The sequence below is a fragment of the Olea europaea genome, chromosome 4 (genome assembly GCF_002742605.1).
Source record: "Olea europaea var. sylvestris chromosome 4, O_europaea_v1, whole genome shotgun sequence".
Taxonomy (NCBI): Eukaryota; Viridiplantae; Streptophyta; class Magnoliopsida; order Lamiales; family Oleaceae; genus Olea; species Olea europaea.
The window spans coordinates 13,904,187-14,048,365 of NC_036240.1; the positions used below are offsets into that span (position 1 = coordinate 13,904,187).

General features: G+C 34.5%; 2 protein-coding genes across 2 annotated transcripts; both read left to right on the forward strand.

The window, feature by feature from the left end:
• The first annotated feature begins 5,488 nt into the window (after positions 1-5,488).
• Positions 5,489-66,756, forward strand: LOC111393067 (pyruvate kinase isozyme A, chloroplastic). Its single transcript, XM_023018468.1, is given in 13 exon segments — positions 5,489-5,503; positions 5,655-5,936; positions 11,046-11,058; positions 11,061-11,135; positions 11,266-11,288; positions 11,290-11,357; positions 11,418-11,520; positions 27,057-27,178; positions 38,863-39,062; positions 39,065-39,242; positions 39,244-39,301; positions 39,568-39,834; positions 66,721-66,756. Coding segments are annotated over 13 exon segments (1,440 nt in total).
• Positions 66,757-73,699: 6,943 nt separating this feature from the next.
• On the forward strand, positions 73,700-74,623 carry LOC111393068. The gene has a single exon (XM_023018469.1). It carries the CDS (start codon positions 73,700-73,702, stop codon positions 74,621-74,623), a length of 924 nt encoding a protein of 307 aa, XP_022874237.1.
• The last annotated feature ends 69,556 nt before the right edge of the window (positions 74,624-144,179 follow it).

Here is a 144,179-nt window from a genome sequence, read left to right on the forward strand (position 1 = left end):
TCTGAATTGTACCTGAAAAAGTCCCTTCTAAGTTGTATTTACGCATTCTTTAATGTTCTGGACGCTATATATATATATATATATATATATATATATATACATACATATATATATATATATTCAAACAAAGCAAGTTCATATGTGGAATGCATTTCCTTCATACAAAATAGTTATATATATCTAATTATTATTTCTTTTCAGTTTAGTTTAAAAGGTAAAAGAATTTAAGTATTGTTCATTATTAAATTATAGGATGTAGAATGCCTCATATATGGATCAAAGAATATTTATTAAGAAAAATTACTTTTCTCAAACTGTAATTTGATTTTTGATGTTTTAAATTTTTTCCTCTTTGTGTGATTTTTAGTTTCCACTATTTTGAGTTATATAGCTAGAATTCTTTGCTTCTTGAAAAAAATTTTAGCTAGATTTTCTCTCTTGCAAAATATTGTCGAGTAGCAGCATGTTTGGTATACATATCGAAAGGTTCAATAGGGAAATATTTATTAAATGTATATAAAAAATTGTTATGGGTAGAATCGAACCTGATTTGGAATTGACAGTTTGGATTTGAGTTTGGTTCAAATAATGATAAGTACCCGAATAGTTCTATTTATGAAATACCTGAAGTATGATGGATGGTTCCATTTATTAAAAAACTCATACTGATCTATCCGATGTCCAAGCCTACATTTTTCAGTAAAAATGAAGAGTGTTAAGGTATGTTTGGGAGAGATTTTTTAAAAATTATATTTTGTTGGAAATATTGAATAGGAGAAGAAGGAGATGGAAACTTGAAGAAGATAAAATGAACAATGAGGTTCGAACACGTATATGATACATTGTCCTAAAAATGATATTTGTCTTATCTAGTATGCTTTTAGGGGACAAATACTTTAGAGGATTTACAAGCCTTCAAGGAAGTAGCATAAAAAGCATAATTGACTCTTCCTAGTTGAACTTGTTGAAAAACTTTAAGAAGTTGGAATTTTTGATGAATGAACTGGAATATCTCAAGTAATGATTTACTTGTCGTTTCTTATGTTTTGGAATTTAAAATCTATCACCTATTTATAAGTTTCTAATATTATACCATGAAAAGGCTCCACACTTGTGAAAAGTTGGGAACTTTCCACCAAAAGACACAAGAAATTCAAATAAAAAATTAGTGAAACGACGAAGTTTTTGAACCATGCGTACGCATGATTATATTCATGCATACACATGGTAGAAGCAAAAATGCTTCAATTTTCTACTATGAGTGCCATGTGTACATGGAAATTTAACCCATGAGTACGCATGTTAGAAATTTTCAATGGCCAGTTTTTCATTTGTTGCCTTCGTTTTTCATCCTTGCATTTGGCCCATTAAAGACCCGAGTCCAGAACCAATATACAAACATTATACATTTTTGAACAAATTTAAAACAATCCTCCACTTATTTAAAAGAAAATGTCATTCACAATTCAAATTTAGCAAAATTTGTGCGTAAGAATTATATATCTTTCTATTTGAATTTAACTACAGTGAAAATCTCACAAAGTATTATCGAAATTTTAGATAGCATGATAGTTTTGAACCAATTATTCCTTATGACAATATTAGTGAAATCGCACATACGAGTGTTATAATTTCACGAGTTCTTCAAACTCGTTTAATACTTTTATGGCCTTATACTTATCCTATTCGTTCAACTTTTAGGGAGAAATTCTAACACTCTATTGAAATGACACCACCTTGAAGTTCACATAGATAAAATTCTTCTAGTATCATTGTTACTTTAAAGATATTTGTACCTCATGGTGAACTTCATTAATAGTTTTATAAACTCATTCATCCAATCACAACAATTAGCACTAGTTATCAAGGATATGTTTTTATATTATGTTAATAGTGCTGAAACTTATTATTTATTGAATGATTTGTTATTACCTTTTGAACCTAGATATACTTGTTTAGTGTTCGTGCGAAATCCACAAGTATACGGATCATTCACAGATAATAGATTTAGTGAGTTAAGAATATCAACCCATAGGGAATAAATTCAATTCAAGTTTACTTGTCTCGTATGGAATTTGAATTATGTAAACCAAAACGGAGATTTTAAATTTATTTTTGCTAAATTATTCTAAGAAAGCAATAAAAGTTTGGTTTTTAGCAAAATTATAGATGACTGTATTGAATTTCGAATTCGCCTATTGGTATCCATTTCAATTCTTGATTTATAATCTAGTTCCATTCATGAGTTCTTGACAATTGATAAAGTTATGATATATAATTTTATTTTTCAAGACAAATTAAATCTATCCTAACTACGACCCGAATATATTTCTAGCCTGAATTCGATGGTTGAAATGCATTAAATTTTAGATTATTTATATGATTGCATAAGTTATAAATATTATTCTTAATATATATTGCATATGTTTATTTTGTCTCTTTCTAAATTTATTGTAAGTCTCCCAACACTACAACAAGTAACTAAAATAGTGCAACATGTATACAAATTTAATCAAGAAACACAAGAATTACTAAACTACGAGTCTTAAATTAGAAATAAATAACAAATAGGGTTCATGATGAGAACATCCACCTATATTTTATTTTATTTTATTTGGATTCTTATTTATTTTGTTTGTTTTAGTTGGACTACTATTTAGTGGGCTTGGCCATTTTTCTTTAAGGTTTTGCTTTATTATTTATACCTTGTTTGCCATGTAATTGAAATAATTGATGAATATGATGAATTGAAATTGGGTGTGGCATCTCCTTCCTTCCTTCTCCTTTTCTCCTGAATTTCTGCTTCTTCTCTGGTTTTTCCCCACATTCTCTTCAATTTCTTCCCATTTCTTGCTGCCTTTTATTGTATCTTGCATCAAATTTGGTATCAGAGCCAAAACTTGGATAAGCTTAATCTACAATCCAAAATTTCTTCTTGCCTTCTGCACAAAATTTGTTGGAACAGCATAAGTAAAAAGCATTTAGCGTAAGAGCAGTAGTTTTCATTCTTTGTGAAAAAAAATCTACTGTTCACGGGTGCTATTCACCTCCGAAAATTTCAGTTTAGTCTTTCATCAGTTTCTAGAAAAAAAACTCGTTTCTTGTTGCCACTGCTAATAATTGTAGTGTTATTCCACAATATCCAACCCTAACACTCAAATCTACTTATAATCAGCCCACATATAATGCTAGCGCAAATCTCCCTAACCCATACCCTATAACAACCCATATATACCCACAAATACTCTTTATTTCCTAATCCCTAACCCCTTTGGCCATTCTACTAACTCCCACGGCCCAATTCCTCCAGCCTAATAACTTAAACTCTAACTATCACAAAAGAGAACCCAACTACCCAGCCCACCACCCAAACCTAAGCCTATTTTCACTACAATTCATCATCTCATCTTCAACCTTATGACTCGTCTTCAACCTCTATAGTTGGGGACACCTCCACTAAAATCAGCAAACCGCAATCACACCCTAATACCACCTTCATAGCCACGGTCACCACCGCCACTGCTCAATCCAGCCAAGCACATCATCCAACACGTGGTGCTGTTTATTCTTACAACGACGTCACCCATAAGCACCAATTCACACCTGCTTTGTTACCGTCATTATCATTCTCAGTCACAGTCGCCAGTCATCACCTTGTATTTGCTGTAAGTCGCCTGCCATTCCATAAAAATGGAATTCTCAATGTGTTCCAAGACTTCTAACAGCCACCAACGTACAAAATAACCCTCTACATCCAACTATCTGCTATCCAATATACCACCATCTTCTTCTTTGGTAACTAACGACCGACAACAAGAATCAATTATACTTGCCTGTCAGTTATAACTCGTGCCGATAAGAACATAACCCAAAGCAGCCGTCTACGACCGCCACTCTCACCGGTGATCATTAGTGGCTATTGTTCAATTGACTGTCAGATAATATTCCACCATATCTCTAACTCGTAATAGAGCCAAAGCAATAACCATATAAATCACAATAAACATGGAGTGACTTCTGGAGTGGAAGACATCTGCAAAGAAGGATAGGACACTAGCATAACTGGGCCCCCATAGCATAAGTTCGTGCAACTAAATAACAGGGAGTTTGCGAGCTCTATTTATTATTAGTTTATACTACTGCTTTATTTTTAAAATTGTATCAATTAAAATCTTGTATTGCTGATACTTTGATAATATTAGCCTTAACTCCACTTGATCAGAATCATTGAATGACTTGACCCCCATTGGTTCCCCACTCACCTTATGTGAGATTTTGATTCATCATTTGTACACTTGCTTTTAACCCCCCAACTTTTTTCAAGTAATTAGGTTTTTTGCTAGTATTTAGCCCTTGCTTTGCTATTTTACATGAATCAACAGTACTAGTTTGAAATATTTGGATTTGCTTAATCCCAAAATTTAAAATTTAAAAAAAAGGGCTCAAGTTGTTATTCTCAACAGTACTTATTGTTCATTGATCTCTATATTGTACATCATTTAGCTGGCAATATAGTGCATGTAGTTGCATAGTGATCATCTTATCACTTCTAATTTCAGTACCTTCTCCATGGAACCTTTACTATTTGATGCACTCACCCGATAAATAGCGGCTATCCAAACCCAAATAACTGCTACTCCTGAAGAGAGTGAGGCTCTTTATGCTAATTTGAACAATTTTAAGCTAATTCGATTAACGTGGATAATTCTGAAGTATCCCATAATAGACATTATCGTCATTGACAAGGAGATTGAAAATATTTTCGATACGATTGTAGTGATAGGGATCAAGTTCGTAGGTGAAAACGGGCCTATAACCGTCACGGTATTAATTATCTTCCTTATCATAAGGAGAGTTTCTTTAGAGACATTAAATTAGACACTCCTACTTTTGATAGTTGCTTAGATTTTGAATGGATTACTGAATGGATTACCCTTAAATAAGGGAATTAGTTAGTGACTGAGTATACTGCTCAATTTGAGGAATTTCAAATGAAATGTCATGTCATTAAGGATGATACCTTAACTTTGAGTAGGTTTATACAAGGTCTAAAAGATTAACTTAGGCATGAGCTTTTCTTTCTAGGTATCATTATTCTTAATCACGCTTACTCTTTACCTTGGGACTACAAGTTACTTATTAGTGCTCTATATGAAAAGCATAGTACCATCGTTCACCCATCTCATTAGCGCCACATCGTCATAAGTCTATTATAGAGCCTTCTTTGTCTAATGTTCCTCCTATATCGACGCCACATTCTCCTGATAAGTCCTTTCTAGGACCTCCCCTATCTAATAATTTTCCTTTGTTGGAAAATAAGGGTCAGCATTTTGAAACTCCAATGACCCATTCTCACTTGCAATGCTACAACTGTAAGGACTTTGTTCACAGTTCTCATCCTAGTCAAATGTTAGTCATTAAAGAATGAAAAAATATAATAGATGAGCGATTAAAAAATCAAATATATGAACTTAGTTTAATGACTAAGATGACTTGGACGATAGTAAGAGTACCTCCTTAGATAACATTCGAACTTTTCCTATGAATCTAGTTATTGAACCCTTTGTTCCCGATACCTCTCAGTTTAATGTGTGTACCATACTCTTATCCAACCTAAATGTATTGATGATTTGTGTAATCATGCCATTTTTAAGGAAAATCTTGGAAATTGGAATGTGATACTCCCAACATATAACAATTTTGTGAATTGTTCTATAAATACAAGTCCCTTTGAAGTTATTCATGGTTATGAATCTAGGGAAATTTTAGACCTTATTCCCATGTCCCCACATGCTACTGTATCTATGTCAGTTGAGGTAGTTGTATCACATCTTTATAACTTGCATATTGAGATCAATAAACAACTTAAACAACTTCAAGCTAATTTGAATAAGCTAAATTTTGAATTTAATATTGGGGATTATGTTATGTTGCAAGTTTGTAGTGCTGGTCCTTATGAAATTTTAAAACATGTTGGTTCAAATACATGTGTCACTAATCTTTTATCACATTTTGACCACCACACTATTTTGATTGTTGAGGACTTAGTTAGTACAAATGCCGTTTTAATTGTGTTGATCATCCTTTTCAACTTTCATATGTGGACCCTTAACCTACATATACTACCATTTCTAATCTAATAACACTCATCGCGCTCACAAAGATAAAATTAATGCTATTTTAGATGAATATGTTGTGTTAACAATTGATGGAAAGAGTCGGTACTCCATTGTTTTTTGGGTAGATCGACGTGCTTCTTCTGCTCCTCATTATGTATAATCATGTGAAAATTTTGGAGATGAGGTGCATGAGTATTGGTTATTTGGAGTCCAATATTCGTACTTGGTTAGAAAGAAAGACCATCTCCCTTGATCAGATCATATTCTTGGGAATAAGCTAAAGTTTTCATTACTATCAATCATGGAATTTCGATACTTGGTTCATCAGAAAGATCGTCCCTCATGACATGACTTGAAGTATTTTGGGTTTCGGATTGACTGTAGCCTCTTGTGATCTATCCACTCGACAGAGTCGAGTTTTCTCCCACCCAGAGAGAGTTGATGAGGACATCCACATATATTTATTTTTATTTTATTTAGACTCTTATTTATTTTGTTTATTTTAGTTGGACTATTATTTAGTGGGCGTAGCGTTTTCTCTTGAGGATTTTGCTTTGTTATTTAAATCTTGTTTGCCATGTAATTGAGATAGTTGATGAATATGATGAATTGAAATTGATTGTAGAATCTCCTTCCTCCTCCTTCCCTTTTCCCTTGAATTTCTGTTTCTTCTCCGATTTCTCCCCTCATTATCTTCGATTTCTTCCCATTTCTTGCCGCCTTTTTCTTTATCATGTATCAATTCATCTTCAATCAATATAAAAGCGAATCTGGCCTATCATATTAATATATAAATTACAAGAAGAAAAATGAAAAAATATCACTCGGATCATGAAAGAATACAAAAGATGTTGATTTTCAAGTCCAAAGTTGAATTCATCAATTTCTTAATTGGCCTTCAATTCTTGTTAGGACTTGATCGTCTCTATCAAAAGTGATAAATTGACATCTTATTCTTGATGATTTTGATGAAACTATTGTGTATGAAGAGGCAAGATACATTTTTTTTTTTATCTATAACCCTTATTTTCTATTTATAACAGTCAGAAAATAGGTCAAAATCGAGTCAAATTTGAGTCCTAAATTTGCTTGAATCACGAAAGGAAACTGCTGATTCGTGTGCTCGCTATTGTCTCTGAACAGCTTTCAATATTTTGTTCATAACTCTCTCTTCTAATGTCCGATTGAGAGAACGTCAAAAGCTAATTAAAGAGCTACAATTTGTACAATGTATCCAATTCGAATGTTTGCTATTTGAAAAATGGGTCTTAAGTTGACTTAAAATCTAGAAGATATTTTATTTGATTGGAAGTTGATTTATGGTAATAATCATAGCCCATTCATTTTTTACTTCTATTTGCATCCAATTGACTCCTATTAATCTTCAAGGTATTTCTTGTGATCCAAATCAACCATTGGATATTTACCCTTTGGTCTCCAAATTTTGAATTTCTTTCATTTTTACCCCTTTTCATTCCTTATTCCAATTCCACTTTCAATCATCCAGTTTTACCTAATAAACAAAATATACGATAAATTAAGTTATATTTTTAGGTCCAAATAAGTGTATAAAATACACTTATCATTTAGTATAGTTAGGTATGGTTGTCATCATTTGTAGACTTTTAATCAGGGAGTTTCAACTACATCCTTCTCGATGTTGATCTTACTAACTCTCTTATAAGAGGTTTAGTTAACAAATCAGCTATGTTCTCATTAGACTTAACACATGTGAGAGAAATTACTTATGCTTAATTAATTTTCTCTCATAATCATGTTTTAGACTCATATGTTTAGACTTTTCATTATATACTTCACTATATTCATGCATGCTAAGTTGGCTTGACTATCACATAAGATAGGTAACGAAGAAGTACGCTTTGCACCCAAAGGAAATTCATAAAGAAAATCCCTTAGCTACTCAACCTCTTCTTCTATTTTGGCTAATGTTACAAACTCAGACTCCATTGTTGAGTGTGCAATACATGTTTTTTTTAGACCTCCAAGAACTGTACCTCTTCCAAGAGTAAACATCCAATCGAAAGTAAACTTGTTTTCTCCTATACTCGATATCCAACAAGCATTGGTATGTCCTTTAAGAATAGTTGAGAAGTTTGTATATTATAGTTCAATTTTTGGTTTTCCTTAAGTAAACAAGAACCCTTCCCATGGCCTTCCAATGTTTCGAACTTGGATTATTGGTAAACCTAGTTAGTTTGCTCATAGCAAATGCAACATCCAATCTTGTTCATTGTACTGCATACGTAAGACTTCCAATTGTATTTGCATGCTCAATTTGAGCTACTGCTGTTCCATTATTCATCACTAACTTGTAATTGGATCCAACAGGGTATTTGCCCCTTTAATATTCAAATGTTTGTACGTAGTAGTCACATTCCTATAGAATGTAATTGGCGTAATAAATAACATCCTACTATCCTTCTTAACTTTATACAAATAATAGTGCCCACTTATTCAAGATCTTTTATTTTTGATGAGGAGGTCTATATGGAACAAATAGAAGAATTTGTTCTATCGGAAAATGAACATAAGATATGCAAATGAGTTAAGTCTTTATATGAATTAAAACAAACACCTATAAAATGGCGTGAGAAATTCGACACTACTATTATGTCATAATGTTTTACTCATAATTCGGTTCATAAATATTTGTATATCAAGTATGTGATAACATTATTACATTTATGTATCTTTATATGGATGATATGTTAATTATTGAGTGTACCATCAGAATTATATTTCCTTCCAAACACCCATTTGCAACCAATAGGCTCTTATTCTTTTGATAAATCAACAATTTCTCAAGTATTGTTAGATATAATAGAATCTATTTCACCATTTATAACATCTTTCCAAAATATGCAAAGAAAGAGAGTCTTATATATGACCTTTAGGAGTCAACCAAAAGCTTTAGAGAGTTAAGATTAGTGAAGCTGAACATAGAGGCTAAGATTAAAATGTTGACAAGCGACCTTGAGAAATCCAATACTCAACTCCATTCTTTCTTGAATGGATTTTAAAAACTGGACAGGCTTTTAGGGTTGAATAAGCCTATTGGGAACAAAGGAGATCTAGGATATAAACGGACTGATCATAATAGAGCTAGTACTTTCAAAACCATTTTTGTCATTGCCATTAGTCAGCCTAAGAATGTTCCTAACCTTGAACTAAAAAATAAGGGTATCATAGGACAAAGGCCTACTAGACAGTGTAAGACCTACCAAGTTAAGCCCCTATTTGTTTCTCATTCTTTTCCTATTAAAATGCAAAATATGACCGTTATCCATCACATCAAACCACCAAATTTGAATTTCTATTTCTTGTGTGGGGTCCGCAACAGCTATATTCATTCTCATTTTTACAAAAATAAAAAATAAGAAACAAACGCCCCCTTAGAATAGATATTAACAACCACATAATTTTGGGCCTATGTTTATCCTACTTGTTTCAATTGTTGTGATTCAGGACACATAAAGCCTAGGTTTCTTAAATTTCTGAGTAGAAATAGAAATTAGAATTTTACTAGAGATAGAAATCAGGATTTTGATAGCCGAATTGACTTCTTCACCAATCAAGTAAGTCAATTGATCAAGTTAATGACTCAGTTGACTCGTAATAAGTCTTCCACCAGATGGATTTGAGTTAAGAAGAGTGATCTCTATAATCAAATAGATGTTTTAACTAATGATGCTAGTTGTGTTGCTCTTCAAGGCTAAAGCAGGTTTATCACTCAGTGGGTCGGTATTTTTTATGCATGCTTGTGCTTATTCATGATAGTATGCATTTCGTTTTGTTTGCATTGGCACATGCACTTTTTTTTGTATGCTGCATACTTTTTTTTGTTTTTACTTTGTATATTTGGTGCACTCATGTTTTACCAATTGAAATTTTTTTTTTATTGGACGTTTTATTTTGCTATCATGTACTACTAAAGTTCATGAGTGATAAATTGAATTTCCATTAATTTTTTTAGAACTTGTTTGGAGTACTTGGTATAGATTATTACATGTATATTATACAATGCACACATTAGACACTTGCAAGTAGGTTTTGACTACATGCTTGAGATTTGGAATGGCAGTCATTTGTATGGTGAATTGACTTTGAATATGACCTTTAACTAGATTGATCTAAAGCTCTATTATATTTTCTTTAATAGGAATAGATGACTGAGATTCAAAAATTTGAAATATATGAAAAAGAAATATTCATCTTATACTCTTCTTTGGAACCTATTTAACTGAGCAATTAAGCATGATAGGTTTCTCATAACTTGATGCCCTATGATTAACAAGGTTCCATTTGAAGAACGAGGTTTGTTTTTGGAGATCCACAGAAGATAAATGATACCAAAGTTTACAGAAAGAAGGTCGGAGGGGACAAAGAGTTAGCCGGGTCTGGACCATACTGTAAGTCTCATCATTTATAATGGATTGTTGACTAACAAAGTGCCCCGAGTTTTTATCTAGTTGGGATTTCTTCTTGATCATCTTTGGTGTTCTTTACTGCTTTAATTATTGATTGTGGCATTCAAGCCATAGGGTAATTGAACTTGATTGATTAATCACCTAGAAATAGTTAAAAAGTAACTTGTTACTTTTTAATTGATTATTTCCGCATGGTGGGCCTAAATAAATAAATCGATTGATAATTAGAACTTTCAATCTCTAAGCTAAACTTTCCTTCAAACGGTTGGTGTTCCAAATTGTTTCTTTAGTATTGCTACAATTATTGAAATATTTTCGTGAGACTTATCAGAAAATTGTCTTCTTGGGAATACACAACGTGTTCTTTTCCTATTAGAATAGCTACAATGAACATCTTTTGTATTGAAATGCATAAGTTAGTGTATGCAACATCTGCTGGATCTAATGTTCAATTTAATCAATTAGTGTCCTTATGTAGGATGGGGATGTATGGACTTTAGTGTTCAAGCGTTTGATTTCCTTCTCCCAGAACACACTATTAATGTGAAGTATGAGGGATTTGCTGAAGGTTTGAAGCACATATTTTAAATTCACGCATATTGTACATTACTATACGTAGGACACCATTTTTTCATGTGTTTTATCATGCATATTACATATGATTTTAACTAAGTTTTGGCCAAGTTCTTGTACGACAGATGTGGAAGTGGGTGTTGAACTTTTTAGTATATGGTGAAATGGTGAGATTTCAAGCGATTAAAAAAATTGGTCCAGATGTCAAGTACTGTTGAATAAAATTTTTATGGAATACAATTCAAAAATCATTTTGTTTTGATCATTTCTTCGATTATACAGATCCCGAACTTCTGTTACCTCGAGCTAACCTTACCTTTTGGCATGATTCGAGCTTAGTTCAGGAGTGTAGTGCGATGCTTCCAACAATATCTTTGAAGGTTCTTACCTCTTTTACATCAGTGCATTCTTACAAAAATAATGTCCCTTAGCTCAAATTGTTTGCTTATGAAGACCCGTTTTCTAGAAATTTGATATGTCACACCATTTGCTGTTAAAATGTATCATTTTGAAGCAACAGGAAGAAACAAGTGTTAGAGAGACCCGAGTGGCTGATGTTGGGAATCTACTTAACATGGCAACGAAAAATTAAAATAATTTTTGATTCCCACCATGGATTTCTTTGTGTTTAGATATAAATTGTGATAAAAGTGATATCTTTTCTAGACCTGTAAACCCTTTTACTTTTTCTTTGTTCCACCAACCTTGATCTGTTTTCCACAAATATCCAATTGTCCAGCTTCCAACGGTGATCCACATAAAGAAAAAGTTTGTAGGATTATGGTTTTCTTCTTGTGCTAGCAAGAATAACTCAATTTGGAAAAATCTAATCATATTTATATAAGCCTGAATGGGCTTGTCTGACCCGGTCTAATATTTAATTAACCCATTTAATTAAATTCGGGTTCAGACCTATAAATAAGCAACCTAATTAATTAATTTATCCAACGCTTGTTAAATTAATTAATTAACAAATCACAATATTCCAATTCTTCCTTTGTATGCGACCCATCAGATTCCCGATCATGATGCCTAACGAAGTGAAATATTATTTTAATCTAATCAAAATTGATAAATTAAAACACCCTTTTAATTTATCACAAATTTACACTCGCCGTTCCAGATTGACATCTAACAATGTGTTAGGACAATACATGTGATGAAAAATGTCACATGGTATGACTAAACCAAACTCCTTCGTTTACCGTGAAACTATAATCCCTTCATCGATATGATCTGATCAGTTACGAGTATGAAAGTGTGTCATTCTCGATTATCGATCATATCTTTCACTCCACTGTAAAGCCAATATTAGTCGAAAACTCTTTTTTGACTTTTGAGTACACCTTGGCCAAGAATTTCGTTATCGACTTAATTGAATGAAATGCAGATCATAATCTCTTACTATCTAAGAGCGACAAATCCTCTATTGGTCATTCACAACCTTCATACGATTCGTGACATACCCGAACGATGTCACATTAGCGGCCCTTGGCAAAGCAACATCCAATACCATCAAAACATGACTGTCCTTATATAAGATACTATGACGACCTTAAGTCAAAGGACCAATCCCACTACCAAACGTTAGAGATTAACCACTGACACTCAGATAGTTATCCATGTGAAATCTTTAGACAGGTCTCCAATGTTTTGTTCTATAACAAAACATCTGCATGTTCATTCAAGTGTCACCACACTTTAGCTTGTGAGATCAGCTACTTATTTCACAAGTAAGAAATGTCACACGTGATGGTCTATCCATAATAATGATATCCGTATCTCATTATTACTTATGACCATGGAGGATTTAAGATTTAATCATATGTAATTTGTATCTCACAATCACAACTCCTTGTGATTAACAAATTACAAAGATTTGAATCTACGAACTCTATTATTTAATTTAATTATTTATTAATTAAATAATAGATCTTCCATTAAATCGCATTAATTATATATTAAAAGTATTTATATCCAAGGTTATTGGACCTAGGGTATAACACTTACAAACTCCTACTTGCACTAGATCCAATCACTTATGTATTCAATATCATAAGAATCTACATGACAATCATGTTTATGCTACGCCTCTTTGTCTGTGGATCTACAATATTGTTAAATGTGGGAATTCATTATTCTCTTTACATCATTTCTTTGTATTATCTCTCTGATGAGATTATACCGCCTTAATACATGTTTGGATCATTGATAAGATCTTAGTTCCTTCACTTTCGCGATGGCTCTATTGTTATCACAATACAATAGCATGTGATCAACAATATTAGGAACTATCCGAAGTTCATTAATGAACATCTTAATCCATATTGTAACTTCTTGCTACTTCTGAAACAATCACGTATTAGGTTTCTGCCAATGAGCCAACGGTTGTTTCACATTTGAAACCTTTCCAACATACAGTTTAAGAATAAACTAGTTTCTCCATAGAATCTTCTCAAGATTTTATTTATGTAGATTAGGACAAGTTAAGCAATCTTCTAGATCTATCTTTGTAGATCAAGTTGGTTCTCCCATACATGAATAAATCATTTAACAACTATTATTTCAATGATTGAAGCATAGGGATGTCGTTTTCTACAATATTAGGAATGCGACAATGCTCCTACCATCTTCTTGTAAACATACAATTTGCCTTCATATTTGATAAGATCAAACATTTTGATTTCTTTATCAAATCGAAGATTTCAGCTCCAAGAGGCTTGCTTTAACCCATAGGTTCGGTATGCAACTATTGCAACCAAAATCCGAAAGAACCTCAGCATGGCTACAGGCGAAAGGTTTAATCAAGGTCAACACATTGTCTTTGTTTGTTACCTTTTGCTATTAGTCTTGCTTTGTATGTATGGATATTTTCATCCATGTCAACCTTTTATTGTAAACCATTTATAACCTATGGATTTTATCCCATTAGGAGGGTCGACCAAGGTTCAAATCTTGTTCACATACGTCGAGTTCATCTCGAATTTCATGGCCTCTTGCTATCTCTTTTAAGTCAACATTTGACTTTATTTTTGTGCAATCAGTAGGTTCGTCATCCTGGATCAGCAATGCCTAATTAATAATCATGGATTTCCATCTTCTTGAATGTCGAATGATCCTACTAGATTCATATAGAGCTGACATGTCCTCAGGAATTTCTACTCCTTGATCAAGAGTATGTCCCATATCAGATATGGGATCAAACTCGAATTCATCTACTTGGTTAACTATATCTGTGAACTCTTGAACTCTTTCAAGTTCTATTTTACTCCCACCGTCCTCTCCTAGAGTAAACATTTTTTCTAAGAGTGCGATATGTCGTGAGACGAAGACTTTCTTCTCAATGGGTTAATAGAATTTATCGAATTTAGTCTCAAACTTATCCGATTCAATGTGTTTCAAATAAGCATCACAGTCCTAAACTTTCATATGAGATAAATTAGGACTATTGTCTTTTTATAACTCGTATGGAATTCTGTTAACCAACTTAGATGGGACATGATTTAGTGTGTAACACACTGCAATCAGTGCATGACCCCACAAACAATCTCGGGATATTTGCATGCTTGTTATTATCGCATTATATCTAATAGTTAATGATTCATCTTTTAAAATACACTACTGCTACAGTGTATATGGAGAAGTCCACTGCAAGAGAATCTCATTCTCTTTCAAATAATCTAGAATTTCATTCTTTAAGGTATTCCCTTCTCGATCAAATCTTGATGTGAGGATATCTTTACCTATTTATTTCTCTTCTTCTAGTTTAAATCTCTTGAGCTTTTCAAGAGTTTCATAAAGTATACATGATCAGTGATGAAATAAGAGAAAATTTATCTAGCATTAATTGACATGGGTCTACATACATCACTTACGTATTAGCCCAGTAATCATGCAGATATTTTTCTCTTTCAAGTAAAAGGAGATTTGGCCATTGTGCCTGATGGGCATGATTTGTACTTGTCAAATGATTTAAAATCAATTGATTCCACGTATACATTTGTATGTCATTTTGGAATTGCATTTCATCTACATGACCACGTCTGCAATACCAGATTTGGGTATTAATCAAATTATCACTTTTATGCCTCTTAACTTCTATACTCATTATAGAATACTTAGTGTTTAGAATATAAATGTTATTTTTGTAACTTATCATAATCATTAAGATCTTAATCAAGATAAGCAGGAACAACAATTGTCCTTAACATTAAAATAGTTCATGTATGAACATGAAATTCAGTTTAATGTTCCAGCTATGGTGGGTATAAAACAATATTTCTCTAATTCTAATACTAAGCCAAAAGGTAACGACAAAAAGTATGCTCCTATAGGCAATGCAACAACTTTTGCTCATCTTCAACGTGTAAGTCAACTTCTCACTTTTGTAGTAGTCTACTTCTATTTAGATTCTCCATATTTGTATAAATATGAGATCCACATTTCGTATCAAATACCTGAGAACCTCATGAAGTAGATGTAAGCTTTGTCATTTGCTTTGACTGTCTCAGTCATATTTGACGTTTTTCCAAAGCCCCTTTAGACTTCTTCTTAATGTCTTTAAAGGAATCAATGTCTTGCCCACTACTAACTTTGATATTGAGCATAACGGTCTTAAGCATGTTAAGCAACTCAATGGATGTGCATTCAAGCTTATTCATATTATAATACATAATTAGTTGCAAATAGCTCTTTCTGACAAAGATTGCAAAACAAAGTCAATACTTAGTTCATGGTTCATGGTGGAACTCAATTGAGACACTTCTCAATGTCAATCATCTTCAGTACCTAACTATTGAGTGAAGATTCCTCTGTTATTTTGCACTGGTATAGTTTCTTGGAAGTCTTATAACTCTCCACACATGATTATTATCATACAAGTCTTTGAAATGAAAAATCATGCGTTAGCATTTATACTCTCAAGTTGCTTTGGTAACTCAGGTGACGTAATGCAAACATCACACATGTTGCAGTACTATTGTCATCATCATGTTATTATAGCAGCCACCTCTTCCTTAATTTAGTTACCACCAAATGTCTCTGGAAAGGGCTACTCAAGGACACAAACAATTTTTCATGCCTAAGAACAATTCTCAAATTGTAGTACCAATCAAGAAAATTTTTGGTTTGATTGTTGGCATCCAGTATGCCTTTCAAAACATATGGTTACTCAAGATTCAATATAAATGTAAATGACGAAAAGAAAAAGAATAATTTATAAAATACATTATTTAATTTAACATGGACTTTTATTAAATTAATTATTCTCCCACTGTTTAACTCAAATTTATGACAGTTTCACATAAATTTATGGAATCAATACTTGACTCCCAGTAGGTTGGGATTCCATTTGTTATATTAAGACCTTAAGTGTATTCAACAAGCCTTAATAAAACATTTGGATAGATACAATTATCGATTGTATCCCTATACAACTCCCAAATTATTAAGCTGATAACTTTTTGCCTCCACACATTTTATGTATTAGATTAATATGCCTCTAAAATTTATCTCCTTAAATGTACTCAATAAAAGATAAATTTTAGTTAAGTCAAACCCGTTTTTCAGAAATATCAAATATTTCATAGTGTCAAACATATCCCTAATAAACTAGCTTTGAGTGTACTCAACAAACTAGACGATTTGGGACTCTGATTTTTTACTATAATGATGAAAGGCGATTATAAATGTGATTTAGTATTATATTGAGGGATTTTACATTCAAAAGTCTCATCAAAACAATCATATATATATTTTATTACACATCTACTATACAAATAAACATATATATAATATAATGTAATGGTATGAACGATAATGAATTTTACTATCTAGTCTTCCCGAACCATAAGGAAGACTAGTTGGTAAATTCATAGGGGGTATCCACTACAAGAAATATACTTTCCCTACAAAAATTTTGCAAACAAATTAAAATTTGTGGGTGGAGTTCACTTTTCCCTACAAAAAGACATTTCTTAAGGCTATGATTTGATTCAAAATTTTTAATAGTGGAAGGACTTGTACCCACAAAAAATTATATTTTTTTAAAATAATAAATTTTGAAGGGCAAGATATATCTTTAGCCTACAAAAAATTTGATCTGTTTGTAGGCTAATAATATCTTTGCCTTCTACTGCCAAAACCCTCGAGTTTAAAACCGTTCTTCATTAATCCTTTTTTTTTTTTTTTTCATTTGTCAAGGGGAAATTTAAAAATGACTATTGATTCTCGTGAAATCTTCAATTTTGCATTTATGGGAAACTTCAAAGAAAACTTAATCTATTTAGAAATTAGGCGTGGCTGGTTTCATGAATCAAGTAGATGATGATTAAAATTTTACATTAATTTAGAAGTTAAAAAATTATTGGAAAGCTGTTAGGTCTTCATTTTACATAAAAAAAAAAAAAAGAAAAAAAAAAAGAAAAAGGAATCCCATGTTATTTTCGTGAATTAATAGTGAATCCATTTAAATCTGGACAGAATGATGAATGGAAGATTACAAAAATTTCTCTACATTCTTGTTTGTATGCCGATTGTGATAAGAACATAAGGATTTTTGGTTGATATTACTTATGTTCAAAGTGCTGTGGCAAAAGGAGCAGGTAAAACATTAAGGGTCAACATTTAGAGCAAAATTCTATTTTTTTTTCCCTTTTACGTGCATATGTATATTTTTAAAAAAGATTCAATATCTATTTTTCTGCTTTGTGCTCGCAGTTTGTTTAGACGGTAGTCCACCGACATATCATTTTGATAGGGGATCTGGTGCAGGAATTAACAATTGGTTGGTTCATACCCATTTTTTTTTTTTTAATGGCAGAAGAATGGATCATTGAAAGATTGTACTTTAGATCATCCTAGGAAATAAGAGTAGTTGCCTGATTTTTTTTAGGAGAATATAATTCATACAATAGGAAAAGATATAGTGACTGTGTTTGAAACATAGTAAAAATGATGATGTTGAGATCAACAAACATCACAATGGAATTGATTAAATTATATAGAATAAAACTTATCTTCTTCTTGTTGCATTTTTGGCAATCAAACAGAGTATTTCTCTTTTGATTTTGCCATCCATGTACCAGAGATATATTTGGCCAAATACTTGAAGAAGGAATGAAGAATGTTGAAAATGTATGATTTTCTCTTATGTTTTTTCCTCCAACTTAAACTGCAATCTTACTTGCTATTGTTAACTTGAGTGTTCTTATGTAGGCCATTCTGTCTGGATGTTCAGCAGGTGGGTTAGCATCGATTTTGCATTGTGATAACTTCAAAGCTCTTGTTCCCATGGTTGCTAAAGCAAAGTGTTTTGCCGATGCATGGTATTTATTAACGCATAAGATTTTTTATAAGGGGCATGGTACCCAGATGAAATAATTTGATATGTACAAGAATCATGTTCTTCTGTTTCGTGTGGATCCAACATCTTTCTTTTTATCCTCTATAATAGGAAGGATATATCTGGAGCACCGTATATAGGGCATTTCTATGATGATGTGGTCAAGACACACAGTGAACCAACCAGACAGTGAACCAATCACAGAGCCAGTGGGTGCAGGCATTCCTGCAAACCCCCCATTTACGATATTAATGTACCAGACTAGATCAAATTGGCATTTATAAAGGTACATGGTTGATTATGGTGAAGTTCTATTCTTGGTAAACTATTATTCCAGCAATGTATGTCTATTTTAAGTTGTCGAAAAAAATCTTATGCACAATAAAGAAAGATAAAGTTGGATTGAAGTAATTTCATCTTTGTTTCTTAAGTTCCCAAGAGCAACCTTTGAATTGATAACTATGACTATAATATCTTATAACGACATGACATTTTCATTCTACATTTTAAACGTACTTTTTTGATCCCCTAACAACTCTAAGAGTGATTAAAATAGTGTGAAAATGCTGAGTCTTCTCTCTTATTACCTATATTCTATTATAGAATGTTAAGAAAACTTCCTTCTTATATAGGTTTATTGAAAAATTGCAGCAAAACATTCCTGATGAACTGGTCAATAAACAGTTAGAGGGGCTATGTGTTGTCTATTACTTAATCCACCTTCACAAGCATCAGGGTGATTTCATTGCTACAAGCTGCATAACTCAAAAGCAGGCTTGCAAATGATCAGTTCAGAGCCTTGTATTCTTTTACTATATTTTCTTTGAATCACTAGTCAATTCTTTTTTTACTCTTTTATTGGATACCTGTAAATTGAAAATTATCTAATTTGGATTTGAATGAACTATAAATTTTGTTTTATTTGTGTTTTGGTAAAGTATTTTGGATTCAATATTATATTGATTGACACATGTTGAATTAATTTATATGTGTGTGTGTGTGTGCATGTATATATATGAAATAATTTAAATTTTTCCTACAAATTCTTTCAAAATAACATACAAATATGTTTTCCCCACAAAATTATTTGTAAATAGGGTTTAACCAACAAAATAATATGTACCATGTTGTCATAAATATTCTTTTCCCACAAAATTTATTTGTAGAAAAAAACACAATTTAGCCTACAATATAATTTTTAGGGAAAAGCGTAATTGTTTTGTGGATAAAATTAACTTTAGCAGACGAATGATTTTGTTGGGAAAAAACTTACACGACGAATTGTGTTTGTCTCCAAAGGGTTTGTAGGGAAAAACCTTAGCCCACAAATTTAAAAAATTTGTCGTGTTATACCTTTCCCCTCGACGTTTGCCCCACAAATATGCCTACAAAAATTTTTCGTCTGCAAAGATTCTTTCCTACAAGTACGAACCTTTCCCTACAAGGAAAATTTGTAGGGAAAGCATCAATTTCTTGTAGTGATCGCATTGATCAATATTAATGCATCGTCTTCATGGTTTTCTCCTTTTCTTTTGTCTTCAATTAATCTAGCTGCAATTTGTATTCTATACTAATTGGCACGTAGACCTAGATATAATTGGACTCGCAAGCCCAAAATAACAATAACAATAACAATAATGACTCGTGGTCCAAAATGAATAAGAGCTTATAGACCCATAATAATAACAATAATAATGGATCCGCAAGCTCAAAACAATTAAGAGCTCGTAGGCTCATAAAACGACTAGAATAAAACTAATCATTCAACACATCCATATAGCCGCGTCCATAATCGTCCACTAATAATACATTCATTACTTAAATGTATGTCTATATAATATCTAATATTATATGCAAATCTGTTTCAAGTTTCTAGTAATTAAGGTCATTTAAACTTTTCAGACAAATGGATCGGAATAATTAAATAATCAATTAATCATATTAATTAATTATTTAATCAACGGACATATTTAATTAAAATTAAATTTTAATTATATACCAAATTAGAGTCAAACTCTAATTCCCTAATTATAGGGCGGGACTATTTATTTAAAATCACGTTTCAATTAAATATCAAATTAGAGTCCAACTCTAATTTCAAAATTTAAAGCGTTTAAATTTAATTAAAATCAAATTTTAATTAAATAACAAAATTAGAGTCCAACTCTAATTCCAAGATTTTGGGCGATTTTGTTTAATTAAAATCAAATTTTAATTAAACAACATATAAGAGTCCCAACTCTAATTTCAAGAAAAATCTCTGGGCAAAATAATTTAATTAAAATCAAATTTTAATTAAATGTCAAATTAGAATCCAATTCTAATTCCTAGAATACATTCGGGCGAATAATCAATTAAAATCAAAATTTAATTAAGTATTAAATTAGAGTCCAACTCTAATTTAAATTGAATTAATATTTTTTTATCTAGGATAACATTCCTAAATAAAATAAAATTCAATTTAGGGGTCAAAGTTTAATATTTAATTTAAAATCATATTTTAAATAAAATATTGAAATCGTCGATTTTAAATAAAATTTTACTTTGGGTCAAAATTAAAATTATAGGTCAAACCCATTTAAAATATAATTTTAAAACCATTTTAAAATTCAAATTCAAAATAATTTTGAAATTGCATCATGACCAAAATTTAAATTATAATAAGGACCTCCCCAATTTCGAAAATTGCAAGCAGGCCCTTCATTAAAATATTTGCAATCTGACCCTTCTTTCAAAATTACAACCAATAGCTTCCAATTTCTTGAATTGTGGAATAAGTCCTAATTTGAAAATTACAACTTGACCCTTGAAAATAAATTGCAAACAGGGGCCTGAAAATTATCAATTTACGTTAGAGGCCCTCACTTCCAATCAAACTCCCGATTGCTGTAAACCCTAGAATTCACCCTAGATTTGCAGCATCGACGTCTCATTGGAAGGTTGCGTCGCCCAGCAACCGACTGGGAGACGGCTGCTGTCGGGTCGACAGCAGCTACTGCCTTACTTAGCAATATAGCAACATCGAACGCTGCTATAGTAGCAGTGTACAACACTGCTGCAATCAGAGGCCAACGCTGCTGCAACCATAGCAACAGGGCCTGGCCAATGTCGCTACGTCTCCACTTGCTATTGGCTGCGGCAAATTTTAGCTCCACTTATTATTATTATTATTATTATTATTATTATTATTATTATTATTATTATTATTATTTATTTATTTATTTATTTATTTTCTAATCCAAAATATTTTCTATTCGAAATCTGATTTTGAATATGAAAAATTATGTTCCAATTGCTAAAACAAGAAAAATAATTAACTTTTAATTGTTCTAACATGGAAAGCAATTTCTAACAAATGCAAAGTAGGCTCCGATACTACTATTAGGAATCTATTTAACATGCGCAGTGAAAAATTAAAATAATTTTCGATTCCCACCACGGATCTCTTTGTGTTTAGATAGAAGTTGTAATAAAAGTGATACCTTTTCTAGATCTGAAAACCCCCTTTGCTTTTTCTTTGGTCTAACAACCTTGATCTACCTCTCATAACTGTCCAATTGTCCAACCTCCAACAGTGATCCACACAGACAACAAGATTATAGGATTTGAGTTTTCTTCTTGTGCTAGCAAGAATAATGAATTTTCTCTAGATTTTGAAAACCCTTTTTATATTTGTATAAGCTCGAACGGGCTTGGTTTGACCCGGTCCAATATTTAATTACATCCGGTCCGTGAATTAATTAATTTAGGCCTATAAATAATCAACCCAATTAATTAATTTATCTAATGCTTGTTAAATTAATTAATTGACAAATCACAATCTTCCAGTTCTCTTTTTGTGTGCAACACATCAAATTCTTGATCACGATACCTAACGATGTGAAATATTATTTTAATATATACAAAATTGATAGACTAAAATACCATTTTAATTTATCATCAATTCACGCTCACCGTCTTAGATTGACATCTAACAATGTATTAGGGCAATACATGTGACGAAAAATGTCACGTGGTATGACAAAATCAAACTCGTTCATTTACCGTGAAACTATAATCCCTTTGTCAATATGATCCGATCAATTATGAGATATGAAAGTGTGTCAATCTAGATTATCGATCATATCTTTCACTTTACTATTAAGTCAAAATAAGTCGAAAACTCCTTTTCAACTTTTGAGTACACCTTGGCCAAGGATTTCGCTATCGACTTAATTGAATGAAAAGAAGATCATTGTCTCTTACTATCTAAGAGCGACGAATCATTTATTGGTCATTCACAACCTTCATACGATTCTTGACATACCCGAACGATGTCGTATTAGCGGCCCTTAGCAAAGCAACATCCAATACTGTCAAAGCATGACTGTCCTCATATGAGATACTATGACAACCTTAAGTCAAATGACCAATCACACTACAGAATGTTAGAGATTAACCACTGACACTCAGATAGTTGTGCATGTGGAATGTCTAGGTGGGTCTCCAATGTTTTGTTCTATAACAAACCATCCACGTGTTCATTCAAGTGTTACCACACTTTAACTTGTGAGATCAGCTACTTACTTCACAAGTAAGAAATGTCACACGTGATGATTTATTTGTATAACGATATCCGTATCTCGTTATTACTTATGACCACAGACGATTTAAAATTCAATCATATGTAATTTATATCTCACAATCACAACTCCTTGTGATTAACAAATTACGAAGATTTGAATCTACGGATTCTATCATTCAATTTAATTGTCTATTAATTAAATAATAGATCTGCCATTAAATCGCATTAATCACATTCGTTTGTTTACTCAACTGAAATGCTCTGTATTGGATAGCTTTGACGAGAGAATTCATATAGAAAACTTATGCCATTTCTTTTCATGCTTAGTCTTGCAATCTCTCTCTTTTTTCACATTACCTCTTTGTATTACCAACAAAGGACAAGTGTCATGTTGTTCAACATGTTATACATCTCTTGAAATTTTCTCTTACTGGGGAATATAACATCTCGTTTTTTTTTTGTTAAAGGAGGGCGGTACTTCTGAGATTTTATTAATTTTTCCTCACTTGTGACGGAAGAATACCGTAGTTACATGTGGAAAAATGAAAGCAATAAATGAGAAAGACTGCTTCTCTTACAATAATTGAAAATGCTAAAGAAAATGTGTTAAGCAGTAAAAGAGGAAGTACTACTTCCCTTACAATAAGATTTGATGCAATTAAAGACAAAAAGCAAAAACAACTAAAACCAAAAATTAAAATAGAATTACAATTCATAATTAGAAGTTGAGCAGTCCATGTCTATCAATTTGTGTGAGTGCTCTAATATGACGTGGTAGGGCAGCTGATCCATACGTTTGATATCGCCGGTGATCCCAACCTGCTGCGGTAAGAGCATTTGCAACATGGTTTCCCTCTCTGTAGATATGGGTAACTCTATCTCTATCTAAGGAGATGATGTCTGCAATCTTTCTGAGTATACCTTGTATAGCCCTTGGTCCTCCACCGTTGGTATTGCAATGAATAGATGCACTGGAATCTGCCTCAACCCAAATGTCTAAAAATCTAAGATCTCTAGCCAGTAGTATCCCATCAAGAATTGCCCTAAGCTCTGTTTCTAGTATCTTACATTGTCCATATGATGTTGAGAATGCTCTTATGCATTTTTCTGTGTTATCCCTGTTGATGCCTCCCCCGCTTACAAAGTCATCATTGACACATCTATCAATATTGATCTTTACAGTTCTGACTAATGGAGTGTGCCACCAAACTACAATGGGGGGAGGAGATGAAGGGAAGGTCATAGTAATCCCACAGAGTGAAGCAAGCTACATGTCATTACGCCAGTGTAGTGGTCGAAATAATCCTCCATTGTGAAGGAATGACACCATACGATATATCTTTCAAATGATTCGTCTTGATCTCATGTGGATATCCTTATGCTTTGCGTCATTTCTCTCGGTTCATAGAAACCAAAAAATTAGTAGAGGGATAATGATGCGAATGTGTCCACTCCAAGTAAGCTATCCAGAGTAACGCTATTGCAGAAATCTTTGTCTGACACTCTCGCCTGCAATCATAGTAATCTGAAATAAGTGCCCAAAGTGCTACCAGACCTAATCTGATATATTGCTACCGGTAAAAATATGGGTAATTGTCTCAATCCCAGAAAAACACTGACACCGAAAAGCCAGCTGACTGCCATTCCTCCTCTAATTAATAGTATCCATTGGAATCAAATCCTGCCATATTTTCCAATAGAAGCATGAGATTTTGGTAGGTACGATAGGGTTCCAAAGGAGACGAAATGAATCTTGTGATGGTTTGCTAGAACGGATCAACTGCCATTCTGACTTAGTGGTAAATCTACCATTTGATGTAGTCCTCCAGAAAATACGATCTGGGATGTCGACACATAGTGGCATGTCTGCAATCTGTTCTCCTATAATTGGTGGAAGAGCATGTACTAATCATCTAAAGTTCCATCGAGTCTCTTCGAAAAAATCCTGCACCCTCTCATATGTGTGTTGCATGTGTGGGAGGATAGACGTAAAGAACTATCTCTATCCAACAATCATGCAAAAAGAAAATCTAACCTACCCCAAGTTGCCACGCAATGTGTGGTTCGGTACGTTGCCTTAAGACTTTATAAAAATTGTACACCATGCCCTTCAATTATGGAGCCAAGTTGGGATAGCCAATGTTGATGAGGCTGACGGGACTATTCATGTGGCTTCATATATAATTGAATGTGATGTCCTAAAGTGAGTTACCTAGGTGCAACGCTAATGGAGAATTTTTAAGGTTATGAACTGAACTGAATCGTTATATTGATAAATTTCTAGCATATTAATCAAAAAATGATGTGTGTCATATCACATGTTTAAATGACCATGTAGAAGTCTTTGATGTAATGTAGGCCTTAGTAAGTTCATGTGACTTTTGACAATTTTGTAAGCATTTTGTCTGAAACGAAGTCACCAGGACAGAAGGAACTTATGTCGATTAAACATTATAGATGTGTCATCAGCATTCGATTTGTTCACCTTAGAAGTCAGGACGTTACCATTAAGACTAAAGAAATTATGCAAATAAATGATTCTAAGTATGGTCTGATGGATAAATCATAATCTGTGACAAAAATGAATCCAGGACACTAGCATGAGAACCATAAGGTTTTAGGTTTGGATCATTATTAACTGGATCTAAATCTACTGGTGAGAAAAAAGTTGAGGCCCTCAACCTTTTTCATCTTCCAATTCCCCTTTAAAGGTCATTTAGTTTTGTATTATGAACAGTACACTAGAAGGGGGATAACTCATGTAAAATTCAACTATTTTGCAAGTTCTCTTAAAATTCTGGTGTAGATTCAGTAAATTAATTAGCGAATTTTTATGAGATCTCTCGTAATATTTTGTTGATATTACCTCTTGATATCTCCATGCTTAAGTTAATACCAGTACAGGGGCGGATCCAGCACTTGGCGAGCCGGCGCGGCCACCCGTGCTGGATCGGTCGAGGAGAAAGTTTAATGAAAAATGTTTGTTGAATATATATGTATATATTGTATTGGATTATATTATTAAATATATATGACTTTTATATTTTGGTGTATTTATATATTGATAGAAATTTTTTAATATTATTTAATTAAATATTAATAAACAGTTTTACTATTGCAGCCATTAAAAGGTCAGCGACCGCCCTAGCTGACTCAATATCCTAGATACGCCACTGAATACCACCTGCACTCAAATTTCTGGAGTGAGTAATATGGTTCAGGTAGTTTAACAAATTATCACCAGAAAAATATGTACTACGATTTAAACTGTAAAACTTATAGATGGATCATTTATTCATCAGAGAAGTAGCTATTTAGTCATTGGAGAGCATCCCTTGGGGAACATGTTTAGGAGCAATTTAAGGGTTGTCCACTTGAAGCTACTTATCCTTGCATATCTGCATAATTCTACAAGTTGGACTTCCGAAGAGAGAACTGAGGAGGAAGCTGTTTTTGTTATTTTATTGCACTTAGCCTAGCATCCAGCATCTACTCATTCGAATGTGGCAAAGGTGCTTTAGAAATGTTTTCATAGGATGTCTTGCGATTTACTACTTGCCTTCTGACATGGTATTACAATGTATTGGTGCTGTAGTAGTTTCCCAGCTGAAAGCACATGGGTACCTGCATGCACCCCAGTTTTTCTAATTCTGCCTGCATAATCCCCTCAACTGAATTCTCAGGATTTTATTATGGTTTCTACAATTTGGACAATAACTCTCTGCGTTGATTTGTGTTATTTGTCTAGAAAAAACTCACATGCAGCTTAATTTTTGTCGCAATTCAAGAAAAGACCTAATAGCCTTACCTTGAAAACTCTGTACTTTGCTAGTGAATATCTTGAATGTCTTTTTTCTAATCCATGTTCAGTTTTGTTCTTGTGCATGTTGTTTCATTATTCAGATCACTCGATGCACGTGTTCGTGTGTTTGTGCTGTCCTGTCTCAACCAGAAATCACGTACATATGAAATTTTATAATTAGTCTCATCTTGAGCGTCTTATTCTTCAGGATTGGCTGGACATTGATTTTTGGATTGCAGAAGGTGTTGATTTTATTGCTATATCATTTGTCAAGTCAGCTGAAGTTATAAATCACCCTAAGATCTATATTAAGGCACGAGCTCGTGATGGGTGAGTTACATGGAGTTTTTTACAATAGTTTGTTTATTGCGAAGGTGAAGTCAAGTCCCTTGGCCCTTTTAATGCTTTATATTATATTTCATGACAGTTTCTGGATAGTGTTTTGTGTTGTTTCTGGAGTTTAAAGTTACTCCTTCGAAAATAATCCGACAGAATCACCTGAATATAAGAATTGATTAACATGATCTAAACAGTAATTCGAGCCCACAGATTTCACGATGTTTCCTTAAAATGAATTTGCTGCCTTCAATGGTGCTAAAGGCGTCTAGCAATCGTTTCTCAGGATAGAACGAATTTTCGTTTCCTTTGGAAGCAGCACTGCAATCTGCAGGAGTTCCAACGAACTCAACGAAGTGTGTTTTACTTCGAAACAATATCAGAACGAGAGAGAGAGAAATGAGATTCAAAGCACAGAATGTTTGCAATGAAAATGGTGTAAATTTTCTGGTAGAGAGGCTGGCTATTTATAGACTTGTTTGTGGCCATTCGAACAGTCATCACCTTTCAGACAAGCCTCAAAATTCCGAACAGACATGCTGTTCTTAAAAGTCGTGTCTGTTAAGTCGGTTAACAGTCGGCTAACAGTCGACTGTTTGGTCGGTAAACAGTTGACTGTTAAAAGAAAATAAAACACCCGGAATAAGCCAAAATTTAAATTTCATATTGTACCCAATAATTTGATTATTTACAATTTGGCCCAAAATTTTAAATAAATTTTGTCCAAAAAGTTAATATAGTGTAGGTTTATGACCGAACCCAATAGAATATAGTCTTCCCCCTTCCAAAGACTATTGGTACCCTTTGGGACCCAAACCCAATTCCAAACTTCCACCTTATAAACCACACCAAAGTTTCCTAACTTTCCTATGTGGGATAAATGTTTGGAAAATCAAATTCTTCCATAATCCTTAGTTTATGTGGGTTACTTTAACACTTAATATTTCATTCAATTTTAAATGGTTTTCGATAAATAAATATATCACGTTAATCATCTCGCGGAGTAGAACGTGAATATGCTAGGTCCCGTATTAATTAAAAGGTGGGTCCCACTGAAATTTGGGCTCAAAGTTGACCCATTTCATAACCATTTTTTCCAACATTTTGTTCTTAGATGTAACTTATTGATTAAACATTGCTCATCGCTTGTCAAATGCAACATAATATTTTTAAATGTGGTAAAACATGACCTCATTTTCCGTTGGGACCATGTGGACAAGAGATACTAGTCCCACTCGTGCATGCGTACACAAATTCTGACACGTATGAATAGTGTGCTAGTTGACAATACTCCGTACTAGGACATGGGAGATGCGTTATAGCAACGAGACAAATGTGTGTGTGTGTGTATATATATATATATATTTTGATTGATTGTAAAATAATAACCAATCATCAACACTTTCAAGGAAGCAAGAGAGAAAACAAACAATAATTTTAAGTGTGTTGATTTGGGTTAGTCCCTCTATGTTACAGTGGGGGGGGTATCTATAGCATTATAAACGAAATTATGGCCCTTAGATGGAAATACACATGGCCTCATCTCCTTAATCCAAGCATCTAATCATAGGGATCCATTTGGACCTACTAGCATGTGGTATACTCAATGTTTACACAGAGCCGACAAGACTTGACATTTATACTTATTACAAATGTCTCATCAATTATTTCTAAACGATTTCGTACCTAAGCTCAACATTTTCCTTGCTTGAGCCATCATTAGATGAAGGAGTTCGACGCAATTCAGGATTTTCCTTGCACTGGTCGTCACTAGATGAAGGGGTTCGAGGCTCTTCGCTTCAAACCTTCAACCTCAGTGGAAGGGGCAGGCCTCGGTTTGTTCTTTCTAGCCTCATCTCGCGTGTGCGAAGCTTCGCTAAGTTGGTTCCAATGCTTTAAGTGGGTCGGCTACTTCACCAATGAGCCTTGGTTGTTGGCCATATAGATAAGAGAGCCCTTGTGACGTATCGCCACATGTCGCCAAATGTAGCGAGGCATAACAATGTCCTCCAAAACTGTGCATAGTTTATTTATATCATGCGTGGACTTCAGTAATAAGGCTTTCATTAATTTGTTTTGTGAATAAAATGGAAATTAGTAACCACACACACAATAGTCTCCCAGGTCCACGCATAGATATTGAAATCATAATTGGCGTTGGTAGTCCCATTCTGAGATGTGGCAGAGGCACCCGAAATTGGTTTTGAGACAAAGCAGATAATTCGTGAACCGTCGAAGCTCGTTTAGTTTTATCATAGCTGAAATTTATTTCGAACCGAGGCATAAAGAGTTGACCTGCTGAGGCTCCATTATTTGTAAAATAGCTGAAAGTTATTTCAAGTCGAGATAGTAAGATCTAAACCACTGAAGCTCCCGTATTTACAATGATAGCCCTCAAAATTGTTGCTAATGATTTGATATCTTTGCTCATTACCAAGAAAAAGCAACGAAGCTACCACAATTTCTCATACACGTATGGAAGTTATTTTAAACATACAATGATTGTGATATCTTCGTAATCCTTGTCTGACACGTTAAGTCTGTGCGTGTGATTCACACACTAATCTTATGCATCCGTTTAAGAGATTGTTTGAATTTTATGCCTCAAATTTTGTTTAGAATCAAATGGCCCAGATCAAAGGTGTTTTGATCCAACGGTTGTCTCCTGTTTAGTATAAAAGGTAAAAAATGTCATTTTTATACTTTACTTTGTGAAAATCTCCTACTCTCAGTTCTCCTTCTCATATAGGTATTTTTCTATCAGATCCATCGTTTGTAATCTTCATTTTTGTTATCTTCAATGGATTCCGAGTCGAGTGCTAGTGATAGAGCTCACTCGCTAGGTTCGACGAAGAAGGGTTACCCAAGAGTTTCAAGGTAGGTTATTGGTCCATGAGTGAGGGGCCAATAGATTATGATGTGGGTTGGGAACTTTTAACATTTCTTCTACGATGACTTTCGCAAAACTTGCCAACCTTAGGTAAAAATACTATAACCAACATTATATAGAACTCCTTGTTGCCAAGGCCCATGAACGTGCCTACTATCCGAGATGAGGATGTGTGGCCATTAGTGAATTCTTGTTTAAAGTAGAAATGTGTCTATTGTTGTACCCCTTCCTTAGGGCATTGCTTCGATGCTTTATGTTGGCTCCCACCCAACTTTTAATAAATGGGTAGAGCTAATTGGTTGGGGTTTACTTTTTTTTGGAAGAAGGTTTTCCTCGGTGAGGACATGCCTCCAAATAGTTTTTCAACCCCAGGTTCTTAGGAAAGACGAGTCAAACGTGTGGTATTACCTAACCCTATAGCTCACGCTCTCTTCGTAGTGGGCCTTCTTTCCTCAATCAAAGGATGGAAGGAATATTTGTTCTGGGTAAAGAAGAGATAGCAAATGGTTGAGAGAGATACAGTCCCAGCTTACACCGTACCAACCCAATACTCCAAAGCTCGTGAGTGTTTTTAGTTACATTTTGGTTTTTCCTTTTTGTTAAGCTAAAGTAACATTTCATTATTGTTGTGTAGATTCGGGGCCATGCTTTGAGCTTCATGAGGTAAAGTAGGATATAATCGAGGACATTTACAAATGTTCTTTGAAGACACTTTGATCAACTAATCGAATGCAATCGATACTTCATTGACTTCGGCTTGATCCAGGGGTAAGCATTGAGCTTCGTCCGTCACTAATATTTATCATTTTGATATTATCTAACCTTGGTGTTTTGTTGTTAACAAACAACTTTGGGAAGAAGAAGTATCCTATCTCTGACATGGCTTGGATCTTGAAGGCCATCTCTACCACTGAAAGTCCTAAAGCTATCTTTTGGGGAGGCGAGGCATGTTAGGGGGAAGCTAGAGCTCCTCAATGAGGATTATGTAGAGAAAGGCGCTGAGAAGGCACCTTCTAAAACCGATAGGGGTAAGGAGGACAAGGAAAAAGGGGTAGCGAAGAAGCCATAGAAGAAGAGAAAACTGTCCCACAGCAACTATAGCTTCGACAAGTTCGAGACTAATGTTGTTCACTGCACAAGCTGGTGGCGCTCTCCACTCCCAAACTCACAGAGGCCTCCACGAAAGCGACCAAAGGAAAGGATATGCATAGGGCTAATGAAGAGGCTAAGAAGGAGGAAAAGCGGGCCTAGGAGACCACAAAGAAAGCTCTGGTTGTGAGGATCCTAAGAGAGTCTGAGAGATTTTTGGCGGGAAAAATGAAGTGATAGCCCTACAGTTATGGAGATGCTATCACCAGAGGACCTCATTGCAGTCGTATATTTCTACTTGTGATGTGGTGGACCTCATTGCCAGAGGAAGAGCTTTTCCTAGACTGAACACTGTTGAGTTGAGAATAGAATATTTGGATGAAGTTCTTTAGACCCTGGCTAAAGAGGTAGCTAGAGGGGAAGCAAACTAAGAAGAGACTCTTAAGGAAGAAACTTCAACTCAAGCTGCAGCTGAAGCGTCTGCTGTAGAGGTATCAGAGCCTTAGCCACCTTTTGCATAGTTTAAGGTTTTTTTGCCTTTTGTAATGACTGTGACCCTCCTCTTGTACTAATAAGTTCTTATCAATGAAATGAATTTGTTTTACTTTGTGTTCATTCTCTTACTGCAAGGCTTAGCTCTACATTTAATGAACCATAATAACTTTAAGTAAAGAGACTATCTTATTCCTTAGATAATGAGCTACTCTGTTAACATAATGTACCCAAGCGTTTCAAGTTCATTCAAATAATTGATTGATTCAACTGATAACATACTGGCCCACTGGAACGTTTGGACATAACTTAAGAAAGTGTAACTTGGGTTAATAATAGACTCACAATTACGTCTCGGAGGAATGATAGGTAGTCCTTTTTTGCATGGCGGGTGGTTTATCCATTTAAGAGATTCTCATTTGACATTTTACTTCGTTAAGGCGAGGCATGTGATATGTGGCTTGGAGTACAAACAAGGTGATCCTCTTCTGAAATCTGATCATCTCCTTTGAGGTGTCCGCGTTTCTTCATATGATGGATGGTTTGTCCATATAAAAGCTTCTCGCTTGACGTTCACATTCGTCAAAATGAGACATGTGATGTACACCTCGAAATACAAACGAGGTGATCCTTTTTGAGGTATGATCCTCTTTTTTGAGGCATACACACTTCTTTACATGATGGATGGTTCATCCATGTAAAGGCTTCTCTCTTGACATTCAGTTTCGTCAAGACGAGGCATGTGATGTATTTTTCAGAGTACAAATGAAGTGATCCTCTTTTGAGGTTTGTTCCTCTTTTTCGAGGCGACCACACTTCTTCATATGGTGGATAGTTCATCCATGTAAAACCTTCTCACTTGACGTTTATCATCATCAATGCAAGGCATGTGATGTACGCCTCAAAGTACAAACGAGGCAATCCTTTTTTGGTGTATGATCCTCTCCTTCGAGGCGCCCACGCTTTGAGCGAAGTAGATCCCCTCTTATGTTAGGCAGTTTTGAATAAAACATAAATTCATTTATTTTCATTTAAAATTTTTGCAAATGCTGGGTAAGATCATCTGGCAATAAAGTACGCTCACTGATAATACATTCTCAAGTGCTCAGCAAATTTTTTTGGGTAAGGCTATACCTTGCCATCCAAGTCTTCAATTCAATAAGTACCAGATCGAAGCTCTTCCTTAACACGATATGGACCTTTTCAATTGGGTCCAAAGTACCTACATCTAGCACTTTAGAGGACAAAAATACTCTCTAAAGCACCATGTCATTAATGCAGAAGTACCCCTCATTTTGACTTTGGCATTATAGTAACAGGTCATCTTTCCTTGATATACAACCAATTTAAATTGAGAATCATCTCGTTTTTCATCAGAAAAATTGAGTTCACATTTTCTAAACTCACCATTTGATATTTTATTGAAGTGCAATCGACGTGGAGAAGGTAATTCCATCTCTACCGGGCTCATAGCCTCGACACAATAAGCCATTGAGAAAGGAGTCTCCCCTGTTGGAATCCTATGGTGGTTCAGACCACCCATAAAACTTGAGGCAATTCATCAACCCATGCCACTTTAGATGCATCAAGCTTTCGTTTTAGAGTGTGTTTGATAGTTTTGTTCATAGCCTCAAACTAGCTAATTAGCTTAGGGTGATATGGTGTGGAAAAATATATCTTGATCCCCAGTTCCTCACATAGGTCCTTGACCTTTTTTGTTATCGAACTGCCTCCCATCATACGATACGATTGAATAAAAGATTCAAAACTCACATATGATGTTCTTCCATAGGAACTTGGAAGTTTTGCCTCGGTGATTTTTTGCTAGAGGCTAGACTTCACCCATTTCGTGAAATAATCTATAGCTACGATAACAAAACTTGCACTTCGTCTGCTCTTGGGCAGGTGACCTATAAAGTCTATACCCTACTTGGCAAAGGGTCAGGGATTGGATACTTCAATCACTTCTTTAGATAGTTGCCTTGAATGGGGATGAAGCAATGACATTTGTCACATTTTCACATGAACTAAATGGCATCATTTTTCAAGGCGGGTCAATAATACCCCTGCCTCGGTACTTTTCGTGCCTAAGTAAGTCCTCCCCAGTAATTACCACAAACGTTTTCATGGATCTGGCAAAGTATGTAGGTAGATTCTTCTCTTCTAACACATCGAAGGAGGGAGAGGAGAAATCTCTCTTATTAAGTACATCGTCTAGAAACACAAAATAAGCTGACCTCATCCTTAGCTTGTAAGCCTCTTCTTTATTTTTAGGGAGGACCTAGTTCTTTAGATAAGCTTTGATATATTACACCCAGATGGGGGTTCTCTCTATCCTCTTTACTTCCTCTCTCACAATGGATGCCTTGAAGAGGTGCTCAAAAGGAACCATTGTCAACAGTTCTGAGTCTTTACTGTTAGCTAAATTAGACAATGTATTGGCATGGGCATTCTCAACACGTGGGATTTGGGCTAGCTTGAATTTTTTGAAGGAAAGGAGTAAGTCAATCACCAATTTGAGGTATGCAACATTACTTTTATCCCGGGCTACGAAGTTGTTGTTAACCTGGCTAACAATTAATGAAAGTTGTTGTTGATGAGCAACATTCTCACTTGTATTTCCTTGGCCAGCCGAAGGTCGACAAGCAGTGTCTCATACTCAGCCACATTGTTAGTGGCTTTAAATTTGAACCGCATTGTAGAATTCAACTTGTGACCTTTGGGGCTACTAGGACCACACAAACACCCAAGCTCGCTTCTCCAGTCGAATTGTCTACAAGCAGGTTCCAGGTAGGAGGTTTAATAGGCTCCATTGCCTCTTCCATCTCTAGGACATTGGCAAACTCAGGCACATAGTTAGCTAGGGCTTGGCCCTTGATGGCAGCTCTTATCTTGAAGTGAATATCAAATTCACTAAGCTCTACTACCAATTTTAATAACCTTCCCGAGCATCAAATTTCTGAAGCACTTGCCTAAGAAGAATGTTGTTTAGCACATTTATTGTGTGGACTTAGAAGTAGGGCCTCAACTTCTGTAAGTTGTAGTCAAGGCTAAGGCTAGCTTCTTCATGTCGAGATAGTGAGTTTTAGGCACTAGAAGTGCTTTGTTGATGTAATAGATAGGCAGTTGAGTGTTGCCTTCTTCTCCAATTAAGACTGCACTTATGGCCTCATTGGAAATGGTAAAGTAAAGTTGTAGGGCGTCTTCAAGCTTGGGTTTTGAGAGGAGTGGAGCCTAGCCTAAATGCATTTTTAGCCCTTGAAAGGTCTTTTCACACTCTTCCATTCACTAAAACTTCTTACCTCTTTTCAAACCTTGAAGAAGGGGAGACATTTGTCGGTGGCCTTTAAAATGAAATGACTTAAGGTGACTACACAGCCTGTTAGGTTTTGCACCTCCTTTGGTTTCTTAGGGGATCTCATTTTCATCAAAGCTTGAATCTTTTGAGGTTTGTCTCTACGCCCTTTTAGTTGACCATATATTCCAAGAACTTGTCAGAAGTAACATCGAACGTACATCTTAGGGAGTTCAGCCTCATCCTGTACCTCCATAAGATCTGAAATAGGTGCATTACATGGTCATTTGTCTTTAAACTTTTGAAGAGCATGTTGTCCACATATACCTCCATTGTTTTCCCAATAAAGTTGGTAAAAATCTTGTTAACAAGCCTTTGATATGTGGCCTCGACATTTTTTTATCCGAAAGACATCATTTTGTAGCAATAAAGATCCCTATTAGTGATGAAAGATGTGTTTTCCTCATCGGCCGGATATATGGAATTTGATTATAGCCCGAATAAGCATCCATAAAGTTTAACAATTCATGCCCATGGAGCCCACCAATTGGTCTATCCACAAAAGGGGAGAACTATTGTTAGGGCAAGCTTTATTGAAATCGGAAAAATCAATGCACACCCTCCACTTTTTGTTGTACTTCTTCACTAACATCAGATTGAAGATCCTCTTCGAGTATATGGTCTCTCTGATGAAGCCATTTTTGATTAATTTGTGCACTTTTTCCTTCAGGGCCTAATACTTTTTTCTGAATTGAGAGCTCTTCTCTTCTGTCTATGTGGGACATCTTTAGGATCAATTTTCAAGTGATAACAGTTGACCCTTGGGGTCAATATCCACCATATCCTCGTACCTTCGTGCAAAGACATCAAGGTTCCTATGTAGGAAGTCTTTGAGCCTCTCTTTGATTTTCTATGATAGGCCTTTCCTACCTACAATAACTTAGTGGGATCTAAAGGGCCTACTGGAAAACCTTCCAACTCATCAACTGGAGCTGCTTGGGGCTCGAGTTCAATCGCACGGGGAGTCCAACTTGTCCAATATGAACACTTCATCGGGGACGCTAGCATCACGACATTCTGATGTCTGAAACCTTGCTCACCTTGGATATCCATCATTTTCATTTCAACCTCCTTTTTGATCATCCCTAACCATCTATATCCTCTGCTCGGTCGAAAATTCATGTATAGATGGTGGATTGAGGTGACGGCTACTAGATATTTCAAAGTTGGCCTTCCTAGGACCCCATGATAGGCTGATCTACTACCTACTATCAAGAACTCTAGAAAGTTTAGACTCGTTTGAAGTGACTTCCCCATTTTGTCAAAAGTCAAAGGTGGCTCTAAAGAAAATGTCGACGGAATTGTCATTATCTACTAGCATTCATTTTAGCCCATTTCGAGCCTCCATGGTCCCAAAACAAGGGCGTCAGAATACGGGAAGTGAATAGCCTCTACATCTTCCTAGGTGAATATGATCGGTAGTACTTGGCTCCTTCAACAACTATCATCCACTATGTAACTGGTCAGCAGAGGGCCTTTTGGCCTCTGTGGCATAGTTCTTTTGCCCATTTCTTATTTCACCTCCACATAAGGACCTCCAAAGATTGTGTCGATTTTGTGGATTGGGGCATGTTTCACATTAAACTAGTAACCCCTACGTTGTTATTGGTCTCTCGGCCTTTTGCCTTCACGCTCCTGTTGCCGTCGAGGAAAACCTTTCCAATGGCAGGATGTGGCCTTTCATGCTGAGTAGGCTGATCTTGTCTTGGTGGGGGCCTATTTTCCTTGGAAAAATCATCCTTCGCCCATCTCAGGGACTCGTTCGCCTAGGGTACCGTGCAATGTCCCTTAATTTGTCATGTCATGACTATAGAAATGATGATATGTACAGTATTCGAAAGGATTCTACCTACCTCTAGGTCCCGAACCTTGCCCTTAGCCTCTTACCTTTAGGGAGGCCAGTTGTCTCACTCCTGTTTGTTATACATTGGTCCCGGGAATGGAGTCTTCATAGGCTAAAGTGGGCATTGCATTCAAAGTGGCTATAGCAATTTCCTACGCCAAGTTGAGAGCAATCTCGTTTCCAACTTGACTCACTGGTGATCTATCAACTGGAGGTAGGTCCTATGGCTTGGCATGAGAGCATTTCTCAATTCTTGTAAAAAGGGTAAATTTCCATCATCGTCATCCAAGTCACAAGATCACTGGAGTTCATCTAAATCATCATCATCATCATCAGCTTGATTCTCAGCCGTCTCTTCCCTTCTTTGATGCCTATTTCTAGGTTGGCCAGCATAGGGACATGTTCTTGCCTTCTCTCCGGTTACCAAGTCATGTGAGATGGGACTGTGGTCTGTTATGATGTACTGTAGGTAGCTGAGGTTGTCTATACCTCAGTTTCACGAGGCTAATCCTATCAAATTCACTGCAAAATCTTTTAGGCCTAATTTTTTGTTCGTATTCTGATGGGAAATTATCTTCCATGAAAAACGGGGCCTCGATAGGCCTACTATGGTTGAAGGAAAGATCAACTCCTACTTCTATTTCCATGGGACTAATTTCTTGAGCACGCCTTGAAGGTTGGGCCATTTGACTCTGCACCTCATCAATCTATGGATATGGCTTTGGAAGTGCATAAGGGGGAATTGGATAATCCCCTTGGCCTTGCATTTGCTTCAATAGCTCTTGTATGGTTAAATTTTGGTTGGTAATGCTTCTTATATTGGCCATCATAGTAGCTATTTCCCTAGTAAGTTGGTCGGCGTCGAGGCGCTGTAGCTACTATTGGCAAAACTTTGTTGGTATTTTCCTTACTCTCCTAAGGAAAACGTCACTGTCAAAACTCATCTTTTGTTAACCCAAAACGCTCAAATTTTTTCAAACTTTTGGGGCTTTCTCTTCTTTATCTTTCAAGGGGATGCCCAAATTTCTAACAAAAAGCTTTTTCAGGAGGAGTTTCATTGTTATAGATGGTATCCCACAAACGACGTCAATCTGTTGACCTAGTTGTCCTTTGGGACTATGTGAATAACAGATACCGGTCGCACTCGTGCACACGTATGTAGATTTCGACATACATGGATAGGATACTGGTTGACAATACTTCGGACTAGGACATGGAAGATGCGTTATAGTATGAGACAAATGTATTCGAGATCCGACAATGTATATATATTTTGATTGATTGTAAAATAATAACCAATCGTCAACACTTTCAAGGAAGCAAAGTTATCTAACTTCAAGCTAAAATAAATGAATGGATGTTTAGCAAGAGAAAAACAAACAATATTGTTAAGTGTGTTGATTTGCATTAGTCCCTCTATGTTACATTGGCGGGGTATTTATAGCATTACAAACGAAATGGTGGCCATTAAATGGAAATACATGTGGTCTCATCTCCTTAATCCCAGCATCTAATCATAGGCACCTGTTTAGACCTACTAGCATGTAGTATACTCAATGTTTACATAGAGCCGCCACTTTGTTTACAAGACTTGACATTTAAACTCATTACAGATGTCCCATCAATCATTTCTGAAATATTTCATACGTAAGTCCAGGATCTTCCTTACACGGGTCATCACTGGATGAAGGGGTCCGAGGCTCTTTATCTCAGAACTTCAGCTTTAGCGAAATGGATGGGCTTCGGACTATTGTGCGAAGCTTTGTTGAGGTAGTTCCAATACTTTGAGTAGGTCGGCTACTTCACCAAGGAGCCTCTATTGTTGGCCATGTGGATAAGAGAGCCCTGGTGACATGTTGCCATATGTGACGAGGCGTAATAACAGTCCCCAAAGTCCATGCATAGTTTATTTAGATCATGCACGAACTTCAGCAAGAAGGCTTTCGTTAGTTTGGTTTGTGAAAAAATAGAAATTTGTAACCACACACAAAACATATGATGAGATGCAGTGACATATCTGTTATTCCAAAAATAGAAAGTATTGATTCATTGAAGAACTTGAAGAAAACCATTCAAACATCTGATGGTGCTATGCTGGCAAGATGCGATCTAGGTGCTCAAATTCCATTGGAAAAAGTTCAATCAGGACAATAGAGAAGATTCCAAATCTACAGGAAATTAAATAGGCATGTTGTTGTTGCCAGTTAGTTGTTGAAGTGGCTGATATTTCTGAAGCAGTACGTTAGCGGTCAGATGCTTTACTGCTTTTTGGTGAGTCTGCCATGGGCTAGTACCCTGAGAAGGCATTGACTGTTTTAAGAATTGTGAGTCTAAGGCTCCAAAGGTGGTGGACAAAGAAGAAACATAATGAAGCTATATAACTCCTGGGATGGCTTTGTCTTGTCAGACAGCATTTCAGAGGAGATTTGCAACTCTGCTGCTAAGATGGTTAATAAGTATTTGTCTTCAGTTTTCTCATGATTAGTTATCAAAGTGAATATTTCTCTATTTTTACCAAGAAGTTGTATTTATTGCAAGCACTGACGACCACTTTAATTACTGTTAAAATCCAATTGCTCAGATGAAATACTATACAAATATAATCTAAGAATGCAGTTAAAGATTGTTGAATCTAGAACTCCTACTATATGGGTTTTAATCCATTATTTTATTATTTTCTTGTTAAAGGTACTAATTCACTCTTTTATAATGTAGCCAACAATTTACGGGTGGATGCTATTTTTGTTTACACGAAGACTGGTAACATGGCATCTATTCTATCATGCTGTCGACCTGACTATCCAATTTTCACATTTACTAACTCGAAGTCTATACGCAGACGTCGGAACCTGCAATGGGGTCTCATACCATTCCGTTTGAGCTATTCAAATGATATGGAAAGCAACCTCAACAAGACTTTCTCCTTGCTCAAGGCCCAAGGGATGATTAAGTCAGGTGACCTCGTAATTGCTGTCTCAGATATTCATGCTAAACCTGCAAGTGTACTAATTTTAACAAGACTCAAAGTAAGCAAAACAAAAGTGACTGTAGTTTGTGATTATTCTAAATTAATCTACTAAAACTTGTAAAGTTCGATTTTTGTTTATATATTGGATGAGTGTATTGGATTACGAATCCACCTATTATTATCTATTCCAATTATCAATTATATAGCAATTTTCGTTCTTGCATTCTTGATAATCGATAATTATATTATAATTAATTTTCTTTTTCGAGATAAATTAATTCTATTCTAGTCATGACCTAAATAATGTTGGAATTAAACAAATAAAGAATAAAGACATCACCAAAGATTGACGAAACTTGATTAATTTTTCAAATTAAAGCTGTTGTTTTTCTTTGTTCCACAGCCGCCCACTTTTTATGTGTATGTGTATATCCTTTATTCCCATTTCTATATAGCGTATCTCGGCTTTCAAAATTCTGGCCGCCTCCGTGTGTCTTTATTTTTTTCTACCGTGTACGTGTACATAAAAAATCCACTCATAGTCGCCAACTTCTCTTTTTCTTCTCTTCCGGCGGGGGGGGGGGGGGTGTGTGTGTGTGTGTATCCAACTTCTATTTTATTCTCATAGAATTCCCACAAGCTCACTTTTATTTGTATTAATAGGATTCCCGTTAATGATTTTGAATCCTATACAAGTCCAACAATTAGGCCCATTTAATTTATCATTTTTTTTAAGTCATCCAATCTTTCAAGCTAATGCAATGTACTCCTTGAGTTCATCAATTGTGCAACCAACGTCCTCTTCAATTTCCAGAATGTGAAATATTATATCCCTATTTTCATCCAATTGCCAATTTATCCTTCATCTATTTCCACGTCCTTCAAAAGAGTCAATCGCTGAAAACAAAAGAAAATTAACACAAGTTATGTAGAATTTAATAATTTGATGACATAAAAGTTTAGTAATATGGCATAAATTGCACTTTTCACACCCTAAACTAAAACATTTGTTCGTCTTCGAACAAAATAAAACTTAACTCACAGAATTTTCACAAATAATTTAGTTTGATAACTTGCTTAGTTAACTTACGATTGGACTTTCAGAGTTGAAACTATAAAGTATTTCAAAATCATAATGTCATATTAATCTCTATCTATCCAATGCAAAACTGGCATGTGTGTGAAGATTCATGTAAAGCATCACAAAGTTATAAATTGATTCACTTCTTGACCCTCTGTGGCTAAATACTTCATTACATCGCTTGTGAGATGCATGCTTCAAAGCTTTATTCCCTCCATCTTACCGAAAGCATGATCTAAGGTTGAAATTTAATAAAAACTAATCTTCACTCTCTCTAGTATGGTTTGATTTTACTAATTAGATCTCAACACAACGACAAATGAAGATTCTCCTTATTTTTTATTGCTTCAATTTCTAAGAATCAAGTAAGCTAAAAATCCCTCATCAAAAGTCTAATTATCTCAGCAAAGTGTTTGTGGCTTAATCAAAGCCTATAGCAATATATATTTTTTCTCTCACTTTTTTAATTTTTTGTTTGAACTTTTCCTTATTAAACTTTCTAAATGACCTCTGAAGCGAGCTTTTGGCCGATGACTTTCAAGTTAGATGATCATAGGACACCAGGTTTATAGATACCCTTGTAGGCTTAATCACTCAAGTAATAAAGACTACGAAGAGAAATTTCACAATAAGACAACACTTTTTTTTGCAATAATTAGTGCAATACCTCTTATTAAACACTGATTTTCAAAAATTGACTCCTGACTTTAGATTTCAACCTCGTTTCATCTTATTAATTTCAAATAATCCACATAAAACTTAGCACACATAAAATCTACATTTATCTCTATGACTCCCCACAACAACTCAATCACCCCCAAGCCATCCTAAAATTGGTTGAGGATGTATAACGTAATGGATGTTCAGGTTAAGCATCCAAAATCAATTAATTTCCACCTACTCGTTAATATAAATCAAAATTTTCTTCATAATGCAAAACATAAATCTAGTGCTCCAAAATATGTAGTATCACATGACTAAGCATAAATTAACTTAACACATAATTTATCCATAATTTACAGACCAACTCTATGCTCCAATATATTCATCATTGTTAACAGATCATCTAACCCACACAATTATGCAATAATATATAAAAGAAGTAACGAAACTGAAAAATATACTTTTTTTTTTGCGCACTAACATGAAGGATTTAAAACAAAAGACTCAGTGAAATACCCTTCCCAAACTTGAAAAAAACATTGTCCTCAATGTCTAGAAATAGTGCACGTAATAAACAAAAAGTAAGGACAAAAAGGGATGAGGTACTCTCCTGGTATTAGTCCGTAGGTGGTGGATGGGTGGACAAGAAAGTTCTAGTACTAGACGGGTCCGACACGGATAAGTGGATCAAGAGCACAGAACTTACATCATAAATACATACAATTTGTCTATGTGCGTCCTTCGTCTTGCTATACATGATCTCCTTCCTGATGTGCATGTCCTTAATATGTCTTGTACATCTGTCTACTCATCTCACCATTAAGTCATGCTCCCTACACAAAGTCAAAAGGGATCATATGTGATAATGCAGCATGAAGACCCTTTGTCTGACTTATAATTCACACAAAATCACCTATTTTTGCTATTGAGCCCCCCAAACTTAATGTAAGCGCTACTGTAAACTTATATGAATTAGCACATAATCAACTATCATAATGTGTGGATGAAGATACCTAAATTAATTTAAACACACAAAGATATGAAAAATTCTAACTAATGCAAGAAAACTGAATAAATAAAAGAGAAGAAGATTGGGTTGCCTTCCAACAAGCGCTTGTTTATAATCTTTAGCTCGACTTTATTATTTAAGCTATTTTGGATCCTCAAATGGTAGAATTGTCTTCTCATGAGAGTAATCACCACCCCAATAAGCTTTCAACCTCTGTCCATTGACCTTGAACCTTTGTTGTTGATGTTGGGTCACAACCTCAACTGTGCCATATGGGTATACAGATAGTACTATGAATGGTCCTAACCACCTCGATCTTAGCTTACGTAGAAAAAGCTTGAGGTAATAATTGAACATGAGAAATTGTTGCCTAACTACAAATTATTTTTCTATAATGTATCTATTATGCTATCTTTTAGTTTTCTCTTTGTATAACTTTGCATTTTCACATAAAACCCAATCTAAACTCATCAAGCTTGTTTAGTTGAAGGATCCTCTTTTTCCTGGCTACCTTATTATCAAAATTTAACATGCGAGTATCGCAGTATGCTTTGTGATCCTTCGAACACCAATCAATACGGAGACATCCTGATAGGAATTTTGAATGCAGTGCGATATGCCTAAAGTGCATCATCTAACTTCTTCAACCAATACGTGCGTGATGCATTAACTGTAGCTTCTAGGATTTTCCTTTAACTCTCTATTGGATATCTCAACTTGGCAACTAGTCTGTGGATAGTAAGGCATTACAACCTGATGTTTGATCCCATATTTTTCCAAAAAAGTTGAGAATAAGTAGTTACAAAATTGTTTCCCACCATCATTAATAATAGCCCATGGAGTAACATACGTAGAAAAGATATATTTTTTTAAAGAATTAAGTCATAACCCTTCCATCATTTGTAGGTGATGCCACAGTCTCAACCCATTTAGACATATATTCCAAGCCACCAAGATATATTGTTGAGCATATGAAGAAGAGAATGGTCTCATGAAATCAATACCCCAAACATAAAAAATTTCTACTTCCAAAATGCCATTCAAAGGAATTCATTCCTCCTAGAGATGTTTCCTGTCCTCTAGCATTTATCACACTTCTTTACTAACTTATAAGCATATCTTTAAACAAAATTGGCCAATAAAAACCTGATTGTAAGACTTTAGCTCCTGTTTTGGTTGATGCGAATTGACCTTCATATAGAGAAGAGTGATAATACTTCAATAATTGTTTCTGTTCTTCTTTCGGAATACAACAGCGAATGATTTGATCAGGATCTCGTCTATAAATAAAAGGATCATCCCAAAAGTAGTGCTTCAAATCACTAAAAAATTTCGTCTTCTGGTCACTCGAGTACTCCAAAGGAATAACAAAATTGGCCAAATAATTGACATAGTATGCATACCAAGGTGTTGACCTGATCTAAAAATAGTCTCGTCTAGAAATGCCTCTTTAATTTCATTTGTAGGATCTTCGTCTTATTATTCCAAACGAGATAGATGATCTGTTACTAAATTTTCTTTTTCTTTTTCATCCTAGATTTTCAAGTCGAATTCCTATAGTAGAAGCACCTAGTTGATGAGTCTCGGCTTTGCATCCTTCTTACTAAGCAAATACTTGATCGTTGAATGATCTGTATACACTATCACCTTTGACCCAATTAAGTAAGGTTTGAATTTATCAAAGGCTGGCACTACCACTATAAGATTTTTTTTATGTAGTCATGTAGTTCAATTGAGCTTCACTAAGAGTTTTTCTAGCATAGTGAATAACATGTAAAACTTAATTATTTTACTGTCCCAACACTGCTCCAATCACGAAATCACTTACGTTTCACATTAATTCAAATGGTAAACTCCGATCAGGTGCAGCTAAGATAGTTATTGTAACAAAATTTTCTTTCAAGGTGTTGAAGGCACCCAAACACTCCTTTGAAATGTGAAAAGGGCATGTCATTTTCCAATAAAGCACAAAGAGGTTTGATTATTTTTGAAAAGTCCTTAATGAAGAGCCTATAGAAACCTGCATGTCCTAAAAAACTTCTAATTTCCTTTGCTGAACTTCTCAATCACTTGTACTTTATCTCTATTGACCTCAATATCCCTAGCTGAAATCATATGTCCCAACACAATTTTTTCTTGAACCATAAAGTGGCATTTCTCCCAATTAAGCACAAGATTGGTTTCTTCACATCTCTGCAATACCAACCTCAAGTAATTTAAGCATTAATTGAATGATGCACCAAATACTGAGAAATCATCCATGAATACTTCAATGTTTCTACCCACCATTATGCAAAGGTACCATAAGGACAAATAAATGTGATATTCTCTTGGTCTTCTGGTGCTATAGAAATTCGATTATACGCCAAATATCCATCTATAAAGTAATAATGTGAATATTGAGCGAGTCTCTTCAACATCTGATCAATGAAAAGAAGTGGAAAGTGATCCTTCCTAGTTACATTGTTGAGTTGGAGATAGTCATTTGAAACTCTCCAACCCAAGATTGTGCGCGTATGAATCAACTCAATGTTGTCATTAGGAACCACTGTACTTCCTTTCCTTTTTGGTACTACATACACTGGACTCACCCAACGACTGTCAGATATAGGATATATGATCCATGTATGTGATAATTTCAACACTTCTATCCGCACAACCTCTTACATCTTCAGATTTAATCCATGCTGCCGCTTTATAGATGGTGTAGACTTCTCTTACATCAAAATTTTGTGTATACAAAGAGAAGAATTGATCCCTTTTATGTCAGAGATGGTCCATCCTATTGCTATTTTGTGATCTTGAAATACTCTTATTATTTGATCTTCTTCATCTTTGCTGAGGGCATTTGAAATAATTACTGGAAGCGTGTGTTTGTCTCCTAAGAAAGCATATCTCAATTGTGAAGGCAACAATTTAAGTTCAAGAATTAGATCTTTTTGAATAGAAAGTAAATATTTTGTAGGATCTTCATCTAGCTCTAATTGAGTTGATCTCAAAGAGGAAGGGTTTTCTTCCAATTGTCGAACAAATTCTTCTATCTTTTCTGATTCAGATGGCTCTTTTACAGACTGAAACAAGCAAGCCTCAAGCAGATCTTAAGGATGATTGATTCAGAATGTATCTGTCATTGTCATGTCCAATACATCAATTTGGCAACAAGAATCAGGTTTATCATCAAGTTTGAGCGCATTGAAGACGTTGATGGTCATTTCTTCATCATTCATTCTAAAGATCAACCATCATTTCTAAACATCTATCAAAGCTCTTCCAGTGGCCAAGAATGAACTACCAAAAATGAGAAGGACATTCTTGTCTTTTTCCATGTCTAGGATAACAAAGTCAGCTGAGAATATGAATTTGACAACCTTTATCAAAATATTTTCAACAATTTTCCTTGGATATTTAATTGATTTGTCAGCTATCTTTAATGTAGCTGTAGTAGGCTTCACTTATCCCAAACCTAGTTTCCTGAAAGAGACAAAGACATCAAATTAATACTTGTCCTTAAATCACACAATGCTTTTTTTATGTATTTGTTACCAATATTACAAGGAATAGTAAAACTTCCTGGATCTTTTAATTTTTGTCCCTGGATCATATATTGAAGTATTGCACTGCATTCTTCATTCAGTATTATCATTTCATTATCCTCCAGCCTCCGTTTGTTTGATAATATGCCCTTCATAAACTTAGCATAGCTGGGCATCTGGGCTAAAGTTTCTGCAAACGGTATGTTGATATGCAATTTTTTGAATACTTCTAAAATTTTTGCGAACTGTCTATCAAGCTTGTGTTTTTACAATTTTTGGTAGGTACATATGCTTTGAACGGTTGCCTTAACCTATGGATTGTCTACTATAGCGTCCTAAGTTTCTTCTGTTGTTTTATGAGACTTATCCACGTGTTCTTTGCCCGTAGTAGGTATTTTTTCTGCAGTGGCAGCTAGTCTTTTCACTGATACTTCAAGTGGTGATGGCCTGTACCTGTTCTTTAGGATTTGTCTCGGTATTGTTAGGTGGGGTCCCTTGGGTTTCGCTTGCTAAATTTTTAATTGCAGCATTTTGAATTTGGAAAATAGTTTCAGTCTTGGCCATGTACTGTCCCAATAAATCATCAATTGATGACTTTATCGATTGTTATTATTGTTGTTGTTGGAACCCCGACGATTTAGTTTAGAAATTTCCTCGTTGACCTTGATTATTAGCCCCACGTAAAATTTGGATATATCTTCCAACCCGAATTATATGTGTTGGAGTAAGGGTTGTCCTGTTGCCTCTAAAAGTTTTGTATATAATTAATCTCCTCAGGCTGGATTACATGTACGGAGGCTAAAGGACATCGTTCCATTAATATGATTTGCACTGCAGCCTTCACAAACCAGTTTCAGTTGGTGTACCATGTTCACATTTTGAGTAAAACTATCTAATTTCTTTGTCAGTGCTTCCATTTGGGATACTAATGATGTAGTTATGTCAAACGTTGTGTAATCCTACTATCCTCATTGGCACTTCCCTATCTATTGGCAGCATGGATTGATTTTCTATAAGTCTCTCAAAAAAATTTAAGGCATTATCCAAATGAATTTCCAATATCGACCCTCCTGCAGAAGCATCAGCAATGTAGCGAAATTCAGGTCGCTGGGCAAAATAAAATATGCTAATCTTTGATTCTTTAAGAATGTTTAGACTGGGGCACTTCTTGAAGTAATTTTTTAATCTTTCCCATGCTTCTGGATAACTCTCAAGGTCCTTTCACTTGAAAGTATGGACTTCACTATGGTGGACTTGGGATAGCGAGAAGAATTTCAATGTGAACTTTTGCACCATATCATTCTATGAAACAATGCTCCTAGGTATTAGAGAATTTAGCCATTCTCGTGCGCACTCCTTTAACGTGTGAGGAAATAAGTGTAGTAGAAAGGTATCCACAAACATTCCTTCATGGCTGGTCATATCGTAGAGAATTAAGAATGATTGAATATGTTCATGAGGAATTTCTATTGATCTCCCAGAGAACCTGATGTTTTAACGATTCTGAACTAAGTTTATCACGTCGTCTCTAATATGGAAGTTGACATGCCCAAAATGTGTGTATATATATTAGCGATTACAATGAAAATGGCATTGGATTTACATAATCCCTCACTAAAGCTTCTCCATTATTTGCTAATGCTCTTGGTTGATCAAGTTGAGGGAATGGTAAAGGGTTCTGAGCCTGAGTCTGATGTTGATTTTCTATCATTTCTCTCACTTGTCAGTGCTCGCTTCTTCGCTATTTGAAAGTTCTTTCAATTTCTGAATCTATCGAAAGAAGCTTGATTTCGTCAAAATTTTGCATAAGAGGTAATTTCCTGAAAAAAGTAAAACAAGATATTTAGATCGTTCAATAAATAGACTAAAACAAATAAAGTAAGGAAAAAAATAAAAAACTTCAAATCTAAAAAAAAAAAAAAGATTAATAAGCTCAAATTAAATAATTACTCTCTGACAACGATGCCAAAAATTTATTCGTGCGAAACCCACAAGTGTATGGAATCGTTGACAAACAATACGTGATGAATTATGTATATCATCCCACGAGAAATAAAATTTAATAGAGTATACTAGTCTTTAATAAAACTCAGAATAAGAAAAAAAAAGTTAAAATTTAATAGAGTATACTAGTCTTTAATAAAACTCAGAATAAGAAAAAAAAAAGTGATTGTAGTTTCTTATTATTCTAAATTAATCTATTAAAACTTGTAAAATTCAAGTTTTTTTTTTTTATATATGAGATGAGTGTATTGGAGTACCAATTCATCTATTATTATTTATTTCAATTATCAATTATGTAGCTACTTTCGTTCTTGTGTTCTTGACAATCAATAATTCTATTACAATTAAATTTTTTTCAAAAAAAATTAATTTTATTATAGTCACGATCCGAATCTATTCCTAGTCCGAATTCAAATAAATAGAAAGCATTCATTTACAATTATCTCAAGAATTGTATATGTGATAAATATTATTCCTAAAATTTATTGCACATGTATTAATCAAGAGTGTTCTAAACTTATTGTGAGCCTTCTAACACTGCAACAAGCAACCATATATTCAATTGGTGATCAAACAATCAAATAATAAATTTAGCATGCAAGATTAATCAAGAATTGCAAGAATTCAATTAAGCCATGTGTCTCGAATTAAAAATAAATAATAAAAGAATTAATCTTCATTCAATACATAAAAATAATTAGTCTAGCATAATGTTGAAATTAAACAAATAAAGGATAAAAGACATCACCAAAGACCGATGGAACATGATTAATTTTTCAATTTAAAGCTGCCATATTTCTTTTTCTTTCTTCCACAGCCGCCCACTTTTTTGTGTACATGTATATCCTTTATTCCAATTTCTATATGGCATATCTCGGCTTTCAAAATTCTAACCGTCTCCTTATGTCTCTATTTTTTTATGACGTGTGCACGTATATATAAAAATCCACTCATAGCTGCCAACTTCTCTTTTTCTTCCCTGTCTGTATGTGTTGAACTTGTGTCTTATTCACATAGAATTCCCACAAGCCCACTTTTATTTGTATTAATAGGATTCCCAATGGTTAATGAATTTGAAGGGAAAAAATCTCAACTCAGGGGTATAAAATAGCCCAAATCAAAAACCCCCCATAATGATTGAAAATCCAAATGTCTGGTGTGTGTGTGTGTGTGTGTGTGTGTGTGTGTGTGTGTGTGTGTGTGTGTATATATATACACACACACAGAGAGAGAGAGAGAGAGAGGAAGATTCTGTTACATCCGTTTCCTACAATTAAGCTCGCTTACCATATATAATAGGACTCCAAATCTAAAATATCCATAACCAAAATTCAAAAAAATCTGTCAGATTTCATTATGCATGGCAACGAAATTGATGTTGCCGATTGATTTTACTACAATTTAGTTGATTTCATTACTCTATCAGGTCACAGAGATCGGTGTCGATTCCATAAAAAGGAAATAATTGCCGAAGAAGCCAATCTAGATAATAATATGAATGCTATGTTCATTGATTCGAATATCACATTCAGAACTGAATTCCGTAACACAAATTGGTCCTAAAATCATCGTTGCAAGGGACAAGAAATCATTGCTGGCCACGAAAGTGCTGATCGTCCCTGGCTAATATAATACAGGTAATAATGTATTTTGCTGCGATCACAACTTGAAATCAACAATCATGAGACTAATGTCGTTCGTCACAAAATTAGTATAATATCTAACTTATAGGTCACAGCTGCTCATATCGTCGTCAGCTAGTTTCTCGTCACAGGTTGCTATTCAGTAGAATCACTATAGATGTCTGTGACACATACGTGAACTGTATGTATAAATGTGACCTGATATGTGAAAATATAACCTCTCTACTGTGAAATGTGAAGTGTTTCAGCAACTATGTTCATGTATTTAGCATCAAACGTGTCGTTATTCACTTCGAGCATATGCGACCTCTGTGTAACAATGTAGGAAGTCATATGTGACTTGATTTCTGGCTCCATAACCCTAATTGGTAATGCGTGACCTGCTATGTGAAACTGTGACTTGACTTGTAAATCTGTAATCTATCTGATGTGACATGTTTCCCCCACTATGTGTCGAGAATGTAAAATCAAACATTTCGTCATTCGTTTCGAGCATATGTGACTCCCTGTCAACTCTGTAATCTAAATGATACCAATCTGTGACCCGACTTGTGATTATTTTATCCATAACTATTTGCAACCTAGTTTGCTAATTTTTGACCTTGTTACTTTGCAGTTTGACATGTGACATATTTCAAATATGATGAAATTATTGATATTAATTCTAATTTGCAGAATGGTGTACTTGCACATATGTTTACTGTATGGAATGCAATCCTCATTGGCGTTGGTAGCTCGCAACTGCAGTTATTTAACCCTTGTGGAAACAGTGATGACAGAATTTGCTCTGGATCCTACGAAGGTAGCTGTGTCATTGAAGTACATATTGACAGAAGATTTGCCTCCCATCAGGATAAAAAATGATAATAATGTACTATCATACGTTCTACTAAAGGACATGGAGCATGAACCTGCTAAATATCCGATAATTGTTGACGTTGTTGAGGCAGAAATAGATAATACATCCATCATAGTGCCAGTCAATGAGCATTCCAGCGGTGAAATGTTTACATTGCAAGACATGGTATCAGACATCTACGAAGCATCAAATGAAAAAATGGGTCACATTTGTGACACTGAAGTCACAGTTGTGTCTGTTGTGGATGCTAGAGAGGTAGAAGAAGGAAGGGTGTTCTGTGATAAGGATGTTTTGAAAATGAGCCTGTCGTTTTTTGCCATACAGAGTATGTTTGAGTTTATGGTTGAACGGTCCGACAAGAGAGAATATGTCGTGCGATGTTCGAATGGTGGATGTAGTTGGATATGTAGCTTGTCGATATGGGCTAAAACAGATCTATTTAAGATTCGAAAGATTGGTAGTCACACATGTGCATCAAATGTAGTATTAGGATCACATAGGCAAGTGTCATCTAAGGTTGTGTCATCTACAATTAAGTACAAGTACACATCGTCCCGTACTATATATACACCAAAGGACATATGCAGTGACATGTTGAATACTTATAGGATTTATTTGAGTTATTCAAAAGCTAGGAGCTCTCGCGAGCAAACTTTGAAAATGATTAGGGGTGACCCAGTCGAGTCATTTGGTAAGTTGCCAAGCTTCTTCTACATGCTCCGAGAGAAAGATCCTGGTAAGGTCATAGAAATAGAGGTTGATAGTCACAGTAAGTTCATATATTGCTTTATGGCACTAGGTGCATCAATACGGGGATGGGAGCATTGTAGACCGGTGATTGTTTTTGATGGTACATATTTGAATAGTAAATATGGAGGTATACTTTTCACACCATGTACACAAGATGCAAATAATAGCATATTCATTCTTCCTTTTGGAATTGGAGACAATGAGAACAACAAATCTTGGAGATGGTTTTTCGATAAGATGAAGAAAGCGTATAGAAATGGAGAAGGGTTGTATTTTGTGTCGGACCGTCACCCCAGTATAAAGAATGCAATAAAACATGTGCATCCGGGAGCCTGTCACGATATTTGCTCTTATCATTTGTTGCAAAATCTAAAATCATATTATGGAAAGTCAGGCTAAAACATTACACAAGCATTCAATTCGGCTGTCCACGCTTACACGGTGGAAGAATATGATTATAACATGTCTCTGCTGACTATGATGAATGAGAAGATAATTTCTTACCTGGTAGTGTAATTAGTCTTATTTCATTTCACATCCATATAAATGGTCACATATGGTAATTACATAATGTTCATCAAATTGATTTAAGTTTGCAGACTAATGTTGAACCTGAAAAGTGGTCACGAATACATATGCCAACAAACAGGTATCCTACAATGACATCAAACATCGTGGAATCTGTCAACGCGGTCACGAAGGCAGCCAAAAATTACCCTATTGTATCCTTGCTAGAGTCATTACGGCAAACCATACAATCGTGATTTTGTAGATACAGGGATGATGCACATAGAACTTTCACAAAGTTATCGAGCAAGTACGAGAAAGAGATTAGAAAAATGAGCATGGATTTGAGGAACTTGAGGGTAATTTTTTATATTTTAACATTGAGATGTATGTGTGATCCAATGTAAGTGTCAGTATCTTGAACTGTAATGTATCAAATCTGATGTGACCTGTTTTGTGATTCTGTGACCTGGTTGGCAAACTAAGTTTGAAGCTCTGTATTCTGTTTCATAGCTATCTATGAATGGAACAAATTTGAGTAACTTGATATATAAATCTGTGACCTAAGTGATCTGGTATGTGATGTAACTGTGTATTCTCTGTCAACTCTGTATTCTGATGTATGTCTATCTACCAAATGAGGTCTGGACTGCATATGTAACATGCTTCCTGAATTTGTAAATAAACTCAGGGATATGAGTCATTCTTGCGTAACCGACACGTTGGAGTATATGTGACATGTATTCAACTACATGTAACCTGACTGTTGTTATATGCACACAGGTATCTCCTTCAAACCAGACAATGTTTTCTGTTAGCAACGAAAGGTTGACATTTGTCGTCGATATTGAGCAACGAACATGCACTTGCAAGATTCTACAAGTTAATCTATTACCTTGTCCACACGCTTTGGCTATAATTGCAAACACAAGAAGATATCCATATGATTAATGTTCCTATTATTACACAAGAGATGCGTACTCGAATGCATACCAAGATTCTGTATATCCCGTTGGAAATCAAGAGGAATGGATAGTGCCAGAAGAAGTACAGCGAGAAATAGTGTTACCTCCTAACTAGAAGAGGAGTTATGGAAGAACTACAGAGAAAAGAAAGAGATCATCCAGAGAAGGGAGACCGACGGCAAAATGCGAACGTTGTGGAGGACAGGGTCACAACCGTAGGAGATGCTCCAGCTTGGCTCCATTACGCTAAAATGACCGATAGAATTACATACAAATATTTCATAGATAGGTGATATTCTTTTAAGGATAATGTTCATTTTAAATAGTCTCTTTAAAGAATGCATTCAGATTGATCAACTAACAGTTAATTGTCTATCAACTTTGAAGTCAGAATAATAATTCTCTGTGATTTGGACCATATCTGTAACCTGATACCAAATCTGTTACTTGTGTGCTGTGACCTGTGATGTGTGACATGCCGTATGAAAAAGTTACCTGATTTGTGAATATGTAACCTGAAATGAGAATATGTGACCTGAAATATGGACACATACGGGTTACATAAATCCTAATATCTATAAACCTTGCACTGTGACACGTGAGTTGTCGTGTGAAAGGTATGTGTGAGGTGATATGTAAATCTGTGACCAAGTTCAGAAACCAACTCTGACCTGTCTGCTGTACCATATGACATATTTCATTGACTACGTGACGCTGTTAGAAATAAAGAATCTGTATAATTTACACAATTTATATAAAAATAGCATTAAAATATAATCGAAGATGGATAAATCATGATCCTAAACACGTTAATATCATTCACTGCAAATCAAAGGTTACGAGTTATTATTCATTACATGAACCTCTATTGACCAGACACATGCAATTTTCAAAATATTTACAAACTAAATCCTTGTCTTTACTAACAAATCTAAAGCCACTTTTCATTCTATAACAAGTGCTTCCTTCGTCATAGGCTGATTCACTTTCTTTGTGTAAATCTATCGGTGTTTGTAGAGCAACGTAGCAATATCCATTCTGAACTTACTGGTATCAAACTTCTCGAGAATGGAACATCCACCACCACGGATAAAATACAAGGCATATAACACCAGGAATATCCCGCAATCTTGACTGCAGAACATATGACAGATTGTTATGAATGAATCCATCAAAAGGATATACGCATTGTAAATCTTGATAACAGACTTACCCATTTGTTTGCTGAGGGAGTGTGTCGTCAATGATTACTTTCAATTTTTTAGCTTTTGGCTCGTGATAATCAGGATCCTTCTTTGAAATTCCTAGGGTATTCATTAGAGCAGGCAATACCTTCATGTATGGCTGACCTTGCAAAACCTTCTAGTCATGGTAAGATTTACCTGTCGAGTTGAACACAGTCAAGGTACGACTTCTGAATTGTAAAAGGCCAAGCATCCAATGTGCTTAGTTAGTGGGTATGATCAGCATGAACACATAGTCAACATCAGCCCAGGGTGAGCTAAAAGGGAAGCTGTCACCTGTTGCAACCTCAAGCAGGCTCGACTCTGACATCAGAACATTTGGGTCCTTCATAAAGGTAGGAAAAATATCTTTTATTTTAATCTGGAACCATGAGTTTGTAGTAGTGGCTCTGTATTTCACATTTTTGCCAAGTTTTGCTATCTGGCGAATGAAGTAAAAGCAGACATCCATGTGCTATTTCAATGAGAAGAAAAGATGTAAGCATTGCGTACTCCAGATTGGATACAAATATGAAATGTGACCTGTTTGTATCAAATGTGACTCTGTGACTAGTTACTATATGAAATGTGATCTGTTTATATCATCTCTGATACTCTTCTTAATGAGCACGAAAAAAATTAGAATTCTAAAAAAGTAATGTAACTTAATTAAGTGTGTAAACGTAATCGTACCGCACGACGCAGTGATGACTCCGAATTTATAAGCTCGTGGAACCAGGTCTTATGACCTACTGGGAATGAACCAATTAGAAAAGCAAGCTTGATGGCATCATCTTCCTCGCTAAACTTTTTCCTATGACCGACACTAAAGGTTACATTGTTTTGTCAAACTATGTATTGAGTAATTTTTCACAGATAGGTAAGAAATGCACTTACTTGTTTTTTGGTTTCTACCCCCTCTGGAACCAACCCATGAAGGACGATTTGTTAACTTCGTCAACATTGTCTTTGTAATCCTCGAAAACGACAACATTATCATCATGTTTGAATAATTTCCCTCTCTCATGTCCGGCAACAAAAGCAGACTGCAATACCCTTGATGGCCTTAAAATCCACTTAACTGGTAATTCCGAGATTGGTTCAACAATAGGTGATCCCTGTATGTTATTGCAGTAGGTTACAAATAGATTGAAAATATTGCACATGAGCTGTCTGTGGCATTGTTTGTAAGCGTGTGTGGTCTGTCACCTATACATGTGACCTGGTCTAAATGTGTCTGTGATATGTGACATATGATTGGAAGATAGTTTGAAAAGGGTGTGTGGCCTGTGACCCATAAATATAACATGGTTTGGAATGTATGTTATCTGTGACCTATGAATAAGACATGGGATGAAGGAATCTGTGATCTGTTACCTAACAATGTGACATGATTTGGAACTGTGTTTAATCTGTGACCTATGAATGGGACATGGTTTGAAGGTATCTGTGCTCTATGATCCATGACTGGTACATGTGTTGGTATTGTGTATGATCTGTGACCTATAAAAGGGACATTGTTTGGAATGTCTGTGAAATGTAACCTATGAATATGACATAATCTGAAGTGTGTGTGATCTGTGACCTATTAATATAACATGGTTTGGAGGTATGTGTGATTTGAGATCTACAACTACTGGAACATGTAAATACCTCATTCTCTACAGTTTTTGTTGTGGTCACCACATCAAATATGATGGAATCTGCCCTCTTCTGAGTTTCCTCCGAATGCAAAACATTGGGTGGGGTGAATTCAATCCCCAAATCAAATGATGTTGGCTCAAGGGAGAAGAGAAGATCATCACTTGGGTCCATTTTACCCTTCCCTTTTCTGTCGACGTTTGATACTACATTTTCCACCTACATGTTGAATGGAAAATGTCAAAATGAACTATGTTATTTTACAGAAATGTAAAATATATCAATTGACTACCTCCTGAGCCTTCTCAAATCCACCAGCCCCATGATGTTCTTGGTCTCCAACTCCAGGAGCTTCTTTTTGTCCTACTCCACGCTCGCTTGTCTTGTCAGCAGACCGTCTAATGATCTCATTCATTGCACTGGATATCATTATTGACATAGACTCAGATAGAAACTACATGTTTGTCCGAATATCCATTAGGTTACTTTTAATACAGGCTTGAATTTGAATAATGTCATCCATTTTGTTAGTCTTCCCTTCGTTCAAAGATGACATATGTGACTTGATGTCTTCAAGCTCCGTCTTCAACACTTTATTATCTGCCTGGAGTTCGGATACTTGCACACGCAACACCTCAAAAGCTCGACAAAAATGAATAACTGATTCTTATATGTTGCTTGCGACATATCTGTGACCAACCATCAACATACAATGCACATTGGTCTATCTGTGACTTGATGTGTATGAAATGTGACATAGAAAATATTGATGTGTGACCAATGATGAAAATATTGAGAGTTGACTAACATAACAACTTACGTCATCCCTTTGTGCCCCCATGAGATTGTGGCTCCTCTTAAGAATGATGAGCGGCTGTAGGACCTTCAACAACCAAGGATTTTCCACGGGTGGATGGCTCTGCCGTCTTGGAGGAGAAGCAACAAAATCGTCGTCGTCATCTGAATAGTGAGCTTGTCCAATATTACTATCCATCAATGGTAGTACTGATGGACCCAACTTCTCGCTAGTATCGACATCTTCAATAGACCTCTCCGTCCTGTGCTTGGTTCTTCTTCGGCTCTCGGTTGAGGACGTCAGCTGGATTGGCTTGTTGTATTGGACTCCGTTCATGTATGGCATCACAATTTCACTTTCCAACGGTTCCAAGTCACAAATCTCAATCTGCAATACAATATGTTGTTTATATGAATGCAAAGTCAAAAATTCAGTATTAATTGCACGACGCTTATTGGAAATTTACCTTAGGATTGGAGAAGCAGTCGGGTCCTTCCAATTTGACAGCTGATGGTTGCTCATCTGCCATCCAGTTTACAATGAGGGGATGCACCCTCGATATCCTAGTGACCACGATGCCATCAAGATAGGGAAACGTCTCGTATATCCATGCTTGGAAGGCTACAAGCATTCCTCGTAGCCTATAGCGTTTGCTTATTGGAAATTTACCTTAGGATTGGAGAAGCAGTCGGGTCCTTCCAATTTGACAGCTGATGGTTGCTCATCTGCCATCCAGCTTACAATGAGGGGATGCACCCTCGATATCCTAGTGACCACGATGCCATCAAGATAGGGAAACGTCTCGTATATCCATGCTTGGAAGGCTACAAGCATTCCTCGTAGCCTATAGCGTGGGGTCCTCCTGCTTAGTCCATCTCTCAATACACCCAGAGTAATTTGGAATAGCAGCTTGCCCCATGGAAAACTGTTCATTTTATTAAAGTCCTCAATAAGAACAAACAGGAAGTGGTTGACAGCCTTCTTGTAGTCACGGGGAAAGAGATAGGCAGTTAAGAAATATAAAACCCTGAACATTGCAACGTCATTATCTTGTAAAGCTTCAACCAGATCGAGATCAGGCATTTGGCATGTAGACAGAAATGTGTCCTTCACATCTTCATGTGTGACGGTATCTAATTGTGAAAAGTATTTGACCTTCAACTTTGACTGTCTATTTTCAAAAAACCTGAGTATCTATATCGCCTGAACATCTCAGTCCTGTGACCAAATAGAACTTAGATATAGAGAAGCTGACGTATTGCCCGGAAACATAAAACCATAGTTCTTCCTCATTCGGGTGCTGAACTTGCCTCAGAAGGAAGTAGTGAATCAACTGTAGTTGAATCACTATTTCATGGCAATCCAGGAAGTGGGCAAAGCATGTGCCCCTTAATATCTGTTTTTGGTTTTGGCTTAACTTAGATTGTATAGTGGAGAGAACACCCTTGTACACAGAGGTGGTAATCTTGTCAGAAAATCAACTTTTTTCAAATATTTTAAAGTGCCAGACCTACATAAAGCATTAATAATGGTAAAATTGTTAAGTACATGTATTGTAATTCAGAGACAGAAAAGGAAATACATTTAGGTGATATGGTCACATATGGGTTAAATATTGGTCACATATATGTAAAATTGGTCACATATGGATATCATATTACTAAAGCACATCATCAACCATGTTAATAGTCAGCTCATATGTATACAAAGTCTTTTCATTCAGGCCAAATATTCTCAACAGGTTTTAGTCACATTCACAAATTAAGGTCATAGTCAGATGAAACCCTGTTAAGAATTATAAGAACTTTTACATAAATTTTCAAGTGATGATTGGGCCCATTTCATATCCTACCGTGAACCACATGTCCTATGAAGCAGAGATCATGCAACGTCAAGCTGAGGACACTCTTCCAAATGTCAGTTATTAAACATGAGAACCCAGACATATATTTTTCATTTGTTTTTAAATTTGCTTTGGGCTTCAACCATTATAGCCAGAACTGTGACGGAAAGTAGTAGATGTACATATGAATGTCTTTGTATTGAGAATACTTGGTCACATATAGGTGAAATGGTCACACATGGACATCGTATAGCTAAAAACACATCATCAACCATGTTAATAGTTAGGTCATAGGCATACAAAGTCTTTTCACTCAGGTCACATATTCACAACAAACTTCAGTCTCATTCACATATTAAGATCACATTTAGAGCCCAATCCCCATTACAGTAAGGTCACATGCAATCATATCCATATGCATTTACATCACAGATTCCCAATGTATACTTATTCGTGAATAGATAATAGATTATTCGTAACATCGAAAATGAAAAATCAAATGAACAAACATTCTGCGTTTAAAATGGCAAACCCTACCCAATTCCAACGACGGAACGAATTCAATAGATTTCAATGTCACGGATCTTCAATACGTCTTGAATACATGTTACCCAACAATTATTCAATCAATACCCATCACTTAATGTATTAAGAGAACATAAAATCAACATACCATGTTCGATCGAACTTTTCGCAAAGCACGGACGATGCCGCATACTTTTTCATAAGGGATTTCATTGGGCTTTCCTCATGTTTCCTATTTCATCTCTTTTCTGGCGTTGCATGGATGTTTATCGCCTTGGGTTTAGACATTTTTTTTTGTCAACTGTAAAATGGGAAGTTTTTTGACAGAGTTACGGGGTAGAGGAAGAATATACTCAGTTCACTTTGGGTATGTGACGAAGATTAGTTCCTTGACAGGCCGAAGCGGGATAACTAACCGAAGATATTCGCGAGGTTGGTAACTGCCGGAGTGGTTTATCACAGATCGTGGGGAGAGGTTTGGGGAGAGTTTCTCTCGTTTGATAGAGAAGGAAGAAAGATAGATTTGAAGCACGTTAACAAGGAATCGCGCTTATTTTAAATAAGTAGTTTTTTTTTTAATTCTAATACTAGATATTTGACTAGAAAAGTTGGGACCATGATTTATACACAGTGAACTTAAAAGCCCTGGCAGGGTGTAATTTCCTTGAATTTGATTTCTATACCAAGTCCAAAAATTAGGCCCATTTAATTTTTATTTTATTTTTTTGGGAAAATTTCATAATCCAAACATTAATTATGATATATTTCAGTGTTAAGATGATAAGTTTGTAATTTCAAAATTTAGAGAATCTGAGAGAGAGAGAGAGAGAGAGAGGATTTCGTTGCAATTAATCTCTAAAATCAAGCAACTAGTTTCCATCCGTGAACAAACCCCCTAAAATTTATGATTTAATTTATTTAATAAAATTTATGTATGATTTAATTTATTTATTTATTTATTTATTAATTAAATATATTATGGTCACATATCTATACAATTTGATCACAAATTCACAATTTAATTAGTCACATATTATTTTTGGGTCACAAATCATAATTTTTAAATGCCACAAATTATTTTAGGATCACAATTCAAAAATTTATAGGTCACAATTTGTTCAATGATCACAGATCAAAAAGTAATCAGTCACAATTTGATGTATCGATCACACACAAATATTATAGGTCACAGTTTATTAGAAGGTCATAAATTAATATATTTTTAGGTCACATTAGTAACGATTTATCTTTTTCATTGTTCACATATTGTTTATTGGTCACAATCAATCGAATAATCTGTGACCACTACCACAGCAAGCACAACACCACCAGCCACCCCTGATCATTGCAACACAAACCACCACCACATTAACAAAGACCAAACACCAAAACAATGAAAAACAAACCGCAAGATCTCGTCACCTGACCCCTGTCATCCCACACACAAACCACCATCGTCACCGTCGACCACTGCAGACCGCCATCAACACTCACGACAACTATTAACGCCTCGACCACCACCACCAATAAACCCCAAACTCGACATCACTGCGGCCACCACGATGAAAATTTAAGCCACGCCGCTCAAATTAGCAGATATTGTAATGCCCCGACCCGCATGGATGGAAACGTCACTCAAACCATTGTACCTTAGCCGTAAAGTTAGTTCAATATAGTTTTAGTAGAAGATATAAAGATTAAATTTTTGAATTTAATAAAAGAATTTTCTTTTTTTTATTTAAACAATAATTCAATTCTAAAAGAAAACAATTTCAAAATATTTTTAGAATGGGTTCCATGCATGTAACGACTATTGACGTGAACTTTTGGCAAAACTTAAAAAGTAATGTTTTTGTTCCAGTTTTTTTTTTTTTTTTTTTTTGTCTCAAACAGTAATTATCAAAATAAATTTGTTTTCATAGCTATCGACCTTGAAACTTCATCAAATTTTAATGTAAGGTAGTAAACTCCTTATAATATGACATATTCAAAAACTAGCTTCCATTGACATCATATGGGGTATTAAAATATTTTTCAAAATTCAGCAACAATCCGGTTGAAAGATAAATCGGTGCAGTTCACTTATCAGTACCAATCTCATTCTTGATCTTCTGCAAGAATGGGTCTTTATCCTGTACTTCTATGATCCGATCTCTAAGAGTAGGTCAAACCACCAAAGTTGCTAAATGAGCAGTGACTTCTTCTGGTGTGGTAATCACTTCAATTTGCAACTTTTCCAAGTCTTTGATCAACTCCATCGAAATAGTAGGCAATGATGCCAACTGTCCCATCGACTTTCTGCTTAGAGCATCAGCAACAACATTAGCCTTACCTGGATGATAATGAATAGTACAATCATAATCTTTCACTAGCTCCAACCATCGTCTCTGTCTCATATTCAATTCCTTCTGTGTGAAGAAATATTTGAGACTCTTATGATCCGTATAAATATCGCACTTCCCTCCATACAAGTAATGGCGTCATATCTTTAATGCATGAACCACTACCGCAAGTTCTAGATCATGTGTCGAGTAGTTCTGTTCATGTTGCTTCAATTGCCTTGAAGCATAGGCAATTACTTTTCCATGCTACATCAGTACACATTCCAAACCTTGCTTGGATGCATCACTATATATAACAAACCCTTCTGAACCTTCAGGTATGGTTAATACATGTGCTGTGATCAATCATTGTTTTAGCTCCTGAAAATTTTGCTCACACTTATCTGTCCATTGAAACTTTACTCATTTCCTTATCAATTGTGTCATTGGTCCAGCTATTTTGGAGAATCCCTCTATAAATCTTCGATAGTACCCAGCCAATCCTAAAAAACTTCGAACTTCACCAGCATTAGTCGGTGTCTTCCAATTAGTTACTGCTTCCACCTTTACTGGGTCTACTTCAATTCCTTGGGTAGTAACTACATGATCGAGAAATCCAACTCGTTCAAGCCAAAATTTGTACTTTTTGAATTTGGCATATAACTTTTCCTTGCGTAGTATCTCCAACGCTATTCTAAGATATTCCTTATGTCGATCTTAACTCTTGGAGTATATCAAAATGTCATCAATGAAGACTATAAGAAATTGATCCAAATACTGATGAAATACTCGATTCATCAAATCCATGAACATTGTCGGAGCATTTGTCAATCCGAATGGCATAACTGTGAACTCGTAATGTCCATAACGAGTTCTGAAAGCAGTCTTAAGTATATCATCTGCCTTAACCTTCAATTGATGATACCCAGATTGTAAATCGATCTTAGAAAATGTCTTAGCCCCTTTCAATTGATCAAACAAATCCTCAATTCTAGGGAGAGGATACTTATTCTTGATGGTTAAACGGTTCAACTCCCGATAGTCGATACACATCCTCATACTTCCGTCTTTCTTCTTTACAAACAATACTGGTGCGCCCCATGGTGATACACTTGGTCGAATAAAACCAAGGTCTAACAATTCTTGTAACTGGATTTTCAACTCCTGAAGTTCCTTTGGGGCCATTCTGTATGGGGCTTTAAATACTGGCGCCACTCCAGGAACTAGATCTATTGTGAATTTCACTTGTCTATCTGGTGGAATACCAGGTAGATCTTCTAGAAACACGTCTATAAATCCTTGTACCACTGGTACATCCTCAATCTTTGTCGTTACCAGTTTTTCTCCAAATATATTAACTAGAAACCTTAGAGATGTTTCTTTTCTCAACATTTTCTCAGCTTGCAAGGCCAATACTAGTTGGAGATGGGGTTTGGTCTTTATTCTGAGGAAAGAAAATTGTTCTTCTCCTGGTTTTGGAAAAGACACTTCCCTTTCTCTACAACGAATGGTTGCATAATTACGTCCTAACCAATCCATACCCAGAATCACATCAAAGTCTTTCATATCTATCATATACAAATTAGCTTCTAAGGTTTTTCCCTCAATATTGAATTTCATTGACTTAGCTAACTTATCTGTGTTCAATGTCCTGCCTGAGGGGAGGCTAACTTCTAGTGTACTCTTTGACTTATTACAAGTAATACTAGATTTAGCAATGAAAGACGTCGATACAAAAGAGTGAGTAGCTCCTGAATCAAACAGTATATAAGCAGGTGTATTGGCTACCAATACAATACCTGTTATTACGTTTGAGTTCCCCTCTGCATCTTTTTGAGTCAATGTAAAAACTCGTGCTTTCTCCTTCTTGTTCTGATCATTGTTATCATCCTTCCTCTGAGCAAATGTGGGACAATCTCTAGCAATATGTCCTGATTTGCCACACCGAAAATAGGCATTCTTCCCATACAAGCATTCACCACGATAAGGCTTACCACACTTAGGGCATAGGGCTACTGCAACTACCATGGCCTTACTAGCACTAGATCCGATATTAACTTTCTTATTTTGCCATTTGCCCTTTCCTTTGTCTTGACCATTCCACTTTCTCTTTCCAATTTGTCCTTTATCCTGCTGGTTGTACAATTGACGATGTTGCTCTGCATTAGCCTTTTGATACCAGATAGCGTGAGCTCGTTCCAGCATCTCACGGTACGACGTGAAGCGATGTGACATAAGGATCATACTTAGGTCTGGGCTTAACCCTTGCTCGAACCTTCGAGTTTTCTTAATTTTCGTGTCAACCAGATGTGGAGCATACTTTGAGAGTTGATCGAACTTTCGCTCGTAATTCGTTAGGGACATATTACCCTGCTTGAGTTGAAGGAATTCGTTCCCCTTGAAATCCCTTAGAGATTGAGGAAAATATTTGTTCATCACTTCCTCCTTGAATTGTTCCCAAGTTATTGCCAATTGCTGCTCCGGAGTCCTAGTTCGGGACATCGAATCCCACCAGTGACTTGCATCACCGATAAACATAAACCCGCACATTGAACCCTTTAGGCATCAGTGCAGTCTATGAGCCGAAAAATTCGTTCTAGCTTACAAAGTCATTCCTCAACTACTAGTGGACCAGATGCTCCATCGAAGGTAGGGGGCTTATGCCTTCGAAATAACTCAACAACCGAGGCGTGAGTCGAAAGAGTAATAGGAGCTGGTGGTGTAGGTGGAACGGGATTTTGATTCAGCCTGCCAAGATATTGAACCGCTTGCAAGAGATCCCTTATCAAGTTGTCCTGGTTTGCTCAAGATATTTTCCTTCTTCGGTGGAGCCTCATCTTTGAAGGAGTCTTCTGTCTCAGGCCCTGACTCTAGGTCCATCTCAACCTGTGGCTCAGGTTCATGCTCAAGATCATTCTCTAAGTCCAACCCAAAGTCATCCTCATGCTCCCATTCGGGATCTTCCTCGGCATCTGGTTCAAACTAAGGTTCAGGCTCAACCTCATTATTGGGCTCAATTAGTATCTCCGGTTGGGGTTCTAAACTCTCACTCCATCTATCTAGAAAGGTCTGACAATATATACCAAATTCAATCGTATTTGGGTGCTCTGGATGGTTACCCTCTAGCATCTCATCCCTAACAATGACTCCCATGTTTCTCCCATTGAGGTGGAAGTAAATGTATAAGGTTATTCATAGCCTCGATATGCGTGATCTCCAGTCCCACATCTACATCTGTCATACATCTCTCGTAGATATCATGTACGTGTTCAACAAGTGGACGAGACGAGTCAGTCACATAGTTCTCATAGGACTAGATGATGGCCCTATAGTTCAACACTGCTATACAAACTGTGGCCTTTCTAACAGTCCGATAAGTTCTAGCCATGTCTGTCACATAAGTGTCCAATTATGTGTTATCATCATTAGTGATATCTACTTATACATTATACTCTTGAGGTTCTAATATGCTGGTCAATCATCATTTCTTCACGTATATTTAAACAAAATATAATGTACATACCATATTTCATTCAAAATATCATAAGCATTTTCATAGATTCAAGCTTAAATGATAAAAAAAAAATCATGCTTGAAAAAATAATGTGGAACATAATATTTTATTCCATACCTTGGGTTCGTCGGATGAGGTCAACTGATAGACACAAGATCCCATGGAGTGCTTTAAATGTTTCATTTTTTTTCATCTCATAAATAAAATACACTAAGTTTACAGAATCGACTAAACTCATGCTCTGATATCACGCTGTAACGCCCCGACCCCATGGGCGGAAACATCACTCAAACCATTGTACCTTAGCCGTAAAGTTAGTTCAATATATTTTTAGTAGAAGGTATAAAGATTAAATTTTTGAATTTAATTAAAAAAATTCTTTTTTTTTATTTAAACAATAATTCAATTCTAAAAGAAAACAATTTCAAAATTTTTTTAGAATGGGTTCCATGCATGTAACGACTATTGACGTGAAATTTTGGCAAAACTTAAAAAGTAATGTTGCTGTTCCAGTTTTTTTGTCTCAAACAGTAATTATCAAAATAAATTTGTTTTCATAGCTATCGACCTTGAAACTTCATCAAATTTTAATGTAAGGTAGTAAACTCCTTATAATATGACATACTCAAAAACTAGCTTCCCTCGACATCATATGGGGTATTAAAATATTTTTCAAAACTCAGCAACGACCTGGTTGGAAGGTAAACCGGTGCAGTTCACTTAAAATGACATATAAAATTTCACCGACGTCAAAACCACATGATTTCAAATTTATTCAGTAGCTAATCCATGAGAATATCAAATCCAATTGGTTTCATCCAAAAATTCCAAGTAACGAGTGAGTTATGAATTTTTGAAAACAATGGTAGAAGCTGAAAAACGGAGACAGCACCCAGCACAGTTTACTTTATTAGCTTGATATGAAATATATTTTTTTAAGAGAAAATGAGTTGAAATTCGGATTTGAAGAGGAGTGTAGTGAAAAAGTGACATTCTACTTCTATAACCTTTCTTTTTAATGAAAAATTAAGTGGGGGAGTTTTATTATCATTAAATTTATTAAATTTAACCTTTAACTATGAATTTGAAGAGTCTCTAAGTCATAAAAATAATTCATATAAAAGTTTTATAAAAAACATCTATATGGTGATTCGAACCTGGGTTGCCCATATGAAATACCATGTAGATGATCATTGTGACAACCCAGTTATTCATTAAATCTTTATAATCAATTTTACTTAAACTTAATCTCATAAATTACTGGGCTTTTAATAAACTTATGACTTGGGTTTTCGTAATCTTACATGGGTTGAGCTTCCATAGGTCGTTTCTAAAATGGGTTAGGCTCGTGGTGTTAGATCATCACAAAATATTAGCATAATTCCATTTTATTTTTCTCGACTACTACAGATATCGCCGAAGCTAGAACCATTTTTCTAAGTTGCCAGAGAGAGAGAAGACAGGTGGAGAGAGATAATACAGGTGGGAGGAGAGACAAGAAATATTGAAGAGAGAAGGAGATTGGATAGAGAATAAATACGGGTGGGAGAGATAATACAGGTGGAAGGAGAGAGAAGAAGATTGGAGAGAGAATAAATAATATTTAATATTTAAACATGTAAAATCTGATTTTTGAAATCTTAAATTACTCATATGATTTTTGAACCCTAAATTTTAACTCTAGGAATTTCTGTAATTTCCACTTTTTTTTTTTTTTAAAGTTGTTCAATCTTTTAAGCTAATGCAATGTAGTCCTTGAGTTCATCAATTGTGCAACTAATGCCCTCTTCAATTTCCAGAGTGTGAAATATTATATCCCAAATTTCATCCAACTACCAATTTATCCTTCATCCTTTTTCACATGTTTCAAACAAGTCAGTCGCTAAAAATAAAAGAAAATGTGAAACAAGTCAGTCGTTAAAAATAAAAGAAAATTAACCCAAGTTGGGTAGAATTTAATAATTTGAGGATATAAAAATTTAGTAATATGGTGAAAATAAGTACATAAACTTATCATCGGACATGCTACAATCTATTCAAGTTATGAATGTTCCATGAGAGGTAACTATATTTTGCGTAAAAAGTTCCGTCACCATGCTATATATCCCCAGCAATTCAGCAGCTTGGCTAGGGACGGACCCAAGGGGGGTCCTGCAGAGTCGAATCCCCAGATTTTGAGTTTTACATATATATATTTTTTAATAAATCTTGTTTGATATCAATTGAAATCTAAATTTTAATCTAAATCAAAATTAATAATTAATTATAATAACATATTTTCATGAAGTCCTTAACTTTTTAACTTTTATGAAAATTTACTAAATATTTGATTTTAATCCTTACCAAACATGGGCAAAATTTTAATTCTTAAATTTGAATTTTCTTTTCTTCTTTTTTACTCTATTTTACTCTCCTTCGCAAATTTTACCAAAACCTTAGCTCTTTTAATTTTATCAGAATTTGTGGTAAATTTTTCTACAAATTATCACATCTACCACAAATTTTTACTTTTCAATTAATTAGAATCTAAATTTGCATTTTTCTTCTATCTTATTTGTGTACGTAAAATGTGTCTGAACTGATTATGTCCATCTTAATTTATATTTAATATATTTTATTTATTTGATTAAATATTGGTTATATGTTTTGCCTTTCAGTCACTTGAATTGATTAAAGTATTAAATACACTATAAATTTTTTAACCATAAATATGAATTTTCTTATGATGAGCAAAATATTAATAAAATGATTGTTCGAAATCAAATGGATGAAAGTTATGAGCAAAATATTCATGATAAAATATTTTTTAAATGCAAATCTTAATTTTCTTGGATCAAGTATAAATCATTCAAAAATCTTCAATTTGTACAGAGTTTAATTATGCCCCTAACTAACAATTCATGCGCTCGCCTCTGAGCTTGGCAGATGCCATTAATGGTGTTGATGAGAGAAGATTACTCAAAACCAATCCTATGGACTCTCAACTTTCACATATCTTTGTCACATTGAGTGCAACTCAACATGAGTAGCATTTTCTTGTAGCAAATATAGTCCGCAAGTTTGGACGTTCTCTTTTATTTTATCTCATGACAACCGATATTGACTTTGACTTGTTAAAGTAGAAGCTTCATTGTTTGAGATAATCCTCGCAATGAACCAAAAATAATTTTTTTATAAGCAACTATTAACATCGATCAAATGACCCGCTGTATTATATCTGCTTTGTTTGTTCCTTATTTTGGCTTTTCTTCATTAACTATTTGGAATGACCTCACGCTGCTTGAGAATTTTCCTTTGATTGACCTCTGGAAAGGAATAATGGGGCTAGTAGTTGACAAAAAAATGAAGTATTTATTGTATAATTGAGCATCTGATGAGGCCATGAGACCCCACTCAGCAGTCTAGTATTAAAACCTGGAGAAGAAAGGTATATTTGACAGGTTTGGCTTATATGCTATTGTATTTTCATCACCATGAAAATGACCTGACATATAATTACATGTTCTGTAGTTCTCCAAATTAAATTTCTGAGGAATAATCTGCCTCAGGCTTCTGGTAATTGAGAATATTTTTTACTTTTCAACATGTGTTTTCATTGGCTTTTAAGTTCATTTCTATAATCACAAATATGTTGAATGAAGCCTCTTAGAGGGGATCTCACGTTTTTAGCTTTTTTTTCGTCAACCCTTGGAAAACAGGAATAGAAAAATCAAACCATGTGGGCATTTTGAGTACGAATGTACGATGTAATGGATATGACTGAATAGGTTTGATCCTAATTAAGTAAAATGAGAGATTCTTGACACTCTTATCTTAGAATATTTTAGAGTAAGAACAGAATGAAGCGCTACTCTGGGAGATGACTTTGCAGGATTCAAAATTGGACTTCTGCAATTTATGTTGGTCAAATGAGAAACTATAAAATAAAGATATTCAATAGAAGATGTTGAGAGGGATGAAAAGGTTTGTAATACTTTTCTACCTATTAATTATTGACCTCGAAAATGAATTAAAAATTTTCAATCATCTAATCCGGATTGTCCCTCCCCAAACTCACTGACCTTATGCTTAATCAAGAGCAAAAAGGGAAATGACTATTTGAAAGGAGGATATTCAGATTTGCATGCATTTCTATGTTTCAATTATGCCTATTCGTAGATTTCTAATGAGGTCATGTGGGTAAATAAGTCATTTTTGTTAGCTTTTCATGTGGTAGTCCGTGAATCGTAAACTTCTAACTGAATTTGTTAGCTTTTCGTGTTTTATTCACCAGTCCACATATTCTTTATTTATTAGTTGTGAAGTCATTCTTTATATTATTATTCATGTGCTTTGATAATGGTTTCTGCTGACATGGAATAGCTGGTGAAATTAGTTGAAGTACATTTGCTCATTGCTATGCTCCAGGTTGGTAATAAAGCCTTGAGTTAAAATGCTAGCCTACCTTATTTTGAGCTCATACATGGTTCGGTTGACTTTGTAAACGTTTGCTGACAAAGGCATCGGTTCACTACTAATCCTTTGTAAATTTTTATTGATAACAAATATTTCCCGAAGTTCGAGTCTAATTATAATGACTTGGGCCCTATATCTGGTCATTTTCTTGCGTGCTGCCACTTTGAAAGAGACTTAGTTCATCTTATCCCTCACGATATTTTTATCACGTTCACCAAGATTCAAAATCAAGACATTTGTCTTGTAAAAAATTTAAGTTGAATTCTAGTATCAATTGGACAACTTTTGTAATGACCTAAGTCTCATGACTAGTTGTTCTCTTACATACTGTCCGTTTTGAGAGAAACTAAACTCATTTTATCTCTTACGAATTTTTGTCGCATCTCCCACAATTTGAACCCAAGATCTCTACCTTATGAGAGACTTACTTTGAAAACGTTTGCTGACAAAGCATTGGTTCGCTACTAATCCTTTGGAAATTTTTACTGATAACAAATATTTCACGAAATTCAAGTCTAATTATAATCACTTGGGTCTTGTGCTTAGTCATTTTCTTGTCTGCTGCCACTTTAAGAGAGATTTAGTTCATATTATCCTTCACGACCTTGTTCACCCGGATTCAAACCTAAGGCAATTGCCTTATGAGAAATTTATGTTGAATTCTGGTATCAATTAGACAACTTTTGTAATGACCTAAGCCTCATGGCCAGTCGTTCTCCTTTAGGGAGAATCTGAACTCATCTTATCCCTTACTATTTTTGGTCGGGTCCCACAAGATTCGAAATCAAGACCTCTATTTTACGAGAGATTTAAGTTGAATTCTAATACCAATTAAACGACTTACCCAATCAATACCAGAATTCAACTTAAGTCTTTCATAAGGTATCTTCTTAGGTTCAAATCTAAGAGAACATGACAGAAAGCCTTGAAGGGTAAGATGGACTAAAGCATTTCCAAAGTAGACAATACGTAAGAAAGCAACCGTACACAAAGCTTGTGTTATTAGACCTAATCTCTTATGCTAGATTTAGGACTTTATAGTTTAATTTCTATGTTATGCGAACAGAAAAATGTTTGATTAGATCTGAATTTATTTTGATGGTATTGGGCTTTTAATAATTATTTGTGATAAACGACTCAAAAAAATTTTAATGAGCTCTTGGCTTGACTTGTAAGGCTTAATTGATTTTGAATGAAAACGAGATTGTACAGTCCACAATGAGTCCTCGAAATTCGAACTTAACTATTTATGTTTAAGTAATGAATTGTGGACTTGAGGTAAGGATTTTAATACCGAACCAGGATATTCCGCTCAACAACGACAGCTTGCTTGTAACATGATAAGTGGACATATTATGATTGTAGCCATTTTGTATATCAATGGGGTTGTTGCAGGTTTGAAGGTATGTGGACTGTGCTCCTTTAATGCACATCTTACTCATGCATGATCTTATCTGTATGTTCGAAATAATTTTTTTTTTTTTTTAATATCTTGAAATGGTTGTGGAACAATACCTTTCTATTTGCCTGTTGGCGTTCGATATTCCGACGGCTCCGTCAAGTGTTTGTGACCTGAAAAACGAAGGCGGGGCTTCCTCCCCCATTTTACCTTCGGTGTGAAAATTAGTTTTTTGACTTGCAATTGAAAATCAGATGGCTAAAAAGAGTGAGAGAGAGAGAGAGCTTTACCTGTGTCACATCCGGGGAATTTATAGATATTGGGAGCTGGATAACCGCTGGGCGGTTGTGGTATCACGTGTCCCACGTTGGCATTCTCACTACCCCCACGTTCTGAGTGGGGGGTTTTTATCTTCCCGCCTGGAGGTTGTACCTGTGTTAGCTGCCATAGAATCTAGTCAATTTACTAGAGGTTTTATGGCTAAGTGTTTGGGTTGGCAATTCCGTACCCGTTGAAGGCCCCACGTAGTGGTAGAGCACCCCCGGGGGCATTGGTAGAGCGCTCATGGGGGGTCGACGGCCTTGCGTAGTGGTAGAGCGCTCCCCGGGGGTATTGGTAGAGCGCCCCTGGGGGGGTCGACGGCCTTGCGTCGAAGTGTAGTGATCCATCTTGCTTGTACGTCGAGGGTGGCCCCTTCTACCAACCTATATCATTAGCCCCCTATCCCTTGTCGATGTTTTTGGCGAGGGGTAGCAATTTTCTTTATCTGGGTTGGTTTAATTTTTTTTTTAATACATATAAATGATAAATGAGTAGTTCATATTAGCAAGTCGAGCAATGCAATCGAAATCAAGTAGCAATTTTACTATACACATGGCACCCCATCATTGGTCCAAATGTTGGAGGGAATTTTCCCCCTAAAAAGTTTGAATTCTTGTGTTTATAAAAGGAGATGATTTTTACTTCAAAGAATCACTTTCATTTTTCCTCAACATCCTAGACTTTCTTCCTTCTAAGGTATTTTTATCTCCTTTTTAATCTCAAGTCTTTCTTTGAATTTCTCTTCATCTTTTTTGTTACCATATATAAAACAATTCTTTCTTCTTCTTCCACTGAGAGTAGCGATGAGGGCTGATCGACGCCGAAAAAAATTCGACCGGCTGGTCGGACGACCGGTCTGATGTGGCCGGTCGACCGACCAGCTCGTGCTAGTCGACCGACCAGCCAGGGGACTGGACCAGCCCCCCCGTCCCCCATTCGAGCGGTCGATCGGGAGTTTGACTGGTTGAAGTCCTTCGGCTTCTCTTCCTTCGTCTGACGGGTTTCCCTTTGAGCCTAATAGCTAAACCTTTTGGAATTTCAAGGAGAACGATCTCGCCAATCGGATCTCGCTCGATTTCTAAGTTTTGATTTGGAAATTTGGTAGAGCCAACATGTCCCTTGGGAGAATTTGAAATAAAGGCCCGGGGGCGCTCTACCACTACGCGGGGGCCTTCAACAGGCATGGAATTGCCAATCCAAACACTTAGCCATAAAACCTCTAGTAAATTGACTAGGTTCCATGGCAGCTAATACGGGTACAACCTCCAGGCGGGAAGATAAAAACCCTCCACTCAGAATTTAAGGGTAGTGGGAATGCCAACGTGAGACACGTGACACCACAACCACCCAGTGGTTATCAAGCTCCCAATACTATAAATACCCTGGATGTGACACAGGTAAAGCTCTCCCTTCCTCACTCTTTTTAGCCATTTGATTTCCAATTGCACGTCGAAAAACTAATTCTCACGCAGGAGGTAAAATGGGGGAGGAAGCCCCACCGTCATTTTTTAGGTCACAAACACTTGACGGAGCAGTCGAAATATCGAACGCCACCAGGCAGATAGAAAGGTATTGTTCCACAATCATTTCATTGGCACCGTCTGTGGGAAATCATTTGAACTAAAAAGCTATGTCGAGAAGACGAACAAGGAATGATACTCATTTGGTTGGAAATACGACGGAGACGGAGTCGGAGTTAGTTGCAAGGGGTCACGAGCCACCGCCGCGCAGAGTCAGTTCAGCGCTTTGGAGACTCAAATGGCAACAATGATGGAGCTCTTGCAAAACCAGTCGCAGAGAGACACGGTCCCTCCATTGAGTCCGACGGAAGCGATGAACCAGCAATCGCCTCAAGCGCCGCCCGCGGTTGTTCTAACCATCCCTCTGTAGGGGATGGGAGGTGCAGGGGCCCCAGTGGTCGTAGCTCAGCAACCCCCGCAAGCCATGGTGGACTTGGAACAAAAGATGGAAGAAATCATGGCCCAAAAGATAGATGATGCACTGTCCAAGAGAAAGGATAGACGGAGGCAGATGGTGTTGGAGGAAGACCCGTTCGCCCCTGAGATCATGGCGGTCCCCTTGCCTAAAGGCTTCAAGCAACCCATGACAGAAGCATATGACGGAGTCACAGATCCGCTTGACCACCTGCGGACCTTTGTAGACTTGATGAGATTTTATGCCGTCCCGGATGCTGTGATGTGCCGGTCCTTCCCCCCTCTCCCCCCACCCCACACTCAGGATGGAGGCCAGGGACTGGGTAGCAACCTTGGCCCCACGATCTATCAAGATATTTGATGAGCTCTCCAGGAGTTTTGTGGCTTACTTCCTAAGCAGCAAAAGGAAGACAGCCATTAGGTTGATGCAGGTCGTACAGGAGAAAGACGAGTCATTACAGGAATACTTGACTAGGTTTAGCCGGGTACTCTCGGCATAAAAGACCTGTAAATGTCCGCAGTGGTTACTATCTTGATGAACGGAATGCGAAATCGAGCCTTTAAAATGTCACTCTCCAAAAGCCCCCTAGAGTCAATGCATGACCTATTGAAGAAGGGAGATAAGTATGTCGATGCGAAGGAAGCGGAGAAAGTGACCAAAAATCTTAGGGACGGATGGGAGACGGAAGCACATAAGCGAAAAGCGTATGATGAGCGAAGGCACACTGATAAGAATAAGCCGAAGAATGAATGCATGAACAAAGGTTATTGCCCAAGACTGGTCGGTCAAGCAGAAGCGAGAGAAGGCCAAGGCACCCACCCCTTTGAACATCCCACATACGAAGTTATAATGGAGATACAGCACATGAAAGAGCTTGAATGACCTAAACTGATGCTGACTTCCTCCAGCAAGAGAAATCAAAGTAAGTACTGCCATTTTCACAAAAATCACGGACACAATACAGAAGAATGTCTACAATTGAAGGAAGAAATCGAGCCCCAGCTAAGGCGGGGACTATTGGCCAAGTATGTAAAAAACGACAGGGGCAGACAAAGGCTGGAAGGAATACCCCCACCAAGGGCAGGAGTGATAAACATGATCACTAGGGGAGTAGCATCAGGTGGCGACTCGAATTCAGCTAGGAAGAGCTATGGGCGTTCCGCAAGGGTCTACTCTATCCAGAAAAAAGCAAGGTACAACCAGAGCATTACTTTCGACAAAGATGACTTGATCAGTATAACACATCCCCACAATGATGCCTTAGTGATAGTGGGCGATATAGCAGATTTTGACGTAAAGAGGGTGCTTGTCGATGGAGAAAGTGCAGCAAATGTCCTCACCTGGGATGTCTTCTTGGGTCTAAAAATTCTCCCAGAGAAGCTGAAGATGGTGACTACCCCTCTACAAGGCTTTGGAGGGGCAACAGTGATACCGGAGGGAGTTGTAGAGCTCCCAGTTACGCTAGGCACATACCCAGCGACAGTGGTGATTGTGACTAATTTCTTGGTTGTCAAGACCCCCATGGCCTACAACGCCATCTACGGCCGGCCATTGCTAAATGCAGTTGGCGCTGTCCCATCGACCTACCATCAAATTATGAAGTTCCCAACTAGCAAAGGAGTCGGGAGCATGCGAGGGGACCAACACGCATCAAGAAAATGCTATGTGGATTGTATACAGGCCAAAGGCTCACCACCAATCATGATGCTGGATGTGGAACTCCCAAGGGGGCAGATCGAGCCGCTCGATATGATTGAAAAAATCTTTATAGTCGAGGGAAGAGAAGGAAAAATTGACCAAGTGTCTAGCCGGTAACTTGGATGTGTTCGCTTGGGGCCCGGAGGACATCCTAAGGATTAGCCCGGCCGTCACGCAGCACCGCCTCGGTGTCCTACCGGGGACTAAGCCAGTGAAGCAGAAAAAAAAATCTTGCCCTAGAGAGGCAGGTCGTAGCCAGAGCAGAAGTAGAAAAATTGCTACAGGCAGGTTTCATTCGAGAGGTGCAATACCCCGAGTGGTTGGCAAACATTGTACTTGTGAGGAAGTCAAATGAAAAATGGCGCATGTGTGTAAATTATACTGGATTGAACAAGGTATGCCCAAAAGACTCATACCCGCTCCCCATGATATATCACCTAGTAGACAATACATCGGGTCATGAAAGACTCAACTTTCTGGATGCATTATTCGGATATCATCAGTAATGACCGACCAACCTATCAAGCAGATCCTACATTGACCACCCTTGTCACCGCCTGGCAGGGTCCTCAACACCTCGTCCAAATCAAAGTCCATATCTGCATGCACATACCCAAATATATTAGTTCCAAAAAGCACAAACAAGAAATATGTTCAAGTCAAAAATAATAAAAATCGATGTAAGCAGCCTACCAGTAGAACGACTCATCCCCACTATCAACATGTTTCTCATGGTCAGGACCGATCCTAATTTAGGTGCAAGAGGGGGTGTATCAACCAACTGTTGAATTCGAGCTTTTAAAGTAGAGGAAGCATCTACTTGACTATTAAAAAGGCGAGTTTGAGGGTACCGCCAATTGGTATTGAAAGGAAACCAACCTGCTGAAGGTCGGGCAAAGAAAAATCGAGATTTCCAACCACTATTTGAATTCCTAAACTTAGGAAACAACAATGGAACCCTAGCGGTAAAAAAGACGAACGCATTGCACTGAGCTAACACGTGCATCTCAAAGACACACCTAAAGAGATCTATGGAGAGCGGAACTCGCCCCCTAAGGCAAACATAAAAGAAGTAGAGTGCTTTTCTCCAAGCATTGGGGTTTATTTGACTAGGAGTAATATGAAACTCATTGAAAATCGACACAAAGAAAGAATGGATGAGTAATCGGAAAGCACCATCCATGATGTCCTTATACACCGCTATCTCGCGGAAGTCGGACCCGGGGAGCCTCTCTTTGGGCCCGGGGGCTCTATAGATGTAATCGTCGACCCGATCATACCTAGCAAGACATTTCTCTAACTTAAGCGGAGAATTATAAAAGCTAAAACCTTTTGGAATTTCAAGGGGAACAATCTCGCGCGCCGAATCTCGCTCGATTTTTAAGTTTTGATTTGGAGATTTGGTAGAGCCAACATGTCCTTTGGGGAAATTTGAAATAAAGGCTTGAGAATCAACTGAAAGGTTTTGGCTATCAGGCTCAAAGGGAAACTCATCGGACGAAGGAAGAGAAGCCAAAGGACTTCGACTGGTCAAACTCCCGACCGATCGCCCGGATGAGCTACGGGGGACTGGTCCAGCCCCTCGACTGGTCGCTCGACTAGTGTGTTGGTCGATCGACCAACACCTGCTAATCGATTCTGGTCGACCGACCAGCCGATTGGATTTTTTTCAGCGTCGATCAGCCCCTCATCGCTTCTCTCATTGGAAGAAGAAGAAATAATTATTTTATACATGGCAAGAAAAAAGATGAAGAGAAATTCAAAGAAAGACTTGGAATTAAAAAGGAGAGAAAATTACCTTAGAAGGAAGAAAACCTAGGATGTTGAGGAAAAATGAAAGTGATTCTTTGAAGTAAAAATCACCTCCTTTTATAAACACAAGAATTCAAACTTTTTGGGGAGAAAATTCCCTCCAACATTGGGACCATTAATGGGGTGCCATGTGTACAGTAAAATTGCTACTCAATTTCGATTGCATTGCTCTATTTGCTAATACGAATTACTCATTTATCATTTATATGTATTTAAAAAAAAAATTTAAACCAACCCAAATAAAGAAAATTGCTACCCCTCACCGAAAACATCGACAAGGGAGAAGGGGGCTAATGATATAGACGTACAAGCAAGATGGATCACTACACTTCGACGCAAGGCCGTCGACCCCCCTAGGGGCGCTCTACCATTACCCCCGGGGAGCGCTCTACCACTATGCAAAGCCGTCGACACCCTATGAGTGCTCTACCAATACCCTCGGAGGGCGCTCTACCAATACCCCGGGGGCGCTCTACCACTACGCGAGACCTTCAACGGACACGAAATTGCCAACCCAAACACTTAGTCATAAAACCTCTAGTAAATTGACTAAGTTCAATGGCAGTTAACACGGGTACAACTTCCAGGCGAAAAGATAAAAACCCCCCACTCAGAAAGTGGGGGTAGTGGGAATGTCAACGTGGGACACATGACACCAAAACCGTCCAGCGATTATCCAACTCCCAATATCTATGAATACCCCGGATGTGACACAGGTAAAGCTCTCTCTATCTCACTCTTTTTAGCCATCTGATTTCCAATTGCAAGTTAAAAAACTAATTCTCACGCCGGAGGTAAGACGGGGGAGGAAGCCCCGCCTTTGTTTTTCAAGTTACAAACACTTGACGGAACAGTCGAAATATCGAACGCCACCAGATAGATAGAAACCTATTGTTCCACAACCATTTCATATCTCTTTGGATTTCATGGTCGGGATTGCTTTTTATCTTGATGGCCAGATCAATCCTAATTTGATCCAACAACTAGAATCATTTAACGAAAGTTATAAATGTTATATCTCTAGTGTTTGTTACAATTTCTTACTTTGCTAAAATTCCCTTCTTCATTCTTTCTTCTCTGACCATATTGTGGCAGACGATAAGGGGTTTTCGACATTCCTCTTTGTTTTTTCCTCCAAAAAATCCTTCGAATCATCTCTTAGGTGTGTGTTTAGTGTATTCTTGCTCTTTCCTGGCATATTTTCCTAATCTGTTCATCGTTTGTTGCATTCCGGTGAGTTTTTTTTATCTTAGTATATTTGCGAAATTTTTTCCATAAAATGTCTTCCCAAAACGATTCTCAAAATAGATCCATTAGTGCCTAAGCTACTACTTTTAGATTTAGGGATGATGGAGTGAATTCATCATCATTTTCTGTAAATGTGCTATATTTTGAATTTGTACCTCAATCAATGGTTACACATACTGGTATGGATATAAATATGTGAATCTTTGGGCAAAGTGAGAAGCCACACCTTAGTAACAAGCTCTGTGAACCTTATGTAAACTCAAGGTATCAAGTGGGAATAAAGGCGGGGAGATTGTTTATGATGCTTTGGAGATATTTCTAATATTATGGAAAGGGATATAGTTGAGATTAGAAACAAATATAATAGTTTAGAAGATATCAAGCTAGTATGTCCCAAACAGTTTTAGATTGTGGATTGCGCACCTCGCGACTGCATTTTTATTCACAAAAGTTCGATGTATATAGGGCTTAGAATTCCCTTTCACCATTTCTTCCACAAGGTTCTTGGTTCTTTTAACATTATCCTCACCCAACTTACTCCAAATATGTGGGATCATTAGTTAAACCTTTCCTTTTGTCGACCACTACAAGGTTAGAGTGGGAGTTATCCTATGATATTTTAGGTCGCCAGGCACTCGAGTTTTTGGATATCAAGCTGTGGGATTCAGATACTATATATGAGTTCTATTGTTTCTGAAATCGTATCGATTTTCCTTCACAAGTCCACCATTTTCTTGGTTGAGGTCAAAGACAAACTAAAAACCCCATCTTTATGGAAGTATCGATGAGACCTTCAAGAAGTTCCCAAATATTTTTCCTCCACCTAACCGCTTCGACAATCTCAGCACTTGTTTTGAGATTTGGCACTTCTACCTAAGACTCAATTATCCTAATGTCTTCTCTACCAGAACTCTGACAAAGCCCTCACCAGAGTTATTAGCCATTTTTAGAGATGTTATTTCAGTAGGAAAACAAATGAAGAAAGTGACCAAAATTCTAAAGAATATTACCTAAAAGGTGCTTTTATTGTTCATGCTTGACCAAAAATTGCCTAATCTCGTTGAAAATCACACCATTATTATTGAAATTCTCTTTGTTAGTTGAAAGGATTAGGAATGCAAGAAAAGAATTGAAGTGGGAAAAGGCCTTTTTTATAGGCAGGGCCTCGTCCTCTTGACAATTGGATCAATACAAGGTTGATCCTGGATGTCCACCAGTTAATGCATCTAAACCGTTGAAGCCAAAGGGTGCCATTTTAAAAATTCAACTAAGAATTGAGATCGGGGCGTGCACTTCATGCACACATAAATACATGCCGCCATTTGGACCCAATTAAAGCGATTAATAAATTTTGGAATAGGTTTTTTATTTTTTATTTTATTTTTATTTTTTTTGGAAGAATGTATGATTAAAAAAAAATAGTTTTTTGTTTATATGTAATATTATTTTATTGAAGAATGTGTGGTGGAAAAGAAGAGAAAAAAAAATGTATTATAAATTTAATGGGACTCAAACGGGGTTCATGTGACCTCAAAAGACATAAAGCCCCAACCATTATTGCTTTTCATTACCTATGGCTACACACACATTGGGAAGACGCAATGCCTCAACTGTCATCAATCGAGACACAAACATCATTGACACATACCCCAATCAATGTCGTTTTAGATCAGGTACAGAGACCCTTCACCTCAAAGTTTCAACTTCTAGGTATCCCACAAGTCACAATTGAGACACTTTTGCAAATGGAACTTTGCCTCTACAACTATGATTCATCCATATGAAGAGGCCTCATCCTTGTGAAATGCGACTTCACTTGTGAAATTACGCTTCGCCTTTATAAAGAGCCCTCATCCCTCCGATGTAAGACTTTGTTTTATTACTCACCACCTTGAAACATAGGCTTCTTCAACAATTAAAGTACACACCTTATACTCTAATGCTAGCTCTATCTCTACTTCACCCATATGAAGAGGCCTCATCGTTTTGCAATAGGACTTAACTATGTGATTATGCATCGCCTATACGAAGAGGCCTCATTTTTACAAAATAAGACTTTGTTTTAGTACTCACCAACTCGGAACATAGGCTTCGTCAACAATCAAAGTACGTGCTGATCATTTGATTTCTCGCAAGTGTATGGTATCATGAACAAATAATAAAGTGATGAGTGTGATATCGTTTCCACAAGAACTATATACTCAATCTAATGTCAATCAATTGTAACACTAATCAAATAGCCAAGTCTGTTTTTATGATTTACACTAATTAATCTAACTAAGCTAAAATTGTAGTGAGCAAACTATGAAGGTTTTGTAAATTTAGATCATATAGTTACTAAGATCTTGAATCCCCCTTATTTATCCATTTAAATGCAATTTAATAACATGACAATATGTGCACATCTTGTGATCAATATTTCTAAGTTAATTAAAAGCATCTCTATCTTCTCATGTGAGCTTCCTATATCTCTATGAAAAATGTGAACATGAAAGCATGCATTAAAAATGTTAGAACATCCATAGAAACCATGCGAAGTATAATGGTATATCTCCATCCCTATCAAATTTTACAATGATTGTTATAACTTTTTATTTGTCCAATTTCATCTCTCAAGAAAAATAAAATTCACACAACAATTCAATAAGTAGCTAATTAATTGAAAAGCGTGAGTTTTGCAACATTTTTTCAAGAATAAACGCATATTGGACATCAAATTATCGATTTTATATTAAAAACTTCAAAATAAGAGTCCATCCATATCTTAGTAATTGAAACACTATCCTAGCATTACAAACTTATAAAAACCACAATTAATTGGTAAAACATCACTTGGATTTTGATTAATTGAAAATGAATAGGATTAATCTTGAAATCTTAAATTTCTTCAATGATTTCTTAATGAATTTCAGTTGTCCCTTCACTTCGTTGCCCAAAAACCAAGATTTGATCATCAATTAGTTGAATTCTTACAATTTCTTCTTGATTTTTTCAAAAGTGTGATGATTTGACCTCTTTCTGATGAAGTTAATTGATGGTTTTTGTAGTATGAGAGGTGTTCTTCAATACATTATGATGTTTTGTATTTATAATGCTCAAAAATTGCATTAAAATCAGTGTTTGTGAAGAATTCTATTGCCAGCAGAAAATTGTATAAAAAGGTCAGCACAGTACAGTCGCACCAATATATATCTCGAAGGTGCGCCACTTGAGCAACTAACTCCCCATTGAATTTGACCCACGCCAAATATCCACTTCGCTCGTGTACTGTTCTAAATTATAGGGTCTTTCAATTTGGTCCTAGATTTCTGTATAATATGCATTTGAATTCTTTTTTGTATACTTTTCATCCTTCATTACATCTAATTAGAGCCAAACATTCTGCAATTTGGATCTTAAGTCAAAACAACTATTGAAATTGTGCAATTTGGTCCCAATACTTTGGATTTTGTCCATTTTTGTCAATTTTCGTTTATTCTTTTAATTTAACTTCCAATAATCGAGTTTCACCTAATAAACAAAATTACAATTAATTAGGCTATGATTCATCAAAAGAACTATTAAATTACTTTTAGGTTCGAATAAATGTATAAAATATACTTATAACACCTCCAAACTTAAAAAAATGTTTTTTTTTTCAAACAAATTCAAAGTCATAACCTAACTCAACAAACAAACAAATATGCAACAAAGTTTTGGTTAGATAATCTGCCGTTTTGTCTAGAAATCATTGTCTTAAATCTATAAACAGTTTAAAGATCACAATATCAACTTCTCCAATGCGAAATTAATGTGTCTGTGTGTAAAGAATTAAGTGATATATTATAAATTCGCAAGTTTTTCAATTCCTCCCCCAAATGGTCAAATATGTCCTTTCTCCACTTACAAGATTTATACACCCCCAAGCTTATTCATTTTCTAATTTTTATTTATTTATTTATTTTTTTATACTAACTCATCACCCTCTATCTTTATATCTCACAAAATGCAAGCCAATACTTCAACCATAAAGAATTCTCCAAATTTTTTATCCCTTTAATCTCCAAAACTCAACTAAGCTAATAACTAATTGCTAAAAATATAGTTCTCTCAAGTAAATATTTGGGGTGTAATCAACGCATGTTGTACATTTTCTATTTTTTGCACCTGCTATATCAGATTTGTTGTGTGTATTCTTTCTGGGATGTTCAATAATTGTCCTTATTGGGATTTTTTAGGGTAATTTCATAATAAAGTAGCTTTTCCTTTTATGCAATTATTAGTGCAATGTTTCCCATTGAACACTTTTTCTCAAAAACCAACCTTTAATTTAAGTTTTTCACCTAATTTTTATCTGTTGGTCTTAGATAATTCGAACAAGAATTTACGTACAAGAAATTTTCATTCATATCAATATTTTCTACAACAGTTCAATGACCCCCCAAAGTATACTAAATTTTGTCTAAAGATGTATATTTTAGTAATTTTTTGATTTAGCATCTAAATTATACTATTTCAACTGATCAAGCATATGAATCAACTCTTTACTTCGCAATGCTAAACTTAATTTATGTGTGCAAATAGTATCAAATTAACACATAATTACAAATATATGCATCATTTTCAACAAGGTTACCTAACCCACACAAGTAAGCAAATTTAAATGAAAACATTTTTAAAATTTTTATTTTTATTTTTATTTTTCAATCCTTTCAATTATAAAGCAGTAAAAACACACTCACTCAAGAATAATAAAACTAAAAACTCAATATTTTTTCCACCCCAACTTAAAATAGACATTTTCCTCAATATCTCAAAGTATAATCTAGCACATAAAAGGGCAGGGAAGAAAGGAAGACTATACACTCCAAAGTTTTGTTGATATTTGAGGTAGCTTGTTTGATCAATTGATTCCATTTGTTAACTTGTTAAGTTTCCTTCCGATTGATATCCCGATACCTTTTAAAAGTGGAAGAAAATACCAATATAAGAGTTAGGAAACAGTTTAAGAGTCAATGCATGACCTATTGAAGAAGGGACATAAGTATGTTGATGTGGAGGAAGCGGAGAAAGTGACCAAAAATCTTAGGGACGGATGGGAGACGGAAGCACATAAGCGAAAAGCGTATGATGAGCGAAGGCACACTGATAAGAATAAGCCGAAGAATGAATGCATGAACAAAGGTTATTGCCCAAGACTGGTCGGTCAAGCAGAAGCGAGAGAAGGCCAAGGCACCCACCCCTTTGAACATCCCACATACGAAGTTATAATGGAGATACAGCACATGAAAGAGCTTGAATGACCTAAACTGATGCTGACTTCCTCCAGCAAGAGAAATCAAAGTAAGTACTGCCATTTTCACAAAAATCACGGACACAATACAGAAGAATGTCTACAATTGAAGGAAGAAATCGAGCCCCAGCTAAGGCGGGGACTATTGGCCAAGTATGTAAAAAACGACAGGGGCAGACAAAGGCTGGAAGGAATACCCCCACCAAGGGCAGGAGTGATAAACATGATCACTAGGGGAGTAGCATCAGGTGGCGACTCGAATTCAGCTAGGAAGAGCTATGGGCGTTCCGCAAGGGTCTACTCTATCCAGAAAAAAGCAAGGTACAACCAAAGCATTACTTTCGACAAAGATGACTTGATCAGTATAACACATCCCCACAATGATGCCTTAGTGATAGTGGGCGATATAGCAGATTTTGACGTAAAGAGGGTGCTTGTCGATGGAGAAAGTGCAGCAAATGTCCTCACCTGGGATGTCTTCTTGGGTCTAAAAATTCTCCCAGAGAAGCTGAAGATGGTGACTACCCCTCTACAAGGCTTTGGAGGGGCAACAGTGATACCGGAGGGAGTTGTAGAGCTCCCAGTTACGCTAGGCACATACCCAGCGACAGTGGTGATTGTGACTAATTTCTTGGTTGTCAAGACCCCCATGGCCTACAACGCCATCTACGGCCGGCCATTGCTAAATGCAGTTGGCGCTGTCCCATCGACCTACCATCAAATTATGAAGTTCCCAACTAGCAAAGGAGTCGGGAGCATGCGAGGGGACCAACACGCATCAAGAAAATGCTATGTGGATTGTATACAGGCCAAAGGCTCACCACCAATCATGATGCTGGATGTGGAACTCCCAAGGGGGCAGATCGAGCCGCTCGATATGATTGAAAAAATCTTTATAGTCGAGGGAAGAGAAGGAAAAATTGACCAAGTGTCTAGCCGGTAACTTGGATGTGTTCGCTTGGGGCCCGGAGGACATCCTAAGGATTAGCCCGGCCGTCACGCAGCACCGCCTCGGTGTCCTACCGGGGACTAAGCCAGTGAAGCAGAAAAAAAAATCTTGCCCTAGAGAGGCAGGTCGTAGCCAGAGCAGAAGTAGAAAAATTGCTACAGGCAGGTTTCATTCGAGAGGTGCAATACCCCGAGTGGTTGGCAAACATTGTACTTGTGAGGAAGTCAAATGAAAAATGGCGCATGTGTGTAAATTATACTGGATTGAACAAGGTATGCCCAAAAGACTCATACCCGCTCCCCATGATATATCACCTAGTAGACAATACATCGGGTCATGAAAGACTCAACTTTCTGGATGCATTATTCGGATATCATCAGATTTCAATGGCCGAGTCCGACCAAGAGAAGACGTCATTTATCACAGACTTTTGTACGTACTGTTACACGGCCATGCCTTTCGGTTTGAAAAATGCCGGGGCAACTTATCAGAGGATGGTGAACGAAGTCTTTCACGGTTTGATCGGAGATGTTGTAGAGGCTTATGTTGACGATATGATGGTCAAGAGCGCCAAGGCTGATGACCATGTGGCCTGTTTGCAAAGAGTGTTTGACATTGCTCGGCAAAATAAATTAAGGTTCAATCCAAAAAAGTGTGTTTTTGGTACTGCAGGAGGAAAATTCCTAGGCTTCATGATCACGCAAAGAGGCATCGAAGTGAACCCGGACAAAATTCAAGCGATCCTAGAAATGAAAAGCCCTACCAGTAGGAAGGAGGTCCAGAGGCTAACAGGGCGAGTAGCCGCTTTAAATCGTTTTATGAGCAGGGTGGCGGACAAATGCTACCACTTTTTCAAGGCTATAGGGGGTTCTTCCAACTTCGAGTGGACTCGGGAATGTGAAGAGTCGCTTAAGAGCTTGAACCAGTCATTACAGGAGCCCCCGATCTTGGCCAGCCCATGCCCCAGGGACGTGTTGTGTCTCTACTTGGCAGTCTCACCAAGGGCAGTCAGTGCCATGCTAGTGAAAGAGTTCGTAAAGGCACAAAAATCGATCTATTATGTGATCCAAGTATTGAGGGGCGCAGAGGTAGGATACAGCCTAGCAGAGCAGTTAGTGTTTGCGTTAATTGTCGTGGTTAGGAAGCTGAGACCTTACTTTCAATCTCACACGGTGCAAGTAATGACCGACCAACCTATCAAGCAGATCCTACATTGACCACCCTTGTCACCGCCTGGCAGGGTCCTCAACACCTCGTCCAAATCAAAGTCCATATCTGCATGTACATACCCAAATATATTAGTTCCAAAAAGCACAAACAAGAAATATGTTCAAGTCAAAAATAATAAAAATCGATGTAAGCAGCCTACCAGTAGAACGACTCATCCCCACTATCAACATGTTTCTCATGGTCAGGACCGATCCTAATTTAGGTGCAAGAGGGGGTGTATCAACCAACTGTTGAATTTGAGCTTTTAAAGTAGAGGAAGCATCTACTTGACTATTAAAAAGGCGAGTTTGAGGGTACCGCCAATTGGTATTGAAAGGAAACCAACCTGCTGAAGGTCGGGCAAAGAAAAATCGAGATTTCCAACCACTATTTGAATTCCTAAACTTAGGAAACAACAATGGAACCCTAGCGGTAAAAAAGACGAACGCATTGCACTGAGCTAACACGTGCATCTCAAAGACACACCTAAAGAGATCTATGGAGAGCGGAACTCGCCCCCTAAGGCAAACATAAAAGAAGTAGAGTGCTTTTCTCCAAGCATTGGGGTTTATTTGACTAGGAGTAATATGAAACTCATTGAAAATCGACACAAAGAAAGAATGGATGAGTAATCGGAAAGCACCATCCATGATGTCCTTATACACCGCTATCTCGCGGAAGTCGGACCCGGGGAGCCTCTCTTTGGGCCCGGGGGCTCTATAGATGTAATCGTCGACCCGATCATACCTAGCAAGACATTTCTCTAACTTAAGCGGAGAATTATAAAAGCTAAAACCTTTTGGAATTTCAAGGGGAACAATCTCGCGCGCCGAATCTCGCTCGATTTTTAAGTTTTGATTTGGAGATTTGGTAGAGCCAACATGTCCTTTGGGGAAATTTGAAATAAAGGCTTGAGAATCAACTGAAAGGTTTTGGCTATCAGGCTCAAAGGGAAACTCATCGGACGAAGGAAGAGAAGCCAAAGGACTTCGACTGGTCAAACTCCCGACCAATCGCTCGGATGAGCTACGGGGGACTGGTCCAGCCCCTCGACTGGTCGCTCGACTAGTGTGTTGGTCGATCGACCAACACCTGCTAATCGATTCTGGTCGACCGACCAGCCGATTGGATTTTTTTCAGCGTCGATCAGCCCCTCATCGCTTCTCTCATTGGAAGAAGAAGAAATAATTATTTTATACATGGCAAGAAAAAAGATGAAGAGAAATTCAAAGAAAGACTTGGAATTAAAAAGGAGAGAAAATTACCTTAGAAGGAAGAAAACCTAGGATGTTGAGGAAAAATGAAAGTGATTCTTTGAAGTAAAAATCACCTCCTTTTATAAACACAAGAATTCAAACTTGGGGGGGGGGGGGGGGGGGGGAATTCCCTCCAACATTAGGACCATTGATGGGGTGCCATGTGTACAGTAAAATTGCTACTCAATTTCGATTGCATTGCTCTATTTGCTAATACGAATTACTCATTTATCATTTATATGTATTTAAAAAAAAAATTTAAACCAACCCAAATAAAGAAAATTGCTACCCCTCACCGAAAACATCGACAAGGGAGAAGGGGGCTAATGATATAGACGTACAAGCAAGATGGATCACTACACTTCGACGCAAGGCCGTCGACCCCCCTAGGGGCGCTCTACCATTACCCCCGGGGAGCGCTCTACCACTACACAAGGCCGACGACCTCCCCCTAGGGGCGCTCTACCATTACCCCCGGGGAGCGCTCTACCACTAAGAAAAAGCCGTCGACCCACCATGAGCGCTCTACCAATATCCCTGAGGGCGCTCTACCACTACGCGGGGCCTTCAACGGGCACGGAATTGCCAACCCAAACACTTAGTCATAAAACCTCTAGTAAATTGACTAAGTTCAATGGCAGTTAACACGGGTACAACTTCCAGGCGAAAAGATAAAAACCCCCCACTCAGAAAGTGGGGGTAGTGGGAATGTCAACGTGGGACACATGACACCAAAACCGTCCAGCGATTATCCAACTCCCAATATCTATGAATACCCCGGATGTGACACAGGTAAAGCTCTCTCTATCTCACTCTTTTTAGCCATCTGATTTCCAATTGCAAGTTAAAAAACTAATTCTCACGCCGGAGGTAAGACGGGGGAGGAAGCCCCGCCTTTGTTTTTCAAGTTACAAACACTTGACGGAACAGTCGAAATATCGAACGCCACCAGATAGATAGAAACCTATTGTTCCACAACCATTTCATATCTCTTTGGATTTCATGGTCGGGATTGCTTTTTATCTTGATGGCCAGATCAATCCTAATTTGATCCAACAACTAGAATCATTTAACGAAAGTTATAAATGTTATATCTCTAGTGTTTGTTACAATTTCTTACTTTGCTAAAATTCCCTTCTTCATTCTTTCTTCTCTGACCATATTGTGGCAGACGATAAGGGGTTTTCGACATTCCTCTTTGTTTTTTCCTCCAAAAAATCCTTCGAATCATCTCTTAGGTGTGTGTTTAGTGTATTCTTGCTCTTTCCTGGCATATTTTCCTAATCTGTTCATCGTTTGTTGCATTCCGGTGAGTTTTTTTTATCTTAGTATATTTGCGAAATTTTTTCCATAAAATGTCTTCCCAAAACGATTCTCAAAATAGATCCATTAGTGCCTAAGCTACTACTTTTAGATTTAGGGATGATGGAGTGAATTCATCATCATTTTCTGTAAATGTGCTATATTTTGAATTTGTACCTCAATCAATGGTTACACATACTGGTATGGATATAAATATGTGAATCTTTGGGCAAAGTGAGAAGCCACACCTTAGTAACAAGCTCTGTGAACCTTATGTAAACTCAAGGTATCAAGTGGGAATAAAGGCGGGGAGATTGTTTATGATGCTTTGGAGATATTTCTAATATTATGGAAAGGGATATAGTTGAGATTAGAAACAAATATAATAGTTTAGAAGATATCAAGCTAGTATGTCCCAAACAGTTTTAGATTGTGGATTGCGCACCTCGCGACTGCATTTTTATTCACAAAAGTTCGATGTATATAGGGCTTAGAATTCCCTTTCACCATTTCTTCCACAAGGTTCTTGGTTCTTTTAACATTATCCTCACCCAACTTACTCCAAATATGTGGGATCATTAGTTAAACCTTTCCTTTTGTCGACCACTACAAGGTTAGAGTGGGAGTTATCCTATGATATTTTAGGTCGCCAGGCACTCGAGTTTTTGGATATCAAGCTGTGGGATTCAGATACTATATATGAGTTCTATTGTTTCTGAAATCGTATCGATTTTCCTTCACAAGTCCACCATTTTCTTGGTTGAGGTCAAAGACAAACTAAAAACCCCATCTTTATGGAAGTATCGATGAGACCTTCAAGAAGTTCCCAAATATTTTTCCTCCACCTAACCGCTTCGACAATCTCAGCACTTGTTTTGAGATTTGGCACTTCTACCTAAGACTCAATTATCCTAATGTCTTCTCTACCAGAACTCTGACAAAGCCCTCACCAGAGTTATTAGCCATTTTTAGAGATGTTATTTCAGTAGGAAAACAAATGAAGAAAGTGACCAAAATTCTAAAGAATATTACCTAAAAGGTGCTTTTATTGTTCATGCTTGACCAAAAATTGCCTAATCTCGTTGAAAATCACACCATTATTATTGAAATTCTCTTTGTTAGTTGAAAGGATTAGGAATGCAAGAAAAGAATTGAAGTGGGAAAAGGCCTTTTTTATAGGCAGGGCCTCGTCCTCTTGACAATTGGATCAATACAAGGTTGATCCTGGATGTCCACCAGTTAATGCATCTAAACCGTTGAAGCCAAAGGGTGCCATTTTAAAAATTCAACTAAGAATTGAGATCGGGGCGTGCACTTCATGCACACATAAATACATGCCGCCATTTGGACCCAATTAAAGCGATTAATAAATTTTGGAATAGGTTTTTTATTTTTTATTTTATTTTTATTTTTTTTGGAAGAATGTATGATTAAAAAAAAATAGTTTTTTGTTTATATGTAATATTATTTTATTGAAGAATGTGTGGTGGAAAAGAAGAGAAAAAAAAATGTATTATAAATTTAATGGGACTCAAACGGGTTTCATGTGACCTCAAAAGACATAAAGCCCCAACCATTATTGCTTTTCATTACCTATGGCTACACACACATTGGGAAGACTCAATGCCTCAACTGTCATCAATCGAGACACAAACATCATTGACACATACCCCAATCAATGTCGTTTTAGATCAGGTACAGAGACCCTTCACCTCAAAGTTTCAACTTCTAGGTATCCCACAAGTCACAATTGAGACACTTTTGCAAATGGAACTTTGCCTCTACAACTATGATTCATCCATATGAAGAGGCCTTATCCTTGTGAAATGCGACTTCACTTGTGAAATTACGCTTCGCCTTTATAAAGAGCCCTCATCCCTCCGATGTAAGACTTTGTTTTATTACTCACCACCTTGAAACATAGGCTTCTTCAACAATTAAAGTACACACCTTATACTCTAATGCTAGCTCTATCTCTACTTCACCCATATGAAGAGGCCTCATCGTTTTGCAATAGGACTTAACTATGTGATTATGCATCGCCTATACGAAGAGGCCTCATTTTTACAAAATAAGACTTTGTTTTAGTACTCACCAACTCGGAACATAGGCTTCGTCAACAATCAAAGTACGTGCTGATCATTTGATTTCTCGCAAGTGTATGGTATCATGAACAAATAATAAAGTGATGAGTGTGATATCGTTTCCACAAGAACTATATACTCAATCTAATGTCAATCAATTGTAACACTAATCAAATAGCCAAGTCTGTTTTTATGATTTACACTAATTAATCTAACTAAGCTAAAATTGTAGTGAGCAAACTATGAAGGTTTTGTAAATTTAGATCATATAGTTACTAAGATCTTGAATCCCCCTTATTTATCCATTTAAATGCAATTTAATAACATGACAATATGTGCACATCTTGTGATCAATATTTCTAAGTTAATTAAAAGCATCTCTATCTTCTCATGTGAGCTTCCTATATCTCTATGAAAAATGTGAACATGAAAGCATGCATTAAAAATGTTAGAACATCCATAGAAACCATGCGAAGTATAATGGTATATCTCCATCCCTATCAAATTTTACAATGATTGTTATAACTTTTTATTTGTCCAATTTCATCTCTCAAGAAAAATAAAATTCACACAACAATTCAATAAGTAGCTAATTAATTGAAAAGCGTGAGTTTTGCAACATTTTTTCAAGAATAAACGCATATTGGACATCAAATTATCGATTTTATATTAAAAACTTCAAAATAAGAGTCCATCCATATCTTAGTAATTGAAACACTATCCTAGCATTACAAACTTATAAAAACCACAATTAATTGGTAAAACATCACTTGGATTTTGATTAATTGAAAATGAATAGGATTAATCTTGAAATCTTAAATTTCTTCAATGATTTCTTAATGAATTTCAGTTGTCCCTTCACTTCGTTGCCCAAAAACCAAGATTTGATCATCAATTAGTTGAATTCTTACAATTTCTTCTTGATTTTTTCAAAAGTGTGATGATTTGACCTCTTTCTGATGAAGTTAATTGATGGTTTTTGTAGTATGAGAGGTGTTCTTCAATACATTATGATGTTTTGTATTTATAATGCTCAAAAATTGCATTAAAATCAGTGTTTGTGAAGAATTCTATTGCCAGCAGAAAATTGTATAAAAAGGTCAGCACAGTACAGTCGCACCAATATATATCTCGAAGGTGCGCCACTTGAGCAACTAACTCCCCATTGAATTTGACCCACGCCAAATATCCACTTCGCTCGTGTACTGTTCTAAATTATAGGGTCTTTCAATTTGGTCCTAGATTTCTGTATAATATGCATTTGAATTCTTTTTTGTATACTTTTCATCCTTCATTACATCTAATTAGAGCCAAACATTCTGCAATTTGGATCTTAAGTCAAAACAACTATTGAAATTGTGCAATTTGGTCCCAATACTTTGGATTTTGTCCATTTTTGTCAATTTTCGTTTATTCTTTTAATTTAACTTCCAATAATCGAGTTTCACCTAATAAACAAAATTACAATTAATTAGGCTATGATTCATCAAAAGAACTATTAAATTACTTTTAGGTTCGAATAAATGTATAAAATATACTTATAACACCTCCAAACTTAAAAAAATGTTTTTTTTTTCAAACAAATTCAAAGTCATAACCTAACTCAACAAACAAACAAATATGCAACAAAGTTTTGGTTAGATAATCTGCCGTTTTGTCTAGAAATCATTGTCTTAAATCTATAAACAGTTTAAAGATCACAATATCAACTTCTCCAATGCGAAATTAATGTGTCTGTGTGTAAAGAATTAAGTGATATATTATAAATTCGCAAGTTTTTCAATTCCTCCCCCAAATGGTCAAATATGTCCTTTCTCCACTTACAAGATTTATACACCCCCAAGCTTATTCATTTTCTAATTTTTATTTATTTATTTATTTTTTTATACTAACTCATCACCCTCTATCTTTATATCTCACAAAATGCAAGCCAATACTTCAACCATAAAGAATTCTCCAAATTTTTTATCCCTTTAATCTCCAAAACTCAACTAAGCTAATAACTAATTGCTAAAAATATAGTTCTCTCAAGTAAATATTTGGGGTGTAATCAACGCATGTTGTACATTTTCTATTTTTTGCACCTGCTATATCAGATTTGTTGTGTGTATTCTTTCTGGGATGTTCAATAATTGTCCTTATTGGGATTTTTTAGGGTAATTTCATAATAAAGTAGCTTTTCCTTTTATGCAATTATTAGTGCAATGTTTCCCATTGAACACTTTTTCTCAAAAACCAACCTTTAATTTAAGTTTTTCACCTAATTTTTATCTGTTGGTCTTAGATAATTCGAACAAGAATTTACGTACAAGAAATTTTCATTCATATCAATATTTTCTACAACAGTTCAATGACCCCCCAAAGTATACTAAATTTTGTCTAAAGATGTATATTTTAGTAATTTTTTGATTTAGCATCTAAATTATACTATTTCAACTGATCAAGCATATGAATCAACTCTTTACTTCGCAATGCTAAACTTAATTTATGTGTGCAAATAGTATCAAATTAACACATAATTACAAATATATGCATCATTTTCAACAAGGTTACCTAACCCACACAAGTAAGCAAATTTAAATGAAAACATTTTTAAAATTTTTATTTTTATTTTTATTTTTCAATCCTTTCAATTATAAAGCAGTAAAAACACACTCACTCAAGAATAATAAAACTAAAAACTCAATATTTTTTCCACCCCAACTTAAAATAGACATTTTCCTCAATATCTCAAAGTATAATCTAGCACATAAAAGGGCAGGGAAGAAAGGAAGACTATACACTCCAAAGTTTTGTTGATATTTGAGGTAGCTTGTTTGATCAATTGATTCCATTTGTTAACTTGTTAAGTTTCCTTCCGATTGATATCCCGATACCTTTTAAAAGTGGAAGAAAATACCAATATAAGAGTTAGGAAACAGTTTAAAAGTTGCAATGTTGTGTGTATGACAATCAATTTTTTTGCTGCCCCTAAAGCCTAGAAAATCGTGCCACATGCTATTTTTACTATCTTTTTACTCATATAAAAAAATTATCTATGCTTGATGTAGACATGATGACCATTTTATTGAAACTAAAACATGCATAAAACTAATGCAACATAACTAACTATATGCAATGCAAATACATAAAGTATATAATAATAAATAAAAGGGTAAAAGATTGGGTTGCCTTCCAATAAACGCATAATTTAAAGCTTTTTAGTTAGACTTTGTAGAGAGCTAATCATGGTGGTTCAATGTGGATTTCATTGGCAAAGCATTGACTACAATGTTCAACATTTACCAACCCTTTTTCGTTTGTCCAAGCTTGAAGAGCTCATTTTCATACATGAGGTTTCCAAATGTTTCACCAACCTTCCTTTATCATTATTATTTTTTTTTTATGTCAACACTTTAGATGTGCTTTCACTTCTCCTCCTTAACCTAGGCTGCTATTCTCTTCATCAGATGGTTTCTCAATAGTGGTATAAACTTGGAATTTTTATTATTAACCATCCACCCTCAAATTCAACTCTCCTACTCCAAAGTAAATAATAGCTCGACTTGTGAATGGTGAGATCGACCCCAGATATGTAGTGATGCATCCCAATATTCTTCTATGTCTAAGATAATAAAATTTATTGGGACTATGAACATGCCCACTTTAATGAGTATGTTCTCAACAACTCCTCGAGAATATTGGAGTGATCTGTCAACCAGCTGAAGGAAGGTAATTGTATTCTCTAGCTCTTCCAAACCTAATTTTCTAGGAACAAAAAATGCGCATTAAATATACACTTACTCCAAAATCACATAAACAACTGAAAGTAGATTTATTTCCTATTGAGCAAGGTATTTTAAGACTCTTTAGATCTTTTAGTTTAGGAGGTATTTGTTTTGCAAGATAGCACCACACTCCTCATTTTGCTCGATGGTCTCAAAGTTAGTAAGCTTTCCATTCTTTAATTAACTTATGGTACAATCCAACCCTTTACAATGCTTCCGATAACTTACAAACAAGGAGCACTGATTCTTGTAAAATATTAAGCTTTACAAGTCACAAAACGACCCACACTATTGAGCTTTCACGAGACCTTAATATGACCCACACAATGACTTACAATAAGGAGCACCAATCCTTGTACTATTGAGCTTGCACAGGATCACAATACGACCCACAAGTTTAGAGCAATGATTTTACAATGAATTTTCTCTCTTAATAAATGATACAGATGAATTAAGTATTGAGAGAGGCTAAGACTTCAATGAATAATAATAAATGATAGTTCAAGTATTAGATGAAAAACTTTAATGAATGTAATAATTAAAGATTCAATAAATCGAAGTTTTTCAATGGGAAGCTGGAGAAGAAATAAATGTAGTTTACGTTTAAAAATCTTCTATAGATATATTTCTCTTTTTAATCAATGATTGTAATAAATTAAGTACCAAGAGAGAAATAAGAAACATTTATGAATATGATGATTATATAAATTTGATTCAATCAATCAAAATTGTAAATATAAAGAAGTAGAAGAAAAATATGCAATCTAAATTTAAAGATCTTTTTAGAAATATATCTCTCTTTTATGAATAATAAAAATAAGTTAAGTACAAAAAGAGAGATGAAAAACTTTGATCATATGATTGAAGAATTTGAATCAATCAAAGTTTTAGATATGAAGAAATAAATGAAATGAATGCAAAGGAAAGCTTAAAAAATTCTCTCAAAAAAATATATCACTTTAATGCTCTTGAAAGTTTTGTGAAGAATGGAAAGAGTGAGGATATTTATAAAATTTAGAACGCCTAAAAAAATCTGTAAGTTCAGATGACATGTCCGATCGACCAACTCTTATCCAGATGACCAATATAGCCCTTTGTATAGTAAAAATCAAAGGTTAGAACAATCAAATTTTGGACTGTTGGAAATTTTAGATCAACCGCCACTTTTGGCTAGTCAACCGCCCGGCTATTTCAATCTTTTTCCATTTTGGTCTCGTTTGATCAGATTCAAAGGTTTTGAAAAATAGGAATTATTGGAAAGTACTTTTAACTAGTTTTTTCAAGACAAAATATATTTTTCAAGTTCAAATATCATTTTAAGAGTAATTTCTATATTTGATCAAAACATTGTATAAAAATAACTTGTAACGCACAAAATTAATTTTAATGTATAGATTGATTTTGAGCTTAAACATTCATTGCTTTTGAACATTCATTGCTAAATATTAAATTATTAGTACCTTTATACTTGATCTAAGAAATTAAATCTTTGATCTTTTTTCAAAGTTTGGCTCATAAAGTCTTGAATGTGTGACTTCAACCTTAACCTCCTTTATGAGTCCGATTGTAATAATAACTTTTGATCTTCTGAAAATCATTGATCAATTTTTCATTGAATTCTTTGAAGGCTATAATCATTTTAAATTCAGTTATTAGTAAACTAGATTAACTTATTTGTTATAATCAAAACATTAAGATAATCAACCATAGGTCAACAATTTTTCCCTTTTTGATTATGACAAACAAGATGATTTGCAAGGCAAGATTGAAAAATTGATAAGGATTATAAATCTTAAATTTTGCATATAATCCATTTATGCCTCCTATCTTTTACAAACCAATAGCCATTTATTCAAGCATATCAATCTCATTTTCAAAGCAATTATCACCACATTTTCCCCATTTTTAATGCTTTTCAAATCTTTTTCCAATCTATCTTACTCTTTTTCAAATTTATCTTATTCAATTTCTCCCTTTTGACATAAGCAAAAACGTAGCATATAAGGGAGTAAGAGTGGAATATAAGATGAAAACTTTAAATCAATCATAGGAAATAATAATATTCTCCTCAATTAAGCAAAAAATGCCAAAAGCATAATTAATTGGATAGAGTTGATATAAATTTCAACCACTAATGTACATCAAATCAATTATGTAAGAGGAACAATTTAGTCACATACTTCAAATTCATTTATAGTTCCCCAATCCTCTTCGAATACATGAAAATCTATCATGTGCTAGAGGTTTAGTGAGAATAATGGTCAATTCGTTTTTCATGTAGCTAAGTAAATCAATGTGGGTTTCCTTTGGATACCAAAGACTTAAAGTTCTAGTCTTACTAAGATATCTAAAAATTTGTTTCAAGCACAATATTTTAGGAATGGATTAAAATCTAGCATATAATTACATACTAAACATAATATCGAGGACTAGTTATAGCTAAGTAATGAAAGGTTTCAATCATAGCTCGCTATTTTATTATGTCTATGGATGTACCTTGATCATCTTTGTCTAACTTAATGATGAACTCGTTGTAATGATCATTGGCTTCAACTCCTCCATTTCTTAGGTAGTCATGGTTCACTTTGTTCCTTGAAATATTCTACTTCATCTTGTTGTGTAGTTGTTTCTTCGTCATGTTGATCTTCAAAATTTTTAGGTTCTTCCTTATTTTGATTTTTGATGTTCATTTGCACATAAGGAATCTCCAAACCTACATCATGAGCAATACATTTCTCTTGATCAAAAGGATTAGTTTTATCAAAACTTGTATCCATGGTTTCTTTAACAACCAAAGTTCTTTTGTTGAAGACTCAATAAGCTTTGCTCCTAGATGAATAGCCAAGAAAGTTTATAATATAGAATTTTGAATAATTTTTTTATAATATTTCTTTTGTGTTTAAGATAAAACATTTTCAACCCAAAAACTTCGAAATAATCGATATTGGGAACTCTATTTTCACTCTATTTTCCAAAGCTCATATGGAGTTTTTGTTTTCTTTCAACTAACTAATACTCTATTCATAATATGACAAGAGAGTTAATGGCTTTCGGTCCAAAGTATTGTAGTAAACCCTTTTGATTTATTATAGTCTGAGTCATTTCTTACAATGTGTTATTCTTCCTTTTTACTATATCATTTTGTTGAGAAGTTAGAGTAGCCAAGAAATTTTGTTTAGTCATTACTTTTCCAGAAATCATCAAATGCAATATTGTCAATTTCTCTACCATAATTACTCCAAATTATAGTAATAATGTACCCTATTTCATTTTTGAACCTTTTTACAAAAATGTTTAAATCCATTCAAATCATCATCCTTAAGGTTCAAAAATTTGACTCAAGTGAATCTAGAAAAGTCATCCACAATGATTGAAGAATAATATTTACCACTTAAGCTCATAGTTCTAGATGATCCAAAAGACACATATGGAGAAGTTATAAAGACCTTGTAGTTGATGAATACTACTTTTATTTGAAAGAGCTTTCACTTGTTTTCCAAATTTATATGCATTACAAATTTTGTTTTTCTCAAATTTCAAATTTGACAAACCTTTAACAAAACAAGTTTTGAAAGTAAGTTCATGCTAACATAACCTAATTCTCAATGCCACAATCAAGTCTCATCTTTTAAACTTCATAAACTTTTTTTTTTAATTTTCAAACTCGATGTTTATGACAAACATCCTTACTTCAACTTTCTATAAGCATCACCTCTTTTTATGTGGTGTCCTTAATAAGACACTTCGAAGAGTCAAATTTGATATAATAACATTCATCACACAGATTGACTAAAACTAAGTAGATTACATTTAAGGTTATCAACTAAAAGAACATTTTCAATAGAGGGAGATAAATGATTATCAATAATTATAATGCCGATGATTTTTCCTTTGTATTATCTCCAAAACTATCACAATCACCATCCTTTAATTTGAAGCTTGATGACAAAACTTGATCTCAAGTCGTGCTTTGAGCTTTACTATTGGAAAACCATTCTCTCTTTATCTTCTTTGGTACTTACAAAAATAATTCAATTTTTATTTTTACGTACCTAAATAGATTTGTGTCCTTGGTTGTTAGTGTTTGTGGACTTCTAAATCCAGTGTTTTGCTTTCAAAGTGCAATCTCTTTTTAATTGAACAATTAAAAGATTCGTGTCCATTTTTATTGCAATAGCCACATGTAACGATTGGGATAGGAAAAGTGGAAGCTTTAACAAAGAAATTTTTTAGAGACTTTTGTTTTAAAAATTGTTTGTATCCAATTCTTCCTTTCTCAAAAACACATTTTCGTTCACCAAGCATTAAATCAAAATTTCTCTAGCCTTAAGTAAATTTGTGAATAATTTGAGTCAAATCTAAAATCTTTTCTTGTAATGAGGACTCTCTTAGTTAAAGAATCGTGACTTTTTCTTTTTCAAAATCATTTTGAGTTTTCAAAAGTTTCTTTACCTCATTTTCCAACAAAGAATTTTTCTTTTTGAGAATATAATAATTTAAAGCAATTTTCTCAAATTTTTCAAGGATTTCATCATAAGAGGCAGATAATTCATCATATAAACAATTTTGATTTGTATTTACTTCATTTTCAATAGCCATGAAGCACATATTGGCAATTTCCTCTTAACTTTCATCTTCTTCATGGTCATTATCATCATTTTCATCCCATGTTTCTCAAATTCTTCAAGAATTTCATCATAAGAGGCAAATAATTCATCATATGAACAATTTTGATTTGAATCTACTTCATTTTCAATACCCATGAAGGACATGTTAGCAATTTCCTCCTAACTTTCATCTTCTTCTTGGTCGTCGTCATCATTTTCATCCCATGTTGATTGGCGTGCTTTCTTTTTGATAAATCTCTTTTTATTCGAACATTTGGTTCTCTTGCGACCAGATGAATCACAGTTATAGCAAACAATTTTATCACTCTTCTCTTTGCCCATTTCATCTTTCTTTTGAAATTGTCCATTGTTGCGTAGTTCTCTTCAATTTTTGACAAAAAGAATTAGGTTATCAAGTTCTTCATCATTCACATTTTCACTTGAAGTAACTTTATCAATTATCGACTTTAAAGCAAATTAGCACTTTTCCTCTTCTTTACTTGTCATTTTTCTCCTTTGTCTTGGTACAATTTATCTCATATGTCATCAATGTTCCATTGAGCTTTTCTAATGGATATATGTTGATATCTTTGGTATTTTCTATCAACATTCTTAACGAGCTCCAAACTTTCAAGAGTGACCTAAACATTTTACTTACAAGCTCACCATTAGTAAATTTACAACCAAAACCTTTAAAACCATTAACAATATTGGTAAAGCAAGTAATTATATCAACAATGGGTTCATTTGCTTCATAAAGAAATTTTCAAATTTCTTAACCAAAGATTTATCTTGGTCTCTTTTACTTTGCTAGAGCCCAAGTGAGTAACTTCTAAAGCATGCCAAATATCAAAAGCGAAATCATATGTGCTAATACGATTAAATTTATTTCTTTCTAAAATACATTAAAGTATAGTTTTTGCTCTAGCACTCAACAATAATTTTCTTTTCTCTTCATCATCAAACTCCTCTCTAGGTTTCGAAATGATTTAATCTAGTTTACCAACCACTTTAATAACCTTTTTAGGCATGTAGTTCCCAAACACTATAATATGTTGATTGAATATAAATCATCATTCTAGCTTTCCAACAATTATAATGTGCACCATTAAAGAATGGGGGACGATTTGTAGAATACCGCTCAAGATTTTGAAAAAAGTAGCCAGCCATTACTCAAGACTGTTAAAATCCTTAAATTCAAAATGAACACTTGCTCTTATATCAATTGAAAGCCCAAGAATAACTAACCAAAAGGTAGATGAATTGGTTTTTAAAACTTTTTCAAGGAACTAATCTAAATTTATGCAAGACTAAATAAATTGATTCAAATAATAAGCGCAAATATGAAAGCAATAATTAAAAGAGAAGAGGAGATGCAAATGATATAATTGTGGAGGTTTGATCTAAAGTAATGATCTGTATCCTCTGTTGCCAAACTCTCCGACACAAGCAAGACATTTTCACTATATTAATTGACTTATGGTGCAATCTGACCCTGTACAACATTTCTGGTGACTTACAAATAAGAAGCACCAAACCTTAACAATATTGAGCTTTACGAGACCTCAATATGACCCGCATTATTGAGCTTTTACAGGATGTCAATATGACCCACACGATGACTTACAGCAAGAGCACCAATCCTTACACTATTGAGCTTTCATGGAACTCAGTATGTTCCACAAGTTTATGGCAATGATTTTACAATGAAATTTCTCTATTAATAAATGATACAAATGAATTAAGTACTAAGAGAGACTAATACTTCAATGAATAGCAATAAATGATGTTCAACTATTAGATGAAAAATTTTGACGAATATGATAATTAAAGATTTAATCAATTAAAATTTTTCAATGAGAAGAAAAAGAAAAAATAAATGTAATGTACGTTAAAAATCATCTCAAGATATCTCTCTATTTAATGAATGATTATAATAAATTAAGCACCAAAAGAGAAATGAAAAACTTTGATGAATATGATATTTTATAAATTTCATTCAATCAATCAAAATTTTCAATATAAAGAAGTAGAAGAAATATATGCAATCTAAGTTTAAAGGTCTTCTTTGAAATTTATCTTACTTTATGAAATAGAAATAAGTTAAGTACAAAGAGAGATGAAAACTTTGATAATGATGATGATTAAAGAGTTTGAATCAATCGAAGTTTTCGATACGAAGAAATAAATGAAATGAATGCAAAGGAAAGCTCAAAAAATTTTCTCAAAAAATATATCATTTTGATTCTCTTAAAATTTTTGTGAAGAATGAAAAGAGTGAGGATATTCATAGAGTTCAAAATGCTTAAAAAATTTGTAAGTTCAGATGGCATCTCTGATCGACTGCCTCTTTCTGGATGACCAATATAGCCATTTATAGTAAAAATAAGAGGTTAGAATGATTAAATTTTGAACTGTTAGAAATTTTCGATCAACCGCCACTTTTGGCCGGTCAACCTCCCTAAAGTTTTAGTCTTATAATGTTTTGGCCTTGTTTGATCCAATTCGATGGTTTTGAAAAGCGTGAAATTTTGGAAAGTATCTTTAATTAGTTTTTCAAGGTAAAAGATATTTTTCAAGTTCAAAAATTATTTTAAAAGTCACTTTTATGTTTGATCAAAACATTCTATCAAAAATATCTTTTAGTGATAAAAATTATTTTTAATGCATAAAAGGATTTTAAGCTTAAACATTCATTGCTAAATATAAAAGTATTAGTATCTTTACACTTGATATAAGAAATCTAATCTTTGATCTAGCTTCGAAATTTGGTTCTTAAGCTCTTGAATGTGTGACTTTAATTTTGATCTTCTTCAAGAATTCGATTGTGATAATAGCTTTTGATCTTCTAACAATCATTAATCAATTTTTCATTAGATGCTTCGAAGGCTATAGTCACTTTAAATTTAATTGTTAGTAAACAAAATTAACTTGGTCAACACAGTCATCCTGGTAATGTTGATGGGATGATTTTTTTCAACCTAGATTGTATGTATTGGAATAGAAATTTTCTACTGTCTCTAGAAATTCTACATTTAATTCAATTCTCAACTAGTCGAGTGAAATGGCTTTCCACATTACAATCCGCAATTTCATGATTTCCTTATTAATAATTGCATCTTGGCCGAACTGCTTGAACTGCATTTATTGATCGTTTACCTTTTATTCCATCTACCTTTTGAGTAAATGCTTCTAGCTCAATTGAGATTGTTGTCAATGTGACGACCTTGTGTATTCCAGCAATTTTTTTCCGCTTGATCTTTCTGCTGGCCACGTTGCAAGTGTATGCTAGATCCTCCATTATTTGATAAACTTGATCCATTATCCATTTTGTAATTGACCCATTACAGGCAAAGTCAACTGTGAAGATATGGTTCACCTAACCCCACCACCTAATGTTGTGAGTTGATGGGAGTGAGGTTGACACAATAAGGTCTTCCCTTCATTTGGCAGAGGCATGGTCTTCTTCCTACCCCTTCATTATGTACACTCTACCATTTTATATTTGAATAAGGGGGCAGCTCTCAGTCTCAGTAATTCCCAGCAGCAGCAGCAGAAAGAGGAGCTCTCGGTCTCTTTCATTCCAGCAGAAAGGTGGAGCTCTCGTTTTAGCAAAAGGGTGGTGGTTCTTCATTGGTTTTCCCCTCTCTCTTTGGAAGGCAATTGGCATAGCATGGAGGTTGTTCCTGAGCCTGAAAAAACACCCATAAAAGGAAGAAGAAGCTGCTGAAACGAAGAAGAAGAAGCTGGACAGATTTCTGAACAAAAAGGGTTGTATTTTTCCATTCCCGTTTTTCTTTGTTTTTGCCTTGAATCTGGTTTTGTTGATTGTTGGTTTGGTTGTTTGAACTCCTAGGATCCCCAACATCAACGTTAGACCTGCATGTCGAATTTAACCCAGTGTAAAAGTACTAGACTTGGAACCATTTTTGCAAAACATATTGTAGACATTGTCGAAGCAAACCTTCGTATTTTTCCCATGCTTCATAGAAACACTCCGAATTAAGTTGAAGAATATAGTGCTTTCATCCTTCAACTTGGCAATCCTCTTTGGTAGGAAGAATTTGTTCAATAATGTATGGCTTAGACCGTCCCAAATAGTGATGCAGTGAGGTAGAAATATGTCCAATCATTCTCTAGATGAGTCTCTCAAAGTGTAGGAAAAGAGTAACAACTGAATTGCACCACTGGAGACCCTCGAATATTCAATTGATTCATACATATCCAAGAATCTCGAGATGTGACCATTTGGATTTTCTGTGGCTTTCCGAAGATTGCAATACATGCTAGAACATGTTTATAACATCCGTCCTCAATTGAAAATTAACTTGCCCAAATGCTAGATAAGCTATGTTGGATTTGTTTCTAGAACTGGTAGAACCATGTACTCCTCCATCATTCTCTCGTTTCCATTATTCACAGCTATAATCGGATGTGTTGCATTTTTATTTACCACAACAATCTCTTGATTTTGTATGTCTTCTGCTATTGATTCTGTTCGCTTTTTAATGTGCTTCCAACTGTTTAATTTTTTTTCCTTTTTAACTTGAATGTATGTCGATTTTTAAATCAAATGGAGTAAGAATACACAGTCTCGAACTTTGCATGCAAGATCCCAATAAAAAAAAAAAACACTTTAATTTTTTTATGATCAGAAATAAAAAAAAATATTAATAAAGCAATAAAAATTTAGATTAAAGTTAAAAATAAGTAAAATTAATTTAATACCAATTCTTCAAAAATGGCACAAAAAACTTGATCATTTGATTTCGTAGAACTGTACGTTATCGCGAACAAGTAATAAAGTGATAAGTGAAATGTCGTTTCCACGAGTACTATGTACTCAATCTAGTATCAATCAATTGTAAATCTAATCGAATAACCAAGTGTGTTTTTATGATTTATATTAATTAATCTAATTAAACAAAAAATTATAGTGAGCAAATTTAGATTGTATAATTACTAAAACCTTGAATCCCCTCCATTAATCTATTTAAATGCAATTTAATAACATGAGTTAATTAAAAGCATCTTTTGATATCAATTAAATCTATCCTCTTATGTGACCTTTCTATATCTCTAGGAAAGATACGAACATGAAAATATGCATTAAAAATGCTAAACATCTATATGAATCACGTAAAGCATAGATATATATCTCTATCACTTATCGAACTTTGCGATGATTGTTATAACGTGCTATCTATCCTTTTTTCTCTCTCAAGAACAATAAAATTCACACAACAATTCAATTAATAGCTAATTCATTAAAAAGAATCAAGTTCAATAACATTCATCCAAGATTTAACACATTTTGGTTATCAAATTATTGATTTTATGTTAAAAATTTCAAAATAAGGGTCTGTCCATATCTTAGTAATTGAAACTTTAGCCTGACATCACAAAATTGTAGAAAATCATAATTAATTGGTAAAACTTCACCCGGATTTTGATTAATTGAAGATGAATAGTATTAATCTTGAGACCTTGAATATTTTTAATAATTTCTTGATGAATTCGAGTTGTGCCTTCCCTCTGTTGCCCAAAAATCAAGATTTGATTGTCAATTAATTGAATTCTTGCAATTTCTTCTTGATTTTCCTATAACTGTAACGAATTGAGTTCTCTGTGATGATGTTAGTTGATAAATTTTGTAGTACAAGAGGTGTTTTTTAATGCATTCTGATATCTTATATTTACAATGCTCAAAAATTGGTTGAAAATTGCATTAAAATTGGTGTTTGGGAGGAATTTTTCTGCTAGTCGAAAATTGCACAAAAAGGTCCCAGACTTGTACCTCGCCACCACGCCAATATATACCTTGAAGGCGCGCCACTTGAGCGACTAAGACCCTGTTGAATTTAACACAACCCGGTGCCGGTGTGCCATGTATCCACTTTGCCCACACGAAGTTCGAACTTCCAGGGTCTTTCAATTTGGTCCCAATTTTTTGCATAATGTGCATTTGAATCTTGTTTTTTTATAGTTTTCATCCTTCATCTTTCAATTGCATTCAATTAGACCCAAACATCCTTCAAATGTCGATCCAAATCAACTATTGGAAGTGTACAATTCAGTCCTGATATTTTAAATTTTGCCTTTTTTTTTTTTTTATCAATTTTCGTTTCTTTCTTTCAATTTAGTTTCTAATAATCGAGTTTTACCTAACAAACAAAATGTACAATAAATTAAGTTATGATTCATCAAAACAATTATTAAATTTCTATATTTTTAGGCTCGGATAAATGTATGAACATGTCTTATACTTCCAATGGTACCTCCGTCATATGGGGTATGTCAAGGATAGAGATGAAATCCAGACTGAATTATCTCGACAGAACAACAATAGCAATTGAGGTCTATGGCATTCAGAAGTGGACTGCTCAATGTTATGTACATCATTTGTTAATTATGATTTATAAGATATATTGTAATTCAAATTTCTACACATGTAGTTAAATTAACTGGTCTAGATAGCTCTCAAGTTGTATAAATGTACCAAAGATATAGTATCTACTTCACTACTTGTATTATTACGCAATACATCAATTATGGAAGCTGGCCACTAGTGAAAATACATATTCCTGAAAAGAATGCAGGCCTTGACTAGGCAAGTAGGTTAGGTCACTTTTTACCATGACCACACACATTTCCACCACTATTCATGACAAAACAATAGCCACGATGAGAGCTCCAATCGAAGATTCATAATGGGCCCTTTCTTTGCCAAAAACAGTCTGAAAAAAGTTTAAGAAGCGACGTCAAATTTGTTTCACTTGAACCATCAATTTGTACTTCAAAACCCAATCAAGTCCCTTCTCCTGCTAGATAGTTCACTAGGTTTAATATTCGCTCATTATGTAAATTTCAAGTGAAAACATGTGAAAATCTTCAAAATTTGTGTTTTGTACATTCAAGACATGTACATGTTTGTGTGATTTGTCATCCTTACAACTATTGGTGGACAAGGGCCGAAGCATTCATAAGGAAAAACATATCAAGATTATTTTTATAAATGTCGGTGACAATAGATCAAAAATTTCTCTAGTTGATTTCATATAGCATTGAGATTATTTCAAGAAAAATAATTATTATAGTTTTCTACTATCTCCAGATGCCTAAAATCACTAGAGAATAATTATTTATAATAAATTTTAGATTGACTATTAGAATTATTTTTCTCTGCTGGACCGTTCACACAACCAAAAAAAAAAAAAAAAAAAAAAAAAAAAAAAAAAAAAAAAAAAAAAAAAAAAAAAAAAAAGGAAACAAAAAAATCCAACCAAAACAATATTTTATTGAGAATAATTAAAATGAAAAACTTAAAGGTTTCATTCATATACTCATCAACTTTCTTATCAAACACCTTTATGTCTCCATCAGTCACCATCTTAATTAATTTGATCATAATTATTTATTTGCAATCCTATGACACTAACTTTGTTAAAATCGGTGCAAATAAACAATGCTAGAAAGAGAGAGAGGGGAATCTTGCAGTTTTTGGATTTTTACAAAAATTGCACGTGCTAGGCTCATGCATTCAATAGCGTCTAGAAATAAAATATTTTTTAATTATATATTTATATACACACACACGCGCGCATATATATATATATATATATATATATATATATATATGCACGTTCAAGATTTCATTACATAACTTTTCTGGTCGTCAATTTTCGATTTTTGGAGCAGTAAATCTGTAAAGAATCCCTTTTTAGCCTTTAAAACATCACGGGATTAGTCCTGAATTAAAACCATAATTGAAATTATATAATTGTACCATCATTTTAGTTAATAACAGACGTGAAAATATACATATATAATTTTCTTTTTTCTTTCATTGACTCTAAATTGATCCACCATTAGGATGTTTGGACACTTCAAAAATCATTCCCCAAAAAGAAAAAAAATAAAAAATAAAAAAGAAAGAACTGAGTCTACAATCTCGATGATGATAAAAACAAGATGTATCTTTTTTTTCAGCTATATATTAGTGCAATCATGCCCAACTCTTGACAAAATTCAATAAACATTATTAAACTTAAAAATAAATTGATGGTAATTTTTCTATTATTCTTTGATCGGTAATTAATCAAAATAATTTATATAAATAAATAGCTTTTAAATTTTAATTTCCAGATGTGACCTGCAATATACATTTTCCTTGTTTAACAGAAGAATTTTTTCCTACAAGTCATCTCGAGGCTTTCAAATGCATTCGGGCAATTGGCGTCACCTAATTGCTAGAAGCAAAATGGAATGACCAAGCATTCATTGCATGATATTTTTAAGACCTCACGAATCAATCTCATACTTTTGCGTTCATTATTTTTAAATGAATTCCAAGATGAAGAGAAAATATCCCCTCCCTTTTACTAAATCATGGGAAGCTCCGAGTAGTTTATTGAACAAATTGAGTTGTCGTGACAATACTTTTCTAGTGGAAGATCAACAAAAATTTCTCTTCATCACGAGATTGATCGGTGAGTTGTCGTGACAATACTTTTCTAGTGGAAGATCAACAAAAATTTCTCTTCATCACGAGATTGATCGGAGTAATCATTATTTGTAATTTTTGTTCACATTAATACTGTAAGATATTAGCCGATAGACGTATACAGTATACAAATAATTAAAATTGTCATCTATCATAAAATAGTGCAATAATGCAAATTTTAGAATAATTTTCTTTCCAAATATGAGGATGGAGTATAAGTGAATATTTTCATCAAAAAAAAAAAATGCAAGATGATCTTTCTGCCCTCGTAAGTATGAGAGTTTGCATAAAATTGATTTATTATTTTCAAATGGAAAGCGTCATACATTATAACTCCGTTTGGTACCCATTTTTTTCAAAATACATTTTTTTCTCTCTTCTTTTCAATCACACATTCTTTATTAAAATAATATTACACGTAAATCAAAAAAAATTCCTTATTTTTCAACTACACATTTTCCATCAACTTACTATTCAAAAATACATTTTTACATAAAATGTCTTCCAAACACCCCCTATAATATTACATTAAAAGTAATTATTAAAAACATTATCTTCCTCTGTACCCAAGAAACATAGACAATTACAAGGAAAAAGAACTCATAGCTGAAAGCTAAAGCTTTATAAAATAATTTCTTTTGGGAGAGGCCTTAATAATAGATGAAAAATACATTTTGTAATATGACATACATAGTTTTCAAAGTACTTGTCGAAAATGAATATAAAATTTACTCTTCAAACTAATACTGAAACCTTTATTCTATGTTTTGATGAAAAGAAAATTTTAAATTAATAAATGTATTTCCTCTTCAATAATTTTAAGTTTTTATATGAAGTAATTCAACATGGTATCACAATAAACAAAATTTATAATTCAAATCTTGCCATCATCTAATTATAAAAATAAAAAATAAAAAAAATCCACGTATGAAACATTTGATTAAAAAATAATTCAATTTGCGGGTGAGGAGTGCAATACAATACTTAAATGATTATACTTCTCTTTAGCAATTAAATCTTTAGATGAATACTTATCATATTCTCTCACAAGTCACTAGTATATTGAAAAAAGGAAATTGCTCATATTTGCAAGATACTAGACTTTTGCCCCTAATTGCTTCGGTCGCTATTGGTTACCATATACATCTACATATTTAAATATACACTATATATATTTAATTGTTTTCTAATGTAGCTTCTGAAGAATGACTACCAAGAATTTGTCTACTCCGAGGTTAGATAAATATGATAGAAAAGAACGATACTTCTTATTTGAGTATTAACGGTTCCTTTAGTATGCTTTGTTCCAAAAATAAAGATAAAAATAAAAATAAAAATAAAAAGAATGAATGAAAAATGGAACTCGATGTCTCATTATTCATTTATTAATCAATCAACAATGTTGATGGTAAAAAATGACATATTTGTCATTTTTTGATCAATTTCTGTAGATTTGAAATATATAAAAATGTTATAAGTTGGAATTTGGTAATTGTATAGAGAGAATTTCCCTTCAAATCTCATTCACACTTCATTCTTTTGTACAGGTTGGACTCAAGTTCACTACTTTGATAATGTCAAGTAGGATTATTTGCCACCACCTGTTTGAATGAATTTGATTGGTTGGCGAGTTCGACTACTCAAGGTCATGAAGGCACTTAGACATTAAGCATGTGTCCTAACACAACATGCCATCTTCTTGAATCGTTGGTTTGGGCGGCGATGCCGTCAAGGGGGAGTACTCTTCCCCTATCAAGTCATGATAATGCTTTCATATGTTCTATAGTCTGACTCCAATCTCTATTGATGGGATACTGGATCAGAGTGTCGTGATGACATATCTATACGTTTCAGTGACAAACTCTTTTGATCAAGTCAAGGAACACCCTCAACTTATTTGATGTGGATTTTAGATCGACGCAACAACCAATTTAAAATTTTCACCGTAAATTGATAAATCATTACTCAACTTAAAACATTGAGGTGACACTCTTGACCCGGACAATCCATTTTCTAGAGTTGGGAATCTTCAAATATCAAAAATGATAATATTACAGAACCCTAAAATGAAAGGCAAAATACATTTCATCGAAAAGCTTTTCAAATATCTTGAAATCACATTATTGGCACACACAATTCGGGACCCCCGAGTTTCATATCATTGTAATGAGATGTGAACTGATCAGCACCAGAATTCTCAACTTGGATTTTGATGCTTCATCTACCATGCAAAAGGATAAGCAAAAAATATGGCCCACATATACATACATTCATGGAGAAAATCTCTTTCAACCTTATTAAAAAATTTAACTTTAATAGAAAATAACAATGATTTTAGTCACAACCCCTATTTGATTTTGTTTTTGCTGAAGAAAATTTTCACTATAAAAGAAAAAATTCATTTCTATTTTTGATATCTCCTCAAATTTAGGAAATCCACAAATTTGACTTCCCTTTAAAGAAATATATACATTCTCGACAATTTTATTTTTATTTCTATTTTTTATTGGGGATCCAGTAATTTTGAAATAATATTTTGTTAAAGAGATTAGATATGAAGTTATAATTCCGTTTTGGTTGTAAATATTTTATGCCCCTGCAATCCTAATCATTACGGCTATTGTATTTCTTGTAAACATAATTATTTCTTATAAATATGGGACTTTGATTCTTAATAAAATATATAAATTTATTGATTTCTCTCCTTTATTCTCTTCTTTTCTCTTTAGTTTATAACACGTTATCGTCACAATTCTCTCAAAATCAAACTAAATTAGTTTGAATGTAATAATTTTTATAAGCATAATTATCTATCACATATACCAAAATTAATTTGGTGACACGTGAATTCTTTTGATGTATATAGCATCATAACGAGGTTGCTTCTTCTCTTTTGCTTTTTGTTTTTATGTATATTAATTCTAATTCACATCTTTATGTATAATCTGTACAAATTAATTCACGATTTATTAAAATTAATCGGGATGATAAATGGGACTCCATCATCGTTCACACTGGCCATATAAACATTATTTTGTATCTAGCAAATTTCATAAAATTACTAGATGATTACATGGTGTTCGCAATTTGAAGTTCGCTCAAATTATTGTAAGTAAATAATACTGAGTATAAATGAATAGTTTAAATCCTTATATAATATCTCAAGTCCTGACAGGTGATATTTCATAAAGCTATTTGCTGATTGTCAATTTGATTGGATAATTCTCTCAGCATTATGGTGAGAAATTAAGAATTTGAAAAAAATATTCAAATGTACCGTTATCCAAATTCTCGCAAAAGATAATTCGAATCATAAGTTTTAAAAATAATATATTTAGATGCATTTACTGATTAAAGAGATCAACGATGTCCCACCCCCTACTTTAAATGCTCCAACGTGGATTAGAGTTAATATTATATTTGATAAATTTATAACACGCTTGAAAATTGATGTATTAGATCTAATATAAAAATCTCCAAACGACAATTGACCTATTAGTAAAGATGGTCCCATTAACGATGCATATACTCTTGATGAGTATTTTGACATAAAAATTATAAAACCTCTGAAGAGGCTCATGTACCTAATCAATAAATTATGTTATTAAAGAAAATAATCGAAAAAGAAAAGGAAAAAATTATCGGCAACACTTTTACACACAATATACTGAATCATATAGCGAGGAATCAAAATAAATTCGTTGAAACATATCAACCGAAGTAATGATTGGCCAAATAAAATGACGCTATCATACTAAAATTAAATTTACATAAAGCTTCTGGATGTGATACTAATAACATTAAACACCTAAAGATATATATTTATGTGAAGGGAAATGGAAAAAGTAAAGCCGTAATATGAATGTGACTCTTTATAATGAATTTAGCGAAAACTTGTATAAATAGACGAAATTTGATATGCATATAATAAATATGATTATAGATATCTTATCTTATGAAGACTGCCTGGTCTTGAAGCTTATCCAGAGGATGTTTTTTATTTGCATTCACACCTTTTGGAAAGAGCTTCTAAATCAAATTTTAGTTTAAGTGAAGGAAGTATGATCACCTTACCAATAGTTGAAATATATATTTAATACTATCTTTAAAGTATTTAATATACCTGAAGCATAGTTCAATTAATATTATCATGAGGAGAAGATAACACGTGCCGTCATCTTTTAGCCATCTTTACCTACGTGGGTCACGCGGGTACTCTTCATGTTCCCTCTGTAGCTCCTGTCTCTCCGATAGGAGAGGAGGCTTAGACCGAACGGGAGTCCCGCCAGTATTCTTTTTTTGCCTTAAAGTTTCAGATGAGCGGCAAGATCGAGGACTTTCATGTTGTATTTTTTCTTCCCATGACCAAGATTTTGTCCCATTGGATTTTTTTAGCAATGGTGTTTAACAAGATAGCTTTTGTAGCATATTCAAAAGCATAATGCACTCTTTTCCTTCATTAAGATTTTTTCCATAAGAGTTTTTTTAATAAGGTTTTAATAAAGAATATTCTTTGTGTGATGAATGTTCATAACATACAAAATATTTACCCTCAAAATAATACTCTGATATAAATCACACTGATAAGTGTGCAAAATATCATAATTTTCCCCTCTTAATTGTTGCATTTTTGTGATTACTTTATGCCAAAATAAAATCATTATCATTATGTTTTGATCTAAGATGCAATTTGATGAAAGAGGCGAAACTCAGAAGAAATGAGTGAAAAATGATCAAAGTAAAAGTTCAAGGACCAATTTGTAAATAATCTAAAGATGAGATGGATGATGGAATGATGATTCAAGAAAGTTAGGAGTCCATTGGGGTGAAATTAGAAGTCAAAAGAAGTTAAATATGACCATAACATACTCACAAATCAAATTCCAACCGCATAAAAAATTTCTAAATTTTCAGCCTGAGATTGAGATCAACTTTTGACCTAGTAAACATTTGAATTTGGAAAGAGCTACTTCTAGTAAAATTATAACCCTTTGTGTTAGCTTTTCAAAGTACTTTAATTTCCTTACTCAAACATAAGGAGAGAAAGTTGTGGTCAAAATAATGAAAGCAGTCGCACAGAACAATTTTTAGCCAAATCTTTAGTTTCCTAATTCTGTTCAAACTCTTGTGGTAACTTGATCTCCCACGATTTTTAAGCCCTAAATCACCCCAAAACACGAGAGAATGTCCCGAATCATCTCGTGTCTCTTTTCTCTCATCTTGGGCACAAGAACTCTATGGAAGGTTAAATATTTTGGTGAAGCCACAAAGGATCTTGATCAGATTTTGGAATTTTAACAGCTTTTCATTCTTGTATCGTGCTTTTCATTGTCTAATAATTCTGAGATTTTGATTTCTATCTTATTATACTTTTGAAGTTTGTTTAGCTTTTATTAAATTGTTCATGGATTCAATTATGTTTTTTTTCATTGAATAACAAAAATATTTGTTGGATTTAAATTTCAATTGATTTATTGATGTGATTTGACTAGTATTTTATACTTGAGGTATATAATCATTTCTTGAATCGTATTTCAATAAATCAAAGAGGAATATGTTCTTAGGAAGCCTAAATTCTAGAATTATAAGTTAAATTAAATTGATCTAGGTTTTCTTCATGAATTGGTTTTGAAAGCGGTTTAATTCTTATTAGATTTTTCATATAATTGGTGATGCTCTTTCTATAGTTTGATGGAATATTTATTGAATTCCAATTTAAATAAATTTCATTGGTGTGATTCCTTACTGCCTTAAATGCTTTTGAATCTGATTTCAATAGAGTAAGTGGGAATGTATTATAGGAAACTAGGTTTTTGAGTAAGATGCATGAATGATTGGTGTTGATTGATCCAATCCGGGAGAGTGAATTCCGGTGCTTCACTAATATCATACTTTGTATTTAAATTTCATTCAAATTGATAAACTCCCCTCACAACCACGAAAACCCTAGTTAGTCAAATCCTTTAAACAATTCGTCAATTTCCCTATGAAATCGACACCACAAAGCTGTGCTACGCGTTATTCTTTAGGCATAATCAAATTTTGGTGCCATTGCCGGGGAAATGGTATGAATAATCAAAGAATCTTTGAGCAAAAGGTGACTTCGTTCCTCTTTTGCAAAAGGTGACTTCGTTCCTCTTTTACATTTTTCTTAGTTAGTTTAATTTTATTGATTTTTATTCTGTTATTTCTCACGAAATTTCATTTTTTTGGTGCTTTATGAACAGAGATTAAGACGAGCGGGAACGATTCATTGCAAAGCCGCAACCAGTGTTTGAATCCCCTCCTAGACCTCTCTTTGATACTGAATCTATTGGCACACACTTTATATTACATAACATAATGACTGATAGTGAACACAAAGAGGCACCAATCAGGACTTTGCATGATTATCTTCACCCCACACGCATATCTACACCATCATGCATTATATTTCAACCTAATATGTCACGTATGAACGTGAAATCAGGAATGATCCAAATTCTTCCCACCTTTCACGATCTTGAAAATGAGAACTCATACGTGCATATTAGGGAATTTGAAGAAGTGGTTGCAACTTTTCACAATCAACGTGGTATAATGAATGCAGCAGGCTTAAAATTTTTCCCATTTTATCTTAAAGAAAGAGCAAAGAGTTAGCTGTATTTATTGTGACCATGTTCGATTGGGACTTGGGCTGAAATGACCCAAGCATTTTTTGGCAAGTACTTTTCCCACCACAAAATAACTGCATGGAAAAAGCAAATCTTTTCTTTTACTCAAAAGGAGAGTGAAACTTTATATCAAGCGTGAGAAAGGTATAAAGAATTGCAAACCATCTGCCCCCACCACAGTTATGAAAGTTGGCACATTGTGAGTTACTTTTGTGAGGGATTATTACCTAGGGGGCATCAATTTTTTGAAATGATGTGTAATGGTAAATTTTTGCAAAAAGATCTGGATGAGGCTATAGACTACTTAGATGACTTAGCTGAGAAAGTCCATACCTGGACTGGACCTAGTTTCACTGAGAGTACTAATAGGTAACGGCCCACTGGAAACCCGAATAGCACAGGTATTTATCATCTTGGGGAGGAAGATAACCTTTAAGAAAAGGTAGAAACCCTCACTAGCGAACTTGAAAACCTGCGTGCTAAGGATTCAAAAATCACTCGATCTGTTTCTCGTGTAGAGTCTTTAGAGCCTTATTTTATATGTGGAGAGAGTGATCACCCAGCAAAGGAGTGTGCCACTTATGCTGAGATGAGGAGACTTTATGAGGGACACTATAATGCTCTAGGCATATATCAAAAGTCCTATACTCCTTACCCCGAGACTTAGAATCCAGTGTGGCCGAATCACCCTAACTTTAGCTGGAAGTCTGAAAACCAACAACCTACCTAATCCAATAAAGCTTACAATGCACTCCCACATTAGTCGAGATCCTCTAAGAATTTCTTAGAAGATACTTTACTTGCATTGATTTAGGCACAGGGTAAAATAAATAAAAAAAAATTTAAGATTATGATTGGCCAGTTAGTTGAGGAAAACAAAGAGATAAAGAATCATGTGTCCAAACTAACTAATGCCTTAGCTGTAGGGGCACGTAGGAAATTTCCAGCTCAAGCTCAACCAAATCCAAAGAGGCAACACATAGCACAAACTTCGTAATCAGGAAAGACCAACTTTAAGAAAGCAAATGCCATAACCACTAGATCTGTAAAAGTCATTGAACCAACCCTTCAATCTAGGGAGAATGAAAAAGAATCAAGTAAGCCTAATAAGAGTAGCCCTAGTGAAGAAGTAGTAGAAGCTCCAGTTAGGGTACCTTTTCCTCAAGCCCTCAAATCTACCCTTCGAAGTCAACCATTCAACATAATGAAATCCTAGAGCATCTTAAACAAGTAAAAACCAATTTACCTCTTTTGCATGTGATTTCTCACGTTCCTACATATGCACTGTGAATAGGAAATACAATGTCAAGAAAACTGCTTTCTTGATTGAACATGTAAGTGCTGTGATTGAGCAAAAGGTCCCACCAAAGTATAAGGACCCTGGTTGTCCTACTGTCTCTTGCATCATTGGGAACCATGTGATTTCACAAGCCTTTCTTGATCTAAGGGCTAGTGTCAACATCATGCTATATGATATTTACTTGTTGTTAGGGTTAGGAGAGATGAAACCCACATCAGTAAGTTTATAATTGGCTGATCGATCCACTATTAGGCCTAGGGGAGTAGTTGAGGATGTGTTGGTCAAGTTGACAAATTTTACTACCCTGTTGACTTCTTGATTTTGGACCTAAAAGTTGATGCAAATGTTAACTCCAAAATTTCCATAATTCTTGGTAGATCTTTTCTTGCCGCATCTAATGCTCTTATCAATTGCAGGAACGGTCTAATAAAACTATCATTTGGGAACATGACCCTAAACGTCAACATTTTTCACATCATGAAACAACCTGAGGAGGATGATGAGTGTCATCAAACATTCATGATTGATGCACCTGTTCAAGAGGAAGCACCTACGATTATTGACCCCAACCATTTAAACTCTTTTCCTTTCGAATTCTAAAATTTCAGTAAGATATGATGATGGTGAATATGTAATATATGTGCTGCTTTTGATAATTTGCAGGTTTATGGAACATCACCGATGCTTATCTCTAATGAGTTTGGTGTAATGCAAAGAAAATTGCAAAGACCATGGCTGGATGCGGGTTGAAGAAGGCAATACTCGGTTAAGCCAATGGCAATAAACAAAGGTGTTGCTTGGAAGGCAACCCAAGGGGAGTTCGTTTACTTCTCTTTCTTTTTATTTTTATTTTTATTTTTGCATTCTTTTTAGGTTTACTCCATGCATTATTCACTGCATTCTTCGATTTATTTTCATTTTCCGCGTCACTCTTTCCATTGAAGACTTTCAGACTTCGTATTCTTCAAATTATGTGATTTACTTCGGCATTCAGGTGACATTTTTCCTTACCTTTATTTGGAAGACATGTTTTTACATTGAGGACAATGTAATGTTTAGTTGGGGGAAAAAAGTGTATTTGGAATTTTCTTGTGAATTGCATGATTTTCATAGAATGTTAGTTTTGTTTTGCTGAATTGGTCTAAAATTTTTCCTTAAGTCTCTATTTGCTATATGTTCATGTTCTTGAATAACAAAATATGCCACTAAGAGTTGATATTGTTCGTGTGAGTCTAAATGTTGAGACACTTGCTTAATCATTTTGTGCACACAAGCCTTGTGATAAGATAGTAGTTTAGCACATGTAGCTAGAGGAGTCTCTTGTTGAAGTTTTCTTGTGAGAGCATTAGCGAGGATTGAGAGCCATATATACTAAAAATGGTAATAAGCATTCATTGATTTTGTGAATTGAAAACTTCTTTTGATAATAACATTACATGATCTGTGGTAAAACGGTAAATTATACTTGAGAAATGATAACAGTCATTTTAGAATTGAATTAGAGCATTCAAACTAGTTTTTTTTTCATAATTGTAGTCCCCAAGTAGCCGCTTTGAGCCAATGCACATATATAACCATTTCTATTCTTATGCCTCTTCATATTGGAATAATGTTTATAAACATTCATGCTTCCAAGTGTATAGTAGGTGTTGAATGTCATTTGAGAAGAAAAGCAACGAAGAAAAGTGAGAAGAGTTGATAAGTGCTCAAGTGAAATGATAAATCTTAAAAAAGAAAAGAAAATGAGAGAGAGAGAGAGAGAGAGAGAGAGAAGAAGGTGGATTGATGTTGGAAATTGAAACTTCAAGGAATGCATTGATGTAAAGAATTTGATCTATTCAAAAATACTTGATGAAATGCCTAATTACGTACTTGGAAGTCCTTGAATTCCTTTTGCCATTCTATACGCATAGCCCAACTTGATCCTCATAAGAACCTTTTGCATTGGCTGTTTTGATCCTAAGTAGGGTTGTGGTAAGAAGTTGATGAATTCTCAGTTGATAGTGTGCCTATCCTGTGATCAATATTTGTTTATTACTTGTTCATAAATTTTAAGCCTCCATATTTTGAGAGTATATCTTTCTTAGCTCCATAGAGATAAATCTTGTACTAAACACTTTGATACCCATGAGTTATGGGACTGAACATTTAGCTTGAGACATACTTGGTGTTGCATGCGTTAGGGTTGGCGGTAGGATCGTTATGGCTTGACACACACTCACACATTTGGCAAGTGTTTTTGATATTCCGATGATCATGACATTGTTACTTTCTTGTGGTGTTGAGTTTGAAAGGGACATGGCATGTGGTTAAATTGATACATAATAATTTCATTTGTGTGATGAACCAATCATTCATTTGCCTGTTTTGCATTAAATTGCTAGGGACTAGCAATAAACAATTTAGGGGCATGATAAGAGTGCAAAATAACATAATTTTCCCCACTTAGTTGTTGCATTTGTGCGATTACTTTATGCCAAAATGAACTCATTATTGTTATGTTTTGATCTAGATCGCAATTTGATGAAAAAGGTGAAATTTGGAAGAAATGAGTAAAAAATGACCAAAGTGAAAGTTCAAGGACCGATTTGTAAATAATCTAAAGATGAGACGGGCAATGGAATGATGATTCGAGAAAGCTAGGAGTCCATTGGGTGCAATTAAAAGTTAAAAGAAGTTAAATATGACCATAACATATTTACAAATCAAATTACAACCGCATAAAGATTTTCTAGATTTTCAGCTGGAGATTGAGATCAACTTTTGACCTAGTAAACGTTCAAATTTGGAAAGAGCTATTTCTAGTAAAATTTTATTCCTTCGTGTTATCTTTCCAACTCACTTTGAATCGTCTTAATTGGATATTGGGAGAGAAAGTTATGGCCAAAATACTAAAAGTAGTCACACGGAACAATTTTTAGTCGAATATTCAATTTCCTAATTCCATTCAAACTCTTATGGTAACTTGATCTCCCACGACTTTTAAGCCCTAAATCACCGCAAAACACAAGAGAATTCCCCGAATCATCTCCTATCTCTTTTCTCTTATCTTAGGCACAAGAACTCCATGGAAGGCTAAATATTTCTGTGAAGCCACGAAGGATAATGATTAGATTTGGGAATTTTAACATATTTTCATTCATGTAATGTGCTCTTCATTGTCTAATAATTTTGGGATTTAGATTTCTATCTTATTATACTTTTGAAGTTTGTTTAACTTTTATTAAATTGTTTATGGATTCAATTATATTTTTTTCCATTGAATGACGAAAATATTTGTTGGATTTAAACTTCAATTGATTTATTGATGTGATTTGACTACTGTTTTATGCTTGAGGCATATAATCATTTTTTGAATCGTATTTCAATAAATCAAAGAGGAATATGCTCTTAGGAAGCCTAAATTCTAGAATTATAAGTGAAATTAAATTGATCTAGGTTTTCTTCATGAATTGGTTTTGAAAGTGGTTTAATTCTTATCAAATTTTTCATATAATTAGTCATGCTCTTTCTATAGTTTGATCGAATATTTATTGAATTCCAATTTAAATTAATCTCATTGATGTGATTCCTTACCGCCTTATACTTGATGTATATAGTCGCTTTTGAATCTAATTTCAATAGATTAAGTGGGAATGTATTATAGAAACCTAGATTTTTGAGTAAGATGCATGAATGATTGGTGTTAATTGATCCAATCCAGAAGAGTGAATTCTGGTGCTTCACTAATATCAGACTTTGATATTTAGCCGTTGTTTGAACCCTATTCTTTTGGAAAAATATATTTTCAACAGTGTTTTAACATCATTTCAACCACACATTCTTCAATAAAATAATATTACACACAAATTCAAAACTTTTTCATTATTTTTTAACCACACATTTTCCATCAGTACACTATTTAAAATTCATTCTTCCCAAAAAAATGGGACTCAAACAAGGGCTTAAATTTCATTCAAATTGATAAATTCCTCTCACAACCACGAAATCCTAGTTAGTCAAATCTTTTAAACAATTCGTCCATCTCTCTGTGGAATCGACACCCCAAAGTTGTGTTACACTACTGCGTTATTCTTTGCGTGTAATCAGAGACTCTTGAATAGATCGATAAGAACTATTTTTTGAATCACCATATTAATACAGTTATCAAAAATTGATAAAATATCTCTTATGAAGGTAGTGTTATTTGAAAAATATACAATACAATATGTGACATACTTCACTAAAATTGTAATATTGAAGACATTGGCATACAAGACAAAGATGAATTAATATAATTGAAATCATGGGGAGTAGTTGTACTCTTTTTCCTTCAATCAAGTTTTGTCTCACTGAATTTTCTTAACAAAATTTTAACGAGACAACATTTTATTACTTCAAAATATTTTTACGTTTTTCTTTTAATTTGTTGACAATTTTTGTCCCATTGAATTTTGTCAAATAATGTTTCAATTATTGTGTAAATAGTCATTCAAGAGGTAGTGTTGTAAATATAATAGTATTTACGACTAGCTTTTATACCCATGCAACTGTAGTCATTATGATCGTTGTATACTCTATAGTCATGATTCTTCCTTATAAATATGGGACTTTGTTTCTTAATTAAATACACAAATTTATTGGTTCTCTCTATAGTCCACTCTTTTTCTTTCTATAATAGTTTTCGAATTTTAATTGCTAATATTTTTCTTCGAACTATTATTTAAGTTTTTTTAATATAGAGAGAGAGGTTCATTGTGCAAAATTGAGGTTGAAAACAAGGAGCTCGAGATTATATAATTGAATGTGTAATTTTATCTATAATATGAGATACGCGTGAAGAGATTGAATACTATTGATATTGAATTATATTGGAAGATATTGATCAATAGCGTGTACTTAGTCAAATCTTAATTCTCGAGTTGAATTCTATATAATCTCAAATAATAATAATAATAATAAATACGAGTGCTGATTTTATAGTCTCGAATTAAGTACTCTAGTGTAAGCCACTGCAATATCAAACATTATCTAGTGACTAAATATTTTCACACTCATAATCAGGCCCGGTTCTGGGGCTAGGCGAATGAGGCCTACGTCTCAGGCCCAGATTCCAAGGGGGCCTCATTTTCAGCCCAGAATTTTTTTTTTTTTTTTTTTTTTAAGTTGAATCAAACCCAGTGATGAAGAAAAGTACCCCACAACTTCAAGCACAAATCCAATACCCTTAGTCTTAATCCATTTACCCAACTTATACATCCATAAATCATAATCCATTATCCATCATTTACCCAAAATTCCCAATTTCCCAATCCCCAATCAAAAACCCCTTTCTCCCAAACGCTCATCTGAGTAGTCTTTCCCCTTCGCAACGTCGCCAGTCGCCTCTGTCTCTCTTCTCGACTTCCAGATTTCCTCTTCCTTTAAGTCATCAGTCACGGTCCACGAAGTCGAACACCGTCGTAGTTCACACCGATTCCATTCCGCTGCAGAGCATAGTTCGTTGTTCACCCCTGTTAGCAAGCAAATGCTTGACAATTGGCAGTTAGTTTAGTATGTTAAGATTATTAATTCCTTAAGTTATATGATTACATTTACACTAAGTATTCAACTATTCATTCATGGCTTTTACCTTTTACTTATTATAATTTTGATTACTTGACTTCAATTGATAAATACTCTTTTTCTATATTACTGTTAAATACTTTAATGTTAATGGGTTAACTATTATCTAGTCTAGGATGGAGTCGAGGACCTGAAAATTCTACAACTATGTTTAATGATTATTGATTAATATATAATTTGTTGTACAAGTCTGGGATGAAGAACTCTCAAATCTCAAATAATGACTAATGTGTGAAATAGTTTATAGTTAATTTCAATAACTTAGTTTGATAGGTAAGGTGTGAGAATAGATAGTTGAGAACTTGAGATATTATTATGTCAATGAACTCAAGAAAAGATATCTTCAGTTTTTGCAACTAGTATACTAATTTGAATTAATTTATTTTGTTGATGAAACAGCTTTAACGTTGATTAGTTCTTATTAAATGTGTTATTTCCCTAAGTTTGACTAAATGTGCGCCTATTTTTAAGTATTGGTGTTTGATGTTAAATTTTTGTTTCAGGTTCGTAAGTTATGACGATGAAATTTTCAAGGGTGTGATTCCATAGTTTTCGCCGCAATTCTGCTTCTCAAGTAAGCAGTGGCTTTCCCTAACTTGTTAATTAAGAGATTGGTAATGTTTGGAGCATTGTCAGCTTATATAATTGCAGCTTTGTTGGTTTATATGATTGATTATTGTACGATCAACTATGTCCGAAGAAAGATAGAATGGATTACCTATGTTATCAATAGAGAAAGAAATAGTTGAACAGCTAAATTATTCAGATTTTATTAGTGTTTTTGCCTTTTAGACGAATAATATTAAACTAATTATTTGAAATATTTTTGTTTTGTTATTTGATAATATAAATTTTTTATATAATATATCTATTTGTTGTTTTAACGTTAAATTTTAAGTTAGCAATAAGTTGCATAATACACTATTGCATTTACGTTGATTTCGAGAGGGGGCCTAATTTATATGCTTTGCCTCGAGCCCCGATAATCGCAGAACCGGCCCTGCTCATAGTGTGTTGATCTATTGATTAGATTATTCTATGCTGGAGAACAAAATCTTTCAACAAATTTGAAATCAGTCAATAAATAATATTTATGAGTTAATGAATAAGATCCCTAAATATTCAAGTCAATGTATAGTTTCGTGTCCTCTTGTGGTAGTCTTTTCTACATATCCTTTGACTTTTATTTCAATTTATGATTTTGGTGTAGCTTATAAAACACTGGATGTCAATTCATTTTTGTGAGAATTCGAATGTAGAAGTCGGTAGTATATCTTGAAGAGGTTAAAGACGGAACAAGGAAAATAAATTGGTGCAAAAATGCTTCTTGTCCACACCATGGATGCTCAAATGTCCTTTTCAGTAACAACTTCATAACCGCTGTAGGCCGTGCCATAAGCATTTGGACGATGGATGGTCTATTCGCTAGTTGTGAAGATCGCTCGAGCAGTGAATGTATACATATCCTATTCACAATTTTATAGTATTTTATATTACTAAACATCCTCAAACACTATGTTATATGTTAGGCCTACTATATTAGAACTTCAGTATATATTAGAATTTCATTGTATTATATATATTTGGCGTAACTGTTGGTTTATATCATCTTCACATTTGTAATAATCTTTTTGATATCATGAATTATTCTTCTCCTCTGCTCGTGATTTTTTTTCCTGTCATGGATTTGTGTTTTTGCCTTTATTTTTAATATTGTCAATTCTCATTTTTCATAACAAATTGATATCAGAACGAGGTTTTATTTTTTGCAATGGCAACTATGAAGATCGATATTCTGTTTTTGGATCATAACACTAGATTTTTGTTATACCAGGTTAAGATGAGGGCTATCCTCACACAGATGGACTTAGATGATGCCCCTTTAGAGTTTGATAAGATGTTTTCAACTTGGACGGAGGAGGAAAAATAACGTAATGATCGAAAAGCCTTATTTTAAATTTATTTCCATCTATCAAATCAAATTCTTCATGATATTCTAAAGGAGAAAATGGCTACTATATTATGGTTGAAATTGGAGCAGTTGTGCACGATGAAAAGTCTAACTAGTAAATAGTATATAAAGCAGTGCAATTCTCATCACATGACGGAATAAGCATCTATAGAAGATCACCTAATTGTCTTTAAGAAAACTGTAGCTGATCTGGAGACCATGGAGATCAAGTATGATGAAGAAGATTTAGGGTTGATTTCATATATGTCCTTCAGAGACACTATTTTGTACATTTGTGATACTAATCACCATAGATGAAGTATATAATATTCTAATTTCAAATGAGAAGATAAAATAGTTTGTGGTTGGATCTGAGTCTCAGAAAGAGGGCTTTGTTATTCATGGGAGACAGGTAAATTTTTTTCTGATGATTATGCGAGGAGTAGATCGAAATCTAAAAATAGCGATAAAATCAGGAATTACTGCAAAAAAATAGGGGACACCTCAAATCTAACAATTATAAGTTGCAAAATAAAGATAAAAGAGTTGTTGCTGATCAGAAGGGAATACAACCAAAAAATTTAGGTGAAGCAAGTTTTACAAAAGATGGCCACAGTGATGGAGAACTTCGAGTTATTTCTAACAAGGGCTCCAACCTTGTTAAGATTGGGTTCTTGATACAACTTGTATATTTCATATGTGTCCCAATCAGGATTAATTTTTAACATATGAAACAGTTTTCAAAGGTGCTATCACAAAGGAAAATAATGCAACTTGTAAGATAGTTCGTATTGGAACTATTAGAATTAAGATGTTTGATAGAGCTATCTTGATATTTGGTGAAGTGAGATATGTTCCAGATCTTTTGTAGTCAAAGCGCTATTTTTCTTAGAGACGACCATATATTTCATTAGAAGACGAAACATGTTGATGTGGTTATCATTTTGTGGGTAATGTTAGTGCTCGAGGTGATATTATTGTAAGCAAAGTTGGTATCTAAGATAATCCTGCGGATATGATGATCAAGTCACTCCATGTGTAACGCAACATAATTATTATTTTATTAATATCATGTCGCTTAGTTTTCGTATTTATATTGCATTTACTACATAATTTATGTAACTATTCTATTATGACTAATTTTAATTTTTACAGTGGAAGGTATCCTGGATCCCTAGACGATCGACGTGCCATTTCTTTTAAGTTCAAGAAAAAAATGATAATAATGATAATTGAATAACATAATATGATTTTGAATTGGTAAACTAAATTAAATGATTTAAATTAGTAAAAATGAGGTAAATAATGGGTTTTAAAAATTAATTAACGAAAATTAGGTTAGAATTAAAATCTTACTTATTTTTCTTCACATTCTTACTTATAAATGTCGGCTCCATCTCATTCACGAATGAATCTGTATGTTGCTTCCTGGAATTGCAGTGTTGGGTGCAAGGTATGAAATATAATTATATTACTTTGAACTTGATGCTTAACTTTCATGTTTGCAATGATTGTATTCCAATTTGAAATATATAAAAATGTCTATACATACCTATGCACCTAAATCAATGTGTAGATCTATATTTGTGTTGTCAGTAATTGATTTAGACAATATGTGTCATCCATGCATGTGTGTATTGTGTGTATGTGTGTGTGTATATATACACACATTTACATATACAGATATGTGCCTATGTGTAATTGCATAGGTAGGTATATATAGACTTGTATGAGTACATATGTATAGGTAGCTATATGTTAATTTGCGTGTCACTATGTATATAGATATGGGCTTCACCTGTCTACATATTGTATGTATCTATTTGTGAAATTTTTTGTGTAACTTTATAATTCTGTTGAATAAATTATTAGTTTAGTAGTTATTAATTGGTTAATATGTACTAAATTTACGATATCCCTTTATAGAGCAGTCCAAATATACGTTTATGATCCTTAATAATTTTATTATATATAAAGTTATATAATAATACATAAATAAAAGTAAGTTTATAGAAGAAGGTTGCGGTTTCAGACTTCTAAATAAAATGGGAATGAATTAGGAATTTGGCACGTTGACGTAGCAGACAACTCAAGACATCTCCACCTACTCTCCTAAAAGTTTATTTCTATGACTTTCATGTAAGTAAACCTCCATTTAACTTCATGCGCACGCTTCATCATTAAATGAATACCTTAATACGTTATTATGTGAGTTTGATATTTAATTATTACATCTCATGATATTAATGCTTTCCATTTCATATTCATATACATCTATACATCCATAAGCATACATGAAGTTTCAAGAATAATAAAAGTTTCTAAATGTCAATTAGTCAAGGACTGTTTTTAAAGATATGTATCTCAAATGTTTTGTTATGAGATGTATGTCTATGTCATGAAAGGTGTGAGGTGTGAGTGGAAAATGGGGCGTGGGGGACTGGCACACCCGACCAATGTTCAATACTCAATGATAATATTAATGTTAATATTAACCACTTTGTAGTACTATCGGTAGGACTCCATCGGGTTCCAAATAATAATTGCCTATTGCATTCTGATAATATTACATGCATGATGTTTGCTTACTGGTTGTTAGCTCATTTCATGTTATCACTATATTTTTAGAAGACGAGAGCTAGGTGATGCGAGGCAATTTCTTTTAGGCGATATGTATTCAGTATTGTTCGAGTTGAGAGTTCCATTTCCACTCTAATAAGAAAATTTAAACCATTTTGAAGTCTACTTTAATTATTATAAATAAATCATTACAGACCACGAAATGTTCTTTATGCAGTTATATGTGTGTGTGTGTGTGGAGAGAGAGAGAGAGAGAGAGAGAGAGAGAATCTTCTGGACTTGGGGTGTTACATCGTGTATTCAAGTTTGAGCATTACTTGGACTTGGTTGTTATTTGTTGTTAAGTTTGCCCGTAGGAGCTTTCGTGGAAGAGGTAGAGGGTTTTTTGTTGAATGGTGAAATGTTATTTCTTGCATCAAAATTTCATGTCAATATGGAGATTTGTTAGAGTGTAACCCAAATTTTATTATAGTTCGACGTAGAAATGCTAGTCATCCACGTCATAGGCACTAGTGCGTATTTTTCGGCTCTGTCACGACTTGCTAACCACTCCATGGGCATTCAAGTAGTGGATGGTCCACTCACTAGCCGCGAAAAAGATCACTCAAGCATCGAATGTATCCTGCCAAACCTTAGTCGCGATTTTACGATGTTTTACATTCCTAAATAACTTCAAACACTTCATTATATATTAGGCCTACTATATTGGGATTTCATTGTATTATATATGTCAGCTAACCATTGGTTTGTAACAACTTCACATTTTGTATTAATCCTTTTGATATAAGGAATTATTCTTCTTTACCCGTAGTTTTTTCTCATCTTGGATTTCCATGTGAATCTTGTAATCTTATTCTTATTTTTTATATTGTCGATCCTCATTTTTCATAACAATTTTGAATAAAATCTATGTTCGTCACCTACTATTATTTTGTTTTAAGTTGATCGCTATACTAAGCTTTCTTCAAATTTGATCACTTTAGATTGCAAAGTAAGCTATCCGTTATTTAAATAAATAGAGAAACAGCAATGATCATATTGTAGCAAATTTTAGTCTAGCCATCAAAATGAAATGTTTCTAAAAGTTTTATTAGCAAAGAAACCTAGTGAAAATATATATTAGGAAAAAAAAAATAGAGAACAATCGCTTTATTAAAAGAAATATCATAAAAAAATAATATTGTCAAAAAGCATTATTGTCTTACAAAAATGATGAAGTAGGGGAAGCCTCAGATGAAGGCATAGACTCCTTTTTTTCTCATTTATTTTTCAGCAATATTTCTCCCCCATAAAATTATTAGAGAGAAAAGGTTTGATGTATGTTTAATTGAACAAGCGACTAAGAAAGAAAGAAAAATTTACAATCTCATCCAATCCAGTACCATGTATCAATGCTATTGTAATAAAAACCTTGGTCAAAATTTTCTTCATTCTTGGTGGGGTCGTTTATCCTGGGAAATAGCAATTAATTGTCAATTAAAAGTAATTAGGAGCTCATGTTCCCAAAAGTCTAAGAAGAGATAATTATGAGCACTAAAGAAAGCTAATAATTTCAAAAAATCATTAAAAGAAAGTGTAATCAGTACTCTTGTCCCATTAAAGTTGTAAATAAAATGGAGAAAAGTTATGTTAGTGATAGATTATTTGCATTCATGAGTTATTTCATTTCTTTAGAATCGATCAGAGTTGTTAGAAAGTACAAAATACTGCTAAAATTTGTTCAATGAGGTTAACAAAAGTCGATTTTATGTTTTTAAACGAAATTGTCCATAGAAAAAAACTCGATATTATCAATTTAACATAGAATATAACTAAAATTCCTATTGTCACAAATCAATATTCCTTCTAAACTCAAAAAGTTATTAATCAATAGAGCTTGCTCCTCGGTAGATTCCAGTTAGAAAACAGACTAAAAGAATTATAAATTGTAGACCAAAAAATGTCCACATTAATGGTAGCATTCAGAAAGAGTCATTTAGTCAACAAAAGTTTGATCGTGAATTAAATATCAGAATAATAGTACTTGGACAGTTGGACAATGAAATTCCATCTTTTTTAGATTCAGTTCCTCCACTTATACTTTTCTAATTATTCGGATAATCCAATTACGAGATTACTCTGTTAAATTTAAGAATCCAGTCAAAGAATTGAATTATTTGAGTAACATTCAATTGAATTTTATCGTAACCCTAAGGTCCCCTACATATACAAGTAGTTGGGGACCTACTGTAGATTATTTATTTATTTCCACCAACTTTGTACTTTTCATAATTATACATTATCTTGTATTTAGTTGTTAAAATAAAATTATGGAATTCCTTTTATTATTTAGTTATATTCCCACGACAATTTTTATTTGATACACTACATTTTAATTGTCGTTAAACTCTTGGACCTTTGCTCATTATAACAATTATTTTTTATTATATCATTGTTCAGTATTATATTTTGAGCCTATTAATGGATTTAAGGGGTAATCAATTGGCGCGACTAATGAATGGAACGAATTGGTGATAACAAAAAATACGAAAAAATTTATATTTCAGGCGTATTGTTTACATCAATTCACAAATCAGGTACAAAATTTAAAAATTCAAAATTCAGGTTTCTATATAATTAATTGAAAATATTTATTACTTAAATATAATAAAATCACATTTACACGATTAATGGTCACAGATTCATAATTATTGGTCACAAATTTACTTATTGGTCACATATCATCGAATTAATTGGTTATAGATTATTTCGATGTCACAAATCAAATATTTTGTAGGTCACAGATTATTTCAAGGTCACAGATCAAAAATTTACAAATTACCGGTCATAAGGTCACATATGTTCAAATTTATTTGTCACATATTCTAAATAGTTAGTCACATGCACAAAATATCCCCACCACCGATTCCGATCCAGCACCAATCTTGGTCACAAATCACCACTGCACAATTACTACTTGCACCACATCATCGATTGCACCACACCAATCTACAACCTGCAACTGCTAGTGCTACCATCCAAATCATCACTGCTAACACGAGCACCACCACTACCAAAACCACCATTGCCATCCACCAAAACCAAAACAAAGCCAACATCACCACCAACTCAACATCACGACCACCAACTACAAACACTGTCAACAAAATCATTGCACGTCCTAATTAAAAATTAGATCGCATCAACTACAGTGGCAGCGGAATCATTGCGTATGTCCAAAACGAGATCCAATCGACTTTATACGACAGCATCGACCAAAATTTGGCTTAAAAATCTTAAGTAACGTACGGCCTCCATCCAAATTCTTGCCACTGCGGCAACACCCATGTCGCAGACCACCACTGGCCGATTCTCCTCACCAAGGCGACCAATTTCATGGTCTTGATTCATCAAAATCAGTTCCACACATCAGTGCCCAGAATAAAAAAATTCCACAATTTTCGTGAGAATTGGCAATCAGTCAATTGATGGACTAAATGCATTCCAAATGATGAATTCTACCCAACAACATTCAATTGAGGTCCATAATACTATGGGTAATCCATCAATTAAACCAATTGATCCAAATTCTGGGATGTATTCTAAAATTTTCCTTTCGAGCATTTAGACTTTCTTTCAACCAATTGATAGCTCCATTGTGCTTCAATACAACAAATCTGTTGGGGAAAACCAATGGAAGTCCAAAAGATGGCGTCGAAGAGTATGGCAGTAGAGAGATATTGCTAATTAAATGGGGTAGAGAATGAGAGTGAAAGACGAGCAGAGTAGATGGGTGAGTTGGGTTGGGTTGATTTATGAAATGGATTGGGTGGATTTATTTAATATTTAAATTATTAAATCAATACCTGATTTTTGCACAATGAAATTTCAACCCTGATCTTTGAATTGTGATATTCAAACACTTGAATTTTTGTAATTTCCCAAAAAAATATATACCCATGTGTATGCATGGGCTTATTTCCATGTTTACGCACGACCTTATTTAGAAAATAGAAGAAAAAATATTTTTACCATGGGATTATACCATGCGTATGCATGGGATTATAAAGTAGCCGTTGAGGGCTGTTTTCTGGTTTGATTATTGACAGCTTTACATGAAAATACTTAACTTTTCATGTAAGGATGGTACTATTCGTGGATGTTAAATTGAAAACTATAAATAGGTGATAGATTTTAAATACAAATATAAAAAAAAATAAAAAATAAATTAAAAAAAAAACAATAAAACCATATTATGGTGTTTTTAAATCCAATTCATTTGCATATTCAAACGTTCAAAGTGTTGTTCAAGATTTAAAAGATAAATACAAGTATTTTCTTCTTCAAGGCTTGATTAATCCTATAAACTATTTGTCAAGAGTCCCTTTAAACACCAATTAAATCTTAGAGAATGCAAATATCGTTTGAGGAACACGATTATATATTTAAGCCTTTGAATTTTCTTTGAAGTTCTTGATTCTATTCTTTTGTTTCTTCTCATTTCCTCTTATTTGGAAATATTATTACCAGAAACCTCAAATGATATTCTACAATGAAGAATGAAACTACCATGGCAATGATCAAGTTGATGAATAAGAACCTCATTCATTTGGATTGTTTTGATGGGACAAATTTTACAATGTGGCAAGACAAGTTAAAGTTTCTCTTAACGGCGTTGAAAGCAGCAATCCTGTCAACAAGTTGAATGCAGTCAAACTTGAAATTTTAGAATTTTTCCAAGTGGCAGCTATGATTGTGAAACTCCCTGAATCTTGGAAAGGACATAGGAAGAAAATCATACATAGTTCTGAAAATTACTCTTTGAAACAAGTGCAAAAAATCTTCAAATTGAAGAAGAATCCACAGCAAGATATAAGAATGACAATTTTTATTAAAGCACTTCAAGGGCCAACGTCGTGGAAAAGACTGAACCTTCAAACAAATCTAACAAGAGCAACCATTCTAAAATTTTGACAAGTTTAAGAAGAAGTCCAAGGGAGATTGCTTTGTATTAAAACCCGAATATTATGCAGAAGAATGTCGATATCGAAAACAAAACAACTCCTAAAGGAAAGTGAATTTCATTAAAAAAGATAATATTTTGGCTACCGTAAGTGGGATCAATACTATCAAGAAAATGATTCCTGGTAGGGGTATGACACATGTGCAATTGAACATGTGTCATATAATAAGTCTTTATTTAGAAATTTGTTATGAAATGGATGGAGATTGAGAAATTCAAATGGGTAATAAAGGCCGCTCCAAATTGTGTTTGGAGGAGGAAATGTAGAGATTATCTTTAATTTCAAGAAGACCTTTACCTTAACAAATGTTCTACATTTTTCTGATATTAATGGGAGCCTAGTTAGTGGTAATCACTTAGGAAAATCGGGAATAAAAAGTGTTTATGAGTCTAGTAAACTTGTACTATCTCGAAATGAAAATTCTAATGGAAAAGACTATTTTAATGAAGGAATGGTCAAGTTCTGTATCATTGGCAAGTTGATTCATAATAAAGTTGAGTTTGCTTATTTGATTGATTCATTTATTTTATGGCATGTTAGATTATGTCACATAAGTAAGAGTACCATGAAATGAATATTAAAATATGACTTAATAACTTACAAAGTATAAATGTAAAACTGGTGTAGAATTTAAAATGATAAAAAAAGGCATATCAAAATATGAATACAACTTCTAAAATTTTAAAATTAATTCATACGGATATATATATGAATTAAATGGTACACTAACTAAAAGTGGAAATAAGTATTTTATTGCCTTTATAGATGACCACTCTAGATACACGTTTGGGGTATGTTTGATTACAATCATGAAATTTACATGGAAATAAAATAAATTTTAGACAATTGAATTGTCAAGAAATTATTTGCATGAAAATTATCAATTAATTGTTTTTGATTATTTTTACCTTTCTACCTATAAAACATTATACTTGTTCATTTTTTTATTGGTAGGTAGATGAGCGAGAAAGAAAGTAGAGGAGAGAGAAATAGAAAATGAATTACCTAAAAATTAAAAATCTACTCACCCTAAAAAAAAAATATTTTCCTTGTTTTTAATGAAAATATGGTCACATGATCATAAGTATGAAAATATTTTTCATAGAAAAATATCAATAAAACAACACAAAAAGTAGGAAATTAGATGGAAAAATGACAAATATTTGCAATAAAACATAGATATGAAGCTTTTAATATGTTCAAAACGGATAAAAATGTAGTTAAAAATCATTTCAGTAAGAAAATAAAAACTCTAAGAAGTGATAGAGAAAATAAATACTTCTATAGTGATTTTAACTTATTTTGTCAACAAGGTATAATTTATCAATGTTCTGTACTTAGAATACTCGAACAAAATGGTTTGGTTAAAAGAAAAAATAAAACATTAGTTGAAATGATAAATGTCATGTTAACTTATATTAAGTTGTCACTTAATTTATGTGGTGATGTTTTGTTGAATACATATAAAATATTAAATATGATTCCTTCTAAATTTACAAAGATTTCTCTTTATAAATTGTAGAAATGAAGAAAACCAAATATTGTATACTTCGAAAGTGTGGGAATGTCTTGCATATTGTAAGAACACAAATCCTAATATGACAAAGTTGGGTCCAAAAAGTATCAAATGTGCTTTTTTTTTTTTTTTTTGTTATGCTAATAATAGCAAATCATATAGATTATTAATTTTGGAGATCAATGTGATAATTAAATCTAATGACATTGAATTCTTTGAAAAATGCACGAAACTTGATGACAATAGTAAAAAATGTGTGTTCGTTGGCTATAATTCAAGAACAAAAGGCTACAAACTCTATAATTCAAGTGATGGGAGGATGTTTATTAGTAGATATGTGGATTTTAATGAGGAAACAACATGGAATTGGCATGTTCAAAAAGATACCTATGACTTTCTTTTTTTCTTGGAAGAAGAAGATGACAATGAAGAAAGACATGAGACCACCACTCCTCCAACATCACCATCATGTGGTAAAATTGATATTTCTAAAGGAAGTTCAAGTTCAAGTGAAAGGCCTATACGTACAAGGAGGCTCGATGATATATATCAAAAAATCGAGAGAATTGATGATATTACTTTCTTCTGTCTGTTTTGCAAATATTGAGCCCATAGGTTTTAATGAAGCTGCTGGGGATGAGAAATGGAAAAAAGTCATGAATGAAGAAATCGGAGCAATTGAGATGAATAATACTTGGGAATTAACAACTCTTCCCAAGGGACATGCTGCCATTGGAGTTAAATGGGTATGCAAAACTAAGAAAAATTCAAAAGGAGAGGTGGAAGGATACAAAGCAAGACTCGTGGTGAAAGGATACAAACAGCGTCAAGGCATAGATTATGAAGAAGTTTTCGCTCCAATAGCTCAGTTATAGACCATACGACTGATAATTTCTTTGGCTGTTCAAAACAAGTGGAAGATTTTTCAAATGGATGTCAAGTCAGTCTTTCTCAATGACTATCTTGAAGAGGAGGTCTATGTGCAACAACCCCCGACTTTGTAGTAAAAAGAAATAAGGACAAATTGTTGAAATTAAAGAAAGCTCTTTACGAACTAAAGCAAGCACCAAGAGCTTGGAATTGTAGAATTGATAAATATTTTCAGGAGAATGGCTTTACCATGTGTCCTTATGAGTATGCTCCATTAAGGTGAATGACAATGGAGTTTTGATTGTTTGTCTGTATGTTGATGATCTAATTTTTAAAGGTAACAATCCAAAAATGTTTGAAGAATTCAAGAGAAAAATGTGCTTTGAATTCGAGATGACAGATTTAAGACTAATCTTCTATTATCTTGGGATAGAAGTGAAGCAGACGAAAGAAGGCATTTTCATCGTACAAGAAAATTATGCAAAAAAAGTTCTATAGAAATTCAACATGAGTAATTGCAATCCACTTAACACTCTAGTAGAACGTAACATCAAACTTTCTAGATATGATGATGGTGTAAAGGTGGATCCAACCTTGTTTCGAAGCTTAGTTGGAAGCCTGAGATATTTAACTTATATAAGGCCAAATATATTATTTGGAGTAGGGCTAGTTAGTCGTTATATAGAAGCTCCAACGACAACACATTTGAAAGCGGCGAAGAGAATTTTACGTTACATCAAAGGTACTCTTAATTTCGGGTTACATTATTATGCCTCTAATATTTTCAGACTTAGAGGTTTCAGTGATAGTGATTGGGGTGGCAACATTGATGATCGCAAGAGTACCAGTGGATTTGTATTTTACGTGGGTGACACGGCTTTTACTTGAAGTTCAAAGAAGCAACCAATTGTTACTCTGTCAACTTGTGAAGCTATGTTATTGTCAATTTTTGTGTTACACAAGCAGTTTTGCTAAGTAATTTGCTGAATGAGCTTCATTTTGCACAAAGAGAGCCTACTGAAGTAAGTGTGGATAACAAATCAACCATTGCTTTAGCAAAGAATCTGTTGTTTCATGAACATAGCAAGCATATAGATACCAAATATTACTTTGTGTGTGAATGTATTGCAAACAAGGTAGTGGAGATTAATTTTGTGAATTCTCAAGACCAAGTTGGAGATATTGTTACCAAAGCTCTCAAGTTCAATACTTTCAAGGTATTAAGAAGCTTGCTTAGAGTATACAAAATTTATGTTTAAGGTGGGGGGGGGGGGGTTGTTGGGGGGGGGGGGGGGGGGGGTTGTTAGAAAAATAAATATGCATTTAACCTATTAAATTTAGTTGAATGAATTTAGGAGTTCAAAATACATATATTATTAATTAATATGCACCTAGTTAATTGTGGTTCATGTATGCATGTATTGTTAATTAATGTGTACTAGTAAAGTGTAGTGCATGTAGTAGAATTTAATTGAGGGGATGAACTTACATGATAGAAAGTCTTATAAATACCTACGTAATCTTGAGTTGAAGATAAGTCCACAATTGAATAGAAAATCATTTCCTCCTCTTAAGTCCACTTCTATTTCCTACACTTTCTACAAGCACAATACTAAATACCAATTATACCGTCAAATTTCTAATTCAATTACTGAAAAGGGTCCAAATTTGACTTTTTCAAAGGACTTTCACAATTTATCAATCTGTGTTAACCCAAAAAGAGAAAGTGACCTTGAAAAGTTCATTATTATTTCTGAAGCTAATGCTTGGACATACTTCAACCAAACTGGAAACCCATTGGAAACCAAGAAATGAAATATTGAATAAGAAATTAAAAGAAAATAATGGAACAAATCTGACCACTTTTTTTTCAGAAATTTAACTACCCAAAGTTCCATTCTGCACAAACATAAGGTCCATTGTGAAGCCAATACAATTTAGGCATAATGAAAGCCATAGAAGATGAAGCTTTTACAAGCTTGTACCCATAAATTACTACTGTTGAAATATAATCAAATGATACATCCCAGTCAAAATTCTTTAACAATGTGCCTAAATAGTTTTTGTTTTTATCTTCTCTTGTCGGACATAATATGCTTATTATCGTAGAAAATGATTAAAAGGGAATATTTTTTAAAAAGGTTCCTTCATGAAGAACCTGTCTACTTTCACAAATTCATCACACACCATTATTCATTATTGTAGATCTCCACTTCAATTTTTCCATGATAATTGAGGATGATTAAACTCGTTTTCTTTAAAATCTTAGATGAATCTATTTCAGATCCAAAAGCCGGTATTCACATTATACATTTGTTGGAGTTGCATGATCAAGGCAAATAAAGAATTAGGGCACTGGTATTGGTTCCAAAAAAAAAAAAAAAATTAGAGAAAAAGAAAAATCATGTTGACGATAGAAAATTGCAACACGGGTCTAGCATGAGCAGTGCCTAAAGTTAGAATCTTTTATATTATAGTGATTTGCTACCAGGACAATGAAATTTCAATAATACTAGGACTTGCCCGTGTTAGTTCCTCTACTTGCAAACTTACAGGGTTGCAAAGTTATTATCAAAAAATTTCTTCTCATTTGATATTTGATATTTTCATAACACACTTTGATATAGAAAGTACCTTGTGCAATTTGTATTCATCGTATGTTGCCAAACATGGTGGAAATGATGATCCTATACCATATACACCCTATTTAAGTACGATGACCGTTGAAAATTTGTCGTCTTCCCATTTTTCTAGTGACACTAGTAGGCTATAAATTGAAATTTTTGTAAAATTAGCTAGATATTTTTCATACCTCATTCTTAGTGTTTAAGGTTGATAAGAGAAAAATAATTTTAATCTTCACGCATGGTGACCAACAAATGAGAAATAGTATGTGATATTATTTTTGATGGCATGTGATTTAATGCCTTCAATGTTGACTGTAACATTGGAGGCAACTTCTATTGCAGGTGACAGAATGTTGTTTGACGAAAGAAGCAAATTAAAAAAAGAAATACTTGACGCTTTAACGTGATTGAATGACTGACAAGATGCAGATTATCGAATACAAGATAAGATAACTAGTATAATTTTCAGCAATTATAAAATTAATAATTTTTTGGTACACTAAATTTTATATTTCACTTTACATTGATATTTGATTTTTTTTTTAATTTTTTTTTAATTTTTTTTAACTTTTTAAACGAAAGTATATATTTTTAACTCTGATTACGTATTCTAACAAGTCTTAACCTGAATACAGGATCGAATGATGCCCTATTAAGGCTGAAAAATAGGCAGACCTTTTCATGAGAATTGACCTAACCTCTGGCTTGAATGTCTGTATGTGGCGATACCAATCGCTGTTGGCTATGCGCCCACTAAGCATAGCAACCTCACATTAATTTCCGTTTGAAAGTGATATCAATAAAAGAGATTAAATTAGGTGAAAGACGCACAAATGGTCCTTAGAGGGCACTTGTCGCATTTCATGTGTTTCATGTTACGTTGGAGTAAGAAAATATGACGGAGCAAATTGACATAAGAGTTGTGATGGTATCAACGTGTTTGTAGCAAAGGGTCTGTTCCCTTTGTCATTTTCGGATCTTTTTTGTTTTCGATTTTTCAAAATGGTGAAAAAGCGTTCTCTTTCCCTTTTCAAAAAAGAAAAAAAGAAAAAACTCAAAACGACAAAATTGGATGTTTTCTTCACAAAACATGGCAAAACTCAAAACACGGGAAATGGCCCTCTCCTCAACCGCCACCACCTGAAGTCACAAATCACCACCTTTCGAATGCCAAAACCACCAGATCCAACCACCATCAGCCTTGCCTCATTCCCCTCAACAATCTCTAACCAACCACCAACCACAAATCAACGGGAAGCAACGGAAAATTCAGTCAAAAAAACAAATGTCGCACATCCTTTTTCTGCCGGAATCTCCACCTCCAGCAACACCCAAGGTCGCACACCACCACCGATCGATTGCCCACCACAAACCAACCTCAACCATGGCCCCAAATTACCAAAAACAACAATTCAACAATCTAAGTTAAACCCAAAAACAAACCCGTCGCAAAGACCATTCAATAAAATTCGAATGTTGCAGATTCCGGCGCCGTCTGATCGACCTTGAACTCCTCTTCATTTGGCACACCTTGTCCAACTAGGGGTCAACCCCAATTTCACCCAAAACCTGACGAATTTTGCCAGCCATGAGTCAATTATTTAGGCCCATTTCATCCAGAACTTGTCCAACTCATGGGTCAAAATTTTGCCCAAGCGTGGCTCTGCCACTGAGGGGGAGGTGAGGAGCTTCAAGTGATGCTAGGATCTACTAATCTAGGTGGTGAGTGGTGGTCGGTTTGTGAGGTAAAAGACGACAGTTGGAGCGGGCGAAAATCGCCTTGGCCGAAGAAGAGAAAATAAGTGAAAAAAAAAAAACAACAACAACAACGTGTTTTTAATTTTCACGTTTTAAGAAACATTTTTTCAAAATGACAAAAAGAACGTGTTTTCAACAATTTCAAAATAAACACTCAAAACACAAAACCCAAAATAAAATTCAAAACTCAAAACTAAAAACTCAAACACGAAGAGAATAACCCTAACATTTTTGGTCCCGTTTATCATTTTTTTTTTTAAACTCAAAATTAAAAACTCAAACACAAAGAGAACAACCACTAACATTTTTGGACCTATTTATCATTTTTTTTAAAAGTCAAAAAAAAACTTTTGAGAATCAAATTTTACTTTTGAATTCGTTTGGAAAATTTTATAAAAATGCTTCTTCTAGTTACAAGAATTTTTAAAGAAAACTCGTTCAATGTTGCTTTTTCTAGAAGGCATTTCGGAATAGAAAGTAAATTTAAAAATTATCTTTCAAATAAAATTTAGGAAAAATTGCAGCTGAGGTACCAAACCTTTCGTTTATTAGCAGGTTTTGCCCAAACCTTTAGTTTATGCCACCGGAGGTACCAAACCTTTCAAAAATCCGCACCCGAAGTCCAAATGGATGGAAACCGTCCATTTGACCGTTAGTTGACTAGAAAAGTCAAAATTTGACCAATTTGGACCAAATTAAAAGGGGCAAAGTGGTACTTTGCATTTTTTCTTAATATTAATAATTAAAATAATTAATAATAACAGTAAAAAAGTAAAAACAAAATAAATAAAAATCAAAGAAAAGAAAAGAAAGGGAATACTGTTCATCTTCATCGTCACCCCACGCCGCCCCATCCCATGCCACCACACCCAACCCCAATTCCATGGCGATCGCCACCACAATCTCCGGCCAACTTGATCCCTCAATTCATTTCTCTCTCCGACCATTGTAGCACCAGCTGCTGGAGTCCCCTTCCCCTTAACAATGGTGATTGTCTTTTTCTTTCACGCACCCCTGAAGTTTCTAAATTTGGTGCAACACCCATTGTCTCAAAATTCCTAAAGAACAACTCGGCTTTACTCAACTAATCCGAAACCACAAATGCATTCAGCAGAGTATTTTAAGACCTCACCCCCGAGTTCACACCCAAAAATTTCCCTCATTTTCTGGAAGAGTTCCATTGCTTTGTCTACCATTGAATTTTTCGAGTAAGCTTTCATAACAATCAGGACCGTGTCTTCCGAGCAGGGACATTTCTGCATTCGAATCAAATCAACTATTTGTGTCACGTGAGGGAGGAGTTTCGAATCGGTCGAAAGGGAGAGGCGATGGAGGATGTGGTACAAAACGACATCAGTGTGGGTGTAACTCGGGTGGTGAGTCGCTGAGTCAAACAGGTGGAGAGCTGAAATGGGGTTCTTTTCCGACTTGAGGAGACTCAGGAGAATTTTTGGAGTAAAAGACAATCACCAAAAATCCGACGTTTACACATTTGGGGTTGTGATTCTTGAATTGCTAACTGGGCAGGATCCAGTGGGGTGGGGTGCGATGGGGTGGGAAGGTTGAAGAAGAAGGCGGCTGTGTAATATCTGTTTTTGGTTTTGGATGGGGTGGGGTAGGGTGGTGTGCGGGTGGGGGTGGTTGGGTGAAGAAGAAGAAGATGAATAGTAATTTCTTTTTTTATGTTTTAGTTCTTTATTTTAATTGTTTTATTATAGGGTTAAGTAACATTTACCTTTTTATCCTTTTCAATTGGTCAATGTTTAATTTTATTGGTCAACTAACGATCAAATGGACGATTTCCATCCATTTGGACTTCGGGTGCGAATTTTTGAAAGGTTTGGTACCTCCGGTGGCACAAACTAAAGGTTTGAGCAAAGTCTGCTAATAAACGAAAGGTTTGGTACCTCGGCTGCAATTTTCCCTAAAATTTAAGATAACTTTCTCTAAGTACTCTTCTACCTGAAATAAAAACAAAAAATAAAAATTATGCCAAATGGGTCCTTTGTATTGTTAATGTATGATTAATTTACTTTTCTTAGTTTTTAAGTTAAAAGAAATTACATTTTTATTAATAAAACTTACTTTATTTTCTTAATAAATAACCCGTTAATTTTCAACTTTCATCAAAAAGAAATAAATAAATAAACCTAAACTTAGTCAAACCGCCTCCAAATCATTGGAATGCAAGAAGGTAAATTGTTACATATTCGATAAGCGTGAGAAGTTGAATTTTGATACACCTTTGCTCTCAGCTTGCGACGTGGTAAGCTTACATTTTCGAACGTAGCTTTCAATTGGTACGATGACGATAAAATGATTAGATGAATAAATAAAAAATTTGAAAGTTTAGATGATCAATTTATTTAGACCCAACGTGTGAAATTCACACAATTAAAAGCAACAAGTCACTTTTTAATTATTTTTAAATGATTAAATCTAACAAGTTAATATATCCTATATTTGAATTCCACAATTTGTAAATTACACAAGTTAAATAACACCAATATGATTATGAAATGACCCTTTACAAAGGATCAAAAACTCCAGGCACTTTACCAGTGAACAATCCATTATAAATGATGAGACTTATAGTATGCTCAAGACTTGACTAACCTTTGATCCTCTCTAACCTTATTCATATAGTCACATTGGCCCTCCTGGATTGCATGCTTCTCACACCAGCTCCCGATCCCTGGTATCATTTATCTCATGTGGACTTCGTTCTTTAATGTCAAAACTCCAGGCGTCTCTTTCCAAAACTCCAATAACTCTAAAGGCTAATTGACAAAAGTATATTTGGTGTTTGATCAAAGATACTGTGTGTTTTGATTCATGGTTTAATGTGAAGTTTATAACTCGATTAACAAATCTAAATTTGGATGAATCTATGAATCAAATAATATGGTGGTTGAAAATTGAAATAGATGAAAGTGATTTAAACCTTTAAAGGAATTGAAAATTCAGTGCTTGAAACAAAACAAAACTTTAGACGTGGACCAGTCGCTCGAGCTCCAAGTGAGCAACCAGTGAGCACCGTATGAGTTGTGGTCAGTATTTTTATTATAACTCTCTTTCCCAATATTTCATTGATGTGATTCAAATGCATTGGAAAGGTAAATCAAAAGGCCATAATCCTTCTAAAATAGCATTTCTCAAATTCGGATATTTTCTATGTAAAAAATGCGTTGCACGTTGCAATTGTATCATAACTTGTGTTAACCTTTGACACTCTTTAGACTTTTAATTGTTTTTCATTGATCATATGTATCTTGAACATCTTTGACTCTTTCAAAACCTATGTTGATCTCGTTTTTTGGTAAGGATGGCATGAAAAATAGGTACTGGTCCACTCGCATGCACGTAAGCAGATTACGACACGTGATTATGAGTTTCTGACCGATAGTACTCTCAAAGCATGAATGTAGGGAAAATTATACGTCATGAATCGAATGCATTTGGATTCTCACGATTGACTCATGAAACGATGGTAGTATGATCACTAATTACAGACAACTCAATAGAAACTAGGTGACGTCAATCTGTGGTTGCGTAAATGTATAATTTGCAAGAATGAAGAATAAGAATAATTTGTAAAGTCAAGAGTTGGATTATTCTCTTCTTTGTTACCTTAGAGGAGTATTTGTAGTGTCACAAGTGAAATGGTGACCCGTGGATAGAAGTACACATTGTCTGATCTCCTTAATTTAAGTATCTAATCATATGCATTTATTTTGACCTGCTGGCCAATGGTGCACTCAATGCTTACACAGAGCGGCCACTTTTGTTGACAAGACTCGACGTTTACACTCATTATTAATGTCCCATCAATCATTTCCAAAAGATTTCATACATCGATTCAAAATTTTCCTCGCATGGGTAGGCGCTAGGGGGTTCTCAGACTCTTCTGATACTACGTGCCTCGGAACTCAAAACTCCGGCATGGTGGAGATGATGGGCCTTGGACTGTGCTTTTTGGCCTCTTTGCTTGTAAGTAGGGCTTCATCAAAGTAGTTCCAATGCTGTGAGCGGATGGACATCTTTGCCACATGGATAAGAGGGTCTCCCGACCTCGATACCACATGGGTAACCTATACTATCAAGCCTTAACTATTTTTTATTTTGATTACAACTCAATAAACTTCTAATACAATTCAATCAAGATTTGATTTTAACTTAGAAAATTGTCAATTACAAATTTGAAAATTACTAATTATAATTTGGACTTAACAAAAACATTTTTGAGACAGACAATAAACAAAATAGTAAGTGTGGAGGTATCTTACGAGATGCACGACTCTTTATGTAGAGATGAGAAGGAATTTTCTTTTATCATTAATCCAATATTTCTAGACAATATGAAATTAAAGTCTGATCTTTCTTAGATCTGGTATTTAGATCAAACGACTCGTGTATTTCTCATTAGATAAAAAATAAATAAATAAGAAAAAAAAATTACCCATCTTTATATTAATATGACGAAGGGATTTATTTTTTTGAAGTTAAGACGACAAGTGTTTTGTTGCTAATGCCAAACAGACCCGAACAGAGTAGTTGGATGGGCTTTAGTTTATGCTTTGAATTTTGGAAGCATGCATTAAGAAAATATTTTTACAGCCTAAGCAAAGCAGACTTGTCCTTAACTACCCATTAATTTTGGATAACATTTCATGAATCATAATACATTTTTCAATACATTTTATTTTGGAAATTTCTTTATTTTCGTGTAATTAAAATACCTAATCATATTGTTTTCTTTCGTATCAATGAGTAGGGACATGAAAGTCATTCTCAGAGCTTATGTTTATTAGGTTGGAAAAGAAAATTGTAGTTAGGTTTAGTTATTATAATTTTCTAGAGATTGCCCTTTTCCAAATTGGCTATGTTTTAAGTATGTATCTTTGGTCGTTTTTAGTTCATTTGGTCTTCTTTTTAAAAAATATAGTAAATATGCAATTTTTCTACTGTTGAAAAATAAAAGACTCGGAAACTTTTCATGGTTAATTTTTACTCAAGAAATTTGCTTGATTCTTAATGTTCGTGCAAACCCCACAATCATACGGAATCATTGACAAGTAATATATTTGAATGAGTTGAGAGTATCATCATACAAGGATTAATTCAATTCAAGTTTACTATTTTTGTATGGAATTCGAATTATGTTAAAAAAAAAAAAAATGTTTGATCTGATTTCTGTTAAATTAATCTAAGAAAGCTATAAAAATGGGATTTTATATCAAACTAGAATGATTGTGTTGGATTTCGAATTTGCTTATTGGTATTTATTTCAATTTTTGAATTATAATCTAGTTCCGTTCATGCATTCTGGGCAATTGATAAAACTATGATATATAATTTTTTTTTCAAAACAAATTAAATATATCCTAATCACGACGTCCAAAATCTATTACTAGCCCGAATTTGAATGGTTAGAATATATTAAAATTTAAATTATCTACATAATTGTACACGTGATAAATGTTATTCCTAACATATATTGTTCATATGTCGATTTTGTCACGTTCTAAACTTATTGTGAGTTTTTCAATACTATAACAAGCAACTAATTATTTAATTGATGGCCAATTAATTAAATAATGCAATAGATATACAAAATTAATTAAGAAACGTAAGAATTAAACTAAAATATTAGTCTTTCTTTTAAAATAAACAAACAATGAGGATCATCTTTATCAAATACAGAAACGGATCTAACCTAGCATATTAATATATAAATAATAAGAATAATAATAGAAAAATATCACCCGAATCATGAAAGAATACAAAAGATGTTGATATTCAAGTCCAAAATTGAATTTTTCAAAATCTTTATATAATTGACTTCAATTCCTCACTCGGGCTTAATTTCGTCTCTCAAAATATAAAATTGGCCCCATGGTCTTGATTAATTTGATGAAATTATTGTGTATGAAGAGGCAAAAGAGGGTTTTCCCATGGTTGCCTATGTCTTGTATTTATATCATGAAATTACGTTATAATTCACTTACAAATTGCCTTTCAAAAGAGTTTTAGTCAAATAAGAAAAGTTGTATTCTCTCATGCATGATTTTGTCTCTGCACAGCATTCGGTATTTTGTTCATAACTTTTTCTTCTGATGTCCGAGGTAATTCAAAGTGCATTGAAAAGAATCAAAGAGCTACAATTCTTTTGGATGTACAATTTTTCCAATTTGAAAATTTGCTATCCAAAAAATTGGTCTCGAGTTGACCAAAAATTTGAAAGATATCTTATGTGACGGGAAGTTGATTTATAATAATATTTTTATTCATTTTTTACTTCAATTTGTATTCAATTGATTTCTATCAATCTTAAAAATATCTTTTGTGGTCCAAATCAATTATTGGATATTTACACATTGTTTCCCATACTTTGGATTTCTTTAATTTTTGTTCCTTTGTCGTTTCGTTCTTTCAATTTCACCAACTTACATTGAATTCAACCTAACAAACATAATTAACATATAATTAAGTTATAATTCATTCAAATCACTAACAAATATTCCAATTTACTAACCTGAATAAGTTTACAAAATACACTTATTACTTAACAACGCATCGCAACGTAGAAAAAATTGGTAAATAAATCAAGCATTTAACAAATTCGATACATTTCTAAATGGAGTAATTTATGTGGTCCCATTAAGTTTGTTTTTGAAAATAATTATTTGTGTTGTACAAAATATTGGATCCTCAACTTTTTCACATGAGCAAGGTAGGCGTTTCCTTCAAAAGGAAAAATAAAAGTTGCATTCTCTATGGCTTTAAATAGCGGCATGTATTCTATCAAATATTGGATCAACTTGTGGAGCCTACTTTGTCCTAAAATAGAAAATCGTCATCAAATTTTATAATCACCACCATAAAAGAGAGAAAAGGAGGTTAAAGAAGATATATGTGCAATTTTCTCTTGTGAATTTCTCTCATTATGTTACTGTAGAAGTGGAAGATGATGTAATTTTATATTGAAATGAATCTTTATAAATTTTGTGCTTATTTATTTATTTCTGTCAATTGATTGCCCTCATTGAAATAAAATTAAGGTTTCTAATTTTGAACGGTACGTGATTAGATGTATGTGGGCACATTACACTTATGTAAACACTTACTCAGTCGAACCATCAACTGTTAATAACTGATGAACAAACAATTGCCTCACAAGACACCACTCTGTGCCCTTTGAGGGATAGTCAATAATGAAAATTATCCTCTACTCCTATAAAGATTCACTAGTACAGCTTCCTCCACTAACTTTGATCCTTGTCGCATATTAAGAAAATCATAAGATATCTAGGGTTGGACAAATCTCCTGAATCGAATCGAACCCGACGGTTCTTGTCAAATTAAATACCCGAATGGGTATCTGAATTGAGAACTGACAGATACAGTTCGATTTTTGGTTCTAGACCAAGAACCGAAGAACCGAATCTTTCTAATTTTTTTTATATCAAATAAATCAAATTATTTTAATTTTAATTTTTTAAAACAAATTAACAATTTCTAAATCCAAATTTTTGGCTCAATAATTTGTTTCATTTCTAATTTTTTAATTTTTGACCCAATTATCCATTTTATTGTTTCATTTCTTAGTCCAACAAGATTCAACATACTAAATAACCTTAAACGCATACATTAAAGTGCATAACACTGTCTTGATTCTCGCACTCACTCTTGCAGCCTCGCTGACATTTCAAAACTTATACAATCACCGACCGATACTGTGACCTCCGATTGAAGCTGTGACCTCCGCTGATTGAAGTTTTGACCGTAGTGATCATTTGAAT

What these genes read in the sequence shown, in the direction of transcription:
- LOC111393068 (XM_023018469.1), top strand. Translation starts at nt 73,700, where the DNA reads ATGCTGACTTCCTCCAGCAAGAGAAATCAAAGTAAGTACTGCCATTTT.